The sequence below is a fragment of the Symphalangus syndactylus genome, chromosome 8, assembly GCF_028878055.3.
Source record: "Symphalangus syndactylus isolate Jambi chromosome 8, NHGRI_mSymSyn1-v2.1_pri, whole genome shotgun sequence".
NCBI classification, from domain to species: Eukaryota; Metazoa; Chordata; class Mammalia; order Primates; family Hylobatidae; genus Symphalangus; species Symphalangus syndactylus.
This window is the reverse complement of record NC_072430.2, coordinates 64374166-64518344: the sequence shown is the minus strand read 5'-3', so window position 1 is coordinate 64518344 and position 144179 is coordinate 64374166. Positions and strand designations below refer to the sequence as shown.

At 41.3% G+C, this 144179-nt stretch overlaps 1 protein-coding gene across 6 annotated transcripts; it reads right to left on the bottom strand.

Moving 5' to 3' along the window:
- Nucleotides 1-31247: 31247 nt before the first annotated feature.
- FERMT2 (FERM domain containing kindlin 2) lies at nucleotides 31248-127214 on the bottom strand. Of its 6 annotated transcripts, none has more exons than XM_055289338.2 (17): nucleotides 126812-127214; nucleotides 126308-126473; nucleotides 93174-93407; nucleotides 66916-67050; nucleotides 56713-56745; nucleotides 56161-56386; nucleotides 55953-56055; nucleotides 53518-53625; nucleotides 50202-50336; nucleotides 49150-49199; nucleotides 47766-47890; nucleotides 38760-38866; nucleotides 38406-38627; nucleotides 34999-35019; nucleotides 34328-34452; nucleotides 33560-33701; nucleotides 31248-32514 (listed from the first exon to the last, which is right to left on the bottom strand). In XM_055289338.2, the coding sequence occupies exons 2-17, from the start codon at nucleotides 126462-126464 to the stop codon at nucleotides 32341-32343; spliced, it is 2097 nt and encodes a 698-aa protein (XP_055145313.1). In that variant the 5' UTR covers nucleotides 126465-126473; nucleotides 126812-127214; the 3' UTR covers nucleotides 31248-32340. The 6 variants fall into 6 exon arrangements, with proteins under 6 accessions (XP_055145313.1, XP_055145312.1, XP_055145314.1 ...); XM_055289337.2 differs by having other exon boundaries at nucleotides 126818-127214; XM_055289339.2 differs by lacking the exon at nucleotides 34999-35019 and having other exon boundaries at nucleotides 126818-127211.
- Nucleotides 127215-144179: the final 16965 nt, after the last annotated feature.

Below are 144179 nucleotides of genomic sequence, written 5' to 3'. Positions count from 1 at the left end.
TTGGGAGGTGATTAGGTCATGAAAGTGCTGCCCTTATAATGGGATTAGTGCCCTAATAAAAGAGACACAGAGAACTCATTTTACTCCTTCCACCATGTGAGGCCACAACTAGAAAATGCCATCTATGAACCAGAAAGCAGGTCCTCAGCAGATACTGAATCTGCCAGCACCTTGATCTTCCAGCGTTCAGAACTGTGAGAAATCAATGTTTGTTGTTTATTAGCCACCAAGTTGATGGTGTTTTTTGGTAGCAGCTGAAAGACTAACACAGTTACTCAGAGAAAACACTGCTTAAGTGTTAGATCTAGGGGCATAGAAACTGCTACTGAACCCCTAAAATACTGTCTTGTCTCAGGCATAAACACCTCTGGAAGGGTGCAGCAGTCATGTATAGAGAATTGTTAGCAGAACTCTAGTGTCTAAATTCCTGCATTGTCTCCCTATTCCTCCCTATCCAGGGCCTACCTTAATATAGATAGAGTACACAGATGGCTACCTACGTAATGTGATTCGAGGGTACACAAGACAGGGTTCTTCATCTAGAAAGAAATACCTACCACATTGCCAGCTAGTCCAACATTACTATACTTAACTTTGGCTCTTGAAGGCTACTGTAGATTATAAAGACATTCTTCAAAAAGTGGAGAAAATCTAACCCAAGGAGAATAGGAATATTCATAGTGCAGAGAGGATGAAGTTCAAACAAAAACGTTGGTGAGGCTACCATGAGACTTTAAAAAAACAGATTTAAGGCCAGGTGCGTTGGATCACGCCTGTAATCCCAGCACTTTGGGAGGCTGAGGCGGGCAGATCACGAGGTCAGGGGATCGAGACCATGCTGGCTAACATGCTGAAACCCGTCTCTACTAAAAATACAAAAAATTAACCAGGCGTGGTGGTGCGCGCCTGTAGTCCCAGCTACTCAGGAGGCTGAGGCAGGAGAATTGCTTGAACCTGGGAGGCGGAGGTTGCAGTGAGCTGAGATTGCGCCACTGCACTCCAGGCTGGGCGACAGAGTGAGACACTGTCTCAAAAACAAAGAACAAAACAAACAAAAATCAGATTTAAGAAATAGTAGACTGTGGCTGGGCGCGGTGGCTCACGCTTGTAATCCCAGCACTTTGGGAGGCCGAGGCGGGCGGATCACGAGGTCAGGAGATCGAGACCACGGTGAAACCCCGTCTCTACTAAAAATACAAAAAATTAGCCGGGCGTGGTGGCGGGCGCCTGTAGTCCCAGCTACTCGGAGAGGCTGAGGCAGGAGAATGGCGTGAACCCGGGAGGCGGAGCTTGCAGTGAGCCGAGATTGCGCCACTGCACTCCAGCCTGGGCGACAGAGCGAGACTCCGTCTCAAAAAAAAAAAAAAAAAGAAATAGTAGACTGTGACAGTACCTCAGACAGCAGCCAAGGGCATTTACTTTGAACACCATGAGCATCTATGTTTACGTCTCTGTTCATTCCAGTATTATCAACATACCATGCTTTGATGGTAAATCACTAAGTCGTCATTTAGTTTGCCTGTTACGTTTGAGTAGCTGTTGAAGAATAGATTTCAGTTTAAGATTTCCTTTGTGGCTGTTTTTAAAATGATTTCTTTGGACTGAGTTGTATTCCATTTTTGGCCATCAGTGTGTTTACAGGCAAACTTCTTATGTTTATCTCTGGGTGCTTTGTTTTGTAACTATATTTAAAGGCATTAATAGTGAAATAATTCACCTTTAAACAAGATATTGTAAAAGTGTGTTAAATAAAGGGGAAATTTTCTATGCCTTAGCCTTGTAAATTGTAAACAATGAATAGGCTTTATTTTCTCTCAAAGTTCTTAGAGTTACTCATGGTTTATAAACATAGTGAAATTATAAACTTACCAGTTTGTCATTTTATTATTTTTTTTTTTTTTTTGAGACGGAGTCTTGCTCTGTCACCCAGGCTGGAGTGCAGTGGCGCGATCTCGGCTCACTGCAAGCTCCGCCTCCCGGGTTCACGCCATTCTCCTGCCTCAGCCTCTCCGAGTAGCTGGGACTACAGGCGCCCGCCACCACGCCCGGCTAATTTTTTGTATTTTTGGTAGAGACGGGGTTTCACCGTGGTCTCGATCTCCTGACCTCGTGATCCGCCCGCCTCGGCCTCCCAAAGTGCTGGGATTACAAGCGTGAGCCACCGCGCCCGGCGTGTCATTTTAAATTTAACTTAATTAGAGATGAAGACAAAAGCAGATTATAAGAAAACAGAATTCTAGGCATCTCAGATAAATATTATAGTGTAACTTCTTTGGCCAGAGCTTGCCTAGGGAAATCTACAACTTACTTGACGTTTTTGGTTGATTTTTCTGTGATTCCTCTTCTCTTGTATTTTAAAAGTATTCTTAGATGTTGTAGATATGTATCCATTTGTTCGACAAATTATCTTTTTGAACACAGACACCCACCGTGTTCTGAGAATTATGTTTGTGCTTGAAGCTACTAAGTGGAATAAGACAAAGTCCCTCTCAGTGTCAGTGGGAGACAGAGATAATTACGGAGTCTTGCTACACACACAGAAATATGCTTGAGGTTCCAAGAGATCACCTGGGAAAGAGCCCCTGGTTCTGTCTGGAAATGTCAGGGGAGACCTGCCCAAGGAGGGAGCACTTACCAGAGGGAGTGCCACCTGTCCTCGTCATCTAGACAGGGAGAAAAGCAGCTGTGCGGCAACTGCTTGGCTTGAGGGAGCCCTGGTGCTCTCCACAGCCTAAGAGGTTCTGGGGAGGTGCTCAAAGAAGGACCACTAAGAGTTAGAGGAAAAATGTCGAGTAAGAGGCATGCAGAGCCGAGGGTAAGGGCACAAACATGTTCACATAGCTTACTCAGAGAAAGACAAGCAGTTCAGAAAGCCTGGGAGGCGGAATTTGTCAGGGGAGCTGATGCGGGAAGGTGTGGTGGGATATAAATTTGAGATTTGAACTCAGGCATTCAAACTCTATAGTCTGTGCACCTAAATGCTATACTATCCTGCCTTCAAAAGGCCTCCGGGGCCTTCTCTGGAAATCCAGTGCTTATGTCACATGGACACACTTACAACACACATTATCTTTTATGTATATACATATAAAGACTTAATTTGCCAGTGATAGGGAACCACGGAAAGCAATTGTATTTTATTATTATTATTTTTTGAGACAAGGTCTCACTGTGTCACCCAGGCTGCAGTGCACTGGCATGATCATGGCTCCCTGCAAGTCTTGACCTCCTGGGCTCAAGTGAGCCTTTTGCTTCAGGCTTCCAAGTAACTGAGAGCACAGTTGAACACCACCATAACCTGCTAATTTTTTTCATTTTTTTTTTTTTTTTTTGAGAGAGAGTTTCACTCTTATCTCCCAGGCTGGAGTGCAATGACATGATCTCTACTCACTGCAACCTCTGCCTCCTGAATTCAAGCTATTCTCCTGCCTCAGCCTCTGGAGTAGCTGGGATTACAGGCACCTGTAACCATGCCCAGCTAATTTTTGTAATTTTAGTAGAGACAGGGTTTCGCCATGTTGGCCAGGCTGGTCTTGAACTCCTGACCTCAGGTGATCTGCCTGCCTCGGCCTCCCAAAGTGCTGGGATTACAGGTGCAAGCCACCGTGCCCAGCCAATTTTTTTTTTTTTTTTTTAAATTTTAGTAGAGATGGGGTGTGGGGCTGGCAGGGGGAAGTTACCAGTGCGTTGGCCAGCTGGTCTCGAACTCCTGGGCTCAAGTGATGCTCCTGCCTTGGCTTCCAAAAGTGCTGGGATTACAGGTGTGAGCCATTGCGCCCAGCCCTAGAGTCCTGATTTTAAGGGGCTGTAACAGAAATGAGGAAGAACAGCGTCCGGTGATGAAAGTAATCCAGACAGGCATATAATAAATGATTGTTGAATGAGTAAATACTTAATATGGGCAAGGCACGGGGTAGTGCAAGGTTTTTCTCTATTTGTAGATGCAAAAGTAATTTAAGAAGACTTCTCAGTACTCCCATTGACTTGTGTGAAGTTGCTCCAGATTTTAAAGGGTGTTTGTCTTCTGTAGAGGCACATATATATATATTTTTTTCTTGTAGAAGAGCTATTGTTGACCCCCCCCAAAAAAAAAGAAAAGAAAAGAAAAAGAAAAAAAACAGTCGAAGGCCTAGATTCCAAAATTTTCCTGGTACTTTAAAATTGAATTGACAAATGCAGTTGGAAAGTTAACATAGATTAAGCTGAGATTTTAAAGAGGGCTTCTGTAAGGCAGAAGCATCTTTCAACTCCAGCGGTTCTAACGGCAGCTTCCTGTCCATCTGTGAGTCATTATTTTAAAAAGTTGTATTTAAGTTAAATAATGTCACTACTTAGCTTTTTTTGTAATTAGATATAGTGATTAGACTCTTAAAATTATGCTTGAGTTTTCAATTAAGAAAACCACAACAAAGTAATAAAATAACAAGTTTCAAAGGTCTGAAAACGTTTATTGAGTAAAAAATACTGAATTAGAAAATTGAATTATATGGCATTCCTATTAAAGGCAAAAAAAGCATCTAAAATTTTACATATTTAAGTAATTAAGACAATCGGAAAATTATGAATCAGGCTCTCAATTCTGTAGTCCTTTATAGTATGAAAGCTCCATTGTAAATCTGCTGGATTTATGAACTGAGGATGCTGATTTAGTAGGGCATAAAACCCTATAACATAATGCTACTTAATGAGGGTTGTTTCTTTGCTTGTTTAATACTTTGAGAAAGTAAAAAGAATAACGGGGCTGATTGAGTTCATCTGGAAGAACCCGTGGCCCCATCCCCCAAAGGAAGCCTTCTCATCCTTAAATCTTGCCTACTCGTTTGTGTCTGAGCCCTCTCCCTTTCCCCACCCTTCTCACCTGTTGTGAATCCCTGTGCTCTGCACCTTGGCATTGAGGGTTTCGTTCTGTCATTTAAAATTGTCATATAGTTATTTCGTGTGTACTTGGTACAGGCTTGTCCCTAGAGTTTCCTTTTCTTGAAGGCAGGGAGCATGCTAGGTTTTATTGCCATTTGCCTACGAGGGCTTAAATCACTCTGATCCCTGAATACCCTGTTTCCAGTAGTCTGATAGTTAATTCTCTGTGTCAGCTTAGCTAAGTTATAGTGCCCAGTTGTTTGGTGAAACACCAGTCAAGATGTTGCTGTGACGGTATGTTTTAGATGATTAACATTTAAATCAATAGGCAGGGAGTACAGCAGATGACCCTCTGCGATATGGGTGGGCCTCATTCAATTAGTTGAAAACCTTGAGAGTAAAGACTGAGGCTCCCTAAAGTATAAGGAATTCTCAAGACTGCAACACGGAAACCCTGTCCAAGCTTCCAGCCTGCTGCCCGGTGGAATTAATTCTCCGGACTGCAACAGCCTCTCTTGTCCGCACAGATTTCAGACTTGCCAGCCCCCACAACCACGTGAGTCAATTCCTTAAAGTCAATCTGTGTACGTGTGTGTGTGTGTGTGTGTGTATGTGTGTGTACGTGTGTGTGTGTGTGTGTGTGCAACTCCCCTATTGGTTCTGTTTCTCTCCAGAGCCCTGGCTAAGAGGTATGAGAAATCTACAATAGCCGGGTGCGGTGGCTCACGCCTGTAATCCCCGCACTGTGGGAGGCCAAGGCGGGTGGATCACGAGGTCAGGAGATCGAGACCATCCTGGCTAACATGGTGAAACCCTGTCTCTACTAAAAAATACAAAAAAAATTAGCTGAGCATGGTGGCGGGTGCCTGTAGTCCCAGCTACTCAGGAGGCTGAGGCAGGAGAATGGCATGAACCCGGGAGGCAGAGCTTGCAGTGAGCCGAGATTGTGCCACTGCACTCCAGCCTGGGCAACAGAGCAAGACTCTGTCTCAAAAAAAAAAAAAGAGAAATCTACAATAAAGGATAACAAGACTGTAAGATATTTCACTGGGCTATATCATTTTTATAGTAACCTCTGAGGAAACTACTATCTAGTTATCAAGTTGAAAAAGTGACAGATCTTAAAGGAGAAATAACTTAGCCAGTCAACCACTGTACTTAAAGTCTCCTAATCAGACTATACTCAAGTGTCATTTTTTTTTTTTACTTTTTATTTGGAAATAATTTTACATAAAAGTTGCAAGAATAATACAAAGAAAACCTGTAGATTCTACCCAGCTTCACCTAGTTTACCCATTAACTTGATCATTGTGCACATACTCATGTATGCAACTTACAATATTTCTTTTTCTGAATTATTTGAAAGTCAGTTGCATATACTACAACTCTTCCTCTAAATGCTTCAGTGTGTATTTCTTAAGAATAGGGATAGTCTCTTGCTAATCCAATACAGTTAACAACTAAAGTAATTTTAACATTGACATAATCTGTATTCCAATAGTATCTATTAGTCTAATATTACCCTTTAAAGCATTTTTCCCCCTTTATTTGGTATAAGATCAAGTTACCATGTCTTTCTAATCTGGAACATTTCCACAACCTTCCCTTGTCTTGTATAACATAGGTGCCATCAATTTTTTTTTTTTTTTTTTTTTTTTTTGAGACAGAGTTTTGCTCTTGTTGCCCAGGCTGGAGTGCAATGGCACAATCTCGGCTCACCAAAACCTCCGCCTCCCAGGTTCAAGTGATTCTCCTGCCTCAGCCTCCCGAGTAGCTGGGATTACAGGCATGCGCCACCACGGCTGGCTAATTTTTGTATTTTTAGTAGAGACGGGGTTTCTCCATGTTGGCCAGGCTGGTCCCAAACTCCTGACCTCAGGTGATCCACCCACCTCAGCCTCCCAAAGTGCTGGGATTACAGGCGTGAGCCCCTGCGCCCGGCTCCAGGTGCCATCAATTTTGATGCAAAATTTCTAGGGAAATTGTTCAGTTAAAGGCAGTTTTCACAAAACTCAGAGTCAAAGATAAATCAATATCAGATGTAATTTCCCCACTAGAACTTCATTAGGATTGCACAGGATCCTTGATATGAAACATATACCCTACTGATGCCTGACTAAATGAATCTCATGGCCCCATGGTTCTCTACTATGCTTTCCTCGTCTAGGTTTTCCTCTTTGCCTTGGGCACAGTCGGTGGGTAGGACAGACTTTTCGTCTGAAGTTTAGTGACTAAAGAGCTCATTCTGAATTAGAGCTGGACTTGGGAATTAGAACCAGATCTGTTATTCAGCTAATTAGTCCATAACATAAGACAAAACTAAGGGCTTCAGTTTTTAAAAAAATTAATGAGAAGACATTGAAGTCACTGGCAACAGGCTTTTCCAAAATATGTTCTCTTAAGCCTTATCTAATGTATTTTATAAAAAACTAAATATAATTAAGCTACATTTAGCCCATAACAAGCTCTGGCTTTTTTTTTTTTTTTTTTTAACAGAGGGGAACATTTGATTAAATTACTATTCGTCTGAAAATATTTGATGGGGGAAAAATCCATTAGATGCATAAAGACAGATAACATTGAATAGTTAATTGGAAACAAAGAATCACATGACGTAATAGAGATAACTAAGGAAAAGGATTTTGCATCTGAAATACATTTTTATGTGCTGGTTGAAATATATTTTATAGTCCAGTTGAAATTGCTGTCATGGAACTCTTTGGTCCAAAAATGGAAGTCGTATAGTGTATCACATTACATTTTCATTTTGGCTGACTCATTGTGTTGGCATGTTTTTGCTACAGATGAATGTAGAGATGTTTCACGTCATACTTTAGAAAATATGTCTTTGGATAACAGAACAGAACGTGATTAAGGAGAATTCCGAATTATTAGGCATTAAAAAACTAAAGGCATTTTCTTTTGGCCAATGAAAATTAGCTTAGTGTTTTTTTTTTTAAAAGAAAAAACAACAGGAAAAATATTAGAATTTGATGAGGGGGGTACATATTTAGGTGATTACCAGTTACCTAATTACCAGGCAGAAATCCCCAGGTAGCAGATGTTACTTTTGTGAAAAAGAAAGCTTTTTTGTGTTACTTAGAAAACTTAATGAATAAAACAATTGCCATTGAAAAACCTAAATACGATTCTCACTTAGAAAAAAACTAATTGTGGGGCCTATAACCAGAGTCAGGAAGTTAGTAATAAAGTTAATGAAGACAAATGGCCCAGTTACCTAATCCCATCAATGCCTCTTCCCTGGACACCCAAATGGCCTTGGGCCAAAGGGAGATCTGCTAATACTACCTGAAGAGAAGAGGTTTCCAAGCACTTTTCTAAAGTACTTTCCATTATTTACCATACAGGAGATTAGGTGGGATGTGAATGCAAAGCAGTTGTTTTCATTAATGAGAGCCACCCGTGATTCCCTGGACACCTTGACAGAGGACAAAGGCATGCTTCTTTCTCATGGTTTTAAGGAAATAAATTGTTTCCATCTGAATGAATCTGTACTGGCCAAATGTAGAAAGCAGTTGCATGTCCAGGGATAAATTCTGGCCTTTGCCTTCCTACTTCAAGTGGTTTTCCACCCCTTAATTTACCTAAATGAAATTTAGAGAGGCTGCTCCACACTTCCTCCCAAGGAGACAGCTTCTCCAGTGAGTCATGCAGACAGACACCCTCCAGCCACCAGGGCGTGTTCTCTTTTAAGCACAGACAGGGCGGCGTCGCAATGGCCTCCCACGTCACCGACAATGACAGCAGCCCCCTCCAATTTCTGGGAGTGGGTTGCAGACTCTGCCAGGTGCCACGGCCCTGAGAAACCCAGGAACACGTCTAAGGAGCCTACAGAGTGGGAGGGAAATGCGGGTAACTGAGGACTGTTGTGCCTCACCTGTCTAACAAGAGCAGCATGTATGCCCATATGTGGGGGCAAGGGTTGAAAGGGTGCTGGGTCTGGGGTGGGGTAGGCAGGTGGTGATAGTAAGTGGGTGTAGGGTTTAGATTGTCTGCAACAGGATTTCAAGCCTTAGGCATTGTTTTTTAAATCCCCGATTTAATTAATCAATGTATTTATTTATTGAGACGGAATCTCTCTGTGTCGCCCAGGCTAGAGTGCAATGGTGCAATTTCGGATCACTGCAACCTCCACCTCTTCGGTTCAAGTGATTCTCTTGCCTCAGGCTCCCAAGTAGCTGGGATTACAGGTGCCTGACACCACACCCAGCGAATTTTTGTATTTTTAGTAGAAACGGGGTTTCACCATGTTGGGCAGGCTGCTCTCGAACTCCTGACCTCAGGTTATCCACCTGCCTCGGTCTCCAAAGTGCTAGGATTACAGGTGTGAGTCATCGTGCCCAGCCTGAATAATTTTTTTTCTATTCTCCCAAGAGGGCTTGGATATAATCACTAAATTTTCTAGCTATTAGAAGGTAATGAACCTATGGGCTCTATGGACAAATACTGTTGGATTTTATTTACCAGAATGCAATTAGATGATCAGATAAATTATTGGTTACTTTGCCAGTAACTATGATTCCCATGGGACTATTGCTTTTGAAATGCCAGCATTTTTAAGCCTTCCAAGGTTCCTGCTGTGTATTAAAGAAAAAACTAATCTGACACACTTGTTAAAATAGTAAGGCAGGCCAGGCGCAGTGGCTCATGCCTGTAATATCAGCACTTTGGGAGGCTGAGGCGGGCGGATCACGAGGTCAGGAGATGGAGACCATCCTGGCTAACACAGTGAAACCCCGTCTCTACTAAAAATACAAAAAATTAGCCGGGCGTGGTGGCGGGCGCCTGTAGTCCCAGCCACTCGGGAGGCTGAGGCAGGAGAATGGCGTGAACCCAGGAGGTGGAGCTTGCAGTGAGCGGAGATCATGCCACTGCACTCCAGCCTGGGCAACAGAGCAAGACTCCATCTCAAAAAAAAAAAAAAAAAAGTAAGGCAGACTTTGTTCAGGAGAATTGTAGTAAGAGCTTTGAAACAGAGAGATTGAGCTCAACTCTGAATATAATCAAGACAGCTGAGGTTTTATGGCCAGCAAGCAGAGTGAGGGGGTCAGTAGATGGAAATTACTAAGAGATATCAAGGATAAGGGGATTCTTGCTAAACTAATAACACAGGATTCTTGCTGAAGACAGGTCGAGGACTTACATGTCAAAGGTGGGGGATGAGGAACTTGATCAGATATTGAGGGGTGGGGATTCTCTCTGTGTAGACTTGGCAGGATTCTTGCTAAAACTGGGTTTATGGAGACCCAGCAAGGACAGTGCGGCAGGAGAATAGGGTCTGGAGCAGGGAACCTAAGGATTTCCTAGAGCTAAATCCAACAGAAAAACCCCAGCTTTCTAAGACCAAGTAAATATCTTTGTAACTCTACTTCAGCTACGACAGGAAACATCCTCTTCATTTGCATAGGAGGTACACCAGCTAAATAACTTTGTAACCTCACTTCATCTTCTTCATTTGCATAGGGGGTACGACAAGTAAATAACTTTGTAACTTCACTTCAGCCTCTTCGTTTACATAGGGCATACACCAAGTAACCAGTGGGAAACCTCTAGGGGGTATTTAAACCCCACAGAATTCTGTAACCCCGTCCTTGAGCCCCTTGCTCAGGTAGCCCCCATCCTGTGGAGTGCGCTTTTGTTTCATTAAATGTGTGGTTTTGTTGCTTCATTCTTTCCTTGCGTTGTTTGTGCGTTTTGTCCAATTCTTTTTTCAAAACGGCGAGAGCCTGGACACCCTCAACTGGTAACAACATGGGCCAAGGTCCAGGCCTGGTTGAGAAGAGGACTCAGAGGAGGCTGACCAAAGCTTGGCGAAGGAGGAGGCTGTTGTCATATGTACTAAATATGATTGTCCACTGCAGAAATGGGGAATGAAGGCCCTGGTGCAGTTAATCTGAGAGGGAGAAAAGCCTTTCTCAGACTTGTGCTTGGGAGGTAATAAACACAGGGCTTCTATGCGAGGGCCATGATGTCTCTTCTGAAGGGTAGATACCAGTGTTGCTGGGGCCAGCAGGGTCAGCCATTGAGCCAGTTATTTCAGGTGCCAGCCAGAGCTTCCAGGCCTTCTACCAGCCCAGCCAAACAATTTGCTGTTAAACTGGATCCAGAGAGACTTGGAAGTCTTGACTTATATTCTAGGGTCAAAATGGACTAATCAAATCACCTTGTATTAGTTTTAGCTATTAAAAAGTTGAAAATGAATTTTAGATTATAAACTTGACCTTGGGTGAGATAATTATCTTAAAAGCTCATGTAGGTTTTGTGTGTGTGTGTGTGTGTGTGTGTGTGTGTTAAAATATACAAAACATAAAATTTACAATTTTCACCCTTTCTGAGTGTACAATTAAATGCCATTAAGTACAGTCACATTCACCACTATCTCCAGAACTTTCCCATCACCCCAAACTGAAACTCTATACCCCTTAAACAGTAACCCCTCATTCTCTCCTCGCCAGTTCCTGGTATCCACCATTCTAGGTTCTGACTCTGAGAATTTGATTATTCTAGGCACCTCATATAAGTGGAATCATATAGTATTTGTCCTTTTGAGGAGTTCATGTCCTTTGTAGGGACATGGATGAAGCTGGAAACCATCATTCTCAGCAAACTATCACAAGGACAAAAAACCAAACACTGAATGTTCTCACTCATAGGTGGGAATTGAACAATGACAACACTTGGACACAGGGCGGGGAACATCACACACGGAGGCCTGTTGTGGGGTGGGGGGCAGGGGGAGGGATAGCATTAGGAGAAATACCTAATGTAAATGACGAGTTAATGGGTGCAGCACACCAACATGGCACATGTATGCATATGTAACAAACCTGCACGTTGAGCACATGTACCCTAGAACTGAAAGTATAATAATAATAAAAAAAAATTTGTCCTTTTGTGACTAGCTTATTTCATTTAGCATAATGTCTTCAAGATTCATCCACATTGTAGCATATGTTAGGATTTCCTTTATTTTATTTTACTTTGTTTTATTTTTGAGACAGCGTCTCACTCTGTCACCCAGGCTGGAGTGCAGTGATGCAATCTTGGCTCACTGCAACCTCCACCTCCTGGGCTCAAACAATCCTCCTACCTCAGCCTCCTGAGTAGCTGGGACTGCAGGCGAATGCCACCATGCCTGGCTAATTTTTGTATTTTATGTAGAGGCGGGGTTTCACCATATTGCCCAGGCTGGTCTCAAACTCCTGAGTTCAAGTGATCCGCCCACCTCAGCCTCCAAAGTGCTGACATTACAGGTGTAAGCCACCATATCCATCCTAGGGGTTCTTTATATATTCTGGATATTAATCCTTTATCATATATGATTTGCAAATATTTTCTTTTTTTACTTTTTTTTTTTTTTTCCACAGAGACGAGGTCTCACTATGTTACCCAGGATGGTCTTGAACACCTGGGCTCAGTGATCCTCCTACCTCAGCCTCCCAATGTGCGGGATTACAGGTGTCAGCCACCATGCCCAGCCAGTTTGTAAATATTTTCTCTCATTCTGTGGGTTGCCTTTTCACTCTGTTGATAGTTTCCTTTAAAAGATTTACATTTTGATGAAGTTCAATTTAGCTATTTTTCTCTTTTGTTGCCCATGCTATTGGTGCCATATCCAAGAAATTATTGTCAAATCCAATAATAGCATGAAGTTTTACTCCTGTGTTTACTTTCTTTCTTGTCTTTTTTTTTTTTTTTTTCTTCAAGACAGGGTCTTGCTCTGTCACTCAGGCTGGAGGTCAGTGGTGTGATCAGGGGTCATTGCAGCCTCAATCTCCTGGGTTCCAGCAATTCTCCTGCCTCAGCCTCTTGAGTAGCTGGGACTACAGGTGTGCATCACTGTGCCTGGCTAACTTTTTTTTTTTTTTTGTGAGACGGAGTCTTGCTCTGTCACCCACGCTGGAGTGCAGTGGTGCAATCTTGGCTCACTGCAAGCTCTGTCTCCCGGGTTCACGCCATTCTCCTGCCTCAGCCTCCCTAGTAGCTGGGACTACAGGCTCCTGCCGCCACGGTGCCTGGCTAACCTTTTGTCTTTTGTAGCGATGGTATCTTCCTACGTTTCCCAGACTGGTCTTGAATCCCTGGCCTCAAGAAATCCTCCTGCCTCAGCCTCTGAAAGTGCTGGGATTATAGGTGTGAGCCACTGTGCCCGGCCTACTCCTATGTTTTCTTCCAAGAGTTTTATAGTTTTCACTCTTACACTTGAGTCTTTGATCCATTTTGAGTGAATTTCTGTATGTGGTGTAAGGTATGGCTCCAGTTGCATTCTTTTGCATGTGAATATCCAGTTTTCCCACCACCATTTGTTGAAAAAGATTGTCCTTTTCTCCATTGAATTGTCTTGATAATCATTCTGTTTTGACATTGAGAAAAGAAAACTGTTAGAATTAAATCTAACCTTTTAGATTTATATTTCACTTTTTAATATGTTTTCAAAATCCATGCATTTGCCACAGTTTTTTCAGCAGCCCTTTGCCCAAGAGTCAGTGTGGGTCACAAACTTGCCTGCAGTAGAGGTGAGGAGACCTGGGTAGGGAATGACTCTATTGGCTCCATGGCCTTTGGATGGTTTGAGGAAACTCAGGCCTCCCCAGATTTTCTTTGCTGGGTATCCTACAGATTGAGTTTTCCTTCTAAAGGAAACATTCCTTTAGCTTAACAAACTTTTTGTTTGTTTGTTTTTGAGACAGTCTTCCTCTGTCTCCAGGCTGGAATGCAGTGGCGTGATCTTGGCTCACTGCAACCTCTGCCTCTCAGGTTCAAGCAATTCTCCTGCCTCAGCCTCCCGAGTAGCTGGGACTACAGGCACCCACCACCACACCCAGCTAATTTTTGTATTTTTATTAGAGACAGGGTTTCACTATGTTGGCCAGGATGGTCTTGATCTCTTGACCTCATGATCCACCGGCCTTGGCCCTTAAAGTGCTGGGATTACAAGTGTGACCCACCGTGCCTGGCCCTGTCTTAACAAACTATTAAAATGCCAGTACACATGGGAGGAATAAAGAATATTAGTGACTCACATGCCAGTATGAATTCATTTACATTACTTTCCTCCCAGGCAATTAGCTGAGAGGGGGGAAATTTTAACTTTTAGTGGAGGGTTGTGGAGAAGGAGAGGAAGAAACTTTGCTTTGGGGACAAGGTCACCTTCCAAGGAGGAATGTGGGTGCCCTGGGTGTGGTGCTACCCTGGACAGCACAAGGCATTGAGTATCTCGGATGGAACCAGGAGAAAGGATCAAGACCCAGAAGGGGAAGTAGGAGAGTCTAAAGATAAATTTTGCCTACTTCACAGCTGTGCCAGGGAGAGGCCTTGGGAGTGAGCATGAGTAATCCAGAGATGTGCATGCACGGGACCCGGCCCTCTTTTGTTTATTCTAATGCTGTCCTGGCAGCAGCAGACACTTCCCCAGGCCTGGCAACATTTCTTTCAGATATTGTCTGGCCAGTCCATCTTTGAAAGAAAAATGAAAAGATGGTAGTGCTGAAAAACCTCTAACTAGAGAATTTTCTTCCTGTGACCCTCACCTCCACCTCCAACACATTCACACACACAATTATCTCCTTGTGGGATTTGTCATGATTTTATAATGATTCTAATTTGAGTTGCTTGCACTTGTTTTAATACCAGATATTTAAAATGTAGACTATATTATTGATGCTGGGATACCTCTGGTGAGTACTGGATAGCTTGTTGTTTGTTTTGAGACAAGGTATCGCTCTGCCACCCAGAGTGCAGTGGGTGACACGAGCACAGTGGCAGTCACAGCTCACTGCAGCCTTGACCTCCCAGGCTCAATAGATCCTCCCACCTCAGCCTTCCAAATAGCTGGAACTATAGGCACATGCCACCATGCCCAGCTAATTTATTTTGATTGATTGATTGATTGAGACAGTCTCACTCTGTTGCCCAGGCTGGAGTGCAATGGTGTGACTTGGCTCACTGCAGCCTCTGCCTCCTGTAATCCCAGCACTTTGGGAGGCTCAAGCAATTCTCCTGCCTCAGCTTCCTGAGTAGCTGGGACTACAGGCACAAGCCACCACACCCAGCTAATTTTTGTATTTTTAGTAGAGACACGGTTTCACCATGTTGGCCAGGATGGTCTTGAACTCCTGACCTCAAGTGATCCACCCGCCTTGGCCTCCCAAACTTCTGGGATTACAGGTGTGAGCCATCACACCAGGCCAATTTTTTATATTTTATATATTTTAAATATTAAATATTTAAATATTAAGTATTAAAATATGTATTTAATATTTTTATATTTTTTGTTGAGATGAGGTCTTGCCATGTTGCCCAGGCTGGTCTGAAAATCCTGGGCTCAAGCCATTCTCCCTCTTCAGCCTCCCAAAGTGCTGGGATTACAGGTGTGAGCCACCATACCTGGCTAGAGTACTGGATATGTTAATAGTTCCATTCATACATTTCAAGAATTAGGGTGTTTTTTAAATTACTAAAGGCTGACTTTTTATCCTGTAAACTTCTAGCCCAAATCATCTCTACTACACAGTCGAGAAAAGTAGTTTTAGAATTTGGTTTAATTATCCCTAAAGCACCTTTTATTCACAAAGGGAAAGATGTATCTGGATCACATTCAAAATGTGTCTCATTAATGCCTCCTTATTCTAATTAATTTGGCCATGGGGAACTTAACCATTACTGAATGTTAATCTCATAAAAAGTACCAAAACCATTCTCTTTTTGTTCTCTGATAAGGATTTTCCCTTTTCTATTTCAGAACTAATTATCTCTATCTCCTTAGTCTTTGTACAGTTGCAAGAGTTGACGTGTGAAACTATACAAGATATCACAGGCTGGGTGCAGTGGCTCACGCCTGTAATCCCAGCACTTTGGGAGGCTGAGGCGGGTGGATTACCTGAGGTCAGGAGTTCAGGACGAACCTTACCAACATGGTGAAACCCCATCTCTACTAAAAAATACAAAAATTAGCCGGGCATGGTAGTGGGCACCTGTAATCCCAGCTACCCAGGAGGCTGAGGCGGGAGAATTGCTTGAACCCGGGAGGCGGCGTTTGCAGTGAGCTGAAATCGTGCCGTTGCACTCCAGCCTGGGTGACAGAGGGAGACTCTGTCTCAAAAAAAAAAAAAAAAAAAAAGATATCACAAATCACTCTAGCCAATGATTTTCTCTTTGATAAATCACACAACTCCCTTTAAGAAGTTAATGAGAGAGGCTGCCCTGTGTTATCACTAGGAAGCTGGAGTTTCTACTTTCCGTTACCTTTCTTTCAGCATCTACTTATCTACTTTTTTTTTTTTTTTTGAGACGGAGTCTTGCTCTGTTGCCCAGGCTGGAGTGCAGTGGCATGATCTCGGCTCACTGCAACCTCCGCCTCCCACATTCAAACAATTCTCCTGACTCAGCCTCCCAAGTAGCTGGAATTACAGACGTGCGCCACCACACCCAGCTAATTTTTGTATTATTAGTAGAGAGATGGGGTTTCACCATGTTGGCCAGGCTGATCTTGAACTCCTGACCTCAAATGATCTGCCTGCCTTGGCCTCCCAAAATGCTGGGATTACAGGTGTGAGCCACTGCAACTGGCCTAGGAGTAAGATATTTCTAATAACAGTTTTTCTTTTAAAGATTCCAATAAACGGAAAGAAATACCATACCCGTGGATTGAAACATTCAATATTAAAATGTCACTTCTCCCCAAAGTAAAATAGAGATTTGGTACAATCTCAAGCATAATCCCAGCAGTCTTTAATATATTAATAGGAGCTGAAAAGATGATTTAAAAATCTATGCAGGCCAGGCATGGTTCATTTACTTTGCATATATTTGAATGTTTTCATAATGAAAAGTTTTTAAAAGCATTCGTGAAATATAAAAACCAACTGATTGGATAGATCGTAGCTTGCTGCCATCCCTATACTTTTCCTGGGCAATGTTCAATTATCCATATAAAGGGGACAGAACACATTATACTATTACAAGCTTTGGAGCCATTTTGCAGCTATGTGGCTTTGAGAAAATTTCTTGACTTCTCCATAGTCTGGTTCCCTCTTCAGGCTTGTTGCGTTCATGTGAGATCACACGCCTCTGGTGTCAAGTGCGTTGCCAAGCCCCTGATGCATCACTACTTGTTCAATAAGTGTTCATTACTGCTCATGGAGGAAAGTGGGGCAGAGATTACCTTTAGAAAAATGTATTCTTGGCCAGGTGCGGTGGCTCATGCTTGTAATCCCAGCACTTTGGAAGGGCGAGGCTGCCAGATCACCTGAGGTCAGGAGTTCGAGACCAGCCTGGCCAACGTGGTGAAATCCTGTCTCTACTAAAAATACAAAAATTAGCCGGGCGTGGTGGCGGGCACCTGGATTCCCAGCTACTCGGGAGGCTGAGGCAGGAGAATTGATTGAACCCAGGAGGCGGAGGTTGCAGTGAGCTGAGATCACACCACTGCACTCCAGCCTGGGTGACAGAGCAACACTCTGTCTCAAAAAACAAAACAAAACAGAAACAAAAACAAAAAAACAAAAAACTATTCTTATTTGGTTTTGGAAAAATCCTTTTCTGTTTATTTTGAATGTGAGTGATATTTGGGAACTGGCATGATAGGGTCATACTGCAGGAGATTTGGGTAAGAATAAATGAGAAAGCGGCTCTGCCCTTGCAGTAGACTCTTCACCTTCACACTTAACTTGGGAATTAACTCCTGAACTTTGTCTCCATGACACTGCCTCCACATTCCTGACAAATAGCACATAAAGGGATAATGCAGATGGCCCTGACTTTTTTTTCTTGTTTGCCTTTTGAATTTGAGAGCACCTATCTCTGGAGTGTTTTGATTGGGTCAATATTTAAATTGGCTCTATTTCCTGTCTTTAAAACAGCTAGTAATAGAGAAGGCTAAGATTTTAGACCTAAAAATAGCAGAAAAAGGAAAAAAAAATATCTCCAGCTAATAAAAAAAACTAAGTATATAATCACATCAAGCCCGGGCCTGGAATACCGTTCTGAGTTTCTTTTATTAGCAACTTTCACTTCCGTGTTCTCACATTGTTATGGGCTGATCTTTTCCTTTGGCTGGAGTTCTTTTCTTCTTTCAGTCAAGGAACTGGTTTAAACACCTTCTCTATGCCAGGCCCTGTTAGGCACTGGGGATGTGCGGATGAGGGCGGCCTCCTAGTTCTCAGGCTGGGAGACAGACACTGAGGACGTAATAAAACCCTTGATGGGACACTTTAGAGAGGGTTGTCAGGGAAGGCCCCTCAAGATGTCTTGAGTGCAGACCTGTGGGATGAGAAGGGCTCTGCTGATCTCTCTTTCTTGCTTTGCATAGTGTTGGTTATCAGTGTCATTTTTTTCTCTAGAGGACCTAGATGGAATTTACCAGAAAGAGCTGTCTTTGACGATTTATTTAGGGTCACATCTTTCTACATCCCTTCACAGAAGTTGCTCTGAGCACCACAACATATTTTGTTTTAGAAAAGCAAATTTAAGCACATCTGCTCCGGGTCGAAGGTCTCTGTGCACTCCTAGCCATGTCGCAAAAAGATTCCCACGCTTCAGCTCTCTTGCTGGTTATCTGTGATCTCGTTCCTTCCCTTTTGTCCTCCCCTGAGGATGTGCTCACGTGCTGGTGTCTGTTTCTGGCCTATCTCTCTCTCCTCATCCTAAATGTAAGGAGTGTCTTTAATGGACATTGGGCTTCCCACGGGTCTTCTCCATGACATCCTGTTTGGTAAGCTTCAGTGTGTTATACCACTTTATCTTAGACTTCTGTAAAACTTTTTTTGTTGCTTTCTCATTTTTATTCCTCCACTGCTTTTTAAAAATACAAGCATTTAGCTGGACGCGGTGGCTCATGCCTGTAATTCCAGCACTTTGGGAGGTGGAGGCGGGAGGATCACCCGAGGTCAGGAGTTTGAGACCAGCCTGACCAACATGGTAAAACCCTCTCTCTACTAAAAATATGAAAATTAGCTGGGCTTGGTGGCACATGCCTGTAATCCCAGCTATTTGGGAGGCTGAGGCAGGAGAATCACTTGAACTCGGGAGGCAGAGTTGCAGTGAGCTGAGATCATACCATTGCACTCCAGCCTGGGCAACAGAGTGAGAGTCCATCTCAAAACAAATGAACAAACAATACAAGCATTTAAACTAATTTAGGTTACAATTGATGCTTCACATGCATGTATTTTTAAAGTGTTATTATTTATTTTAGAGATAGGGTCTCCCTCTGTCACCCAGGCTGGAGTGCAGTGGTGCAATCATGGCTCACTGTGGCCTTGAGGTCCTGGACTCAAGTGATACTCCTGCCCCAGCCTTCCAAGTAGCTAGGACTACAGGTGTGTGTGACCATACCTGGCTAATTCTTTTTTTTATTTTTTTGAGATGGAGTCTCATTCTGTCACCTAGGCTGGAGTGCAGTGGCACGATCTCAGCTCACTGCAACCTCTGCTGCCTCCCGGGTTCAAGCCATTCTTCTGCCTCAGCCTCCCAAGTAGCTGGGACTACAGGCAAGCATCATCACGCCCGGCTAATTTTTGTATTTTTAGTAGAGACAGGGTGACAAGGTTTCACCATATTGGCCAGGCTGGTCTCGAACTCCTGACCTCATGATCCGCCTGCCTTGGCCTCCCAAAGTGCTGGGATTACAGGCGTGAGCCACCGCACCCTGCATACCCAGCTAATTAATTCTTTCTTTCTTTCTTTCTTTCTTTCTTTCTTTCTTTCTTTCTTTCTTTTCTTTCTTTCTTTCTTCTTCTTTCTTTTCTTTCCTTTCTTTCTTTCTTTCTTTCTTTCTTTCTTTCTTTTTCTTTCTTTCCTTCCTTCCTTCCTTCCTTCCTTCCTTCCTTCCTTCCTTTCTTCCTTCCTTTCTTTCCTTTCTTTCTTTCTTTCCTTTCCTTTCTTTCCTTTCTTTCTTTCCTTCCTTTCCTTTCCTTTCTTTCCTTTCCTTTCTTTCCTTTCTTTCCTTCCTTTCCTTTCCTTTCCTTTCCTTTCCTTTCCTTTCCTTTTCCTTCCTTCCTTCCTTCCTTCCTTCCTTCCTTCCTTCCTTCCCTTCCCTTCCCTTCCTTCCTTCCTTCCTTCCTTCCTTCCTTCCTTCCTTCCTTCCTTCCTTCCTTTCCTTCTTGGATTACAGCTGTGAGCCACTGCACCCCGCATACCTGGCTAATTCTTTCTCTCTCTCTTTCTTTCTTTTCTTGGATTACAGGCGTGAGCCACCGCACCCCACATACCCAGCTAATTCTTTCTTTCTTTCCTTTCTGTCTGTCTTTCTTTCTTTCTTTTTCTTTTTCCTTCCTTCCTTCCTTCCTTCCTTCCTTCCTTCCTTCCTTCCTTCCTTCTTGGATTACGTTCGTGAGCCACTGCACCCCACATACCCGGCTAATTCTTTCTCTCTTTCCCTTCCTTCCTTCCTTCCTTCCTTCCTTCCTTCCTTCCTTCCTTCCTTTCCTTCTTCTCTTGGATTACAGGCGTGAGCCACCACACCCTGCATACCCGGCTAATTCTTTCTTTTCTCTTCTTTTCCTTTCTCTTTTCTTTTCTTTTCTTTTTTTTCTTTCTGTTGTTCTGGAACTCCTGGGCTCAAGCAATCCTCTCACCTCAGCCTGCCAAAGTTCTGCATTACAGGTGTGAGCCACCACACCTGGCCACAGGCACATATTATTTTTCCTGTGTTTCTTCAGGATGATTTTAAATGATAGGGTCTCCCTCATGTTCTGGTTTCCCCATCTGCACTTGGGAAATAGTTGGCTAAGTTTAGCTTCATTTGAATAACTCAAACATGTGCTACATTATTCCACATGACTTCTTCGTTTGTGGATTTTCTCCAATTTCTTTTTTTAAAAAATCCCTCTTGGAGGTTTTCACAAATATTTATTGAGCATCTACCATTTTTTCATGTCAGGGTGTGGAGCTCCTCACTGACCTGGAACCTTGCTTCCCTGCCTCGTGCCTGTGCCTTCCTGCCCTCTCCCCTGGGCCAGGTCGCTGTGGCCCATGGCCTCTCTTTGCCTGCTGAACACTTATCCCTGCCATCATGCGTTCAGCAACTTATCCTAGTCAGCCGGCCCTGTGACATGTATCAAACTTCTCGTGTGCTGTCTTCCAAGAGTCTTTTCATCCCTGGGCACCCCCTCACTGAATATAGTATTCTCTTCCTTCTGGACACTAAAAGTACCCAATTTCTTAAAAGGATAATGGCCCCTTGCTTTCTACCTCTCCCCACTCAACTTTAGAAACCTGCTGTGGTCTTCAGCTCTCCAAGGGAAGTTTCTTCCCTTTCTCAGAAGAATATGTTGACCAAACAGCTTTACTTGCTTCCTCAGAGTCAGTGCAGGCTGAGGAACGTCTCTGAATTTGTAGATCTCTTGGAACGAAATGAACTGACTGGCCTCTGTGATTTGTGACCTCTTATATAGAGACATCACTCAATTATGTAATAAACATTTAGTTATTAAAACCTCTGCCCCCCTTTTAAAAAATAGTTGCCTTAACACATTGCAAAAGACTATGCCCTAGGCTTTTATGGAATATGGACAGCTTCTTAGCTTAATTTCTCAGGATATAAATTAAGAGCAAGTTTTTTTTTTTTCTTTTCTTTCTTTCTTTCTTTTTTTTTTTTTTGAGACAGAGTCTTGCTCTGTTGCCCAGACTGGAGTGCAGTGGCATGACCTCAGCTCACTGCATCCTCCGCCTCCCCGGTTCAAGCGATTCTCTTGCCTCGGCCTCCTGAGTAGCTGGGATTACAGGCGCGCGCTACCACGCCTGGCGAATTTTTGTATTTTTAGAAGAGATGGGGTTTCACCATGTTGGTCAGGCTGGTCTCGATCTCCTGACCTCATGATCCACCCAGCTCAGCCTCCCAAAGTGCTGGAATTACAGGTGTGAGCCACCACACCCAGCGTTGTTGTTTTTTTGTTTTTGTTTTGTTTTTTTGAGACGAAGTTTCGCTCTTGTTGCCTGGGCTGGGGTGCAATGGCACGATCTTGGCTCACTGCAACCTCTGCCTCCCCGGTTCAAACGATTCTCCCGCCTCAGCCTCCTGAGTAGCTGGGATTACAGGCATGCACCCTCATGCTTGACTAATTTTGTATTTTTAGTGGAGATGGGGTTTCACCACATTGGTCAGGCTGGTCTTGAACTCCTGAACTCAGGTGATCCACCCGCCTTGGCCTCCCAAATTGCTGGGATTACAGGCGTGAGCCACTGTGCCTGGCCTTTTTTTTTTTTTTTTTTGGCAGACTTTTGCTCTTTCTCCCAGGCTGGAATGAAGTGGCGAGATCTTGGCTCACTGCAACCTCTGCCCCCTGGGTTCAAACAATCCTCCTGCATCAGCCTCTCAAGTAGCTGGGATTACAGGTGCTCGCTACCATGCCCGGCTAATTTTTGTGTTTTTAGTAGAGATGTGGTTTCACCATGTTGTCTAGGCTGGTCTCGAACTCCTGACCTCAAATGATCCATCCGCCTCAGCCTCCCAAAGTGCTAGGATTACAGGTGGTAGCCACCGCTCCCGGCCTCAAGAGCAAGTTTTACAGTCAAATCTTACAGGTTTAGAAATCATTTTTAAGGATCAACATAATTTGTTCTCAAGCAGCTCTTAGAAGTAGAGGAGACATTGTTCATTCATGTTGTTTGCCTAAAGAACAACAACAAAAAAACCCTCTAGAAGTTCTACGTCACATGGATTTGTCTTAACCAGTGAAGATTAAAGAAAACATCTGTCCAGTTCCCTCTTTAAAGATCTTCATAGGAATTCTGGGCATGTGAAAGAGGTCAAGGTCACAGTGTAGGCTCCATCTATAGCACCGCAAGGTCTGGAATGGGGCCTTCCAAGGAACTTAGTTCCGGCTTCCTGCTAAGAATAAGCAGAAGACATTTACTTTTCATTATATGGTTGCTTTCAACTGAATCTATGGGAAAGTAAAAGGAAATTTCTAAAGTACCGCCAGATGGTGAGTACTTGGAGCACGGAAGCTAGAGACTAAAGCCCAATCAGAAAGAAACGTGACACATAGGACAAGACAGGCTCTTTTGAGAATACGTGAAACTAAAGCATTAGAAACCTTCCACAAAGACATTTAGGCTGATTATACAAAGTTGTTCCTTGGGTATGAGGTTTAGAAATAAAAGTCAAATCTAAGTGACAAGGAGGATCTCAACAGTAGCCTCCTATTAGCTACCTATTTGCTCCTGGCAAGTAAGTTTCTTCCCTGTTGAGGCTGTTTTTGAAGAGTTAGGGCTTCCTTTCTCCATCTTTGGTATAGATCAACTGGTATTGCCACTGCTGGTAAAAATTATGGCTTTTCATTCAAAATAAACTATTGTAGACAAAGCTCAGGTGTGTCTCCTTTAGTCTATGATACTCTGCCTTTTCCATTTTCACTGAAGCTGCCATGAGCTAGTTTTACCGAATATATATGTATATCTTTAATGGTTTTACGTACCTGTAATTACTGCTTCTGCTGGTACTCTCTGTATGAACCAGGGACTTTTTTTTTTTTTAGACGAAGTCTTTTTTTGAGACAGAGACTTGCCTTTCACTCTCTATAGCAGCTTCATAGTTCTCATAGTTCCACTGGTGTGCAGTGGCGCAATCTCGGCTTACCGCAACCTCTGCCTCGCAGGTTCAAGTGATTCTCCTGCCTTAGTCTCCCAAATAGCTAGGATTACAGGCGCCTGCTACCACGCCCAGCTAATTTTTGTGTGTGTGTGTTTTTAGTAGAGAAGCGGTTTCACTATGTTGGCCAGGCGGGTCTTGAACTCCTGACCTCATGATCCACCTGCCTCACCCCCACAACATGCTGGGATTACAGGCATGAGCCACCTCACCAGGCCAAACCAGGGACATTTTAAAAGCAAAACAAAATAGATTCTAGGTGTTTTCAAGATTGCTTTTCTATACAGCAATAGTCTTTATCTAACTTTCCTATACTGTTGTCTTCATGTTCATACATCTATAAAGCACTTTCAAATCATGAAAGTGTAGGATAATTTCTTGAGAGTCAACATCATTTTTAGAATTCCTATTTGCTAAAGTTAGCATTTATGGAATGCCTGGGTCTAGAGTACAGGAATGCCTTTAAAATCCAGGCTGCAAGAGAAAGTGTCTGGTAAGCTCCTTGACTTCTCAGCCATGACTTGAGCCATTTAGTAACATTTGTGTTGACCTTTTCATACAATGAGTCACAATGCTGTGATTTGTATACTGACCAGATCTTTGAGCTTAGAGTTGATTTTCTAATAGAGCTGATAGGTCTGTCTCTTATGGGATTTACAGGATAGTGGTACAGCCTATGAGTATGAAACAGAACAAAGCCAAATGGACCACAAGGGGACTGAACCCCTGACCCGGGGCTCATTAGCTCCATTCTTAAACCACGGCAGCTAAACTGTCAGCCAATTAGAGGTTCACTTGGCAGCAGAGGCCAGAGCCATGTGCTGATCTCATCCAGGCTCAGGAAAGCACATCAAAAGGGCAGAGTGGGCCGAGTGCGGTGGCTCACGCCTGTAATCCCAGCACTTTGGGAGGCCGAGGCGGGCGGATCACGAGATCAGGAGATCAAGACCATCCTGGCTAACACAGTGAAACCCCGTCTCTACTAAAAATACAAAAAATTAGCTGGGCGAGGTGGCGGGTGCCTGTAGTCCCAGCCACTCAGGAGGCTGAGGCAGGAGAATGGCGTGAACTCCGGGGGCAGAGCCTGCAGTGAGCCGAGATCGCGCCACTGCACTCCAGCCTGGGTGACAGCGAGACTCTGTCTCAAAACAAAACAAAACAAAACAAAAAAAAAACAGTAGTTTTCTACACAATAGAAACAAATTTAAAAATCTTGGACTGTAAAAAAGTTTAATCATATTATGTATCTTCTGCATCTAGATGTTTTGGTTCAGCATCAGATTGAGATTCATCCATGTTGTTTTGTGTATTGGCATTTGATTCATTGCTGTTTTGATTCCATCTTAGGACTGGATTATAGTTTAGTCTACTGCTGAGACATTTGATTGTTCCTAGTTTCTTCGTGTTATAAATTGTGCGCTTTGCATATTCTTGTGCTTGTCTCCTGGTGTGTATGGGCAGGAGTTTCCCCAGGGTGTTTGTATACCTCGCAGTGGAATTTCATGGGGGTAGGATAAATGTGTAATTTTACCAGATGATGTTGAAGTGTTTCTGAAGTGCTTCATTCCAATTTATACTCCCACCAACAATACGTATTCCAATGATTCCATACTTGATAGTCAGATTTAAAATATTTTACTAATATGGGTACATCTGAAACTGTAATTGTATTTAACATTTATTTCTCCCAAATTTTCCAGAATACTAGTGAAGTTGAACAGTTTTTCATAGATTTATTGGCCATTTCAGGTTTCCTCTTTTGTGAAATACCGAATGTTTTGTCCATTTCTCCTTTGATTGATCTGTATGCAGGTTCATTTTTTGGATACCAATCCTTTGTCAATTATGTGTTGCAAATATCCTCTCAATCGGACTTGCCTTTTACTCTCTACGGCAGCTTCATAGTTCTCATTAATGTAATCAGTTTGTACTATTTGTGCCTCTACACTGAATATCTTTCCCCAGTGTCATATAAATGGTCTATCATCTTTTAAAAGTTGTGTGGTTTTGCCGTTCACATCCAAGACTTTGACCCATTTGGAACTGATTTGGACTTATACATACAGGTATGAGGTTGTGGTCCAAATTCTTGTTTCATAAAGATAAGCACCAGGGCCGGACGCGGTGGCTCATGCCTGTAATCCCAGCACTTTGGGAGGCCGAGGTGGGCGGATCACAAGGTCAGGAAATAAAGACCATCCTGGCTAACACAGTGAAACCCCATCTCTACTAAAAATACAAAAAATTAGCCGGGCGTGGTGGTGGGCGCCTGTTGTCCCAGCAACTCGGGAGGCTAAGGCAGGAGAATCGCTTGAACCCAGGAGGCGGAGGTTGCAGTGAGCTGAGATCACACCACTGGACTCCAGCCTGGGAGACAGAGCAAGACTCCGTCTCAAAAAAAAAAAAAAAAGATAAGCACCAGCACCATTCATTGGGAAGCCCTTTTGTTTTGTCCCAATCTGCACGGCCACCTCTCAGAAACCAAGTGTCTATACGTGCGCATATGTATTCTGGAGTTTCCATTTGGATTCTCTGGTTGTTTTATTGATCTCTGTGCCAATGCTACACTTTCAACATACTTGTTATCTGGTAAGGCGAGTCCCCTCACCTATTGTTCAGGAATGTTTTGGCTATCCTGGCCCCTTGCTCTTCTGTTTTCCAAATGTTCCTTCTAAGGCTAATTGGATTTATAATTAGGCCAGCACGACATAAACAAGGTTGTTTAAATAAGCTGATCAGTAAACCTGACAGTAAACGTGTTCACTTGAATCTTGTCATAAAGGTTACAAAATTTAGATCTGAGATGAGAATTTTATGCTCATACCTCCTCTTTTTCATGCAGTATCTGCAAACCGTATTAATACAGATACAATTTTAAACTTGTTTGGTTGGCTGTGCTGTTTTTAATCACAAATTTAATTAACATTGAACTTGGACCACTTCCCTGAGCGGTAAAACAGATAATGCCTGGCCAGTGAAGCCACATGAGACTATAATTAGATCTCAAGAAATAATGGTCTCAAATTATTTTAAGTGCTTGTAATTTTTAGTAATATGCAGGCCCATGAACAAATATCAAAAGGGAAACCCAACTGAGAGTGTGTGTGTATGCTGATAACTGTTTATTTAGGGAATTTTGATGTACACAATCAGCCTGGGAAACTTTGTACTGTTTATTAAATAAAGCAGAGAAAACAAGAGAGGATCAACACAGTGGGAAATAAGGTCACCAGATAAGGCTTTTTGGCTACTGCTTCCTGTTCTGCGTAGCTCTGCAATTCACTCTGAGAATTTTACTCCCTTTACCCAGATTGCAAATTTCCCATTTCCTGTCACTTATCTCTGCCACCTCCCTCGTTCTTGAGCTGCCAGACCAAAACAGTTCAAACAGATAAAGACACAGTTAATTTGTTGAAGAGAACAGAGCTCTCCAGTAAACAACTTCTTCCTAGATCTTACTTTGTAGAGATGACTGGAAATACATCAGCAGAGTAAGAGTTGGATCAACTTATTGTACCGTGTTCATTAGGTCTGCACCGATGTAGCAAGTTAACTCATCCTTGCCTTTCTTCTGCCATTTATAAGACAAAAAGAGGTGATGACGCAATAGCTACAAAAACATTTTGTGGGTGATGGATTTGTAACTCAGTGTCTATGTTTTTAGAATTAAGGAGAGAGAAGATGGCGGCTGTGCAGGGTTATCCATTCAGTATCAGTGATGTAGTATGTCACAAAGGGATGGATTTCAGAAAGCCCTGTGCTCAGACTTTCTGAATTATTGTCGTGATGAGTGAAGACGTTACCATGTTTTAAGTGATGAGTATAAAACAGCTGTATCCTTTATCAAACTTAGTTATAAGGGTGGCTGTGCACGGTGGCTCATGCCTGTAATCCCAGTGCTTTGGGAGGTCGAAGAGGGAGGATCACCTGAGGTCAGGAGTTTGAGATCAGCCTGGACAACAAGACAAAACCCTGTCTCTACTAAAAATACAAAAATTAGCCAGGCGTGGTGGCAGGTGCCTGTAATCTCAGGTACTCAGAAGGCTGAGGCAGGACAATTGCTTGAACCCAGGAGGCGGAGATTGCAGTGAGCTGAAATCGTACCACTGCACTCCAGCCTGGGTGAGAGGGACACTGTTCCAAAAACAAGCCCAAAACAAAAAACTTAGTTTTAAGGAATAGAAATTATGATCTCACTGCATCACTAACTGATCATTAAAAGCATCTTAATAAGATTCAACATTTTTTTTAAAAAAGTAAAAATACACAGAATAACAGTATAGTCTGTGACATACTTGCTTTTTGGCCTCTGTAAGAGTAGAGGGTCAAGAATGGCATGTGGCTTTTCCTTGATAAAGTTCATGTCTCTAGCTCCCTGACTTTGAAAGTTCAACGTATGTAAAACATAATTTGTACTGAGTTGAGCTTACTGAATAACTACATCAGCATCAGGGGCTTCCAGCAGGTTTCTTTTTTTCTTTTCTGAGACGGAGTCTCACTCTGTCACCCAGGCTGGAGTGCAGTGGCACAATTTCGGTTCCCTGCAACCTCTGCCTCCCGGGTTCAAGCGATTCTCCTGCCTCAGCCTCCTGAGTAGTTGGGGCTAATTTTTGTATTTTTAGTAGAGATGGAGTTTCACCATGTTGGCCAGGATGGTCTCGATCTCTTGACTTCGTGATCCGCCCGCCTCGGCCTCCCAAACTGCTGGGATTACAGGCTTGAGCCACTGCGCCCTGCCAGGGGCTTCCAGCAGGTTTCTAACCTGATGATTTAAGGGAAAGAATTGGATGGGAGCTAGGTTGGGGTCCTGCCAACAGTGCTTTCATGTCCACATAGGCTTGAGTCACATGGAGCGGAAAGCTGAACCTAGGTCTCTGGAAGTCCCAGCTGGTATTCTCACAGACCTATGTTCTCTCTAGAGAGGTCACTACTAATAGTGTTCTCAGAATTCATGAAAGGTTTGTTTTTACTACTACTAGATAGGGATATGATTGGCCTTGGCAGTAACCATAGATGTGTGACTTTAAACAGGTCAACTGGCCTCCCTGAGCCTCATCTATAAAATGAAGAGGCTGAATTGTATGAATCCTTGAGAGAATATGAGTACTTAGCATGTTTCCTATTGCATAGTTGGTGTCCAAAAGTTCGTTTGCTCTGTATTAAACTATACTGAGGCTACAAAAATTTGGAGTTCTAATAATAATTCCTTTGGTTATTTGGTTTGGTTATTAATTTGGTTATTTCCAAAATAACCATCATTATATTCAATAAACCCATGTGTAACTGATCCTAAGTAGAAACCATAGCACTGAGATCCAGTCCTCAAGGATGTAATAATTCTATGTTAGGAGCAACATGATATACTCAACCATAATAAGGATGATTACTCTTTAGTTCCACAGAAGGACCAAATTCAATGGCAGTTCAGGAGGAAGAGAGTTTTTGGCTGCAAGGAAACTTGAAAGTGTTTATGGAGGAAAGAGCACTTGAGTCTTTTTTTTTTTTGAGATGGAGTCTCACTTTGTCGCCCAGGCTGGAGTGCAGTGGCAAGATCTTGGCTCACTGTAACCTCCACCTCCTAAGCTCAAGTGATACTCCTGCCTCAGCCTCCTGAGTAGCTGGGACTACAGGTGTGCACTACCATGCACGGCTAATTTTTCTATTTTTAGTAGAGATGGGGTTTCATCATGTTGACCAGGATGGTCTTGATCTCTTGACCTCATGATCTGCCTGCCTCGGCCTCCCAAAGTGTGAGCCACCACGCCTGGCCTTTTTTTTTTTTTTTTTTTTGAGATGGAGTGTTGCTCTGTTGCCCAGGCTGGAGTGCAGTGGCACAATCTCAACTCACTGCAATCATCTCCGCCTCCCGGGTTCGAGCAATTCTCCTGCCTCAGACTCCCGAGTAGCTGGGATTACAAACATGTGCTACCACGCCCAGCTAATTTTTGTATTTCTAGTAGAGACAGTATTTCATCATCTTGGCCAGGCTGGTCTTGAACTCCTGACCTCGTGATCCACTGGCCTCGGCCTCCCAAAGTGCTGGGATTACACGTGTGAGCCACCGACCCAGGCCCACTTGACCTTTTTCTAAAATGCTAGACAGATGAGGTGTAGACAGATACAAACAGGACGAAGGTCCAGGACTAAAGACATTCCAGACTTGGGGAATGATAGATGGATGAGTGCAAAGTGGAGAGTGTAAGCTGCCCAGCTGGACCGGAATGCAGACTGTTGGGAGATAAGGATGAAAATGTGGGCTGGGAGACCATACAAAACCTCTGAGCACTTTACTTTGGCTTTTATCCTATAGGCAATAAGGCGTCGTTAGCGCTGAAATGCAGCCAGCGCTATGTTGGGGCTGGATTACTCTCAAAATCACTGGGAGGGCAGCAGGGCAAACCAGAGGTGTGGCAATCAGCACGGAGGCTATTCTCACTTGTGTGGAGGCCACGGGACTAGAAAGCACTTGAATAGGTGTGGTTTCAATCAAACATGTTTTGGGGCTTTTAGTAAGTGACATGTAAGTTGCTGACTATGCAAGTTGGTGACTTGCACAGTCACTAAAGATGAGGAAAGGGAGTATATTTTAAAACGTTTAGTGGAAAGGAACTCTTAGATTTTGGAGCAAGGCCTGTTATGGCTTTAGAGTACAAAGAAAAGTCATAGAGAATGTCATCACAGCCTTGTCTTAAGATGGTGCCACACTACCGCAGGCACAGGACAAAGAACTGAATTTGGATGATGGTGACAGCAATGACAAGAGAAAAAATGCAAGGCTGTGTGAGAGGAAAATCCACAGGAATTGGTCTAATTACATGCAAAGGGTGAAGGACTAGCAATCTGAGTCTCGGATGCTGACGGCAGTAATGACTGGGAGTAAATTCGTAAATGCATTTTTTTTTTTGTAAACCAAGAATAATTTTGTTATTTAAAACAAATTCTGCCACAGCCAACTTCTATTTATAAGTACATTTCTAACAACATTTAGATATTACACATTCATTTTTAAGTATTAAGAAAATTAGGGCTTTTCTTTTTTTTTTTTGAGACGGACCCCAGGTTGGAGTGCAGTGGCGCAATCTCGGCTCACTGCAAGCTCCGCCTCCCGGGTTCACGCCATTCTCCTGCCTCAGCCTCTCCGAGTAGCTGGGACTACAGGCGCCCGCCACCACGCCCGGCTAATTTTTTTGTATTTTTAGTAGAGATGGAGTTTCACCGTGGTCTCGATCTCCTGACCTCGTGATCCGCCTGCCTCGGCCTCCCAAAGTGCTGGGATTACAAGCATGAGCCACCGCGCCCGGCCAAATTTTTTTTTTTTTTTTTTTTTTCCGAGACAGAGTCTCCCTCTGTCGCCCAGGCTGGAGTGCAGTGGCGCAATCTCGGCTCACTGCAAGCTCCGCCTCCCGGGTTCACGCCATTCTCCTGCCTCAGCCTCTCCGAGTAGCTGGGACTACAGGTGCCCGCCACCACGCCCGGCTAATTTTTTTGTATTTTTAGTAGAGACGGGGTTTCACTGTGGTCTCGATCTCCTGACCTCGTGATCCACCCGCCTCGGCCTCCCAAAGTGCTGGGATTACAAGCGTGAGCCACCGCGCCCGGCCCTAGGGCTTTTCAATTGAGGTGAAAGACTGTCTTTGAGATAAAGTATCTCTATCTGGTGATGCTGTGGAATACTAACCAGTTGTTCTCACAAAATAACATGCAGGCAAAGCAATTCCAAAAGGCAGAAGTTCATTTCTACTAAATACTATGTAAACATTAAGAACAAGTACAAAAATAAATATTAAAAGTTTTGCTTTTATTTAAAATAAAATGCATTTATACAGTCTTTGAACCATGGATTATTGAACAATACTGGTAATCCACCTCTCCCTCGCACCCTTTTGGGCTATGTGAGCTAGGAATTTTCTGACTAGCACCAATACAGATTGTAACAGCGCAACAGACTAGAACATGGCCAGTCCAGGCATTAAAGTTAAGGACATTGTGGCAAATCATGATCAAAATGAAGTCATTCTTAATTTAGTAGATATTAAAACTGCACATTAATTATATCTCTTAAAGGCATTTAATTAATGCAGAGATTGCTACATTTAAGCCATTTGCTAGTTGTGAGTAGTTTTTAAAAAACTGTACAATTTTATAAAATTTGTGTTTGTACATTAGTTACACAAAATGCATACTTCATAGAACTTTACTTCATATTGTAATGCAAAGAGTTGCATATTTTAGGCAGACAGTGATTATGCTGGTGAATACTAAAAGTGTAATACAGTATGGTGTAAAAATAAAAACACGAGACAATATACACAACATGCTTATTCAAGGACAAAAACAAATCAAGCACGACGGACTAATAGCATTTTCCTTCAAGGTCAAACACAATGACATTACTAAATATCAGGCCTCCTGCATGCCTGATTTATTTGGGGGTAGGGGGAGGAATTAAATGGCTACCAGAAGTAGGATATTTTAAAACATGATATCAAATTAAACATACATTAAATCACATGCATTAGACATGATAAATAGAGTTCATATAGGTTAAGCCCTGGTTAGCTTTAAAATAGATGGCTTGTTTCTTACAGTTTGGCTAGCTTAAATCAGTCATGGTTTGTTCCTGATTTGCCTAGTATTTCAGTTTTCAATTCATGGCCCTAAGGAATGTGTGTCAAATTCAAGTTTATTATATCATGATAGATTAATAGTCGTGCTTGTTTAGTGCACATATTAACTGGTCTTGTAAGGCAAAGAAGTTTTCATGATAAAATGATAAATTTCAAGCTTACTTTATTAAGCAGCATATAACAAACAGCTTTTAAAGTTAAATATTGTTATGGCCGTGGAGTTTCATTAAACAGTATTTCTATTCACACCCAACCACTGGTAAGTTTGTAGAACATCTCTTCATCTAAACTCTCATTTTGGTCTTTTGCACGTGTTGAGAGAAATATGTAGCCACCAATGAATTCATGAACCACTTTGCAATCTACTTCAGTACAAATGAAGGACAACCGTACTTCATCTGCAAACTCTACGGTGACCTGGAACAAAGACAAGAACCATCAGTGCTGTCCCAAATGCTAGGTGGCTGGGTCCACACAAAACTACTGTGCTACTTAAAGTCTGTCCTATCACAAAACACTTGTTGATCCTCAAATAATCAGTCTGTCTAAAACCTGAACTAATAATGCCTTTAAGTCCCAAAGAAGAAGCTAAGTTTATTGCCCTTCCCCTACACTTTTAAGTTTTCATGTTCTGAAAAGGAAGACTAGGAATGCAAGGGTTTTAGGTCATTCAGTTCTCAAATGGTCTCTGGCGATTCCATTAATGAGAATGCCTCTCTTCAAGTCGTGGAGGAAAGCCTACTTCCTGTGTTTTAATATTCGCTTCAGATATTTAAACTTTAGGTAATCACGTTTGAGTATTTCAGAAATATAAGATTCTTTGAAGTAATAGGAATTGATACAATAAATCCAATATGATCCTAAACCAAATGACTTAGTAGTAAAAGATGGTTCATTTTAAATGATATTCGTGTACTCCAAGACCAGGGGCAACATGATGTACAGTGGTAAATGTGCCAGGTTTTTAAGCCTAAAGCATCTGAGTTTGAAATGATTCTGTAGTTACTTTGTGCATGGTCATAGACAATGATGGCCCTCAGGTCTCTATATTGCAGTGTCTTCATTTGTAACGTACGGTAATCCAACTACCTTAAAAGGCTGTGACGAGGTTTAGAGACAGGGTACTAATGTAAGCCTCTAGTATCATAAGCCTCTAGTATCATGTCTGGCACAGGGTAGGCATTCAACAAATAGTAGCTGCTATTTCTGAGTAGATCGGCTTTATCCATTATAGAAAGACAAAAAAGGCAACATTCTAAGAAAATTATGCACTTAGAATTTTAGTAACTGGGCTAATTATGAAATAGGCAAATTTAAGTGAGAAATGAATAGTCAACCATGGTCTGTCTGTACTTTAAGAGGTGGTGGTACAAATAATCAGAATTTATAGGCCTTTTTATTCTTAATGTACTAATTTGTATCAGAAGGACTATATTCAAGCAACATTGTTATACGAGTTTACCATTTTGATTTCCCAGTTGACATTCCACTGTTTCATGTTGCTGAAACGCCATGTTTTAATTGCATCTCCAGTGCTGGCATCCATCCGAATCAGTCTGTTGTATGCAATTCCAATAAGTTCTTCTTTTTTGCCCCCTTGGAACCTATAACATTTAAGAAAAGAACAGTTAAAAGCATGTTGTGGGGGAACATGTTGGACTGCTTTTCTTCAAGATAAGTGTTCTCTCTAACCCTAAAAGAATACTATTCTCTTTTTTTTTTTTTGAGACGGAGTCTCACTCTGTCGCCCAGGCTGGAGTGCAGTGGCGTGATCTCGGCTCACTGCAAGCTCCGCCTCCTGGGTTCACGCCATTCTCCTGCCTCAGCCTCCCGAGTAGCTGGGATTACAGGCGCCCGCTACCACGCCCGGCTAATTTTTTGTATTTTTAGTAGAGATGGGGTTTCACCGTGTTAGCCAGGATGGTCTCGATCTCCTGACCTCGTGATCCACCCACCTTGGCCTCCCAAAGTGCTGGGATTACAGGCGTGAGCCACCGCGCCTGGCCAAGAGTGCTATTCTCTTAGTAGTAAAACAAACACAATTATCTTGAATTTTTAATGTAGAAATTAAAAGCTTACAAAATACATTCTAACAGTCTTTGAATTCTACTGTAATATGAGTTAATGGGTCTACATAGGTATGCTTTAAATGTTTAATATCTAATTACATGATGTAGATTAAGCAAAAATGCAGATTAAGGTTTACATATAGATGCTTAGAACCACTGACCTTGCAATGAAGTGAGTGATGCCAAATTCAGGTAATGACTGCCAAGCTTGAATAAATCTCATCTTGGCTTCAATGAGACTCATCTGAGCTACATTCTGATGGGCCTCCAAGATTCTCGCTGTTATCTAAACATGATTAAACATCACCTTTACCATTGAACATTATTCTCTCATGGGAGAATTGAGACAAAAGATCAAAAGATTGAATTATGCACCCTGTACCCCAAAATCATATTGTATGAGTTGAAATCAAAATATCTGAAGGTACATTTGAACATTGTAATAATGTAATGTATAATGATTTTTCAAAATAAGTCTTAATTTCAGCTTTCATATATCAACAAAAAGTACTATTAGGAGTACATAGTTGCCACACTTGAGACATATTCCAAATGCATACACATAACGGTACTACTATTATAGAACAGCACATTCTAATCCACATATACATGAGTTTTAATTAAATTTAGCACTATGTCTATAATCAGAATGAATACCTGGAATACATGTTTCTAGCAGGAATATTTGTTAGCAGCTTTAAGGTACTTGAAATCACCATAATCATTTTTATTTTAAATTTAAATTTCACTGCTGGGGTAAATTCCATGAGGGATTTGTGGCTATGAGTTTTTATTTATTCTTTTTCTCTTTTGGTAAATATGGAGAACTTACCAAATCTCTTACATAGCCTGGCTGTAGATGGCAATGCGAGGAAAGAAAAAGGAAGCAGAAAGAAAAAAAAAGGCAATCAGAAAAAATGGCAATGAAGCAAAGAAAAAGTTGTGGTCACCTGCAAACCAAAATTCCAGCCAAAAGTCATGCAAAAAACTACTTTAGGTAGAAACCAAGCAAAGTAAATGCAAGAATGAAAAATGAAAATGAGGAAGCAGCAATTACTTTCCATTTAGAACACTGAGAAACACTCCACATTATTTTAGAATATTAAGTGTTGCTAAAGAACCTAAGGGTAGAAATTTGTAGGGAGAAGATAAAAAGAGCAAATATTTCTTTCTCCCTACATCGTGTACCCAGTTCTCACTGGTTAGGGTAAAGCCAATTATTTTAGTAGCAAAATAAAAGTATCCAAAAGCCTTTAAAGTCTTCTCAGATTTAGTCAGATAATATGATCCATGCACTGCTTTTCAGAAATAAGAATTTGAAGGCATAAAATAAGTGCAGTGCCCATCTGTTTCTTTTTTTACACAAGAAAAGCAAACCCCTCAGTTACCATGTGTTTTTTGCATCCTTTTTCCTGGAAGGGAAAATAAAGAGATGCCGTATACTACATGAGGAATTTCGGCTTTATGGCATTAGTCATTTCCATTTAGATTAACATAAATCAACATATAGAGTAATTCTTCAAAATTTAAAAATCCAGTTTGAGAGTCATATTTATTTAAAAATACCCATAGCATGTGTAGTTAATATATGTATAACTGAAGGGAATTAAAGTAGGTTAAATACAACAGGTTATTTTGATAGACCCAAAAGAAAACTATGAGTCTATGCCCTGGTAGGGAAGAATGTCCTTGTGGCCTGCACATCTTCCTACAGACTCCAGAATGCAACTGGATATAGCTTAATAATTACTGAGCATCATGTCCAGTGTGACTAGTGTGATATCTGACACACACTAGCAACTAAACTTCTGAATGTCACTACTTACTAGGCGCCAGGGTAATAACATCATGGTCGCTACTCTCTGGAAACAATTTTTTTTTTTCTTTTTTTCTGAGACAGAGTTTCACTCTTGTCACCCAGGCTGGAGTGCAATGGTGCCATCTTGGCTCACTGCAACCTCCACCTCCTGGGTGCAGGTGATTCTCCTGCCTCAGCCTCCCAAGTAGCTGGCATTATAGGCGTGCACCACCACGCCTGGCTGATTTTTGTATTTTTAGTAGAGATGGGGTTTCACCATGTTGGCCAGGCTGGTCTCGAACTCCTGACCTCAAGTGATCCACCCACCTCGGCCTCTCAAAGTGCTGGGATTACAGGCGTGAGCCACTGTGCCTGGCCAACAATTTGTAAGTCTATTCCAGCAGTGTGGTGGCTCACACCTGTAATCCCACTGCTTTGGGAGGCCAAGGCAGGAGGATCACTTGAGCTCAAGAGTTTGAGACCAGTCTAAGCAACACAGCAAGACCCCGTCTCTACAAAAAATACAAAAATTAGCCTGGAGTGGCAGTGTGCGTCTGTGGTTCTGGTTACTAGGGAGGCTGAGATAGGAGGATTGCTTGAGCCTGGGAGATGGAGGCTGCAGTGTGCTTGAGCTATGATGGTGCCACCGCACTCCAGCCTGGGAGACAGAGAGACTCTGCCTCAAAAAGAACAAAATACACACCAAAAAATCTAACCTATAACTCTAGTGAGAGAAAGGAGGGTTAAAAACGTGCATTTGATTAGATGGCAACATGAAAGGCAAGGCCAGAAGGATTTTTAACCATGGACCACACACAAACTGTCCTCCTGTCCGTTAAAGAGAAATCTTCATCTTTGTTCTCAGGAGAATTTTCAGTTGATAGTTTCTAGTCAAGAACTATCATTTAGAAGACTTCTGAGAAAACAAGTAGTTGACAGTGAAAACAATGTGTGGCAGTTCTCGTTTAAGCTCTTTTATCTCCCTGATACCTTACTGTGAAATGATAAAATTGGTCAGGTTTGAAATTACTTATTGCCTTTGAAGGCAAATAAGTTCACTTTTAGAAACAAGATTCTGTATAAATAATTTTAAAATATTTAAATAACTACGAATGAAAAATGAAATTAGCACTTGCTTTACTTTCCCTTTTTAACTTACAATCTACATTCCATACAGTTCCCCAGGGCAGCATTTCCTCCATTCCTTACTACTCCCACATCATATGACCATGGGATAAACAATTTCTAGGCTTACACAACCTCTGAGACTTAAAGACAAATATTCTGTGATTAAAACTTCTGAACATTTAGGTAGAAATAATTTCAGACCCACATAATAATTATATTTAAAGTTAAGGAATCAATAAGTGTTCTGGGCATTTCATTGAGCCTTTTTAGTATGTTTTAAAATTATTCCTTAACAAAGATTAAAGCAAAATTAGATAAAAACAAAATGTTTATTTTAAAGGTCTTCATCCCCCCACCCCCAAACTGAAGGCTTTTCCTTTTATGGCATGATGTTGGGGGCAGAGAATACCAGGGCCTATCCCAAGTGAAATTCCCCTGTAAAGGACTTTTTATGTTGTACCAAAGAACCATTTTCCTAAGTAGCAGCCCTTTTATGGTATTAGTTTCCAAAGAAAAGAATTCTAAACAGAGTGAACAAAAGCAAATTTCAATGAAAATTTACCAAACTGTAACTATGTGTAAAATTTTGGTTAGGTTCTGACCGATAACGTTAAGAAAAGACACGGCTAAAAATGTACTCTTGTAAAGTTTCTTTCTAAAGCTGGAAAAGCCAGTTTCAACAAGAGTAGGTATTATAGATTTTGTTGAGAAATGCTGGCTGCACTTTATGTCACATTTACTTAATTATATGCAGAATAAAATGAAATAAATTAAGGAACACAAAGCATTGAGACCATATTCAATTCCCTAAAATGTGTGAAAGAACACCATGTTAACAGAATGATTTCTGCAAGTTTAGAGTAAGTTCTCAACTATTCTGCGTCCTTATCTGTTCTATTAAAATGATAAAGATTTTTTTTAAATGACCAATTTAAACTGACTTTATAAAGGTTATTTTATTTTCTACAGATTGAGTATCCATTATCCAAAACTCTTGGGACCAGAAGAGTTCTGGGTTTCAGATTTTTTTGGATTTTGGAATATCTGCATTATACTCACCAGTTGAGCATCCCAAATCTGAAATCCAAAACGTGCCAATGAGCACTTGAGAGTCATGTTGGCACTCAAAAAGTTTCAAATTTTGGAGGATTTCAGAGGTTCAGATTAGGGATACTCTGTATTTTATATTCTAACCACCTGATACAAAATTAAGACTAAAAAGTTTTGTTTAAGAGGGGAAAAACAAAGTTATGTACAAAATTATAAAAACAAACCAGCAGAAAACAGTAGATGAAGTAAAATGAAGCAAGTACCTGCTTGTTCTTATACTTTTTTAGATAGCGGGGAGACACCAAACATTCAGGATTTATATCAGTCGTGATCTGCTCTGGTATTAACTGGGGATCTGGGTTTAAATGCTGCATCTTCAGAAAGGAAAGAATATTCTGAACTTCTAAGTTGTAAGAACTGTCCGCCATTGTCTTGCCTTTAGAGGCTAATCTGCAGGCTGCCATCCAGTGTGCATACTGTTTTTCCTGGAGAAAAGAAATACTGATGTGTGCAATGTATCACGAGGTGGGTCTTTCAAGTATAAAATATAAGGATGACTGGTCAACTCATTTAGAAATACAAGAAAACTGAAGTGTATTCTTAACTGGAAAACTTACATTGTCACAACGAAGCCAGATTTCATTCATGCCTTCTGCAACTGGAATCAGGAGTTTAATGTTAAATTTTTGGCCCGAAATGTTTACATCTGGGGTAACTTCACATCCTGTAACAAAAAATTTTTAATTATTAAAATGGCTAAATTTACTTTTAAGAAATCTCAAGTCAATACAAGCAGCCCTCATTTTGTGGCATCTTAACATGTTGGATTTTGCCATAGTATTTTATGAAGGCATCTGCTGCAGAAGGTAACATACACATCATACTTGGGAAGCTGGAATGAAAACAACTGTATTCAGGCCAGGTGTGGTGGCTCATGCCTGTAATCTCAGCACTTTGGGAGGCTGAGGCGGGCAGATCACCTGAGTCAGGAGTTTGAGACCAGCTGACCAACATGGTGAAACCATGTCTCTACCAAATACAAAAAATTAGCCAAGGGTGGTGGTGGACACCTGCAATCCCAGCTACTTGGGAGGCTGAGGCAGGAGAATCGCTTGAACCTGCGAGATGGAGGATGCAGTGAGCTGAGATCGTGCCGTTGCACTCCAGCCTGGGCAACAAAAGCGAAACTCTGTCTCTTCAGAATTTCACTTTGTAGGAGGCTTTACAGAAAGGAGTGCAGATTTACTGAACTAGGTGTTAGATAATGGCATAACAGTTGACATAAACAAGTAGTAACAGTATAATAAATATAGCAAAGTAGAGCTCTGCAGTCAGAGAGACTTGGGTTCCAGACCTTTCTTTGTCACTTATTAATAATAATTATGGGCCATTTAACTTCTCTAAGTCGACATTTCCTGACCTTGAACTCTACCTCACAGGGATGATTTAAGGATAAATAATACACATGTCAAAGCTTCCTAAAGCTTATTCCAATTGTCTGAGAATGACATGAACAAAGCACAATGTCATATGATCATGCAGTAGGCTCTACAAAGAAAATTCTAAACTGTTAGTAGGGCTTGCTTTTTCAATTCTTCTTGGCACAGAGTATAAGAAGATCATACACACTCCATATCCAGAAGAACAAATATTAAAATTGTCATTTTCCCCGTCTACATAAATATTTTAGTATTAAATAAAAAGGACACTTTAGATAAAGGAGAGGCCCTCTTTATTCTCCTCCCCAGAAGCAACTCCTACCATGAATTTGGTAGATTCCCCCTGCCCTTTGTTTTCTTTTTAAAATATTTACTACATATAAATTTCTTCTTTTATATCTCCTTTTATACAGGCTTTAGAATGATGAGAACATGTGTGGCGAACTGTTTAACGTGCAAAGTTGAAACAGTTGTTTGAAAGTACACAATCTTCTGCACAAATATCATTAATAATTCGAGAGGGTTTACAGTACAAAATTCCATCATAATTAGGCCTCTTTTAAAAAAACAAGAAAACTAAACAGGGAGAGACAAACTGGGTGCTAACTCAGGCACTAGTTGTAGGTTCAGAGGCCTACAGGGGCCACATCTCAAACACCCATTCCATGCCACCTCAGCTACCTACTTCCACGGCAACCACTGGACTTCCTCAGTTACCCAATTAGTGTACTTCTGAAAGATGAAATGCAAACAGCCAATTCTGATCACAATCTCTAATCCTAACTCTCATCAAACTCTTTGAGGAACCCTATGCTGCAACCCCTCCACTTTCTCCCCAACAGCAACAGAAGGAAGCAACAGCTCCCTCCTTCCCAACCAGCCTGGATCACATACACTGGACATCAACTCCAACTGCCGAGACTCACTGTCTTCACATTGTACATTCTTCTAGCAAAATCTGCACCCTAGGTAAATAAATCCCTCTAACTTTTCCTTGCCTATACTCAGGCTGCTTAGCACTGCAAGATGGGAAGGAGCAAGAAAAAAAGGTTTCACTAGAGATTCATGGATACCAACCTCAGCTGGACCCTTTATGCTTGCATCCTTCCGTGCTTATAGGCATTTTCAACAATGCCTATTTCAAATCTTCTCAGACATCCTACAATGTCACTTAGTCTCAAGGGACAACTCCACCTCTTATGTCTCCAAGAAAATGAAAACCACCAGAAGTTAAGTCCATCCATGTCCTGCCACCCTACAAGATAAACTTAGCTGTCCTTGCTTCCACACAGTGCAAGAGGCATCCCTCATCCTCCAGCTTTCCTATCCAAGTGGGCTGGGTTCATTACCATCCCAGCAACCCTGCTCCACCACTGAGATCCTCCCTCTCAGACACTAGATTTCCTTCTTTCTACTACCACATTTCCATCAGCATTAATTTCCTTGAGTCTCTCCCATCTTACACCACAACATACCCCCCTCTTCTGTTACCTCTTTCCCCCTTCCTTGTCATAGATGAGGTTCACTAAAAAGCTTTGCCTCTTTTTTTTTTTTTTTTTTTTTTTTTAAATAGAGACAGGGTTTCACCATGTTGCCCAGGCTGTTCTCAAACTCCTGGGCTCAAGCAATCCACCACCTGCCTTGGCCTCCCAAAATGTTGGGATTATAAGCATGAGCCACCGTGCCCAGCCATTTTTGTCTCTTATTTACTTCTCAATGACTGTACTTTGGCTCCATGCTCAATAAACCACTGAAGTCTACTTAACTTGTTCTTATCAAGGTCACGAACTACATGGCTAGATACTATGTTGGCCTAACTACCTTACTTTACTACAGTACTGGACACTGTTGACTACTCTGTCCTTTTGAAACAACTTTTTTTTTTTTTTTGAGACGGAGTCTTGCTCTGTCGCCCAGGCTGGAGTGCAGTGGTGCAATCTCGGCTCACTGCAAGCTCCGCCTCCCGGGTTCACACCATTCTCCTGCCTCAGCCTCTCCGAGTAGCTGGGACTACAGGCGCCCGCCACCACGCCCGGCTAATTTGTTGTATTTTTAGTAGAGACGGGGTTTCACCGTGGTCTCGATCTCCTGACCTCGTGATCCGCCCGCCTCGGCCTCCCAAAGTGCTGGGATTACAAGCGTGAGCCACCGCGCCCGGCCGAAACCACTGTTATCTTAGCTTTCATCATACTTCATTGCCATAGTCTTCCTATGCATTTTTTTTTGTTTCCTTTGCAAGGTCCCCTTCTTCTAACCTGCCCTATCTCTTAAACATGGGTGATCTGCAGGGTTCTATTCTTCGTCTTGTCTTCTCACATTACAGACAACCATTGCAATGGCTGCACTTACCATTACTGCTAACTGCTACCCTATTAGTATCTGTAGCATGTGCATCTCTCCCCTAATCCAATGTCTACAGGCTAGCTCCAAAGAGATATCCCACAGGCACCTCAAATTCAAAATATCCCCAAATTAAACTCATCTTTCCCCCCAAACCCAGCTTTTTCTACATTCTTATCTCAGTATCACACTATCCACCCAATTGCACAGGTCAGAAAAATGACCCCACTTCAACCTCCTCCCAAATAAATCACCCAGACTATTGACCAAACTTCCTCAGTATCTATTCAATCTGCCCCTTTTCTCATCCCATGTTGATTACCTTAATTTGGATTACTATCATCTCTCTAAAATGACTCCTCTGCACTATAACTGGTATAAATATGGATCTTGTCATTTTTGTGTTAATATTCTTTTTTTTTTTTTTTTTTTTTTTTTTTTTTTGAGACAGAGTCTCGCTCTGTCGCCCAGGCTGGAGTGCAGTGGCGCAATCTCGGCTCACTGCAAGCTCCGCCTCCCGGGTTCACGCCATTCTCCTGCCTCAGCCTCTCCGAGTAGCTGGGACTACAGGCGCCCGCCACCACGCCCAGCTAATTTTTTTGTATTTTTAGTAGAGACGGGGTTTCACCGTGGTCTCGATCTCCTGACCTCGTGATCCGCCCGCCTCGGCCTCCCAAAGTGCTGGGATTACAAGCGTGAGCCACCGCGCCCGGCTTGTGTTAATATTCTTGCAGTGACACGTCACTGCTGCCAGTTCAAAAAACAATCTCCTTACCATTTTTATCATCTAACGTCTGCCAGTTTCTTCTGTGACTATCTCTCATATTAGCAGGAATCAGATTCAATAGCTATTAAGGAAGTATTCATCCTTCCCCTTAAATTCTATTTTCCAGCAGCACAAAACCCTCCAGGCTTTTTTTTTTTTTTTTTGAGATGGGGTCTGGCTATGTTGCCCAGGTTGGTCTTGAACTCCTGGGCTCAAGTGATGCTCCCACCTCAGCCTCCTGAGTAGCTGGGATTACAGGCATGTGCCACTGTGCCCGGCTCTCCATCCCCGATGAAGTCTCTCCATCCTCACTGAAGATTAAGTTATAGAACACCCTTACCCCTTGCTCCTTTCCTTTCCTTTCCAAAGTACTATTTATTACCCCAATTGTAATTTTATCTCCCCAACATACTCTAATCCATCCTGAGGATTGAGACTGTAAGTGGTTCTTCCTTGTATCTCTAGTACCCAGCACAGTTTGTAGCACAGGAGTTCACTTAGTATTAGCTAAAATGAATTTTTAAGAACTTTGCATTTTAGATCTCTATGAAGCCTTGGCATCCAGTCTAACACTCTCATTTCTCAGAAGAAGATAGTATAGGCCCAGATGTGCTATCTTTCCAAAATCACAGATCTAAACCAGGTGTAGTGGTGTGCACCTGCAGTGTCAGCTACTCGGGAGGCTGAGGTGGAAGGATCACTTGAGCCCAAGAGTTGGAGATAAGCGTGTATAACATAGTCTCAAAAAATGAAACAACAAAAATCACAGGTCTTGTTTAGTAGAAAAGCAGCATCCAGGCCATTTGATTCTCGGTCAAGGTGTTATCAGTGTGGTGCCTGTGATGAGTGTGATGATCAGTGTGATGAGTCCTTTGAGAGTACTTGGGAGCAGTGGGATGAAAACTGAGAACAGCTTATAAACTTATTAATTCCATGCCAGGACTCGACCTCTTAGTTATACAGAAAGAAGGTTAAGATATAACAGGGACAGTGAGAACAGGGGCCAGAAGACAGATCTAGTCGCAAAGTCAACAGTGGATCATTTATGCTGGTCCTGGGCAGCTGAAGAGGGAAGCAGGAGAAGGCTGCAACAGATCCTGAGAGCAACAAAGAATGACAGAGACCCAAAAGTGAAATGTCTGTGACTGAGAGAGGAAGGTAGTGAGCCTAATTAAGAGTTTCAGGTAAATTACAGAATTCCAACATGTGGGAATAGCAATTGTCTACCCAGGACTGAGTTTTTCTATTTTTTAAAAATTTGTGTAACTTTAAAAGCAATAGTTTAAATGACTACTAGGCAGAGCTCATGTACTAGGGTACAGATTTCAACACTGTGTTGAAATACAGTAAATCTATCCTAATGTACGATATACAGTCACGCATTGCATAACAGCATTTCGGTAAACAACAAACTGCACATACGACAGCCACAGTGCCCTCATAAGACTATAATGGAACTGAAAAATACTGCCTAGTGACACTGTAGCTGTATCATAGCTCACATCTGTGTAAACTTATTCTGCTGCCAGTAATAGAAAGATGTAGCATGTACAATTACAAATAGTACATAATACCTGATAATGATAAATGACTACGTTACTGGTTTATGTATTTACTATACTGTTGTTTTCATCATTATTTTACAATGTACTTCTACTTAAATAAAAAAAGTTAACTGTAAAACAGCCTCAGACAGGTCTTCAGGGGGATTCCAGAAGAAGACACTGTTACCAGAGGAAATGACAGCCCCATGCTTGTTACTCCCCGTGAAGACCTTCCAGTGAGACACGACGCGGAGGTGAAGGACAGTGATGTTGATGATCCCAATCTCGTGGAGGCCTAGGCTAATGTGTGTGCCTGTGATTTAAGCTAACAAAAGGTTAAAAAAAAAAAAAATCTAAATACAAAAAAAGCATATAGAATAAGGATATAAAGAAAATATTTTTGTATAGCTGTACAATGTTTAAGCTAAGTGTCACTAGAAAAGGGTCAAGATGTTAAAAGTAGTTATAAGTTACAGTAAGCAAAGGTTTGAAGAAAGAAAATTATTGAATAAAGTTTATAGTAGTGTCCAGTAATGTCCTAGGCTTTCATATCCACTCACACCCAGAGCAGCTTCCAGTCCTGCAAGCTCCATTCATGGAAACTGCTCTATAGAAGTGTACCTCTTTTTTTCTTTTTTTTTTTTTGGAGACGGAGTTTCGCTCTTGTTGCCCAGGCTGGAGTGCAATGGCGTAATCTCGGCTCACCGCAACCTCCGCCTCCCGGGTTCAAGCAATTCTCCTGCCTCAGCCTCCTGAGTAGCTGGGATTACAGGCATGTGCCACCATGCCCAGCTAATTTTGTATTTTTAGTAGAGAAGGGGTTTCTCCATGTTGGTCAGGCTAGTCTTGAACTTACGACCTCAGGTGATCCACACGCCTCAGCCTCCCAAAGTGCTGGGATTATAGGCATGAGCCACTGCGCCCAGCCAACTTGTACCTTTTCTAGATTGATATGTTTAGATAACAAATACTATTGTGTTACAGTTGTCTACAGTATTCAGTACAGTAAAATGCTGTACAGGTTTGTAGCCTAGGAGCAATCAGCTATACCATATAGCCTAGGTGTGCAGTAAGCTTACATTGTCTTTTGATCTTCAGCATTAAGGACATTTAGAGTTTCCTTATTCTGCAGGGGCTGCCTCCTTGTCTGTTTTGGATTCTGCCTTATTTTAAGCCACGTTGTAGTCATCCCTGGGCTTTCTTCTTCGACATCCTGCTCTTCCTCACCCTCACTGATGACAGGCTGGTCATACTCAGGGTCCTCAGCCTCTCAATTTTCCTGGCTTGCCAGTGGGGTAGCTGACACTTTCAGGGTTTGGGCAAGTCCTTCCCCTTCCCCTTCCCCGACACCTCTTCCTCACACAGTTTTGTCTTTGCTCAGCCTGGCTTCTGAGGCCACTTCAGGATATTCCTCGGCGGCTTCTAGCGTCTGACACCTTACACATTATGGTTTGTGTAAGTACACACACTCCATAATGTTCACACAATGACAAAATCACCTGGTGACACATTTCTCAGAATGTATCCCTGTTAAATGACACATGACTGTACTAAGTACAATTTAGAAATACGAATCAGGAAAAGCACCTCTGTGTTTTAAGTGTTAAATGAGATTGTTTTGGAAGTCATTTTTGTGAAATCAGTCTGGAGCCCTTTTCCCTGGTGCTGTTGTCCACATCTGAACACTTCGAGTTAGAAAGGCAGATACTGCTTATCTACAAAAATATGTGTACATACAAAGGTACCCAAAGAAGAGATGGGCTGGGCCACTAGGAATAACTCAGAACTGGCTTGCCAAGGATGGTGCAACCTTTGCTATAATCAAGCAGGTGGGAAACCAGGAGGCTATGGCTGCAGGTGTTAGCTCCAGTGCCTAGAAATACCTCCCTCCTTTCATTTTCTGTGTCTCTAACCCCTTAGCTCTATTACGAATTTAAGTCTCCCATGAATGCACCTGACTGGAATCTAAGTCTCATTGGAAATGAGTCTAGAAAGTGTATTTTAGTTTTTTAGTCTTTGCTCTAAGGGAAGATACAGTAAGAGGACTGTGGAACAGACAGTGAGGGGCCAGCTGATTGACTGGATCATCCAAAAGGCATGCCAGGTGCCAAGGGTGTGTGCTCACAGGAGAGTGGTCCTCAGGGGATACAGCTTTCTGGAGAAGCGGTATCTACACTGAAAGTGAACCAGGTGATTTTATTGAAAAGTATTACCCCAAGTGAGAAGCTCATTAATGCTCTGCAAAGAAATCACAGTGAGCAGCAGAATGCCATCTACCTGCAGAAGAACCAGACTAATCTGGAGAGGAAATTCGCCTACCAGCTGAGCCAGGGCATCATCAGATGAAAAAGGTGAAGGAGCAGTATGAAGAACCAATAGAAGAAATCACTGAAATAGAAAATTAAGCTGTAGCTCATAGACCTCACTGAAGAAAAGGAAAAACAAAATCCAAAACAAAGCCAATAGCTGAGGCTTCATCCAGGCTTAGCCCAGGCTGTAGGAAGCAGGCCTGCCACAAATGCCCTGAGGGAAAGGAAATGAGCAACTCAAATACCAGCCCCTAGTTCTGAGATAGCTTTGGATTTGAAAAGACAGGACAAGAGAAAACCAATGAGACTCAAGGTGTCAGCTGGAAGCCTCCGAGGAATATCCTGAAGTGGCCTCAGAAGCCAGGCTGAGCAAAGACAAAACTGTGTGAGGAAGAGGTGTCGGGGAAGGGGAAGGGGAAGGACTTGCCCAAACCCTGAAAGTGTCAGCTACCCCACTGGCAAGCCAGGAAAATTGAGAGGCTGAGGACCCTGAGTGGGACCAGCCTGTCATCAGTGAGGGTGAGGAAGAGCAGGATGTCGAAGAAGAAAGCCCAGGGATGACTACAACGTGGCTTAAAATAAGGCAGAATCCAAAACAGACAAGGAGGCAGCCCCTGCAGAATAAGGAAACTCTATATGTCCTTAATGCTGAAGATCAAAAGACAACGTAAGCTTACTTGACAAGTTAGAAATGCAGAATCAGCTTGGTGCGGTGGCTCACGCCTGTAATCCCAGCACTTTGGGAGGCTAAGGTGGGCAGATCAATTGAGGCCAGGAGTTCAAGACCAGTCTGGCCAACATGACGAAACCTTGCAGCTGGGCGTGGTGGTACACACCTGTAATCCCAGCTAACGGGGAGGCTGAGGCACGAAAATCGCTTGAACCCGGGAGGCAGAAGTAGCAGTGAGCCAAGATTGCACCACTGCACTCCAGCCTGGGCGACAGAGCAAGACTCCTTCTCAAAAAATAAAAAAGAAAAGTTGAATCATACATTTCAGGTCAAGTCTGCACAAAAAGATTACAACAAAATATTTATGTGGAATTGAATACTTCAAAACTGTGTAAAGGACTATGTAAAAGAAGACAATCTAAACATTTTTCAAGTACCCAAAGGAGTAAAGAAATTGATTTTTAAAAAAACTTGTTTATCCCAGCAAGTGGCTCATTGACTATTAGGCCAATGGGGATGCCACCATCAACAACAGCTGTGCCAGGCTCTCCTTACCCCTGAGGTTCATCTGATGAGCTGGTGTGCCACTGGATTCTTCTTTGCTCTTATAACAAGAAATGGATGTGTCTTTGAAGGTGCACCAATATTGCTTGTAACCTTTCAGAGTCAGCTTTTTTGGCCTACATATCAAACAGAATTAACAACAACAAAATCACTTGGAAGTAACTTTATTAATGCTGTATTAGCAAAGTTTCACAATATTAAGTCTGGGGTCAAGTTTTACACGTGCTGAAATCGATCCCCCTTGGTCAGTGTCTTACAGTCAGTGCTACTGTTACTGGATGCGAGCCTCCCTTCTCAATCTACTCTAGAAGATCACACAAACAGCGTTCAGAAGAGAAAGGCAGTAGGACCTGTGTTCCAGTATTCTGCAGCTGTAGCCATCACATCTATCACTAACTAGCAGGTCACATGGGAAGGGTAGGAAAAGAAAGGTGAAGTAAATGTCAGTAATTGGAAGATTCCTAGATCCTGTAATTACCTGCAGGTTTATGGGTGTCTGCAGGATTGCCTTGGAGCCTCTATAAAGATGAAAATTTACCTGGCAGGACTGAAAGTGGGGGGAAGTGCTTCTTTCTCCGGGGTAAATTCCAATGGTGACATTAACTTGCCACTCCATTATCAAACACAGAAGGAAGACGACAGAGCAGTCATGAGGGTGTGTAAGGAAAGGTGCAGGTAGATGAGAAAGGTGGGTCAAGGGGGAAGGAGAAAGGGTAGGGTAGTGGATCTGAAATCATGCCCTTATCTCAGAAGTTCCATATTTTGAACTGCTGTATGTTCAGCTATGGTAAATGGTTTATTCTAGAGTAGTTTTATATCTTATATAGTAGAAAATAGTACTTTCCACATCACCTCCTTTCCTTTTTCTCCTCTCTGCCTTAATGCCGAGCTCTCTTGATTCTGTGGAATATAGCTGGATAGAGTTAAAAATCTTGATCAGATATACTATAACTTTATATAAAATGTTCCATGAACAAATGAACAGAGTTCAATAGAATCTTGCGCTCTGAAGGAGGAAATAATCGCTGGCAATGACACAGTTCATTATGTACTGCTTCCAACTGAGGCCCGGAGGGGCTGTGCCACTGTATTACTGTTTCAGCATCTGTATGATGCAATCTAGGTTTCACAATCTTTTTTTTTTTTTTTTTTTTTTAAAGAAAAATGTTTATCTGATAAAAGAATGAGCATTGTGATTTTAATTTCGTAAAAGTGGTTATTTTCTCTCGTGGTAATTTGGTGTTCACCTAACTGGTAAATCCTTTTACAGTAGATGCGTTTGTTAGTCAAACTTACAGTTAGTTTCAATAATGTGACCATGACTATAAAACTGACAGTCATTAATATTTGGAATCCCTCCTCTTTTTGTACTTACTTGAAAACTTTAATGTAGTCAGCAAGTTCAGGGATGGAAGTAATGTCACCCTAGGAGAGAGTTAAATCCTTTTTAAATTTTTTTAATATTTGAAATTCTTTCTAATGTTTAGTATCTGATATCAAGAACTAGCTTACTTAATAAACAGAATGACATAAAAATACAGATGATAAAGATTCAAACAACAAAATCACATTACATAGTCTTATGGACCATATTCTTCTTGGTACAAAGGCATTTTCAAATAGCATAAAAGGTTAACAAAATGTTCATCAAAATGGCAATTTATATAACCCGTAAGAATATGTTATCTTTAATACCACTGAAACTGTTTGTAGCTGCATATAAATCTGTACATTGTAAAAGGCCTGAAGTGTTTCTTCAGCAGTAACTAATCCCTATACTTAAAAACCAAACCCAGCGTTTCACAATTTTCCTGAGATCTGTTTTTTTCTTTTTGTAGTATTTCAAATGTGCACATCACTAAGTGGATTTTTACCATGACTTGAGATTATTTTCCTCTGCAGAAATGTCTTCCCACCGCTTGTAAAAGAATTTGCAGAGTATTAGAGTATTAGATCTATTCTTACTGTATTGAATGCACTAGAGACTAATACATTATTACTTTAAAAACAAACTTCCCAGCGGTGGCGGGAGCACTGCTTAAGGCCAGGAGTTTGAGATCAGACTAGGCAACACAGTGAGACCCCATCTCTTAAAAAAAATAAAAAATTAGCCAGGTGTGGTGGTGCATGCTTGTAGTCTCAGCTACTCAGGAGGCTGAGGCAGGAAATGGCTTGAGCCCTGGAGTTTGAGAATGCAGTGACCTATGACGTGTGCCACCACACTCCAGCCTGGGCAACAGAGCGAGACCCTGTCTCAAAATAAAACAACCACTTTGCTCAAAGTTCCTGAAAAATTAACATCTGATTTCTCTTTCTAAAGCATTAAATATCTCTTTCCACCACCCCCAAATACTTTGAACCTAAATCCACAAAATGGAATGCATCAATTCAAGCTAAATTAGGAGGTAAAAAGAAGATTCACCCTACCAAAATTGTTGATGTTTTACCCCCTTCCAGAGTAATCTCCAGGTCTGAAAGGGCAGCATCAACTTCATCAACTTCTTTGTCACTGTTGTTCAGATGATTCTCTGATGTCATGATTGACAGCTTATTGATATGATACTGAAACCAGAATTATTTTATTAAAATAATTGCTATAACTGTAAAACTCTAAAATGAAATCACTATCTGAATCTATAATTTAATGCTTTTCAGTACCTAATCTGAAAAGACAGAAGCATCTGGGAACTAGAACGATAGGAAATAAAGGGGATGGCACCTGAAATCAATATCCTAAACCTGCTAATAAATATTTATCCAAAAGAAGTAGGGTCTTTGGACACATACCAATGAATTCATCGTTTGGGGGCCCTAAGACTTAAGAGAGTTAACTGGTCCTCAACTGTACTTCACATTAACAGAGATTTTTGACTTTTTTTTTTTTCATTGTAATCTGCCCTGTGTCTATAACAGGGCCTGTTATCAAGAAATATTGAATGGACATACAGAATATGCATAAGGTCTTTTGTAGAAACTGATGAACACTGAATGCTGTACATTGCTCCTATTACCCAGGAGAAAGTCATCATTATTATGTCGAAAGATAAAGCTCCACTTTTTCCCCATCCTTGATTCATGCTCTGTATTCTCATATGTAAGAATGTTTGTGAGTATGCACATGGACACCCACATTTATGTGGGTGGGGAGGGGGCAGAGAGAGAGTAGTGAGTAGTGATGACTACTCATATGTAGACAGGAAAATTTTGGGATATAGAATAGTTATTGATTTTAAATATACTTAAGTGACTTAGAACAAATACTATGTTAAGCCTTAGGTTTTCTACAAAGGTCAGCAGAACCTTTAAATCTTAATCAGTTACCTTTCAAAGCAACAAGTGGCACTCCAAATGTCTAAAGTATTCATTTAATACATTCATTTCATGGGAACATTTAGTGAACTAATCTGAGGCCACTTATCAATGTTCTTCTGTGTTTTAAGGTTTAGTGATTGGTAATGAATAGTCTCTGACTACTTCAATTGTGCTGAAATGAGATCTTACAATGGTAGAAATGTCAATGTTCACAAATTATGGGAAATGAGGTAGAGGCTGAGGCCCTCAGGTACCAAATGTCAGAGTATATTAAGAGTCAGGTGAAGAATTGGTCAAAAATACAGATCCTTAGGTTTACTCCAGAGATCCTGATTCAGGAAGTCTGGGGTCCAGCCTGGAATCTGCATTTTTACTCACTGCTCTGGGTAATTCTGATGCAAAATGTCTTTATGAGTCATACTGGAGAAGTCTTGGCTGTGAATGGGACTTAAAAAATCCAGCTTTGCTTTCAAAAGTGCAAGGGATATCTTAAATTTCTTAATACATACTCTGACTTAAATGCTTTAAAAACAATGTTACTAATTCATCTACTTTACTTTTTATCCCCACCTTCTTGTTTTGTATTATTTTGCTTCTTTTTACTATTGTAAATTTACTTTACACAAGGATCCAGATGTCCCAAGGAGAGGGTACTTCAGAGTATGGGCTCTCTCTGAAAGAAAAAATTCTAGGCATCTCCTTCTCACCACACTTTCACAGTTTCCTTATTCTGGTACTAGATGACTTCCTACAACCTTAGGGTCAGTCTCTGAGAAAGCCTCCAACAACTCAAATCTGTATGCCAAAATACTCTCATTAAATCTAGATTCTAAGATGGTCTTGGAGGGCTATGGTTTGAGACCATTCCATTTCCATGAACTAAAACCTGCGGTCTCTGAGGTGTTCCTTCTGTACTGATATGGAATGCCCACGATACACTCGGGGAGGTGGGCTGCAGAATGATGCCATTCCTGTGAGAACACAACTGTGTGTACTCTCATTTTACAAACACGTTTTGAGCACCTACTATGTGCCAGGCATATAATAGGCATCTGCTGGTTTTAAAAACAATAACCATAAACATGTACTATTTTTTAATACAAAAATAAAGCAACAGTATAAAATCTGTGGTCTTTCACATATATTTTACAGGTATTATTATTCTATCATTGGGAAAACCTCCACTAGAAAATCATAAGCCTGTATCAAACTGAGAAGGATGCAGGAAGAAAGCCATAACCTCGTGAGGGGACTCCCAACAAACTGCTCCAGAATTTAATTCAAGAAATTCACCAGAGTCAGAATTATCTGGAAACACAATACAGGATCCTAACTGGCTCATGAAGCAAGTCCCTAGAAAATAACTGATTAATCCATCTGTCACCTGGGATTTTCCTTGTCTATGCTTCTTTGCCACTCCTTTCATTATGTAAACTAAGGTGAAAATTAGCTGTTCTTGCTTTAATTTTTTTTTTTTTTTTTTTGCTAACCTCACTCCCCATTCTTGCTTTCTAATGGCAACTTTTTGGGTCACAAATGAAAACTTTTCTGGATGCATAAAAGAGGGCATTTGGAAGACCGAGAACATTTTTGTTTGTGTTCTAAGGAAAAACAAAATCCTTTCTACAGTGAAAAGTTCTTCAACTGAATGTCAACTCTGCTTCCTGTACTTCTGTTATTTATAGAACACCAACTTCATCAGGACTTTAGGCTGAACCTAGAATCCCGTCATAACTGGGAATACTTGCCAAAGCATTACTCGGGTATCTGAAATTTAAGAAAGATGAATTAATTTGGTCATCAGACCTCAGTAAGAATGTGGATGTGTGGATGCCACCTTAAAGTTATTCATGAAGTGGATAATTAATTTTTAAATAAGCTCCCCTATAATTCTGAAGGAGGTGGTATGTAAGAACCACATATGAAAAAACTGGTTTAATCTAAGGACAATGTTAGCTATCTACTTAAGGATTATCATTGTAGAAAAAGGTTTGGTTCCACTAGTCTCTCTCAATCTTATCACCTAAAAGCACCGCTTTGCTACAGCCCATTTTATAGTGTGTTGTATCATCCCTGGCTATTTATGAAATGCAGGTAAACTTCAGATTAGATTTCAGAAATCTGATTTTTAATAAATATTTTCTTTCCAAGGAAAAACTGAGGAGCTTTGAGCAGATATATATTTGGGGGTAAGAGGGTAATTTTTTTCCTACAAAACAGAGAAAAGTACTTAAGTATACCACTGAACTCTTGGAAAAGATAAAAAATCAAACTAAAATGTATTTATTTTGCTTTCCTGTCTACTCACTTTCTTCATGGCAAAAATTCTGTCTTGTGAAATGTTACTGGAATTACTACTCCACTTTACTGTTTAAAAATACCTCCCTACCCTTTACCCAAATAAGTCCCATTTACTAGACCTTTCAACTACCTGCAGGGCTGCAAACATCATCATTTCTTCTTCTGTGCATTCAATTTCTTCCAGGAGAATGGCCCATTTGGCCTGCTCATAAAGCTGATTGATTCTGATTGCATCATACTGCAGCAAGAGAAATAGTTCTTTTGTAATATATAACCTTTACCATTGAAAAATTTCAAACTCTGAATATTCAATTGACAAGAGAAATTTAATACTTTTTTCCTGGGATTTTAATTTACAAGCAAGAATTTTTATTTACAATAAAATATTATTAGAAGGATACCTATGGGGTCACAGATGCCTATATATGCCCACATCTAATTTTCCATTAAAAATGACATTAAAATATGACAGAATAATTGATTGTACAGTATTAAAAGTAGATTCTGTATGTTATTTTTCAGGGAAATAACCACTAGACATTACAGCTTTAACATAAGAAATCTAATAAAGTAAGGCAGAACTACCGATTATTTTTCAGTGTTGTTACTGCAACTTGCCATACTAACATGTAATCAGAAAGCAAATTATTTTGGGGAACATTTTGTTCACTGTGGAGAAGCATACCCAGATAAGTGGCAAGTCCTTGGAAACGGCAGTTATTTTAAGTATGCAAAATACAGGGCAAATATACTTGTGGAAAATGTTTACTTATATGTTATTCAATTATCCATTTAACTATATAAATAAAAGTCAATAGTAATGCCTTAAGAAAACTGCAGATTGAGTATCCCTTATCCAGAATGCTTGAGACCTTCTGTTTTGAATTCAGAATTTTTATAGATGTGGGACTATTCCATTATACCAGTTGAATGTCTCTAACATAAAAATCCAAAATAAGCACATCCTTTCAGCATCATGTCAGCCCTCAAAAGTTTTAGCTTTTGGAGCATTCTACATTTTCAAATTAGGAATGCTCAACATGTATTTCAGAATGTTGACAAAATGTATCTCCATTCTCCTCACAAATGTAACTATTTCCAAAGTAGCTTTGGCTTTACTAAAAGTAGATATGATGTGGCCTGAAAATGAATTAAAATTATTTTCTATAATTTTATTATAGAGATTTTACTGTTGTATAAAGAATTACTTAAGCATATAATAAAAGAATGTAAACATAACATTAAAATCTAGACCATACTCTAAACATGAAAAGGATGAGAGGGTAGCCAAGAGAGGTTTTTTCCCCCAGGCTGAAAGAGAAGTAAAAGATTCAAACCTCTGTGCCAAGTGTTTTCTACGGGGGAAAAAAGCTCCAGATATTTATGGCAAAGTTAAATCTTACCAGAAAAGTGAAGTACTATGGTAGCAGAGATAATACCAATCATAGTAAAGACAAATAACAGTGTTTGTCTGTTACAGAGGAAAAAAATGTAGACCTAAGAAAAATTTGGCTGGGCATGGTGTCTCAGGCCGGTAATCCCAGCACTTTGGGAGGCTGAGGCAGGAGGATGGCTTCAGCCCAGGAGTTTTAAGACCAGCTTGGGTGAAAAAGTGAGACTGTCTCTACAGAAAATAAGAAAGCCAGGTGTGGCTGGGTGAGCCTGTAGTCTCAGCTACTTGGGAGGCTGACGTGGGAGAATGGCTTGAGTCCAGGACTTTGAGGTTGCAGTGAGCCATGATCACACCACTGCATTCCAGCCTGGGGGATAGAGTGAGACCTTGTCTCAAGAAAAAAACGTTTTTCTGAAGCAACATCTTTTGGCACGTAATTAGTAATCTAAAAGTAATTGAAAAGGTAACCTTTCTGAAACTTTTATTTAAATATAGTTGAAGAGAGGTCTTAAATTTTAAAAATGAACTTTGCCAATTCTTTTTTTTGTTTGTTTGAGATGGAGTCTTGCCCTGTTGCCCAGGCTGGAGTGCAGTGGTGCGATCTCGGCTCACTGCAAGCTCCGCCTTCCAGGTTCAAGTGATTCTCCTGCCTCAGCCTCCCAAGTAGCTGGCATTACCAGTGTGCGCCACCATGCCTGGCTAATTTTTGTATTTTTAGTAGAGATGGGGTTTCACCATGTTGGTCAGGCTGGTCTTGAATTCCTGACCATGTGATCCACCCACCTTAGGTTCTCAAAGTGCTGAGATTACAGGCGTGAGCCACTGCACCTGGCCTAAACTTTGACAATTCTATAGTACCAAACCAGTACCTTTAAAATACAAATCATGACACTATAAGAGCTTAGAGATAAAAAAGATAAAACCAAATCAACCAAAAGTTTCATTATCTTAATAACAACAATAAAAAGGTTTAGTTATGCTTCCAACCTACTAAAATAGACTTATTTAAAATACAAATACCTTTGCCTAAAAGTTTGGGTTTTTAATAATTATTCAAGATTTCCTATATACAAATAATTCCTTATTCCACCGACTTCCAAAAACAAACATCCATGTGAACAAAACAAATAAATAGGAAAAAAAAAAAAAAGATCCCTTTAAACCCTTGGTACCTTTGGATTCAAATCAAAAAAGCTGTAATACTTGAATCGGAGCAGCAAGGCCTCATTTTCCTTCACATCTTGTTCCATGAGAGATCTTGAGGAATCAAGCCATCTGGACAAATTAAGAACAGTGGAACAAAACAACACAGAATTAAGACAATATTTCTACCTCTAGTTGGATAAAGAAATTCAATTTTATCTATATCTTAAAACTTACCCTTGGTTGATTTTTGCTTTATCAAGAAGAGCTTGAGGCTTGAACATTTTTGCCAAGATTTCTGGTGATGTGATTGGTTGACTGACAGCAAGTATACCAGGATTGCCTTCTGACAAAGCACTGTCACCAAACCAAGCAGAAGTTGGTGACAAGGGGCTTCCATCATGAGCATCATAAGTGGGGGTCATTGTTTTACTATACAGTCCTGGGCTTGAATATATACTTCCTAATAAGTAACATGAAGAACAGGTAGTAAGTATGCAGTACAGAATCTTTTCAATAATAACATACACTATGATATAAAGCACATTGCGAAACAAAAGTTTTATTCTGAAAGGAAAGCTTAGTATATTATTTTACCTGTTATAAGAACATGTGTAATTAATTCTCCTTGTATAACATTAAAACATGTAATAACAAAGCCTTAAGAATACAATTAAGTTGGCAGAAATTCTGGGGAAAAAAAAATCAGTTCAAGAGAATTAGAAAATAAGGATATAGCTGAAGCAGACAGACCAACAGTTTTTGTCTTTAAATTGTGGCAAGGCTCACCTTTCAGAGGGCCAATGTAAAGAACATCAGTGCCTATAGGAAAGGAAAGAAAGGAATTCAGAAGGTAAAGGAAAGGCAACAACAGAGGACAGAAACAAAAGAATGAAAAGAAAATGAGAAAAAGAAAAAACAGATTTTCCCTAATTGTGAATCATAAACTGAAGTACACATTTCAAGTGGATATCAGAGTAAACAACCTTAGAAGCTGCAACCTAAGTAAAACAGGGTTTTCTTTGTTCAATTTAAAAGAATGAAGTCCTGCTCTAGTCAAGTATATAGTGACAAATATGTCTACTTTTACCACCATTTGAAATCCACATAATTTGAAGGTAACACAATAGAACTGAATTAATTCATATAGATTAAGAATAATTTTATAGTAATGTCTTCTCAGTGAATAAACAGGTTTCAACAAATTTACAAATATGTTTTTAATTTTTAAGTTCTGGGGTACAACAAATAAAGTATTAATGCAAAAGGGTAGATAAAAGTTTGCCCTAGAAAGAGTCTAAACAGAGATATATTTAATAGTCAAATCCCAAAAGGAAGGGCTATTGCCTTATTTATCTTCTGATTTCTTGGTATTAGGGCTAGACATCTAGTAGAGGCTACATAAATAACAATTTGTTACGTTAGTCAACAGATGGTATGTGCTCCTTTATTTAAACTTCAAAAATTAAGGAGATGAATTTAAGGCATTTAAAAATGTTCAGAATGACATTAAGTACAAGCAGCCCCCCCAAGTCCTAGCTCTGTTAAATTATATTTTGTCCTGAAGTCATAATTTTTCAAAAGAAAATGTGTAATGGGTATAACACTGTTAATGTAAAGAAAATGGCTTTTCCATTCCCTAAATTTAGGGTTAAGCTTAGGAATCCATCTACTTTCCTGCTATTTTTAACTCTTCTCCCCATACAATGATAGAAACACTGCCTGTGAAAAAGTGACGCTAACGCTAGAGATTTTACGTAGCTGTCATGACCTAGTCTAGGAAGCAAAGGCAACGTTAAAAAAAAAAGTTTTTACTGAAAATATGCAATCTCTTGCTGGACACAGGATATTTGATTTGATGTTCCTGACATGTGTTCTTCCAATGTTAGTACTAAAAAAACTTGTAAAATCTAGGCCAGGTGTGGTGGCTCACGCCTGTAATCTCAGCACTTTGGGAGGCTGAGGCAAGTGAATCACTTGAGGCCGGGAATTCGAGACCAGCTTGGCCAACATGGTGAAACCCTGTCTCTACTAAAAATACAAAAATTAGCCGGGAGTGGTGGCGCTCGCTATTAGGTAGGTGAAGGCTGCAGTGAGCCAAGATTGTGCCAATGCACTCCAGTCTAGCAACAAAGCAAGACTCTACCTCAAACAAACAAACAAACAAACAAAACCCTCTAAAATCCGAACACTGTTAATCCTAAAACACAAAGCAAAGTTGTGAACTCTTTATCAGCATTTAAAGAACACTGGGATCGTTAGTCCTGGGGCTTTAAAAGCTAGATCCTTAAACTAGACAGGTATTTTTCAAACTTAAAATTGTGTGACACCTCTTGAAAGGACTAATTGGGCACCCCACACTTATTAAATGGGCTGAACACATTACTACAACTCAGTTGGGCAAAGGGTATTTCTGCTACAGAGTGTGCATGTAGATAAAGTGTGAAAAAACATTAACTTCTAGGCAAAGTCTTGTTTCTTTCAAAGATCTATTAAATGAATCTGTTTATGAAGAATGTCAGAATACTGAAAATGTGCACCTAGTGTGATTATAATTCCTATCCAAAACTGAGTCAAGTTAGAATGGACAATTTGCTTTATAAAGTTTCTAATATAGAAAAGATACTCCCCCTAAGTCACTGCTATGGTTTGGATCAGTGTCCCTGCCCAAATCGCATGTCTAATTGTAATCCCCAATGTTGGAGGAGGGGCCTGGTGGGAGGTGACTGAATCACAGGGGTGGAGTTCTCATAATGGTTTTGCACCATCCTCCCTTGGTACTGTATAGTGAGTGACTTCTCACGAGATCTGGTTGTTTAAAAGTGTGTGGCACCTCCCCGCTCCCACCCCTACCTCCTGCTCCAGCCACGTGAAGTGCTGGCTCCTCCTCCGCCTTCTGCTGTAAGTTTCCTGAGACCTCCCCAGGAGCTGATGCCACCATGCTTCCTGGACAGCCTGCAGAACTACGAGCCAATTAAACCTCTTTTCTCCTAAGTTACCAAGTCTCAGGCATTTCCTTATAGCAATTCGAGAACGAACAAATACAATCACACATTTAATAGAATCAGCCACCCACCCAAGTCTCCCTTTCAACTTCCTATAGTTTGTATCTTCTTCAATTCATACTTAATCACTTCATTGTTCTTATTTGTTCTGTAGGCACTATGTGATAATAACTCACTGAGTGTTCACAACAACTCTATTATTCTCACTTCAGAGGAGGAAACTGAGGCAAAGCAAGGTTAAATAACTTGTCCAAGGTCAAGAGCAAGTAAGCTGCAGCCAAGCTATAAATCAGCCAGTCTCGGCAGGCACGGTGGCTCAAGCCTGTAATCCCAGTACTTTGGGAGGACGAGGTGGGCGGACTGCCTGAGGTCAGAAGTTCGAGACCAGCCTGGCCAACGTGGTGAAATCCCGCCTCTGCTAAAAATACAAAAAATTAGCTGGGCGTGGTGGCAGCATGCCTGTAATCCCAGCTACTTGGGAGGCTTAGGCAGGAGAATCGCTTCAACCTGGGAGGCGGAGGTTGCAGTGAGAGATTGCACCATTGCACTCCAGCCTGTGTGACAAGAGCAAAACTCCGTCTCTAAAAAACCAAACAAAAAAACCCCAGCCAGTCTGGCTGTAGGGCTACACACTGCCTCCATGTACTATAACTTATGTAAGCCATTGCCAATTGGTGTGTACCTATTTTTTAAAATTCTGTTACTGTAAGGTGGCTCATGCCTGTAATCCCAGCACTTTGGGAGGCCAAGGCGGGCAGCTCCCCTGAGGTCAGGAGTTCAAGACCAGCCTGGCCAACATGGTGAAACTCTGTCTCTACTAAAAATATAAAAAATAAGCTGGGTGTGGTGGTGCATGCCTATAGTCCCAGCTACTTGGGAGGCTGAGGCAGGAGAATCGCTTGAACCCAGGAGGTGGAGGCTGCAGTGAGCAGAGATTGTGCTACTGCACTTCAGCCTGGGTGACAGAATGAGACTGTTTCGAAAAATAAAAATAAAAAAAATAAAATTCTGGCCAGGTGCGGTGGCTCACGCCTGTAATACCTGCACTTTGGGAGGCCAACGTGGGTGGATCACCTGAGGTTAGGAGTTCGAGACCAGCCTAGCCAACATGGTGAAACCCCGTCTCTACTAAAAATACAAAAATTAGCCAGGCATGGTGGCATGCCCCTATAGTTCCAGCTACTCAGGAGGCTGAGGGAGGAGAATCGCTTGAACCCGGGAAGCGGAGGTTGCAGTGAGCCAAGATCACGCCACTACACTCCAGCCTGGGTAACAGGGCGAGACTTAGTCTCAAAAAAAAAAAAAAAAAAAAAAATCTGTTACTAATGTCATTATTGTAAACCAATGCTTCAATAAACATTTTTGTAGTTATTTCCCAATCTAGCAGCACTGCTGGGTCAGAGGGTATGGGTATTTTAAATTCCTTAGTAGTGGTTCAGAGACAATCCCAACTAAGTTGTTTTCTTGAATGTCTAGTTTAAAATACATCTGAGGCAGAAAACTAGTAAAGAGTAAGATAAAGTAGCAGATTTAGCAACAAAATATGAGCTTACTAAACAACATGGAAAGATAACTTAAAAACTCTGAGGAGGAGAAATAAAGAGTTCAAAAAGCACTACAGTCTGAGTCCACCTACTGTAGATATTTAAAACCCGATATAATCAAACAACTCCTAAATATTGCTATATTTTAACCCCGTAAAATTTACCTATTATAAATTATATATTTTTAAAAAAGAGTACTAAAGTAATACATTTTACAAAATTTTCACCAAAATACCTATCTTATAACCATATTTTATTAAAAGGATTCTTATGGTATTATTTTTATATTTTTGGAGAAAATTTTCCCAAGCAAGAGTAAACCTAGAACTATAAAGTAAATGGCTAACAGACATAAGACCACATAAAAATGTAAAACAATATGGGTTAAAAAAAAAAAAAAAGGCCACAAACAAAATACCCGTATATAAAGGGAAGTAACACATTAAAATTTTATTATCACTAGAAGCAAAAAACATAAATAAAAAATCTATCATTTGAAAATTAATAGAATAGAAATGGCTAATAAACATATAAATTATTCAACTACCCTAGTATTTATCAGGGAAACGCAAAATAACTGAGATACTACTTGTCAAACTGGCAAAAATACAGATTTACAACATTCAATATTGAGCAGAATATGGGAAATGGGGCATTTTCATGTACTAGATTTACAACATTCAATATTGAGCAGAATATGGGAAATGGGGCATTTTCATGTACTGCTGATGGAAGTATATAAATCACAGAAACATTCTGGGGAGAGACAGAGAGAGAGACAGAGTGTGTGTGATATAGTGTATAAATATATATGTATCTACACATACATGTATTTTTTTAGAGATAGGGTCTCGCTCTGTTGCCCAGGCTGGACTGCAGCAGTGTGAGCACCCAGGTTGAACTCCTGGGCTCAGGAGATCCTCCTGTCTCAGCTTCCCAAGTAGCTAGGACTACAGGTGCACACCACAACGTCCAGCTCTGGGATATATGTGACAGAAAAATTAGATACCACCTACGTAGAAAAACAGGTAAATATAGTTTTTCTATACGTAAAACTCTGAAGTCATTTATAAGAACTCGGGAGACTTCCGGCCGGGCGCGGTGGCTCACGCCTGTAATCCCAGCACTTTGGGAGGCCGAGGCGGGCGGATCACGAGGTCAGGAGATCGAGACCATCCTGGCTAACATGGTGAAACTCTGTCTCTACTAAAAATACAAAAAATTAGCCGGGTGTGGTGGCGGGCACCTGTAGTCCCAGCTACTAGGGAGGCTGAGGCAGGACAATGGCGTGAATCCAGGAGGCAAAAACAAACAAACAAAAAAACAAAACAAAACAAAACAAAAAACAAAACTAGGGAGACTTCTCTGCTTCGACACAAATCACCAAAACATTGATCACCAAAAATCAAATTGCAGAGCACAAAATATATATTAGGATCTCATTTATGTTATTAAAATAAGACTAGATAAGCAAATTTTATACCCACATGTGCATATAAACACACAGAAAGGGTACTGTCAAGTTGGACTCCAAACTTACAACCTCGTTACATGCAGTAATCAAGAAATGGCTCCCTCTTGAGAAGGAGTAGCCAGGGAATAAGTTTAAAAGGAACTCACGTTTAATACATTTTTTATATTACTTGAGTTTATGATAGACTGTATTAATGTATAAATTTTGTAATTAAAAATATGAGGTCCATCAGCATGTATCATCAAGTGAGAAAACACAATGTGTGTATAATACAGTCCCACTTTTGTTAGGAAAAAAATGAATATGTAATTCTGTAATATCTGAATATTTACTACAAGCATGTGATACTTTTGTACTTAAAGAATAGTTTTAAAAAATGTTTTGAGGCTAGGTGCAGTGGCTCACACCTGTAATCCCAGCACTTTTTTTTTTGAGATAGAGTCTCACTCTGTTGCCCAGGCTGGAGTGCAATGGTGCGATCTTGGCTCACTGCAACCTCCGCCTCCCAGGTTCAAGTGATTCTCCTGCCTCAGCCTCCCAAGTAGCTATCCCAGCACTTTTGAGAGACCAAGGCAGGAGGATTGCTTGAGACCAGCCTGGGCAACATGGCAAAACCTCATCTCTACAAAAAATACAAAAATTAGCTGGCCATGCTGGTATCTATGCCTGTAGTCCTAGCTACTTGGGAGGCGGAGGGAGGAGGATCACTTGAGCCCAGAAGTCTGAGACCAGCCTGGGTAACACAGCAAGACCCCGTCCCTTAAAAAAAAAAAAGAAAGAAAAAATTTAGCAAACATTCTTATTAGAATTCATAAAATAAACATTATGGCCAGGCATGGTAGCTCACGCCCATAATCTAGCACTTTGGGAGGCTGAGGTGAAAGGATTACTCGAGGCCAGAAGTTGATGACCAGCCTGGGCAACACAGGGAGACCCTGTCTCTTAAAAAAAAAAAAAACAGAATTGGTTACTTAATGGTTAGAAGCATGAGCATTGGAGCCTGGATGTGAATTCTAGTTCTACTCCTTATTAGCTTTGTGACCTTGGGAAAATTACTTAACCCTTGTGGAATTATTTCCTCAGAAGTAAAATGAAGACATCACCAAAACTGCTGGTATTCTGTGGCGATCAAGTGAAAGATTATGTATTCAATAATACTTATAACTTATTTACTATGTAATTGTTGACCATGGAGGAGGAAAAACCTGACATTATATACGTTTATTTCTATGTGGCTAAATTTTCTCCTAGAATATAAATTCATATGTTTATTCTGTTTATATCAGCAATATACACTACTCTCCAACCATTAAAAATCAGAGACAACCAAGAGGAAGAAAACAAACCATAAGGCTTATTTGTGATTTTGGTTTGCAACCCACTTTCCTACCAAACAAAAGTATTTTTAAAATATGGATTAGTATTCATATTAGATGTGACTTATAAAAGGAAAAGTATTAGTGGGTTGCTCAATCTAAATTACTATGTTTTAATCAAGGCAGCCCAGCTTAAGAATTTAGTGAAAAGACTGATGCTAACTCAATCATGATTATTCATTAGCTTAAGTTATATACTAACCAGCTTTCCTACATTTTGTTATTATCACCAAGCTGAAGGGAAGAGAAGCAAAAATTAGTAAGTTCTGGAACTATTACAAAATTATCCAATGCTTCCAATTCTACCAGTAGCTTCTTGTCTTTTTGTTTTGTAAGATCTAAGCTGATAATTTTATTTTTCATACTCACAGAGTTTGCTTCTAGCCATTTCTGTATGATGTAAAAATTTTAAGATTTCCTGCTTCCCGGACCAGCATACTCTCAAGAATTTCTATGCATACTGGTCTTCACCCATGGTTTCCGGGCAACAAAACCTCCTCAGCTTCCCAAATTCTAACTCTCTAAGAGTTATCACTTCTAATATTGATATGGGATGATTCTGATTGCCACTACTCATGTAGAGTACAGTATAAGGATTTGTTAGAGAATTTAAATTTTAACTTTTTTTTTCTTTAAGGTAAACAAGGCTATAAAAATTAAGTAAAAGCTAGGTTGTGCCATCTCTGGCCACTGACATATTTGCTAAAATTATGGGTCTGTGTGTATTTGTGAGGGATAGAAGGGGGAAGGAGACGGGTGTGTGCACAGTGCAATGGTGAAAGCTCTAGCTTGGAAGTGGGATGAGCCTGGGCTTACAGCTCAGCTCTACCAGTTACCAGGGATTAGCTCCCAGGCAAGTGATTTAGCTACTCTTGAGTTTCTCTTCTCATGCTACCAATTTTTCAGAATTGTTCAATTAATTAATATATTTAACTGTGTGGATTAAATATATTACAAGAAGTTGCTCAATAAATGTGGTTGTCAGTAATAGCAATGTTTTAATAAAAACATTGGTTTTCTTTCTGAAAAGGATCTCTTACAAATAAAGAGGCCACAAATGTCCCTTAGGATATTCAAAGCTGTCCGAAGGTCAAGCCTCTGAAAAGAAAGAACTGAGGAATGGTACACGGACCAGAAATAAAAGCAGCTGCAGTCTGGGTGAAAAGGGAACTGGGTGAAAAAGAACAAGGGAGCCCAAGATTGGGGAGGGTAAGAATTGGTAAGGATGCTCTTCTTGGGCACAAGCTAGCCAAAAATTGGGCAGCACAGGAACAGCCCAGTGATGCACTGACAAAGGTGCAAGTTAGTACAGTCATGCATCTACTAACAATGGGGATAAGTTCTGAGAAATGCGTCGTTAGGGGATTTCACTGTTGTATGAACATCATAGAGTGTACTCATACAGGCCTAGATGGTATAGCCTACTACACACCTAGGCTATATGGATGGTATAGTCTATTGCTCCCAGGCTACAAACCTGTACAGCATGTTACTGTACTGAATGCTGCAGGCAATTGTAACACAATGGTAAGTATCTGTATCTGTGTATCTAAACATCTCTAAACATAGAAAAGGTAGAGTGAAAATACAGGGCCAGGTGCGGTGGCTCACGCCTGCAATCCCAACACTTTGGGAGGCCAAGGCGGGTGGATCACTTGAGGCCAGGAGTTCAAGACCAGTCTGGCCAACATGGTGAAACTCCATTTCTACTAAAAATACAAAAATCAGCCGAGTGTGGTGGCGTGCGCCTATAGTCTCAGCTACTGAGGAGGCCGAGGCAGGAGAATTGCCTGTTATCTTGGCTGCAGACAGCTGAGATTGCGCCACTGCACTCCAGTCTGGGTGACAGAGTGAGACTGTGTCTCAAAAAAAAAAAAAAAAAAAAAAAAAAAAAAAAAAAAGGCTGGGCAGAGTGGCTCACGCCTGTAATCCCAGCACTTTGGGAGGCCAAGGTGGGTGGATCGATCATGAGGTCAGGAGTTTGAGACCAGCCTGACCAACATGGTGAAACCCCATCTCTACTAAAAATACAAAAAATTAGCTGGGTGTGGTGGTGCACGCCTGTAATCTCAGCTACTCAGGAGGCTGAGGCAGGAGAATCGCTTGAACCCAGGAGGTGGAGGTTGCAGTGAGCCGAGATCACCGCCACTGCACTCTGGCCTGGGCAACAGAGCGAGACTCCGTCTGAAAAAAAAAAAAGAAAAGACAGTATTTTAATCTTATGGGACTACCGTCATACATGTGAGATAGCCCCTTCATGCAGTGAGCTCACATTAGCAAGGAAGAAAACACAGTCTAAAATACCTAACAGAAAAGTCTGCTGACTTATGACAGAAGGATGCCTAATTCAGATTTGAAAAGTAATGAAAGGGTATCCAAGAAAGCTCCTCAAAGGAGCAAAACCTTTAAGGTAAAAAGGTAGGAAGGCCAGGAAACCAGAATATGCAGAGAGAAGTCTGTTGTGTTTTGTTTTTTTTTTTTTTGAGACAGAGTTGTCACCCAGGTTGGCTCACTGCAACCTCTGCCTTCTGGGTTCAAGCAATTCTCCTGCCTCAGCCTCCCAAGTAGCTGAGATTACAGGTGCCCGTCACCACGCCCAGCTAATTTTTGTATTTTTAGTCAAGATGGGGTTTCACCACGTTGGCCAGGCTGGTCTCAAATACCTGACCTCAGGTGATCTGCCTGCCTTGGCCTCCCAAAGTGCTGGGATTACAGGCGTGAGCCATAGTGCCTGGCCTGGTGCTGTTTTTTTTTGTTTGTTTTTGTTTTTTTTTGAGATGGAGTTTTGCTCTTCTTGTCCAAGTTGGAGTGCAGTGTCACGATCTCAGCTCACTGCAACCCCCACCTCTTGGGTTCAGGTGATTCTCCTGCCTCACCCTCCCGAGTAGATGGGACTACAGGCGCGTGCCACCACGCCCAGCTAATTTTTTTTTTTGGTATTTTTAGTACAGACAGGGTTTCACTGTTAGCCAGGATGGTCTCGCTCTCTGACCTCGTGATCCGCCTGCCTTGGCTTCCCAAAGTGCCGGGATTACAGGCATGAGCCACCGCGCCCGGCCTTAAGTAAGGTTTTAAGGAATAATGCATTAACTAAATAGTGGTGGTTTTCATGACCTAAATACTAAAAAATTTCCAATTTCTGCCTGAGTCCAATTATGATACTATTCCTTTTTGACTCTCTGAACAAGAGAACTGGGCTTCCTCTTTATTGATTCAACTATTAACACCTGACATGATGATTTGCACATGAGAGAAACTGACACTGGATAGTGATTTCAGGACAGAGAAAAATGCTGAGGGAGAGTTTTTGTTTTTTTGAGATGGAGTCTCGCTCTGTTGCCCAGGCTGGAGTGCAGTGGCACGATCTTGGCTCACTGCAACTCCGCCTCCCGGGTTCAAGCGATTCTTCTGCCTCAGCCTCCCGAGTAGCTGGGACTACAGGCGTGTGCCACCACGCCTGGCTGATTGAAGATTTTGTTTTTTAACCTGACCACTCTTCCTGACCTACATGATCCATTTACCCACCACCAGAAAGACAAAGGTACACAGTCCACAGTTCTTACTTTGAGTCCATTGCTTGGTAAAAGTCTTACCTGATCCAGGAGTGATAAGAGGCCCCTCTAATTCAAGTGCCTCATCTTCAGACTGGTCGTCTAGCTTCTTCTTTTTTTTCTTTGTTGGATCTCTGGGTTTCTTTAAGAGAGAAAGTTCTTCGGGGTGTCTGATATCTGTTAATAAAATAGATTGTTTTACTAGAACAAAGGAAAATTTAAACATTTTACACTTAGTAAATCTATTGTTTCAAGATAAGAATTTGTAACTTCCTTCTGTATGTCTGTTTGAGTTGTGTCAGGCATTGATGTCATGCAAAACACTGATTATGACACTTAAAAAAAACTACCCAAAGCATTCTTAATTCATAACTATATAATAAATGTAATGACCTCAAAGATAACAATCTACTAGGGTATGGAAAGAAAGTATTAGAAGCCCTTATTTATATATTTATTTTTTATCTAAAACTGGAAGAAAAGTTGAGATTTATATTATATGTCCTTCACTCATTCTGTATGTCATAAGGTACACATAATAAATGAAGTAAATGTAATGATACTTTTAAATCATTACCAAATCCTTTTTTTTTTTTTTTTTTTTGAGACGGAGTTTCACTCTTGTTGCCCAGGCTGGAGTGCAAGGGAGCGATCTCGGTTCACTGCAACCTCCACCTCCCAGGTTCAAGCGATTCTCCTGCCTCAGCCTCCTGAGCAGCTGGGGTTACAGGCATGTGCTATCACGCCTGGCTAATTTTGTACTTTTAGTAGAGAGAGGGTTTCTCCATGTTGATCAGGCTGGTCTCGAACTCCTGAGCTCAGGTGATCTGCCCACCTCAGCCTCTCAAGTGCTGGGATTACAGGCGTGATCCACCATGCCCAGCCCCAAATCTCCAATTTTAATTGATTCAAATATTCTGCCCTGTATCAAATGGCTACAAGTTTCTGATCTATTTTCATTTGAGAAGTCTGATAACAAGGAAAATGGTTAAATGAAAATAACAAAATTAAAAACGACCCAAGTAAACACACACACACACATATAATATATACTGCACACCATGTTCACAAATTCCAAGACTCAATTTTGTTAAGAAGTCAATTCTCCTCAAATTAAGCTAAAGATTTAATGAGATGCCAGTCAAAATTCCAATTTGCTTTTCTGTAGAAGTTGACAGATTGTAAAATTTATATGAAAATGAGAACAATCCTAGAATAGTCAAAGACATTCTTAAAAAGAACAAAATTGGACGACTTACACTAACTGATTTTAAGACATCATAAAGCTGTATCAATCAAGACACTGCACTTACTGGCTAAATGATAAGACGTACAGATGAATGAAACAGAAGAGGGCCCCAAAAACAGACCTACATACGGGTGATCAGAATTTTTTGACAAAGGTATCAAGGCAATTCAAAGAGAAAGAAAAATCTTTTCAACAAAGTGCTGAACAATGATTCATATATGTGTGTGTGTATATATATATATATATATATATATGACCATTAACCCTTATAACAATAGCAAAAATTAATTCTAAATGACCACTGCTCTGAATGTAACAGGCAAAATAATGAAACTAGAAGAAAGCATAAGATGACAAAGATTTCTTAGGACACACAAAAAAAGGAACCACAAAAAATTGCCCTTTATTTAAAACAAAACAAAACAAAACAAAAAAACCCGACGTACCTACTCTTTAAGACACTGTTGAGAAAACAAAAAGGCAAGCATATAGTGGGACAACATATTTGCAGCACACATATCTGACAAAAGACTTGTATTCTGAATATATAAAGAGCCCAAACTCAAGAAGACAAATGAACTAAAGATCTGGACAATCACTTCATCAAAGAAATATGACCAAGCAGCACATGAAAAGATACTTGACATTATCAGTCATCAGGGAAATACAAATTAAAACCAAAATGAGATAGCAGTATCCATACATCAGAGAGGCCAGCATTAAAAAGACGTACTACTCAGTGTCAGTGAGGATGTGAAGAGGAACTTGAACTCTCATAAGTAGCTGGTGGGACTATTAAATGAGACAATTTTTTGAAAACAGCTCGGCAATTCTGTATAAACATACATGTACCACACAACTCAAGACATTCTACCCCTAGTTATTTACCCAAGAAGATGAAAAGCACATTTGTAATAACTTGATTCATAAAAGCCAAAACTGAAAATAACCCAGATGGATAAACAAAAATGTGATATTTGCAAACCAATGGTATACTCCTTAGACAATGGAACACAACTCACCAATCAGTAAAAAGAAACAAACTATTGACACATGCAATAAAATGAATGACTCTCAAATTTATTATATTAAGTGGAAGATGAATTAGAAAAGAGTATATGTCATTCCATTCATAAAATTCCAGAAAATGCCAACAAATCCATAGTAACAGAAAGCAGATCAATTTGCTGGTAGCTGAAGTTTGACAGGTGACAGAAATATTCTGAATCTTGATTGTGGTGGTTTCAGAGGTATAAATATCTGTCACAACTCAAATTTCACACTTTAAACGGATACAGTTTATTGTGTATCTATTATACTATACTACAATAAAGTTAATTAAAAAACAGTGTAAAACGATGAAGAACCCAAAAATTAACAATAAAAAAGAAAAGCTGCAGAAAGGAGAAGCAATAGGTCTATAGTCATGTGTCACTTAAGGATGGGGATGTGTTCTGAGAAATGTGTCCTTAGGCAATTTCATTTTATTTTTTTGTAGAGATGGGGTCTTGTCACAATGCCCAGGCTAGTCTCCAAACTCCTCGGCCTCCCTGATGGGATTATAGGCGTGAGCCACTGTACTTATTTTTATAATTTATTTAAAAAATAAAGTAATTGCACTATGATGTTACAAAAGCTCCATCATCACAAGGAGACAGAAAATTTTCAACTCCATTATAATCTTATCACTGGATATGTGGTTCATCGTTGACCAAAATATTGTTATGCTGCATGTGACTGTGTATCACAATGTCTGGCAGCACTACACTATATGCCAGAGTATGAAGAGAATAGACAACACAATTCATATCACTGCAAAACTTGTAAAGCTATAGATTGCTAATTACTAAATCAAAATTTTACATGTGGCAGTTTACAGCTTTAGGAGCCAATGACATCCACTAGATTCAACCCAATATTATAAATTCAGAAAGCTTTTTGTTTGTAGGGGACCTGAAACTAGGATCCTACCATGCTGCTACAGAGTTGATGAGGCACAATTTAAGGTGGAAGCACACAGCCAAACTATCTAGATTCAAATCCTAGTTCCACTATTTATTAGCTGTGTGACTCTGGGCAAGCTACTCGGCCTGTCGGTGTCTGAGTTTCCTCATCTAAAATGAGAATAGTGCCTCAGGAGGTAGTTGCATTAATTAAATGATACATAACAAATGCTTTGTAAGTATTTGTGTCTTAATGTTTTTCCTCTAATTATAAAACGGCTAACAACAGAGACCTGGCACGGTGGCTCACGCCTGTAATCCCAGCACTTTGGGAGGCCAAAGTGGGAGAACTGCTTGAGCTCAGGAGTTCAAGACCAGCCTGGGCAACCTAGGAAGACCTTTCCTCTACCAACAAATTTTTTTTTTTTTTTTTAATTAGCCAGGCATAGTGGTGCACACCTAGAGTCCCAGCTACTCAGGAGGCTGAGGTGGGAAGACTGCCTGAGCCTGGAGGCTGCAGTGAGCCGTGACTGGGCTACTGCTCTCCAGCCTGGGTGACAAAGCAAAACTATCTCCAAAACAAAACACACACACACACACCATGGTAGAAATTTGGAAGTTACCCCCCCTAAAAAAAAATATAAATAACTGAATCATTTAAAATGTGTTCTTTCAGTACCATAAGACAGGGCAAAAAATAAAATGTGTTCATAAAAGATGAAATATGACTAGTAAATCATTTTAACCACTGCATAATATTCTATGTAAATAAATCATAATTTAATAATTCTTCTAATACTGAGCCCATTATAAATAATATTCAATAATTCTACAAACATCTATCTCCACCTTTTTCCATATTTTATTTCAGAATTCACTAGAGTAGAATTACTGGATTAAAGGTTATAATAATTTTAAGGCAAAGATGGAACAAGATGGATATATGTTCTTGTTTTATGTCTTTGATTAGTAGTAACGTACATCTTCTCATGTGTTTTTAGTAATTTATATATATTTTCTTCCTTTTCTCATTTTTCGGTAAAATTTCTTCAAATCAAAGTTAATTTGCATGTAAAAATTAACATGGTAGCAATTGCTGCACACCACACTGGACTTCCTTCTTTTTTTAAAAAAAATTTTTATATAAACATTGTCCATGTTTAAATAAAAAGTCCAAATAAATTACTGTAATAAGTATATGGGTTTTGGTCAGGTTTTCTGTTGGTTATTTGAATGCTACTCTTAGAAATACCCGGCCAGGCACGACGGCTCACACCTGTAATCCCAGCACTTTGGGAGGCCGAGACGGGTGGATCACCTGTGGTCAGCAGTTTGAAACCAGCCTGGCCAACACGGTGAAACCCTGTCTCTACTAAAAATACAAAATTAGCTGGGCATGGTGGCACATGCCTGTAATCCCAGCTACTCGGGAGGTTGAGGCAGGGGAATCACTTGAACCCAAGAGGTGGAGGTTGCAGTGAGCTGAGATCATGCCATTGCACTCCAGCCTGGACAACGAGAGTGCAACTCTGTCTCAAAAAAAAGAAAGAAACACTCTGGGACATAACTAGGTTTTTATTTTGTCCTATATTTTACAGGCTATTTTCTGATCGATTTCTGAAACCTGAAAATGGAATTAACAGAAGAACTATCCTGAACGAATATGTGACCACAGAGTAGGTGAATATAACTGCTCTTTAATTATTAATAAATTTGGGGTAAGTACATCTAGTAAAGAGCAGAAATCATGTTAACAAGTAAATACTTGCTCCTTAAATTCTGCCACTTTCTTGAAAGCATCTAGGCATATCTGATTTTTTTAAAAAACATACTACAGCATTTTTCAGCTAAAGTTACACAATTACAAATCAAATATTTTCTTCATTCTTGTATATTTAAGATATAAAGTTAACCCACTTGTCCTTAAATGTAATTTTTGGGGTTTCATGGATTAGCAATAATTACTATAATTAGGTAGGTTCAGAAACTCAGAAGTGATTTCAAGTATATCCTTTGAACCTAAGATTTATCTAATACAACTGCATCATTACTTCCTAGAGTTATTTTTAAAGGAGTAAGATTTAACATGTGAAGAGATCTAATGGTTTATGAATTCTACTTTTAATTCACAACATACCCTCAGCTTTAAATGCCACTGGGGCCATACTGGGATAAAATAAAGGCATTAGAAAATTCCAAGCCTCTGAATAAGCAGTTGTCTACACTGCTTCAACATTAAGTGGAGGCAGGATGGTGGTGGTAATCTCTCTCTTCACCCATTCATTTCTCCAAAGTAAATCAAGTACTAGTATGTGGTGAAAAATCTAAAAAGTATTGAAGGATAAGTAACAAATCCTTATATAACAAATCTCATGCCTGAGATATGATATGCTTCTAACAAAGTCGCCACAGGCACTATTTAGTGGGAGACAGTAAGGCAAGCATTATATTTCAATAAGTTCTCCCAAATGTTTCTGGCATATCCCCCAGGTTTGAGAGTCACGGTACTACATGATTCAAATGTATTTTTGTTCCCAGGTCATTTTCTGTCTGGCTCACAAACCAGGTAGTATTAAATGTATATTAATATGCATATTTACATTAGTAAAAGAATATTATTAAGTAGCTTTTCTGTCTGTCTTAAGTAGATAAAGCAGTTCTTAACTAGATGGGCCCATGAGAATTGCTTGTAAAATCAATAATAATAATATTAAAAATACATGCCGGGACCATATCCCCAGATTTTTGCAGTAGCTCAGGGCTCCAGCACCTTGTTTTATAGAAGTTCTGTAGGCAATTCTGATTCCAGATTTTTTTTTTTTTTTTTTTTGAGATGGAGTCTTGCTCTGTCGCCCAGGCTGGAGTGCAGTGACGCAATCTCAGCTCACTGCAACCTCTGCCTCCCGGGTTCAAGCGATTCCCCTGCCTCAGCCTCCGGAGTAGCTGGGATTGCGGGTGCCTGCCACCACACCCAGCTAAGTTTTTGTATTTTTAGTAGAGACAGGGTTTCACTGTATTAGCCAGGATGGTCTTGATCTCCTGACCTAGTGATCTGCCCGCCTCAGCCTCCCAAAGTGCTGGGATTACAGGTGTGAGCCAATGCACCTAGCTTCCAGCTTCTTGATAATCACTAGCTTAGGGAAGGGAGAGAATGAAGGGTAGCAAGAATGACTTCTTATTTTTCTAATGGTAAGTAGTTCCATATTGGAACTTGGTAGCCAATGGCTGCATATGAAGTGTGAAAAAGTGGTTTTCATTTCATTACAACAATAACAAAGTAAACCTAACTCTCCACATTAAGATACTGATTATTTCATTGACATGAGGATTTAGGACTTATTGATTTACTGTATGCCTTGTATCAAGAAGTAATTAATAGATTTAGAAATCTGTTTAAGATTTCTAAATGTGTAAGAGTGGGGCTGGAGAAGGGCATAAGTAATTAAACAAGATTTATACCAAAATAAAACATACCCAGAGGACTGTGAGACATGAAAACTTTAAAATGGCCATACCAAAATCCTATACTAATTTATGCTCAATTTTACATTTCAATAAGGATAAGCTAGCATTTATGAGGCACTACACAAAGCAATGCTCCAGAACCTCTATAACAGAATATATAGCAATGATCTTTTAAGACAGGGGCTCACTGTCACCCAGGCTGGAATGAAGTAGTGTTAGTGTGATCACAGCTCACTGCAGCCTTGACTTCCTGGGCTCAGGTAATCCTCCTGCCTCAGCCTCCCAAAATACTGGGAATGCAGGCCTGAGCCACTACACCCAGCGATAGCAATGAAATTTAATGTTCATTATAATTATCATGTTATTAAACAGAAGACGAATCTAGTCTAATCTACACAGGCTATATAAATACTATACATATAAAAAAGCATGAGGGTGAGGAATTGAGAAACTGAGGTAAAGAAGGGTTCTCAGGGAAGATAAAGCGTTTCTGATTAAAAAAGTATATTGAATATGTGCATTTATTTTCACTCCTTTTCAAAATCACGTAAAACATAAAGAAAACACAAACCTATAAGGGCCCCCAAAATGGAAGAAAATATCGGATAAGAAATCTCAGAAAAGTTTTGGGAGGCAGAAGTCAGATGGAACAGTAACTTTGTAAACTGGAGAAATATAAAAACCAAGGTGTTTGTAGAACGAGGTACCAATGGGAAACACCCTGATTCACTGTTCTAATCATCAAACTGAGGCACAGAAAACAGATAGACGACCTGAAAAAATTTAGTCTGCCCCAACATCCCTTTCCTGTTCCATTACTGAATTAAACTCAGGTAACCTACTCCACAAACACATACCCTTTAGGATCCTTTACAAACGAACCTGAATAGCCCTAGGGAAAAAGATCTTTGAGATACTGATGTTTGAAAAGGCTTGCTCAATATGTCTAAATACCTTACAGAGGGATGATGAGCTAAGCTCCATCCAATACAGAGCTTCCTATTAGGTACTGATACTGTCCCAGGCCGGGCACAGTGGCTCACGCCTGTAATCCTAGCACTTTGGGAGCCAAGGCGGGTGGATCATGAGGTCAGGAGATGGAGACCATCCTGACTAACATGGTGAAACCCCGTCTCTACTAAAAATACAAAAAAAAAAAAAAAAAAATTAGCTGGGCGTGGTGGTGGGCGCCTGTAGTCCCAGCTACTTGGGAGGCTGAGGCAGGAGAATGGCTTGAACCCGGGAGGCGGAGCTTGCAGTGAGCAGAGATCGCGCCACTGCACTCCAGCCTAGGCGACAGAGCAAGACTCTGTCTCAAAAAAAAAAAAAAAAAAAGTATCCCAGTATTAAACATAAGAACAGCCAGCCAATGATTACTAGACACTTGAGAAAGGCTTCTGTGGTGAGCAGAATACTGAAGGTTTAAGATCCCTACCCACGGTTACACAAATACCCATCTAGGTACTGCTGTGAGGAGTTTTTGCAAATGAATTAAGATTACTTATCAACTGATTTTAGGGAGATTAACCTGGGTTATCTGGGTGAGCCCAATGTAATCATATGAGGCTTTGGGAACAGAAGAGGCAGGCAGAAGAGAGATGAGACAGAAGGAGTGGTCAGATAAATACAGAGAGAAGACCTTGACTTGCTGTTACTGGCTTTGAAGATAGAGGAAGGGGGCCACAAGCAATGTGGAGAGCCTCTAGGAGCTGAGAATGACCTTTGGCAGACAAGGCAGAGGAAACCTTAGTCTTACAATCACAAAGAACCAAATTCTACCAAGCAAAATTCATTCTCAGTGCCTCCAGGAAGGAACGCAGCCCTGCTGACCCTTTAACTTCCGCCACTTAAGAGTCTATAGAGGACACAGGTGAGCCATGTGTACACACCTTTAACCTACAGTGACTATGAGATAAATTCGTGTTGTTTCAGGCTGCTAAATTTATGGTAATTTGTTATGGCAGCAATGCAACACTAACAAACCTTCTAACAGGCAAGACAGAGACCAAACAAAAAGAAAAATAACTTACGAGAAACAGACACAATGCAGACTACAGAGAACAAAACACAACGTGCTTAATGAAGAGGCTGAGAAAAAGACAATGACATCGAGAAGAGATAAAATAGGATAAAAAACAATGAGGCCAGGTGCAGTGGCTCACACCTGTAATCCCAGCACTTTGGGAGGCCAAGGTGGGTGGATCACTTGAGGTCACGAGTTCAAGATCAGCCTGGCCAACATGGTGAAACCCTGTCTCTACTAAAAATACAAAAAATTAGCTGGGCATGATGGCGTGTGCCTGTAGTCCCAGTTACTCGGGAGGCTGAGGCAGGAGAATTGCTTGAACCTAGGAAGCGGAGGTTGCAGTGAGCCGAGATCGCACCATTGCACTCTAGCCTGGGCAACAACAGAAAAACTCTGTCTCAAAAAAAAAAAAAAAAAGAGAGATTAAGAGACTTTAGATATTAACAACGGAGGGGGAAGGGTCCTTTCCATTTATTTTCACTATTCTGTTGAAGTATAACTTATATAAAGTCCACAAATCTTAAATATATTTAAGAATACCTGTATAACAAACATCCAGATAGAAATATAAAACACTGAAAACTGGCCAGGCGCAGTGGCTCATGCCTGTAATCCCAGCACTTTGGGAGGCCGAGGCGGGTGGATTACCCAAAGTCAGGAATTCGAGACCAGCCTGGGCAACATGGTGAAACCCCGTCTCTACTAAAAATATAAAAACGAGCCAGGCATGGCTGTGAGTGCCTGTAATCCCAGCTACTTGGGAGGCTGAGGCAGAAGAATCACTTGAACCCAGGAGGTAGAGGCTGCAGTGAGCTGAGGTCACACCACTGTACTCCAGCCTGGGTGCCAGAGCAAGACTCTGTCTCAAAAAACAAACAAACAAAAAACAAACCCAAAACACTGAAAATTAAAATGTGATAGCCACCAAAAAAAAAAAAAATTCCAATATAAAGTCAAGCAAGTGGATCAATCCAAGAACAATGTCTGACTAACAGTAACAGAGAGAACAGAGAAAACAAAGAGGAGGAAATTATCAAGGAAATAATATTATGAAACAACTCCGCATAAATACAAGAAATATCCCCTGGTCAGAAGTCTCCAGCACAATGAATGAAAATAAAACCCTAACCAGGCAGGGCATGTTGTTACAAAATTTCAAAATGGCAGGGAAAAGAAAACATCCTAAAAGTTTCCAGTGAGAAAAGGCAGTCTACAAAAAGATTAAAAATAAAAATCAAGAACACTATTAGGAGGCCAGGCATGGTGACTCATGCCTGTAATCTCAGCACTTTGGGAGATGAAGGTGGGAGGGCTGCTTGAGGTCAGGAGCTCAAGACCAGTAGTGATACCCCATCTCTACAAAAAATTAAAAATTCAGGCATGCATGGTGGTGCACACCTATAGTCCCAGCTACTCAAGAAGCTGAAGCAGAAAGATTGCTTGAGCCCAGGAGTTAGAGATTAGAGTGAGCTGTGATTGTGCCACTGCAGTCCAGCCTGGGCAACAGAGCAAGACCCTGTCTCCTAAGAAACGAAAAGAAAAGAAAACACTACCAGGACTATTAATAGCAACATTGAAAGCCAAAAGATAATTTAACAATGACTTCCAAATTCTGAGAGAAAAATAATTTTTGATCCAACAATTCTATCAAAGGGCAGAATAAAGACAAATATAGTATCTCAAAAATTTACATCCTATTCACCTTTTTCTTACTACCCTGATGGAGAATATATTCCACCAAAATAAGAGAGCAAATCAACACTGAGGAAATCAGTGTTCAAATCAGTGAACAGATTGAAATCAAAGATCAAATACAAGAGAGAAGATAATGCTGAAGCTAAATCCTAGGGCTGTGACTGTACAACTTGGCCAAGAAAATATTCACCCCAGAGTGCAAGAGGATGTCTAGGAAGAAAAAAAGAAAAGTGGGGAGACTATAATCCGAAAATGTATTTGATCATGTTGAAAATTAAGGAGAATAACAGAAAGTAAACGAATCAGCAACAGATACATGTTGCAAAAGCAGCAAATGATAAAAAAGATATACGACACTTTGGGAAGCAAAGATGGGAAAATTGCTTGAGCCCCCAGGAGTTAGAAACCAGCCTGGCGCCTGTAATCCCAGTGCTTTGGGAGGCCGAGGTGGGTGGATCACCTGTGGTCAAGAGTTTGAGACCAGCCTGGCCAACATAGTGAAACCTCATCTCTACCAAAAATACAAAAAGTAAGCTGGGCATGGTGGCCCATGCCTGTAATTTCAGCAGTTTGGGAGGCCAATGTGGACGGATCACCTAAGGTCAGGAGTTCAAGATCAGCCTGGCCAACGTGGTGAAACCCTGACTCCACTAAAAATAAAAAAATTAGCTGGGCATGGTGGCACACACCTATAATCCCAGCTACTCCGGAGGCTGAGACAGGAGACTTGCTTGAACCTGGGAGGCGGAGGTTGCAGTGAGCCGAGATTGCACCACTGCACTCCAGCCTGGGTGAAAGAGCAAGACCTCTTTCGAAAAAAAAAAAAAAAAGAAAGAAGGAAAGAATGAAAGAAAGAAAGAAACAAACCAGCCTGGGAAATATGGTGAGACCCAATCTCTAAAAGGAGGAAAAAAAAAAAAAAAGGCATATGAGATAGGAAAGGTAAAAATACACATTTTGGCTCAGGAAGTAAAAATGTCTGCTTTGTTAATGTAAACAATGACAGTGATTCAGCCAAAAATTGTAATAGTTATAATAATGAAGAAACGGTTGAGGCCAGGTGAGGTGGCTCATGCCTGCAATCCCCAGGACTTTGGGAGGCCGGGGCAGGTGGATCACTTGAGGTCAGGTGTTCAAGACCAGCCTGACCAACATGGTGAAACCTCGTCTCTACTAAAAATACAAAATTAGCTGGGTGTGGTGGCGTGCGCTTGTAATCCCAGCTACTCGGGAGGCTGAGGCAGGAGAATCACTTGAACCGGGGAGGTGGAGGTTTCAGTAAGCCAAGATTGCGCCACTGCACTCCAGCCTGGGGGAAAGAGTGAGACTCCATCTCAAAAAAAAATGAAAAAAAAAAAAAGAAAAGAAAGGGTTAAGTGGAAAAACATCAACAGATACCTAAAATTGATAAATCAGGAAGTAACAGTATAAGCACGTATTTAGAATTATGAAAATAAAAGCCAGAAACAGTAAAAGAGTAGAAAGTGGTAGGGAATGCAAGCAAGCACTGGGGAGAAATCGGGCAAGAAAGTAGTTTCATGGTATAAGCCTTATTTACTTTAATTCAGCATTTATTGCTTTGATTAAAAAATAATTTCAAAAATCTTTCTGCTTACTGAATAAAGAATGCATTGGAAAGCACAAGAATGGATGAAGGAGACTGCTTAGGAGGCTCCTGGAGCAGGAAGAGGTGCTGGCTAATGGACTACCGGAGCAGTGGAGGGTGGAGATGGAGAGACGTGGAAAGACTGAAGACACATCCCTCAAGGCAAAACGAACATTTTGAGGTGATGAGATGTGTAGGTGAGGAAGAGGGCAATGCTAAGGATTTCTCCCGTGTATCTGGTATGAGTACCTGGGATGGAAGAGCCTTTTACTACTATGATGATTGCTTGGGGGAAGGGCGGAAAGGAGGGAAGAGGGAGCACAGAGATTTGGAAAGGAATACCATGAGTTCAGCCTTGAGCGTGTTCAGTTTAAAATTTTGGTTAAAGAAATGGTTTTGTTACTATACATAATGCTTCAATGAGCATATGATGGCTTTCTAAGAAAGATGCAAAGCTAGAAGAAAATCTAGGAAAAATTAAGAATGAAGGATTTCAAGTAAGTTGGGGTAACAGGAACTTGATTTACTCTCCTGTTTTATTTAAACAATAAGAAATAAAGGAAAAGAAAAAGAAACACTTTCAGACATTAGGCAACAAGATGCACAAAAGAAAGACCAAAAGGATGAGCTGAGTGCACCAGCTTACTGCCTATGGGCAGGGGAGGGGCGCATGGGGCCTGGTCTTGCAGAGTTGAGAGATCTGGGATGGCATTCAGGGATGACAAGGTGGCTAGAATGTGTGGGGCAGGGGACAGCAGAGAAGGGAGCTCCACAGAGAGTGCTCTGGAGGTCTACAGAGGTGTTTCCTGGAGTCTAGCTACCAGAGACTGTGGAAAGAACCGACGGCTAAAAGAGTTAATGTTCCTGTCAAGGAGAGCAGAAAGACCTCTACACAGAGTACAGAGAAGAATCCCCAGAAGACTATGACCTCAATAATGAGGCTAAATTAGTCCTAAGGCTAATGTTGCCTCTGGTCTACCCTAATAAAGCTTCAAAGCAAAAGAATCCAACTAAGTCCAAGTAATTTGGTGATCAGAAAAAAATTCAAGACTACTCAATACAAAACAATCCAGCCACTATGACGCATAATGACACATAGCCAGGAGTAAAGGGTGGGGGCGGGGAAGCACAAATAACTCAGATGATAGATAAAAAATACTGAAATAGCTATATAAAGATATTCCATATGTTTAAGAAACTAGAGGAAAACACACATAATAAAGAGAAAAATGAAAAATCTATATAAAAATGAAGCCAAAATCAAACTTCTAGTGATGAAAAATACATCTCAAATGAAAAAGGCATTGGATGGGATTAACAGCAGATTAGCAGCAGAAAGATCAATGGACTCGAAGATATGAATAAATCTTAAAAAAACTATTTCAGGACACATTATAATCAAATTGCTGATAACCAAGGTAAAGATAAAATCTTCCAAGGCAGACAGAAAACATACAGAGGAACAATAACAGACTTCTCTGAAATTATGCAGACCAGAAGACAACTGAGGGACATCAATTATTGGTGGTGGTGGTGGGGGGCGGGGGTTTAGACATCTTCTCTCAGCTGCAGTCTCTTTCAAAAATGAAGGCAAAATAAAAAAAATTTTTTTTGAGACAGGGTCTCCCTTAGTTGCCCAAGTTGGGGTACAGTCACACAATCTCGACTCACTACAACCTTTGCCTCCCAGGCTCAAGTGATCCTCCCCGCTTAACCTCCTGAGCAGCGGGAACTACAGGTGCATGCCACCATGCCCAGCTAATTTTTTGGTATTTTTTTGGAGATGGGGTTTCGCCATGTTGCCCAGGCTGGTCTTGAACCCCTGGGCTCACGTGATCTTTGGTCTCCCAAAGTGCTGGGACTACATGTAGGCATGAGCCACTGTGCCTGGACCAAATAAAAACTTTTATAAACAAAAGGTCAAAACTTCATAACCAGTAGACTTGCACTATAAAGAGAGGCATATGAAGTTCTTCAGGTAGAAGAAAAAGGAGACTGCATGGAAAGGATACTTATAAAGAGCACTGAAAAACAGTAAATATGTGATATGAAAGACCATTTTGCTATTTTTTTTTTTTTTTAATTTTTTTTTTGAGACGGAGTCTGGCTCTGTCGCCCAGGCTGGAGTGCAGTGGTGCAATCTCAGCTCACTGCAAGCTCTGCCTCCCGGGTTCACGCCATTCTCCTGCCTCAGCCTCCCGAGTAGCTGGGACTACAGGCGCCCACCACTACGCCTGGCTAATTTTTTGTATTTTTAGTAGAGACGGGGTTTCACCGTGTTAGCCAGGATGGTCTCGATCTCCTGACCTCGTGATCCGCCCATCTCGGCCTCCCAAAGTGTTGGGATTACAGGCGTGAGCCACTGCGCCTGGCCATTTTGCTCATTTTTAAATACTTTATTGCTTTAGGGGGAAAATAATGTACTGTGGGGTTTAGCATATACAGGAGTAAAATACATGACACAAAAAGGACAGGAAGGGAGAAATGAAACTAAACTGCTGTAAGGTTATTATACTATGTGTGAAGTAGTATGTTATTTGAAGGTAGGCTGAATAAGTTAAAGTCATATACTGTAAACCCTAGAGCAACTATTAAAATAGCAAAACGAAGGTCGTAATAGCTAGTAATTCACAAGTGGAGATGAATGTAATCAAAACTACCTCCCCCAAAAAAAAACCCCACCAAAAACCCCTTAATCTACTAGAAAGGAGGGAAACAGAAAAGAAATGGGACAACAGAGATCTTAAATTGGTCTTCACCAAAATGAAAACGTTTGCTCTTAGAAAACACTGTTAATGAAATGGTAAGCCACAGATTGTGAGAAAATATTTGCAAAACATATCCAATAAAATTTCTGTATCTGGGATATGCAAAGAATGCTTACAACACAATCAGATGACAGCCTAATTTAAAAGACGGCAGGTGAAGGATTCAAACAGACACCTCACCATTATATGGGTGGCAATTAAGCACATGAATAGATGCTCAACATCATTAGTCACTAGGGTAATGCGAATTAAAGCCACAAGGAGATAGGCTCTCATACCTGCTAGAATACCCCAAACTGAAAAATGTTTCAAGGACACAGAGCAACTGGAACTCTCAAGTACTGCCTGGCAGAATGCAAAATAGTACAGCCACTTTAGAAAATAATTTGACTGTTTATTACAAGGTGAAACATCCACTTACCATATGACCCAACCTACTGTAGTTTTTATTGCTCTTGAGTAAATACCTATGTTCCCACAAAGACCTGTAAGTGAATGGTCATAGAAGCTTTTTTTAAAAATAATGGGCCCAGCCCTTCGACTGGTGAGTGGATAAACAAATTATGGTATATCCATACAACAGAGTACTACTCAGTAATAAGATGGAGTTGGTAACACACAACATGGATGAAGGTCAGAAGCATTATGCTAAGTGGAAGAAGCCATACAGAAAAGACCAAATACTGTAGGATTCCATTTATATAACATTTTAGAAAAGGCAAGACTATAGTGGCAGAAGGCAGCTAAGTGGTTGGCAGAGGTCAGAAGGGTAAAGAGGACTGCCAGCAGAGGGGCATGAGGGAACTGTCCTACATCTTGCTGGTGGTCCACTGGTCAAAATGCACTGAATTTTGCCATTATGATTATTTTACCTTAAATTATACCTTAACAAAGCTGATCAAAAGGATAAATAAAATTAAAGGACACAGCTTATAAGACGCCCCTTGGGTCCTCTCCTTAATAAAAATTTCATTTTTTATTTCTTTAAACTCCTGGCTCTATTGCTCAGTTTGACTGACTAGATACTTAAAAGGGCATGTGGCAGGTCTGCTGATGGGCTAACTGACCTGCCATTTCTCAGCCCTCCTGCTTGCGGCTAGTATAAGGAAACTGGAAAAGTCAAGTCATATTCATGTTTTCCCAGTCTCCCTTGCAGCTAAGGGAAGCCATATGGCCCAAGGTGGGCCAGGAGAATGTGAGGGGGGCTTCTGGGATGTTTTGCTTTGCTGTTAGGACACAGGTGTGGAAGAGAGAGAGGTGGAAGAGAGAGGTGCCTCCTGAATGCAGCTACAGGTTGAGCACCCCTAACCTGACTAAAATGCTCCAATGAGCATCTCCTTTGAATGTCACATTGGCAGTCAAAAAGTTTAGAATTTTGGAGCATTTCAAATTTCAGATGAGGGCAACTCAACTCACGTATGCCTGGAGCTCTAGGAAGCATCTTACAATCATGAGGCCAACCTGACATGCTGAGGGGTGAGGAACTGAGGGATGGAAAGAGCTTGTCCTTAAAGACACAACTGAACAACGAATCCAGTTCCAGCAACCACTTCATTTTCTCAACTAACTCCTTATGTGAAAAAGAAGGCTCTTATTCGTTTAAGGCACTGTTAAATCTAGATTTCTGGCTGGGCATGGTGGCTAATGCCTATAATCCCAGCACTTTGGGAGGCTGAGGCAGGTAGATCACTTGAGGTCAGGAGTCCAGGACCAGCCTGGCCAACATGGCGAAATTCCACCTCTGCTAAAAATACAAAAATTAGCCGGGTGCGGGACGGGCGCAGTGGCTCACGCCTGTAATCCCAGCACTTTTGGAGGCCGAGGTGGGCGGATCACGAGGTCAGGAGATCCAGACCAGGGTGAAACCCCGTCTCTACTAAAGATACAAAAAATTCCCCGGGCGTAGTGGCGGGCGCCTGTAGTCCCAGCTACTCGGGAGGCTGAGGCAGGAGAATGGTGTGAACCTGGGAGGCGGAGCTTGCAGTGAGCCGAGATTGCACCACTGCGCTCCAGCCTGGGCCACAGAGCGAGACTCCGTCTCAAAACAAAAAAAATTAGCCGGGTGTGGTGGCGTGCACCTGTAATCCCAGCTACTCAGGAGGCTGTGGCAGGAGAACTGCTTGAACCCGGGAGGTGGAGGTTGCAGTACAAAAAAGTAGTTTAAGTGATTCTTCGTTTCCTTTTCATCTTTATTTAAAAATCCCTCATGCCTGTTATCCCAGAACTTTGGGAGGCCAAGGTGGGTGGATCACAAGGTCAAGGGATCAAGACCATCCTGGCCAACATGGTGAAACCATGTCTCTACTAAAAATACAAAAATTAAGTGGGCGTGGTGGAGTGCGCCTGTAGTCCCAGCTACTCGGGAGGCTGAGGCAGGAGAATGGTGTGAACCCGGGAGGCAGAGCTTGCAGTGAGCCAAGATTGCACCACTGCACTCCAGCCTGGTGACAGAGACTCCATCTCAAAAATAAATAAAATAAAATAAAATAAATAAAAATCCAATCTTTATTGTTACCACTAAAAGCTTTTGTACAGAGTCCTTATGTACAGCTTAATTTACCTAAATCACTTTTATAATTACAAAAATTTTTTAAACACAACTGAGCTTTAGTCGATCTGAGTTCTGTTCCACCAGCATTTTGTGCTTCTCTATCCCTAACAAATAGATTCTTTTTCACAAGGCTAGAACAGAAAGAGAAAAAATAGGAATGAATTAGCATGTATCTAATGCGGAAAGACCCAAATGACATGTCCTATTGATAACACAGAATGGTAACAAGCTCTAAACACAAAATGTTATTTTATAGTAGCTCTCTGTTCATTGTCAGATTTTGGGAGAAAAAGTTTCATTTCCTCTTAAGAAGGCTCTTCATTTGTGAAGCCTGCGTGCCAGAATACGTTACATTAAAAAAAAAAAATGATGTTCTTTGACAACAGTCTTTCTGTCCAAAAGAAAAGGAAAATGCAACAAAAACTTCATTTAATTATTACACAGAAGCACTGATCTGAAAGTGCGTTTTTGGAAGAAAAAAATTATTACACAGAAGCATTTTCTCAAGACTTAAATGATAAAAGATAGATAATTTTTACCAAATAAAAAGCTTGGAAATGATGTCAGTGTTCAGCCAAAGTAGGTATTTCCCTTTAAATAGTGTTCTGCTGGTCTTACCTCACTGTCCTTTTTCAGTGTTTGGCACACCCTTCACATTTACTTGGCAACCTTAGGTAACAATATATTTTGGTAGCAATGGAAATGTCCTCATCTTTCTTAGTTTTGATTCTACTGCTCATACAGTAAGTAAGCACAAGCCACAAGAGTAGATACAAGAGAGTTAAATTAATTAAAGGGAAATATTTAATAACTTGGGTTGAAAATCAAGTAATCTAAAATAATTAACAGAAAAAACCCTAATTATTCCTGGGAAGAGTTATATACTGTCACTTCAGTGTTCAGTTTCAGTGGTGAAAAAAAAAAAAAAAATAAACCGCTAATGTTTCCCATAATGTAATTCCGGGGCTGGCAAACTTTTTCTGTAAAGATAGTAAATATTTTAGGGTATGCACCTCCACTCAACACTGCTGCTATAACGCAAAAACCACCACAGACAATACCTAAGCCAATGAACGTAGCTGTATTCCAATACAACTTTATTTATGAACATGGGAATTTGAATTTTTATAATTTTCACAGCATAAAATATTATTTTAATTTTACTTAACCATTAAAAAATGTAAGAGCCTAATTATGATTAGTTCTTGAGCTACACAAAAGCAGGCTGCAGGCTGGGTGCAGTGGCTCACTCCTGTAATCCCAGCACTTTGGGAGGCCGAGGCGGGCGGATCACGAGGTCAGGAGATTGGTCACGGTGAAACCCCGTCTCTACTAAATAAACAAAAAATTAGCCAGGCGTGATGGTGGGCGCCTATAGTCCCAGCTACTAGGGAGGCTGAGGCAGGAGAATGGCCTGAACCCGGGAGGCAGAGCTTGCAGCGAGCCCAGATCACGCCACTGTACTCCAGCCTGGGTGACAGAGTGAGACTCTGTCTCAAAAAAAAAAAAAAAAAGCAGGCTGCGGGCCAGAGCTTGCCAACACAGTTTAATCACTTGGCCAATCAAATACCCTTCCCTCTTTTCTAACACACATATGAAAATTTTATAGACTTCCAAGGAACATTTTACAGCAATAACAGTGTTAAATTATGTATTAAATATGCATTTATTAAATATATATTACATTATTATTTAAGACCAATTAGCTGTTTTCTTATTTATTTCTGTAGCCAAACCTCAACTGTATAACTATTTGACTGGATCTTTATGCCCTAGCTTTTCTCCTGGTTTCCTCCAAATGGAGACCCCATCTTAGGAACCCTGCTCTGTGATACTGACCCCCACCCTACCCCCAATTCTTCAAGATGTTAAGTAGACTGCAGCACAAAGCCTGCTATCAGATACCCCCCTTCCCTGTCGTGCTGCCAGCATGTGAAGACATCTGTCTATTCACACATGTCAAGTACCTGGACTCTCACCAAATACTGTGATCATCTAAATTTTATGTACCTCCTAGATTTCTGAAATCTGTGCCCTTGGTATCTGCTCCTTCATGTAAGCACGACTAGTCTATAAAGCACAATCCCTTTTGTTTTGGACAATTTCATAATCAAGTGCCTTAGTTCTTGGAGTATTCTCTAATATATCTACAAATAAAATCACCACTCATTAAGACCCTCTCTTTTCTGCAGGAAAGACTTTAGTCTTATAATTTATCAAAATATTATGTAAATTTCTACCCATTAATACTGACAGTTCACAGACCCTTAACAGCTGTTAAGACTGTTTAGAGGAAATATAATGTCACTACCCAATGAAGCAGAAATTCCCTGAACATCCCGTTAACAGATCACTACTTTTTTAATTTTTTTAAATTTTTATTTATTTATTTATTTATTTTGAGACAGCGTCTTACTCTGTCGCCCAGGCTGGAAAGCAGTGGTGTGATCTTGGCTCACTACAACCTCCACCTCCCAGTTCAAGCGATTCTCCTGCCTCAGCCTCTCAAGTAGTTGGGACCACAGGTATGTGCCACCATACCCGGCTACTTTTTGTATTTTTAGTAGAGATGGGGTTTCACCATGTTAGCCAAGCTGGTCTTGAACTCCTGGCCTCAAGTGATCTGCCTGCCTCGGCCTCCCAATGTTCTAGGATTACAGGTGTGAGCCACCATGCCTGGCCATAGATCATTACTTCCCATTAGATCCCAGTGATAGGATTAACTGATCCTTATTTCTTTATTCCATCATTTTTTCCTCTTATTCATTCAATTAATGTTCTCTCAGGTCATGCCCTATGCTGCGAATACAAAGATGGAAAGGCATGTTTCTGACTTTAGAAGTTTACATTCTAGAGATAAACAAAAACATAAAAAGCTAAAAGTGGTTTTGATCCTTGAATGAAAAATAGCTTTCTTTTCTTGTTTATACAAATATTACATATTAAATTGTTAAAAACAGCAACAACATAACAATCGCAAAAGTATAAAAAACAATTGGGGATAAAAAGCACATACTTGAAATATCACCCTGAGATAACCTCTGCCAACATTCTAGTGAAATACCTCTGAGTGTATCTCTAGGTGGATATTTAAACATAAATGGGATAAAGTAGATATGCTTACTATATAGTATCTTTTTGTAATCTAAATTTCAAACATTGCAAACACAAAATTCTAGCACTATGAGATCCCTGGGGAGTAAGTGGGCCAATATACTCAATGCATGGATGAGCACTCTCACTGGATATGGCTTCTCTGTCCTCAGAAGCTGGATGTTGCTGCCACTTATGCCACTAGAATGAGGTATTTGTTATCCTGGCTTGAGTCACGAGTTCCTGATTCAAAGCTCTAGGAGACATTTTCTGATGTGCATGTAACCTAGACTTGGCCATACTGCCTGCACTCTATCTATGAGGAGGGTTGGGAAACAACTATCTGGACTTTATGGTTTCTGTAGGAGGGAGGTGGGCTTTGTCTCACATTTTGGAAAGGTCATAAGGTATGACCTTTCCAAAACACAGAGCCAGAAGTTCAGATGCCATGCAGCCAAAAACAGTAGTAGTAGTAGTAGTAGTAGTAATAATAATAATGAAAGACCAGTCACCCACTACAGATATATTTAGGAAGGTGGAGCAGTATTAGTGTAACAACCTGAAAATCTTCTCAACATCTAACTTCATTCTATACAGCAGAGTGTGGAATGAAGAAGTAATGCATAAAACATTTTATAGGAAAAAAGCTATGAGATTTGATGACAGCATGCCAGTGAAGATAGGTATAAGGAAGTAAGGTATAAGGAGCTCCAGATTCTTGTCCCAGAGAGTGACAAGAACCACATAGGTAGGTTCTTGTCTGTCTCTGTGTGATCTTGGGCAAGTCACTCCCTAAGCTCCATTTGGTTAAAATTCCCATGCATTCTTGAGTTAAAGGCACTAGTAATTAAAACAAAAAACAGGCTAGGTGTGGTGGCTGCTGCCTGTAATCCTACTGCTTTGGGAGGCCGAGGCAGGTGGATTGCTTGAGCACAGAAGTTAAAGACCAGCCTGGGTAACATAGCAAGACCCTGTCTCTACAAAAAAAAAAAAAAAAAAAAATACAAAAATTAGCCAGGCATGGTGGTGCATGCCTGTGGTCCCAGCTACTTGGGAGGCTGAGGCAGGAGGACTGTTTGAGCCCAGGAGGTCAAGGATGCAACGAGCTGTGTTCACACCACTGCACTCCAGCCTGGGTGACACAGCAAGACACTACCTCAAAAAGCAAAAAAACAAAACAAAACAGGAAAAGATCTCCCCCTAAACAACAAATATTAAACTGAAGGTCAAATGTTAAAAGCATTTCAAGTCAGGAACAACACAACAATAGTCATCACTACTGCTATTATGCAATACTGTACTAGAGGTTTAATCCAATACCATAAGATAAAGAAATAAGATGTATAAAAATGGGCAAGGAAGAGAGAAAAGTTATTATTTAGAAGAGACATGATTGCTTACATAGAAAATCCAAGAGAAGGCCGGGCATGGTGGCTCATGCCTGCAATCCCAGCACTTTGGGAGGCCGAGGCAGGCGGATCCCCTGAGGTCAAGAGTTCCAGACCAGCCTGGCCAACATGGCAAAACCCCGTCTCTACTAAAAATACAAAAATTAGCCAAGTATGGTGGTGTGCAACTGTAGTCCCAGCTGCTTGGGAGGCTGAGGCGGAAGAAGTACTTGAATCCAGGAGGTGGAGGTTGCAGTGAGCTATCACCACTGCACTCCAGACTGGGTGACAGAGGGAGACTCCGTCTCAAAATAAATACATAACAAAAAATAAATAAAAATTAAAAAATAAGAAAATCCAAGAGAATCAATAAATTATCAGAATTTATCAAAGAGTTCAGTAAGGTATCAGATATTAGATTATAAGAAAAAAATAAACAGCATTCCTAATAGCAGTATCCAATTAGAAAAAGTATAAAGCCCCCGGAAGAAACTTTTTTTAAAAAAGTACAATATCTTTCTAGGCAAAATGTGATTTAAGGGCAAAAAAGATGACTTCAACAAAAGGAGACAGATTTTATTCATGAATGGTAAGATCTACATAACATTAATGCATGCATTTCCAATCAATTACTATGGAATTTTCCCTGGAAATTAACAAACTTTCAAATTTCATATAGAAACATACAATTCTAAAATCAACCCACACAATTCTGAAAAACAGCAAAGAAGAGGTACTTGCTCTATCAGATATAGACATTTATTATGAAGCTACAGAAATTCAAACAGTGTACTATCCATGTAAGGACATATAAATGGATCAATGGAAAAGAACAGAGCATACAAAAACAGATCCACACAACATGGAATTTTGGTTTATGATAGAGCTGACATTATGCTAATGTGGAGAAATAACAGACAATTCAATAAACAGTGTTGGCTAGCATTTTCTCCTAAAATATGCTATACTACATCTGTATTTCACAAAACACACAAAAGTAAATTCTAAGTAGATAAAAGCAGTAAACATGAAAAACAAAACTCTAAGAGTACTAGCAGAAAATATAGATGATACCTGTAATTCAAAATAGGAATAGCTTTTTTAAACAATACCCTAAAAACACAAACCAATGTTAACTTCTACATGACCAAAAAAGACAAAAATAAAAAGTAAATAAAATCAATCATGAACAAAGGTTTAAGACATTAAACAGACCAGGAGAAATTATTTGCAGCACATATTAGAATTTATAAAGAACTACAAATCAATGGTGAACGATAAAACAAAAGAAGAATGGACGAACAGACACATGTCCACTTGAAAGCCTGCATACAGATGTTTACAGCAGCTTTATTCAAAATGAAGCAACCAAGATATCGTTAGGTGAGTGGATAAACAAGCTGTGACACATCCAGACGATGGAATATTATTTAGCACTAAAAAGAAATGAGCTGGCCGGGCTTGGTGGTTCACGCCTGTAATCCCAGCACTTTGGGAGGCGGAGGTGGGTGGATCACCTGAGGTCAGGAGTTCGAGACCAGCCTGGCCAACATGATGAAACCCCATCTATACTAAAAATACAAAAATTAGCCAGGTTTGGTGGCAGGTGCCTGTAATCCCAGCTACTTGGGAGGCTGAGGCAGAAGAATTGCTTGAACCCGGGAGGTGGAGGTTGCAGTGAGCCAAGATCACGCCACTGCATTCCAGCCTGGGCAACAGAGCGAGACTCGTCTCAAAAAAAAAAGAAGAAGAAGAAGAAAAGAAAAAAAGAGAAATAAGCTATCAAGCCACAAAAAAACATGGAGGAAACTTAAATGACTATTATGAAGTGAAAGAAACCAATATGAAAAGGCTACAAACTGTATGAGTCCAAACATACGATATTCTGGAAAGGGCAAAACTAGGTAAAAGGATGAGTGGTGGTGATGAGGAGAGAGGGATGAATAGGCAGAGCACAGATGATTTTTAGGACAGTCAAACTATTCTGTGCAATACCGCAACAGTAGATACACATGAGTATGTATTTTTCCAAGCCCACAGCACGTACAACACCAGAAGCGAACCCTAACGTAAACTACTGTCACTGAGTGATAATGATATGTCAAGGTAGGTTCACCAGTTATAATAAATGTACCACTCTGGTACAGACTTTGAGAGTGGGGAAGGTTGTGCATGTGTGAGGATAGAGGGGATGTGGGAATTCTTTGTACTTGATTGCTCAACTTTGCTGTGAACCTACAACTCCTGTAAAAACTAAAGTTTGTTAATTTCTCAAAAATGGACAAATGATATAAACAATAAAAGAAGGAACTTAGATGTCTAATAATTATTTAAAAACACATTTGGCTTTGTAAACTAAAATGAAATATTGTCTTTTTCTCTTGGAAACAAAAACAACAAAACAGACCATAATCAAGTGTTAGTGAGGATTTGCGGCAATGGGTTTTCATACACGGCTAGTTGGAATATAAACTGGTATAACCAACTGGGAGACAATTTGACAGTACTCTGAAATGAATTATGTATATATTTAAAACACAGCAATTTTACTTCTACTTCTAGGTGGATACTCGAGAGAAATTCTTGCACACACGTACAAAACTTAGTAAGAAAATACCTACGTGGTAATGGCAATAACATATACAGTTTATGGATATATACACACAGAGATGTGTGTGTGTGTGTGTGTGTGTCTGTGTATTTTACAGTACTGGATACACACTGAACTTATGATAGTAGTTGCTTTGTAAAGGGAAGTTAGGATAATGAGACTCAAGAATTTTACCAGTATTACTTTGACTTCAAGTCATATTTGTCATTTGACAAAATGACAAAATATCAACAATTATTAATTCTAGATAATGGGAATTTGGTATTCTTTGTACTTTTCTCTATTTTAATAATAATAATAAAAAACCTGTTTCACATAAAAAAAAATTTCAAGGGCATCAGATCAAAAAGGCAATGTGAATCTACCTGTATCTCCCCTCCTACATCCCAAATCCCCAGAAATGACAGCAAAAGATATTTAAAAATTGTAGGTGGGGAGGGAAGATGAACATCCATAACATTGCTAGGAGACAGGAAACTACAGTAAGAGGGTAAATAATGAGTGATTCTTGAAAGACAGAAAAAAGTTGGTATTGGTTTAAGGGAAGCCACAGCCCAAACTAAACACAAGAAATGGGTGAGGATTCAGACTCCTCCAAGCTCCAAGCCTACAAGCATAAGCAGCAGGCAGGGCTCTGGGTTAAGAGGTAGGTGGTCCCAGCACCTCCATACTGTCCCCAGGCCAGTGCTTGGGACATAGTACAGGAGCAGCATTTGCCCACAGGCTCTAGCAGTGAGTGTGGATGCTGACACCAGCAAGGAAGATTGGGTACTCTGGCGCTAGCTCAACTAAAATATTTTCACGTTTTCAGCAGTATTTAAAACATTTGAAAATGTTGCAGCATTTGCTCTAAGAGTGAAGCAACCTAACTGATCACTAACAGGGAAATGTGGTTATAAATTATACTTGATCTTAGCCAAAAAGGCCAAGAAGTAATTGGATGTAAAGTAATAGTATGTCTATACTCTGAATTATAGCTTAAAAGAATTTGTAACACATAGAAAGATCTCTAAGACATTACTAAGTTTAAAAAATACATATAAAATGCTCCTATTTATTTAAAGAAATCCGATATGTATGGATAAATAAATGCATAGAAAATCACCAAACTGTCAAGAATGATTACTTAGGGGAAGGGGGAGCTTACTATGTATGTCTATATTCACTGATTCTTTTACAACAGAATGTATTTATAAATTACTAGTATAATTCAAAAATTTAACATGAATAAAAAACTGCAGTTCTTTATTTGGAATTAAAATATGAGAAGTCACTAAATGTATCTTTAACCAAGAATTTCTCAAATAGGAAAAAATACAGCAGAGTTCTACACTAGTGTAGTGACAGCAGCTCACATTTTCTCAGATGGTTGAATACTTCCTGTCATATGACATAACTGGGTCAGCCAAAGTAACCCACATCTCATTTCAGAATGCATAAATAGAAATACTACAGGGATGTTCAAATTGTAGACTGGTGAAGGAAGACAACACTCATAGTCATTTCCTTAGGAGCTGTGTCAGGCCTTCAATGGAGGAAGTGACACAATCTGCCTGAATCACTAAAATCAAATAGTGACTTATGTGAAGGAAACATTGCAAAGCCGTGTATGTTCCCCTGAAAATAGTGCCTGTTCCTTTACCCTCTCCGTAAAAATAAAGTATTAAATAACAAATATCAGATACAATTCTAGTAAGGAAAGAATCTCTATTAGGTTCTTCCTGTTCCACCTTAACCCAGCATTTATCTTAATAAAAAACTTTAATGAAGTAGAAATTTCACACACATACATATATACATAGATAGTTCAGCCCATGCCCCATCCCTTGGGATAAGCTATGTCAGTCATCAGTCATATGTACATCGCATAACTCGTATTTTAAGAAGAATTTATATAATACTTACTAAAAGTCTTACAGATGTCAGAAACAGCTTTGAAGACTCTATCAGAGAAATTCACTTTCACCTTCACATACTTCATGTTGGGAAGCTGCAGGCGGAGCAGTTTGTGCTGAGGGGTGAACTGAAGCTTAGCATCTGCCTGAATACCATACTTATCTAAGGTCCAATGTGTCTTCAGAAGCCAAGTTCTCTTCTTTTCCCACCAGAGAGCATGGTCAGACCAATCTTTTTTTACATCTACAAAAAACAAACAATAAACAAATCGCTTAAAAATCACCAAGGTGACTTTGAGAAATTAAAAGCAGAAAACTAGATAATTGGGTATTTAACAGAAATAATTAATTAACTATTAAGTTACTGTTATGTGATAGGTACAAAAGAAACATTAACAGCTGAGAAAACACGCTCTGTCCTGAAAAGCCAGTACACAAGGCAGCTGAGGCAGAATATGTAGGGCAACTAAGAATGTTTGAGTCAACTACAAAATGGGACACATGGATGACAGAGAAAGTACTCTCTTGTTCTCAGAAAACAGAATCCTGAGGGCTAGAATAGGAAGGATTAATAAAGAGAAGCAGTTGGTGGGCTTGGAACTCGTCCTATAGGAATGGACAATAATATTCTGATGAGAAACTGAACAGACTGTGGTTGCAGAAATGTGTCAAGGTGAATAAGGGGTGGTGAAAAGATGGAGAACCAAAGTGAACAGAAACCAATATCCTAGGTGAAGAGGAGGAACAGAGAAAACACCCATGAGAAACACTATAACTTAAGAGAAAGCTCTAAAAAAAAAAAAAAAAAAAAAAACTACATTCTGGCCACATATGCTCTCCCAAATAGATCCCCGAAAATGGATCTAAAGTCACGCTGCCCAACATTTTTCACTGAGCACATTTTGGTACAAGTATAACAGGAAACATTAATATCTGTTCAACTATTTAACAGCCTTATGCAACTAAATGAAACCAAATAAAGAAAAGAATGTAATTTACACAAGATTTAGCTACCCCCAGATAAGGCAGGTCGTAACAATAAACTTGTAGCAGTAAAATCCAACTTCAACTAGTTATTTATTTACTTATGACTAGGATAGGAAGTTGGTTTTTAAAGCCGCAATCAAAGTAAAGACTTTTGGGATCAACTGTATGTTAAACTTACTAAGTGCCAATAAAAGGGAAAGTGATGTTTCAAAAAACAAAACACACACAAAAAGAACAGGCCCAGCGTGGTGGCTCATGCCTGTAATCCCAGAACTTTGGGAGGCTGAGGCTGGAGGATCGCTTGAGCCCATGAGTTCGAGACCAGCCAGGGCAACATGGTAAAGTCCCATCTCCACAAAATTTTTTTTTTTTTTAATTAGCCAGGCATGATGGCATGTGCCTGTAGTCCCAGCTACTCAGGATGCTGAGGTAGGAGGATCACTTGAGCCCAGAAGGTCAAGGTTGCAGTGAGTTGTGATGTGAAACTACATTTCAGCCTGGGCAAGGGAGCAAGACTCTGTCTCAAGGAAAACAACAACTTCCAGGGGAAGGAAAAACATGTGAATGCTGGGCACAGTGGCTCATGCCTATAATCTCAGAACTTTGGGAGGCTGAGGCGGGCAGATCGCTTGAGCCCAGGAATTCAAGACCAGCCTGGACAATGTGGTGAAATCCCATCTCTACAAAAAATTAGCTGGGCATGGTACATGTGCCTGTAGTCCCCGCTACTCAGGTGGCTGAGGTGGGAAGATTGCCTGAACCTGGGAGGTAGATCAAGGCTGCAGTGAGCTGTGATTGCACCACCGTACTCCAGCCTGGGTGACAGAGTGAGACCCTACCTCAAGAAAAAAAAAAAAAAACAGTGAATAACTTTTTGCAAATAAAAATTAAAACTATCATGCTTCTGAGATAAAGCTCATTTTAATATAGTCATACCTTTAAAAAGAGTTTATCAACTTTAAGACATTTAAAAGTATGTATTAATCTAGAACTTGAAACACACACACACACACACACACACACACATAACTAGTCTATCCCTAAATAAAAAATCAAATTTCCACATTGATTATATGGCTGAAACACCTTCTACAATGGTGAAATTTACTTGATACAACTGAAGTTCTCATTATGGAAGAAATATGCCACAGGTAGAAAAAGACTTTCAATTCTCCAGACATTAAAAACCTATTTTAATCAGTAAGTATTTTAATGGGAGAATTACGGCTACAGCTACTTGTGATCGTATTATCATTTTGAAATTTCAACATCTGTGGTTTTGGCAAAGTCCTGCCAATCATGTTATTTGAAGTTTGGCAAAAGAATGCATGTAACTGCTATTTTATAACTACTTGCTTAATAGCGATACTTAATTGTATATAGTACCCTACACCCTACTTTCTAGCACAGAATTTGCCAACTAACTTTTGGAAACAGAAAATTCTGATCTACCTTATAGAAGACAACCAAGGTTAGATAACTGATCACATATTACTTTTCTTTCCAGGAAGAGAAAACTAAGGGCAGAAAAAGATAACCTGCAAAGAATGCTGGTAACCAAGTAGAGTTACTGTTGAGCTGAACTGAATGATCAGTAGGTAGTGTATACAGGTTGAGCCTCCCTAATGTGAAACTCTGAAATCCGAAATGCTCAGAAACTGGGAGGAGAAAAAGTTTTAGACTTTGGAACATTTCAGATTTCAGATTTTTGGATTAGGAATGCTCAACTGGTAAGTACAAATACAAATATTTCAAAATTCAAGATCAGAAACACTCTGGTCTCAAGCTTTCAGATAAGGAATATTCAACCCGTAATACTTTCTTTCCCACGTCTAGTGTCAATGTCACCCACTAAGGAAGCTCTGTCATAAACTCCCAGTGGGGGAGGAAAGGAGGAAAAGAGCTGTAAGAGCACTATGAGTTCACCAGCACATGTCACGTGGGTTCCTCCAGAAGCCATCCCTGACCTAAGAACTTGGGTGCAAGCAGCTTATTTGTGGGAAGGAAATCAGCACACTTGAGGGGATCAGTGAAAGTGAGATGGGGAGAAAAGCCAACTGGAGGTTCCTCACTGCTGTGAGCACCTGCAGTTCAGTCCTTCAGGGCATGCCTCAGAACTCTCCCAGAGGAGAAAGATGAGGTATCTCTCCACTTTCTTGTTAAGGGTTACTCCTGGGGCCATTACGTTAAAAACTCTTAACACTTCTTGGCTGCCAGCATGGGGCTGGCTGCCCTGCACTCAGGCAGAGAAAGCTCAGAGATCCCTGCACCTAAGGAAAAGAGCTTGTCAGCATGTTGGGGATCTGCCCACCAGGAGTGCAGGTGAACTGTAGTGAAAGAGGGGGGCCTCCATAGCACCTGTTACAGCCTGAAAGGAATGTTTATTAAATTAAAAAAAAAAAACAGCTGTTTTACTGTAGAAGCAGGGCAGAAGCAATGCTGCTAAGACATAATAAAAGACAGGCTCAAACAATGTGGCCCAGGAGTAGGTGCTAAAACATAGAGGGCAAAGACACCAACGTGATAAGGAGCTTTTGGGGACAAAATCTACATATGGCACTAATAAAGAGGTAATGTGCCACCAACCACAAAATCTAAAGAGTTTTTATAATGTGAGGTATGAAAAGGACTACTGGTCAAGAACTCGACTTTCCAAGTCAAAACTACATAAATGTGAAGCTGGAGGTTAGCAAACTATGAATGCCCAAGGAACAAATCCTGCCTTCTGCCTTCTTATGGCTCACTAGCTAAGAATAGTTTTTGTACAGTCATGAGTCACTTAACAAGGGGGATAAGATCTGAGAAATGTGATGTTAGGCAAGTTCACTGTTGTGTGAACATCAACGAACGTATTCACAAACCTAGACAGTATAGCCTACTACACACCTAGGCTATATGGTATGACCTCTTGATCCTAGGATACAAACCTGTACATATGTTACTGTACTGAATGCTGCAGGCAACTGTAACACAGTGATAAATATTTGTGTAGCTAAGCATAGAAAAGGTATAGTAAAAATAAGGTATTATTAATCTTATGGGACCACAGTTGTATAAATGGTCTGCTGTAGTTGACTGAAACACTGTTACATGGCTCCTGACTGTATTTTTAACTGGTGTGGCGGGGGGCGGGGATGGGAGGGGGGGAAATCCAAAGAACAGTATTTTACATAACTTTATATAAAGTTCAAATTTCAATGCCCATAAACAGTTTTATGAAACACAGCCACACTACTCTGTTCACAGTAGTCTATGACTACTTCCGCACCACAACATTAGACTACAGTTATTGGGACACAGACTGCATGGCCCACAAATCCCAAAAGCCCAAAATATCTACTATCTATACTGAAGAAAAAAGAAAGAAAAGAAAAGAAAACTTTGCAGGCCCCTGCTGTAAGCAGTGTTATCTTGCACTTAGATAATGGTACAATAAAATCTCAATTTTCCATCAGTTAGGCTTCCAACTGTGACCTCAGAAACATGTATCTTTCCTGATACTCATTCTTCCCTTTAAAACCTGACCCTCCCCCATGAATTCCACCTCAGTTTCTAATCAAAGGAGCTATCAACCTGCAACCAGCAAGAGAAGGGGATAGGATCCAAAGATTACATACTGTACATCCTATGAGTGGTCTGTTTAACCACAGAAAAAAAATAAGCTCTCTTACTGACTGGCAACGCTGCTAAAACGAGTCTTTTTTACCCAGAAAAACTAGTGGATGAGTAACAATATAGAAAAATAAATACACAAAATAAAAGCAGAAATAGGAGACTAGAAAAAAATCAGAAATATCAATACCACTCATGGCAAAAGATAAAAACAGAAAAGTAGGTGTTCTGACAGCGAAGTAGAAGACAGTGTTATAAGATGGATAAGCTGGACTGTGGGGGCTTGTGACTTACGTTCAAATACTGGGCTTTTCAGTAGCATTCCTGAAGACTCAACACACTACCAACCTAGTCAGCATTACTTGCAGAGTAATCATTACTACAGAATAAGAACATCAGACGTGTTGAATTCGTGAATTCAACAAATACCTGTTGAAAATGTACTGTGTGCAAGAAGGCACTGTTCTAGTGCTAGAGATATGATGATGAACAAAACAAAGTTCCAGCATCATTGAGGGAGACCAAGGTGGCTAGAGGAGAGGAAATGGAGATCAGTAGGAGGTGGCATCACAGAGCCAGGCAGGAGCCTTGTAGGTCACAGTGCATGGTTTAGGTGTTACTATGTATGAGATAGGGCCCTAGAGCAGTAGTTTTCTGCCTGATTGGCATTAGAATCATCTGAGCAGCTTTTAAAAAATACTGATGCCTGGCCCCACCCTAAACTAGGGCTATTTTGGTTTGCGAACAGCTGTCTGTATTTTTTTATGGGCAGATACTCCACCATCTTGGTGACGTCTCTCAAACCAAATATATCAGAATCTCTGTGGGCCTAGGAAATGGTTTTAAGTAGGAGTCATTTGTTTAAAAATCGACTGATAATTTTGAAGAAGTGTGGTGATGGGGGTATGCAAGAGTTCACTCTTGCAAGAGAGTGTGCAAGAAGTCAATGTGAAAGTGGAAATGACAACTATTTCAGTTATAATGGTTGGGAGGTGAGGAAGTACAAATAAGAAATACAGAAAACTTTTCCTGGATATTTTACCGCAGTGAGGAGAATAACAGCGATCAATAGATAGAATAATAGCTGTTAGATAGATAGAAAGGAAATAGCAGACCCAAGGAGTATTTTTAGCTTCATTTTTTAAAAGGGAAAGCTATTACAGCATTATTTTAAAAGTGGCTGAAATGATTTCATATTTCAGATCATTTATAATTATTTAATTATCATTCACTAATTTGCCCTTCAGCAGAGTATCACTTCAAAACTTTCTAAAGACCTGACTGAGCCCTCTCAAACAGGCAAAGCAATGTTTTCCCAACTTCTAGAAAATTAGCTTTCTTTGGTGCTGGCTTTATATTACACTACCTATCTTATTTTGAAATTAACAGTATCTCCACATCAAGTCACACAATTGGCTCTGCTCAGAATATCACAAGAACATACCTATTCTATTCATTAGTAGCAAAAACAAATTTTATACACTGATGAAAATCCTGAGAAAAATGATGAAGCATTTGCCCAGGCAAGCATAAAAACTAACTTATGATTTACTTATAAATTTGGCTTGTTTAGTAATTCTTTTAAGTCAAGAACTACTTAGAACCAACTGAGAAGCATTTGCCCAGGCAAGCATAAAAACTAACTGCACTTCAAAACGCACTTAAACGCCAGGAGCAGTGGCTCACGCCTGTAATCCCAGTATGTTGGGAGGCCAAGGTGGGCAAATCACTTGAGGTCAGAAGTTGGAGTTTGAGACCAGCCTGGCCAATATTGTGAAACCCCATCTCTACTAAAAATACAAAAATTAGCTGGGCCTGTTGGTGCACACCTGCAATCCCAGCTACTTGGGAAGGCTGAGGCAGGAGAATGGCTCGCACCCAGGAGGCAGAGGTTGCAGTGAGCCAAGATTGTGCCATTGCACTCCAGCCTGGGCAACACAGCAAGACTCTGTCACCAAAAAAAAAAAAAAAAGCACTTAACTGCACAAATTGTGTATATAGGTGTGTGTATGAAGTAGTTTATCTTGATGCAGTAACTCTTTTTTCATTTGAGATAGAGTCTTGCTCTGTCGCCCAGGCTGGAGAGCAGTGGTATGATCTCAGCTCACTGCAACCTCCACTTCCTGGGTTCAAGTGATTCTCCTGCGTCAGCCTCTGGAGTAGCTGGGACTACAGCAGACAGGCACCACCACACCCAGTCCGGCTAATTTTTGTATTTTTAGTAGAGGCGGGGTTTCACTATGTTGGCCAGGCTGGTCTTGAATTCCTGACCTCAAGTGATCCACCCGCCTTGGCCTCCCAAAGTGCTGGGATTACAGGCGTGAGCCACCGCGCCCGGCACAGATGCAGTAACTCTTGAAAGCACTTAGTTATCTAGTGTATTATAGCACAGCTTGTCTCTAAAGTGGCAAGTTAAATCATAACAGACTATGCAACTGTAATTTGAAAAACCCACTATGTGCAGAACAGATTTCAGACATCAACACATACTTAAGTTTTCCTCTAGCTAAAGAATGAGTAGAAGCATGAACACATTATGATGACTTTAAAAGGAAAATGGTTATCTACAAATACTTGTAAGTAACGGCAAGCAAATGAAAATACTACTGGATCACTAAAGTAGTGGTTTAGTTTTCTGTGTGGCATCAAAATCCATAAGGAAATAACTGTTGAAATTCCCTGAATTTGCATAAACTAAAGCTTTGGAAAACTTTCCACACAGGAACTCCCTTACACGTTCTCATCTAGACTCTGGGCTATGTTCTAAGTAAACATTTCTGCTTTCCAGAATGGCAGGCTTGGTATTTCAAACATTAGATGACTGAATGCAACCCGCGCGTGTGCACACACACACACACATACACACACACACTAGCCTGGCACTTGGACAGAAGTTAGCAAACATCACCGGAGTAGATTCATTCATCTGCATTATAAAACCATTCAAGGCATAGACTACGCTTAAAAACTTGCTCTGAGAGGCCGGGCGTGGTGGCTCACGCTTGTAATCCCAGCACTTTGGGAGGCCGAGGCGGGCGGATCACGAGGTCAGGAGATCGAGACCACGGTGAAACCCCGTCTCTACTAAAAATGCAAAAAATTAGCCGGGCGTGGTGGCGGGCGCCTGTAGTCCCAGCTACTCGGAGAGGCTGAGGCAGGAGAATGGTGGGAACCCGGGAGGCGGAGCTTGCAGTGAGCCGAGATCGCGCCACTGCACTCCAGCCTGGGTGACAGAGCGAGACTCTGTCTCAAAAAAAAAAAAAAAAAAAAAACTTGCTCTGAGAGTCCATTTCTCCAAGGTCATGATTTTCAGTTATCCTCCAGGTACAGGCCAACTTTTATTCGGTGTATCTTACATTTTAAATTTCGATTTTAAACTTTCAGAAGTAACCCATCACAAATACAAGCTTTCTCAGAAAGGCTCGGGGGTGGGGGGTGGGGGGTAAAAAGTTGTACTACTATGAAGCCAACACTTGTTTTCCTTCTCTGGGGAATAAAAGGGATTTTATGATTTACTTATAAATTTGGCTTGTTTAGTAATTCTTTTAAGTCAAGAACTACTTAGATTATAGTTTACTATACCTAGCAAAATTCTAACTTCTATAACAAATTTTAGTAAAATATGTTAATTCTTCAAAACATTTTGCCAGCATTCTGGAAAGAATTATTTCTGTGTCCCTCCCTTATTTAACAGATCCCATCACACCATATCACATGCACATAACAGTATCTGACAGACACTCAGACTCCTATCATCAACATTGCAAATTGCTACAACATTGACTGAATCAACAAAAGCACACTCCCTCAACTGTAACAGAATGCTCCTCAAATTCAGGAAGTGGTCGCACACCTGCTTTACAAATAGAACATCTGTATATTCTAAGGAACAGAAGGCTTGGGTTTCTCATCATTAGAAGCTGAGTAAATATTGCTTAGTCTACCAAACAGCTTTTGGTATCACAGTGCTCTCCCACTCCATGAGTCACCAAAAAAAAAAGAAAGAAAAAAATATATATTTCAAAGTTTTTTGCTAGAGAAAATATTATGCCCCACTTTATGCAATTCCAGCTCGCTTACACTCTAGAAAACATGAGCGCAGAGAAAGGAGACATTATTGAAAACATCCTATTTAATGTTTTCCTAATAAGATTACCAATTCCTACTTGACTGTTTTGACACAGGCTACTAAGATGCAATTATTGGCCAGGCTCACGCCTGTAATCCCAACACTCTGGGAGGCTGAGGTGGGTGCGTGGCTTGAGCCCAAGCGTTCGAGGCCAGCCTGGGCAACATGGCAAAACCTCATCTCTATAAAAAAAAAAAAAAAAAAAATCCAGACATGGTGGCCTGTGCCTATGGTCCTAGCTACCTGGAGGCTGGGTGGGAGGACCCCTTGACTCTGGGTGGTCAGGGTTGCACAGAAAGTTGATCAAATCCCAATCCTGTTGTTTCTGCACGAGAGCTGGAGCCCATGCCTTACCACACATCCATGGACATGCCCTGGATCTGACTTGGGCCTTCAAACTTTGCACAGTGGCTGCTACTAACTTTTTGAGATAATATTCAGATTCCTGGAGACTCAGTTCTGTCTCATCTAAATCACCAGAGACCAAACAAGGATCAAGCCCAATACCTCTTGGACTTTATTTAATGCCATAATGTTGTCAGACTAAAGAGAAAAATGAAGTAATTCTTTAAAAAAAAAAGTTGATCAAATAACTTATTTTTTCTTACCTTAAGTAACCACATCTTAAAAATAAGTAAGCAACTTAGAGTTTGGAATGAAGAGGAGGTTAAAATATTACTTTTAGGGAGCATAAATTTCTAGTTGCATATTTTTAAAGTACTAATTCAGGAAAGAAATGCAAAATTTGTTTAGTATTCTCACATGTCCATAAACTAGAAGCAAAGTTTACATTAGATAATCTTTGCTAAGGCAACATGTCATTGTGACTTCTAAGTACAGATAACTTTTCTGGGCACATGACTTATTTCTGATAAATATGTATTTTTGTACTCTGCTAATACTGTAATTCTCTGTACTGTTTCCTTTTGTTTTAGGACCCTCTTGAGCCCCAAATGAGATATAACTATTATCATAATCAAGAGTTGACTGGAGGTAAAGAACACTACAATCCCAGTGTGCTAGTGGCAAAGCCACTCAAGAAGCTGGTTCTGACCTACCGTAGCAAGCCATGCAGACTCAGCAGACCAGAAAACGTCCTTCTCCTGCTTTTCAGGCTACTTGCTCATACCATTTACTTATACCACTTAGATGCTCATCTATTAAACTTAGAGGACTTTTCTCTCTTTCATTTCACAGCCAGGCAGACTGCCCAAGACACCCTTGGGGAATCCTACTATGTTTTTTCTGTCTACCACTGTATTTTGAACTTCTCACACTTCTGAGAATCCTCCTCCTTCTCAATAGACAACCATGGATTCTACTGCAGGAAACAAAGAAGCCGTCAGATTCAAACTCTTTCACCTTCACGCCAACCCATCTATAAGCCTTCTTAAATTTGTACCCAGATGGGCCTCCTGCCTTTGTGTTAATAGAAAAACTGTCTCTTCCCTTCTATCTAAAGCCAATCCCACCTCCTATGCTCTGCTGCCCTTCCCATCTTCTAGGAACCGTGTGCTTTTTTCCGTACATTGGCTCTCCAGGTGTCTCATCCATTCTCATGGCTTTAAAAGACACTTACTTTCGTCACTGGTGTCAGCAGCCCAATCTTCTGCTCAGACCGCCAGCCTATACACCCTACTGCCCATCTCACATCTCTTCTTGATGTCCCACAGATAACTCAATTTATCTAAAACGTAACCCAACTTTTTTTCTTATCCCTACTCTTATTATACTAATTAGCACCAACCGTCAACCCAGTTGCTCAAGCTAGGAATCTGAAAGTCATTGATTTTCGCTTTCCGTCATTCCTTACATTTATCAGCAAACTGTCAAATCCACTTCCAAAAATCTCCACTCCAGTCTCCACTGGCACCACCCTATTTCAGGCTGCCATCATCTCTTGCACTGACTACTGCCACAGCCTCCTAACTGGTCTCCTTCATTCCATTCAGCACTTTGCATACAACAGCCAGAGTCATCCATTCAGCACTTTCATGCCATTCCCCTGCTGAAAATCCTTTGCAACTGCTTCTAACTGCACTTAAATAAAATCCAAATGCCTTATCAGGTCTACAAAGCCCCACGCAATACGGCCTATCTACTCCTCCAAATTTATCATGTGCTACTCTTCCTTTGCTCCAGCCACACTGGCCTTTTTTAGCTCTAAGAATCATATAACTAAGTTCTTTCCTGCCTCAGTGCCTTTGTACATGCTACTCCACTCCTGGAATGTCTAACTCTCTCTCATCTTCCAGATTTTACCATTAATTCCATATTCTCAGAGAAGCCTTTTTTAGCTACCCTAGCCCTCCAATGTCCTATGTCCCTCCATACTGTTCTATTTCAGTATCCTGTGATATCACTGACCAAAATTTATATTCATTTTGTTTGTTGTTGGTGGGTGCGGGAGGAGGGTGCTATCTTTTTTTCCTAATAGATTATAAACTGTCTAAGAAGACAAAGGCAATGCCTATTTTGATCACCATTATATTTTCAGCACCTAGCACAGTGCTGGGCAGGCAAGAAATATTTAACAAATGAATTAATCCTCATTTTGAAAATTTTAAAGATCTCTCATTACTCAAAACAATCTCAACAAGAAACTTATTTTTAAACCATCAATAAAAGTAAATACAAGTTTTACTAATTTATAATTAGTAAAATTATAATTTACTAATACAAATTGTATGTCTGAAGAATCCATTTTATCTTCAACTTCAGAATTAAAATATACTTCAATACTAACTAGAAGAGTGGCAGAGATTCCCCTAGAAAAAGGAAATAAAACTGAACAGACATCCTGTTCTCTTTCACATCTTCTAAAAAGAATAAATTTCTTTGCTCAAGACAATCTCTATTGTGCAAAGTGTTTATGTTCCAAAAGTCCACTTGTAAGTCTGAGAATTCAGACTCATCACAGAAAAACACTACATAAATAGTTAGGTTTCAAATCATACAATAAGTTACCCAACCACAAATAACCTGACCTATATGACTAGCAACACTCTACCTTACCAATTGTATCATAAAGCCTTTTGCAGAATGTATGGTCAATGTTTCAACTTGAGAAGTAAGAAAAACTGCAAGCAATGGAACCTGCAGAGAGTGAATTGGATGGGGTAAGAAAGGGAATGCTGCTGCCAAGTTGTGAGGGAGACAATGGCTTCCTAAGGAATATCAAATTGTAGGGCACCTGGCTACTCCCTAGTCATCTTTCCCAGCATACCAAGAAATAACCTATTTCCAGTTTCCCAGATGCAATTTGTTGGGTTTCTTTTCTCTGCTAAACGATGACAATAGAAGAGTTTTTAACTTGCTTTCCTTTCCAATGCCTGAAACTCTTCTGATGTTTCTACTGAGACTGTATTGCCAATAATGTGTAAAGACAGGGCCTACAAGTAAAATTAATGCTTAAGTTTGTAAAAACGATGTTTATAATATTATCCCTAATATTGATTGAAATGTAAAGGACACTAGACATTAATCTCAGTATTCAATCACACACTGTCCTTACTCTCGACCCCTTAGGTCTTTCTCCTCCCAAACTTCTCTTTCAATTTTAGAGTTGGGGATCATGGGGCATCCTGCTTTTAGGATGTGCCCTCCTGTTCTGATCTCTTTAGTCACTCAGACCTTTAAAAAGGGAAAGAGGAGGCAAATGGATGAAGAGTGTGGCTCTTCAGGTGTATAATCAATGCACGAATTAATAAATATTTTCCAAGTAACTATCATATGCCAGGCACTAAGTTGGGCAACGGAATATAAAAATTAGTAAGAATTACCATCCCAGTGGCACTTACAGTCCAAGTGAGAGACACAGACAAGTAAAAGGAGCTAAAAAGATAAAAGAACGAAATGTCACAGAGGCAACCAACATTAAAGATTAATTAGGTTAACATGGCATTTTTACCTGGGTCTTAAAAGATGTGGGAGTTCAAATGTGCTAAGAGAAACCATCCTGTAGACAATGGAGGCTCTCAGATTGTTTTATTAACATAATTTTGATTTGATTATGAAGCACAAATTAGAGTCTGGCAGAAAATTTACCGCAATATTCTAGAGAGCAGGGCCTGACATAAGGCAGAAGGTGAAGAGAAGGAGGCAAATATGAGGGAGTTGTCTAAGCTAGAATCATGGGTCTCAAGGACACTGATCTCAGATGAGAGAGGACAGCTGGAAGGTGAAGAGGGGAAGCTAGAAAGTTCCTAGCTTGATAATTAAATGGATGATAATAATAGCACTAAGATTTGTTTACTGAGCATTTAGTATGTACCAAGCACTTAACACATTCTCAGGCCGGGCGCGATGGCTCACGCTTGTAATCCCAGCACGTTGGGAGGCCGAGGCAGGCGGATCACGAGGTCAGGAGATCGAGACCACGGTGAAACCCCGTCTCTACTAAAAATACAAAAAAATTAGCCGGGCGTGGTGGCGGGCGCCTGTAGTCCCAGCTACTTGGAGAGGCTGAGGCAGGAGAATGGCGTGAACCCGGGAGGCGGAGCTTACAGTGAGCCGAGATTGCGCCACTGCACTCCAGCCTGGGAGACAGAGCGAGACTCCGTCTCAAAAAAAAAAAAAAAAAAAAAAAAAAAAAAAAAAAAAACACACATTCTCATTTAATCCCCACAAAAAATGTTAAAAGGAGCGGGCGCGGTCGCTCACGCCTGTAATCCCAGCAACTCTGGGAGGCTAAAATGGGCGGATCACCAGGTCAGGAGATAGAGACCATCCTGGCTAACATGGTGAAACCCTGTCTCTACTAAAAATACAAAAAATTAGCTGGGTGTGGTAGCACACACCTGTAGTCCCAGCTACTCAGGAGGCTGAGGCAGGAGAATCACCTGAACCTGGGAGGCAGAGGTTGCAGTGAGCCCAGATCGTGCCACTGCACTTCAGCTTAGGCGACAGAGCGAGACTCCATCTCAAAAAAAAAAAAAAAAAAAAAGTTAAAAGGTAAATACTATTATAATCTCTTTGTTTTATAGGTGAGAAAATGAAGACAGAGAAGTTACATAACTTGGCCAAAGTTCATAAAGTTAGGATATGTAGGAATTAGGATTTGACTCCAGATGAGTGTGATTTCAGAGGTGGCACTCTTAAGTAACACACCATTAGCCAAGATAAAGTTACGCAGAAGAGAAGCAAGTCTGGGTATTTAAATATGAGGACAAAAGACTAATGTTAGGACTCATTTACATTTCACAGTAAAATCCTGATGATTATCCTGCACTTCTCTTATAGGAAATAGGTATTTAGGAGAAAGAAGACAGACAGAACATCCACAAGGAGGCAAAGAGATTATTAAATAAAGGAATATTTTTATTATGCATGTCTTTCACTGATTTAATAATGGCAACCACAGAAAATAAAATTCAAAAAGGTTATGGTTAGCAGCCATATAACTACTTGAAGAATGCATATACTAATATGCAAAATTAAACCGATTTTGAAACAACCAAAGAACACAAATGGCTATGAATGCAAAGAAGCAATTAAGAAAAATAATAATAATAATGTACTCACTTTTGGTTTTATACTAGAAATTAAGACTTCTACTGTCCAAAAATAATTGGAATAACTTCTGAGTCATTCCTCTCTTCCTTAAGACTGTTCATTGGTAATTAGATTATTCTAGAAAGACCAGAAGTGAATTCCTAAATTACTCTTAATCTATTTCTAGAGGGACAACGCTCCCTTCTAGAACTACTCCGTATTCCAGAGGAACAGAATTCTCAACAGCGCAATCTACAACACTATCATCCAGGACCTAGCTGAAGTTTTTATGAGTTTCCACAACCATGAAAAACAGGAAAAGAATACCTAACATATACTTTTGAACTCTGCTGAATCTTATTCTCTCATATGGAGTTATTATTCATCAACAAAATGTAAAACAACAAACGAACAAAAAAAAAAACACTGGTGATGAAGCATGCAAATATTTCCTCCCTACACTTCTGCCCCACCCCATCTAGCAAAAGGAAAGGCCTACACCAAGATCACAGAACAGTCATTATAGTAATCTAATCCTTATATCTTTGAAATTAGATAATATATATCTCTACAAGTTGTATTTTACTTTTTCCTCTCCCTCAGCTTTTCTTTCCATCCAAGTATTACAGAGTCTATCCCTTAAGCAGCTGTTAATTTGTTCCTTCCTTTCCTTTTACATTGCCTTAGTTCACGTCCCCAACATCTCTACCCTGAACTACTATAACACTATTTTCTACAACACTATCCAGAGTTATCTCTTAAAATGCAAACTTGATCAGTTTATTTGTCTACTTAAAAACTTTCCAAGTCTGGGCCAGGCACGGTGGCTCACGCTTGTAATCCCAGCACTTTGGGACTCCCCCCCAGAATCACCTGAGGTCAGGAGTTCGAGACCAGCCTGACCAACATGGAGAAACCCCATCTCTACTAAAAATACAAAATTAGCCGGGCATGGTGGCACATGCCTGTAATCCCAGCTACTTGGGAGGCTGAAGCAGGAGAACTGCTTGAACACGGGAGGCGGAGGTTGCGGTGAGCCGAGATCACGCCATTGCACTCCAGCCTGGGCAACAAGAGCAAAACTCCGTCTCAAAAAAAAAAAAAAAAAAAAAAAGAAAAGAAAAAAACCCCAAAACTTTCCAAGTCTGTTACTGAAGTATCTTATAATCCGTTAACAGGTTCCACAAATCTGTGTCCCACATTGCCTTCTTCTAGTAGCTCTTACCACACCCAAATGCAGCTTTTGTTCTGGCCTAGTTTGTGGAACAAGCTGGTGTTTCAGATCTCCTTGATAGGCACCTTTTCCTTTCCCCCTTTATCAAACTGGCAAAATCATGCACCAGTACCAGCTCAAATATTACCACCTCTGAATCTTCACTGACCCACCTGTCAAAGCAGCAAAGTATACCTTAGCACTTTGAATGATATAATTCATTTATGTAACTAATTTCCCCACTAGATTAAGAGTATTTGATTTTATTTATCCTGTGTCTCAAAAGCAGAGACCAGAACCAATAAATATTTATAAACTACTACTTGTAATATACAAATATTTATAATATACAGGCAGCATGTAAAGCAATCTTAATAATCAATTGAAAAATTATAATTATTCCAAGACAAAAGTTCATGTCAAACATTAAAAACTCTTACTGTTGATTATAAATGTACATATGGAAATGGAAAAAACTGCAAAACTAGTGTTTATTTAGTGTACTGTAATTAAAACATTAAAAACATTGAGAAGTGTTACATTTCTTTGTGAAAACTTAACAAGAATAGCTTAAATAGTGCTTGTCTTCTCCTCATATAACTTATGACGTGGAGCAAGAATCTTTTATGCCTTGGCAAGCTGTCACACTCCTTTCTAAGTCTGGATCAACTTAAAACATTTTGTCCTTTGCTCTTTCAGTATCATGAAATATCTCTGACCAGCTCCTTCAGTATGCAAAATTTTTGCTAGTGTCACTTCCTCTGGGACATCTTCATCCTTTTTGTCATACCACTTGTATTATGTATGCAAGTTTACCTTCACTAAATTCCTTTGGCTGTATATCTACAGTCTTTCAAATGGTGAAAGCATCCACATTTCCATGGTGAGCTATTTCTTCTTTAACTCCATTTATATTTGATTCAACTATCACTTCTAGTATTTCATGATCACTTTTTGTTAATTCATTGCAGTTTTATCTTTGTTGGTCAACTCTTTCAATTATCCATTTTTGTGAAACATCATGAGTTTCTCATGGGGGACAGAGAGGCAACACTAACACTTCTGTTCTGTGTGTGAACTGTACGCACAGTGGCCAATCATAGATAGACTGAAATAAGTGACATGACTTGTCACTGTTCATGATGGGCTTCTGTTATTTACATAGTGCTTTGTGGACTGAAGAATTAGCTAGCAAGTTTTGTACTTTATGCAGTTACATTTTAGTTAATGTATAAAGTTAAGATAAAGATGGTGGCAACTAAAATGTGAGCCATGTTGTTAGACAATTAGTGTTATCTAATAAATAAATGTGCAAATTGCAACTGTCCAAAGCGCTGTTTTCAAAAATGTCTGATATGTCATATTAAAAAAAAGTTTTATTTTATTTTTTTTTTATTTTTATTTATTTATTTATTTATTTATTTTTTTGAGACGGAGTCTTGCTCTGTCGCCCAGGCTGGAGTGCAGTGGCATGATCTCGGCTCACTGCAAGCTCCGCCTCCCGGGTTCACACCATTCTTCTGCCTCAGCCTCCCGCGTAGCTGGGACTACAGGCTAATTTTTTGTATTTTTAGTAGGGACAGGGTTTCACCATGTTAGCCAGGATGGTCTCGATCTCCTGACCTTGTGATCCGCCCGCCTTGGCCTCAAAGTGCTGGGATTACAGGCTTGAGCCACCGCGCCCGGCCAAAAAAAAAGTTTTTAATCTGCTAGCAGAAGCTGTAAACTTCAAAGTTTACATATCATTCAAACTGCAAACATATTTCAATTAAAGTACCCAATTCCATTTTAGGTTAAGGAAATTACATTAAGGCTCCAATGGCTAACTGAGGCAGTGTCAAATTATGGGAAACATTTAGAAACTGCTATGGACTAAATGTTTGTGTCCCCCCAAATTCATATGTTGAAATCCTAATCCCCAATATGATGGTATCTGAAGATGGGGCCTGGGGGAGGTAAATCAAGTCATGGAGGTGGAGTGCTTCTGGTGGAACTCGTATCCTTAGAAGAAGAGACAGGAGACAGCTGGTTTCCTATCTCTCCTTCTTTCCCTCCCCCATGTGAGGAAACCAGGAATAGGGTCCTCACCAGAAACCAACCATGCTGACAGCCCGATCTTAGATTTGGCAGCCTCCAGAACTGTGAGAAATAAGCGCTTACTGTTTAAGCCACCCAGGATATGTTATTTGTTATGGCACCCCAAGCAGACTAAGACAGAAACTAAACCTCTAATGAAAAGTGACAAATTGCAATTTCTTCCACATAGCTAGTTGAAAACTGGGGAATTCACTCTTCAAAATAAAAAGATCAACTAAGTTTACAAATGCCTTTTGAAGTTACCAATCTGAAATAATGTCTATCAATTTCAATCTATTATCTGATACTATAAGACACACTAACTCAAAACAGTTAAGAAGTTTTTTCAGATCACATAAGCCATGCAAGCAGTTACAGAATGCACAAACAGAAAGTATGCCAATTATTCATTTCCAGAGGGTGGGTAACTTTCTACCTAATCCTGAAGGCTAGCTTATTGCTAATTTGGTTCAACCTGGCTTCATTCCTAGAAGACAGGGCTCGGAGTCCATGAAATGAAAAGGTCTGACAAGTTCTAAGAGAGTAACATCAGGGCAAAATTCACCAGTTAGTATTGGACTTAGAGAAGTATTAGTTGCGTTTGTGTTTTAAATGTGATGACATGAGCTATTCTAAAGTTCAAAACAAAAGCAATTTAGTAAGAATATTTAATTGGCTTTTACATTGTAAGCTTATCTCAGAAAATACTAACAAATTGTAATATAAAACTTCAATGTATACTGGAAAAATTATTTCTTGAAATCCAAGAGGATTATCATTGCTTATATCTTATCTGCAAGTTATTTTATATGAAACTGATGAATTTCCAATTTGTAAAAATCTGATGTCTCCCCCTATTTAAAGTATTTTATGGGCATCTCACAGCTCTGGGGATAATGCTAAATCTTTTAAACCTGGTTCAGAAAGCCCTTTAGCATTATTTCTTCTTGAGCCTCATGTCAAGCCACTGGTTCCCTAGGATTGCTCCCCCATCATCACCAGACTTCTTTCAGTTCTTCAACTGGCCACCTTCCCTTGCTCCACTTCCCATGCTGGGAATTCTCATCCTCTTTCCAGCCTGTTGTTCTGTCATCCTATCCCTTACCCACATCTCCTCCCATTTTTTGCTGGCTAATTCCTACTCTCAGATCTCAGCTTAAAAGTCATTTCCCTCCACAAATCCTATCCTATATGCTAGGTTCCGGTTGCCCAGTACAGAATCCTATAACTATTTCAATTACCATAATACTCACTACATTATAGTAATTACTATTTAAGGATTGTCTTTAGGTCGGGAGCAGTGGTTCATGCCTGTAATCCCAACACTTTGGGAGGCTGAGGCGGGAGGATCACCTGAGGTCAGGAGTTGGAGACCAGCCTGGCCAACATGGTGAAACCCCGTCTCTACTAAAAACAAAAAAACAAACAAAAATTAGCCAGGCATGGTGGTGCATGCCTGTAATCCCAGCTACTCAGGAGGCTGAGGCACGAGAATTGCTTGAACCCTGGAGGTGGAGGGGGCAGTGAGCTTAGATTGTGCCACTGCACTCTAACCTGGGCAACAAAGCACGACTCTGTCTTAAAAAAATAATAATAATAATGGAAATAATAATAAAGACTGTCTTTACGAGTGCAAATAGAGTGAGGGTAAGGAATGAGTTAATTTTGTTCACCCCAGTTTGTAGTATAGTCTCTGGCATTCAATAGGCTCTCATTTATAAATATTAAGTGGGTAAGTTAAGGAATAACAGAATATCATTTCACAGTTACCTATGTCTTTCTTCTCTATAAGCTTTTCTTCTATTTCGCTAAGCTAGTCTATAATACACCATGAACACTGCAATCCCCAACCTGGAATGCCTTTCTTCCTAACTTTCCACCCTGTCTCTCTTTAAATAAGGCCAGTTATTACTCATGACTCTAAATCTCTGTCTTCCTTTATTCAAGGGCTACTTATTTGGCACTTCTCAATCAGATCATTGACTCAAAGTAATTTTCTTTTTTCACTTGGTTACTAGCAAGCTGCTCATATTGAGAGCCGGGACTATGCCTCACTATATAATAGTTGGCTCTCCATAAACGTTTGTTGCTGCTACGAGAGTCCAGTTCATGCACCTTATATTCCCACACATATCTCATGTTATATACCTCTGTAACCTACCAAAAATAGAGCATGAGTGTATAGAATTATCTCTATGCAGGAATGTTTACACATCAATGTCCCATCTCACCTAAGGGCCTTCTTTGTTATTTTAAGTTCTTTAAGGAATTTACTGCCCAAACTCACTGAGGATCCTCAATAAAACAATTATTAGTCTACTACTTACTATGTGCCAAGAACTGAGCTAAGTGCTTTACACATGTGTATGCGTTTAATCCTTACGACAACCCTAAGTGGTAAGATTACTACCCTTATTTTGCTTATAAGGAAACTAAGTCACAAAGATGTCAAATAACATGGCACAGAGTCACAAAGCTTATAAGTAGTGAAGCTGGTATTCAAACCCAGTCAGTGACTTCAAGGAATGTATTCAGACACTTCACAACCATTAAACAGAATTTACAAAGGCAGGGCTGGGCGCGGTGGCTCAAGCCTGTAATCCCAGCACTTTGGGAGGCCGAGGCGGGCGGATCACGAGGTCAGGAGATCGAGACCATCCTGGCTAACACGGTGAAACCCCGTCTCTACTAAAAATACAAAAAATTAGCCGGGCGTGTTGGCGGGTGCCTGTAGTCCCAGCTACTCGGGAGGCTGAGGCAAGAGAATGGCGTGAACCCGGGAGGCGGAGCTTGCAGTGAGCCGAGATCGCGCCACTGCACTCCAGCCTGGGGGACAGAGCCAGACTCCGTCTCAAAAAAAAAAAAAAAAAAAAAAAAAAAAAGAATTTACAAAGGCAAAAGAATCTTTTAAAATGGTTTCAGCAACAGATTAAATAAGAAGGGGTTTATGGTTAAACACTACATAAATAAAATGCAAACAATCAGAATACTGAAAACCACAGTTGAAATTTATATTTTAAGTTTACATGGTATTTGAAGGATAATTGTAGATTATATTTTATTGAGCTCTTAGTATAGTCATTCTACTAATTATCAGGAATTGTTAATCCTTTAAATACCATATTTAGTCAATACATTAGCCCCCCAAAACAAGTAAACTAAAGCTGTGAGATTAAATAATCAGAAGTTAAAATAACTTGCCCAAGGTCATATGTAACCAATAAGTTGGCCACATCTTAGAGTAAGTTCTTAGTCACTAACAAAGTTCACTTATTTAATTTTTTTTTTGAGACAGAGTCTCACTCTGTCGCCCAGGCTGGAGTACAGTGGTGCGATCTCGGCTCACTGAAACCTCCACCTGCCAGGTTCAAGTGATTCTCCTGCCTCAGCCTCCCGAGTAACTGAGACTATAGGCATGAATCACCACACCCAGCTAATTTTTGTATTTTTAGTAGAGTCAGGGTTTCGCCACGTTGGCTGGGCTGGTCTCGAACTCTGGCCTTGAGTGATCTGCTCAACTTGGCCTCCCTAAGTGCTGTAAGATTCACCTTTTAAAGAAGGTATTTGTCTAACCAGAATATTAAATTTATGGAAACACTCCCTATCTTAGCATAGTGAGTCTGTAATTTTGTATATGTGGAAGCACAAAATCTGCTTCTAGATGATCTTCATACTTTAATTCTTTATAGTATTACTAATAATGATGCAAAGTAGCACAATAAACTTAAAATCAATTCCTAATATGGTAGAGAGTAAGTCAGACCTATTTGGCTTCTGGCTGGGTGTGGTGGCTCATGCCTATAATCCCAGCATTTTGGGAGGCAAAGGTGGGTGGATCACTTCAGGTTAGGAATTCGAGACCAGCCTGGCCAACATGGTGAAACCTCATCTCTACTAAAAAAAAAAAAAAAAAAAAAAAAAAAAAAAAAATACAACAATTAGTAGGGCACGGTGGTGAGTGCCTGTAATCCCAGCTACTCAGGAGGCTGAGGCACTAGAATTGCTCGAACCTGGGAGGTGAAGGTTGCAGTGAGCTGAGAGTGCATCACTGCACTCCAGCCTGGGTGACAGAGTGAGACTATGGTCTCAAAAAAAAAAAAAAAAAAAAAAAGAACCATTTGGCATCCCTTTTAAAAGGCACATTCTCAATCTTTTACAAAATGCTGTTATTTATCTGGCTCAGCATAGGGAGAAAATCTACAAACACTAAAACAGCTGGGACTGTAATTGTCGTCATCATAGCTACATTTACAAAAGCTATTCTAAACACTTCATGTGTATTAACTAACATAATCCTTACAATAATCCAAAGATACTGTTATAATCCCCATTTTCCAGATGAGGAACCAGAGGCACAGACAGGTCACACAGCCCAAGGTCATACAGCTAGTATATGGTCAAGTCAGGATTCTGACGTGGGTGGGCTGCCTTTCAGTCTATGCTCCGTAACAAGGGCATTCCATCTTGGCAACAGAAGTCATTGCCACCTTGCATAAGACTTTTAACATTGATACAGGAAATCATTTGCTTTTTTCAAGTTATTTTTAATTTCAAAGGTTATAAAATTCTTAGATCTGAACCCAGGAACTACATTAAGGAACATTAAGCTGGGAAGCACTTACCCAGTAGACAACTTCATCTACAATCAATAATGCTAGTACTTTATTGGTGTTTTATTCATAACCCTGAGTGTTCCATTAAGAAAAAGATATCAAAAACATCATTACACTGATGCTTTGAAATTACAATTGATTTTTTTAATACCTAATGTATTTTTTAGTTACAACATGATGTAAAAATAAGACAGTTAAATATCTGAGAAAAGACTCCCTTCCGATTCTAAAGTAGATGTCACCTTCTCTGGGCTGGAGGTTATCAGCCCAATAACCTTGGTGTGTGTAGAAAGGTCACTCCAAGGATGCACTGACACTGGCTGGTCCTTATGTATCTAAATGACAGATAATTGAGTCTGAAACCTGAATCATGGAAGGAAATCAAAACCGAAACCTCAAATTTTAATCATTTACTGCTTATCTCTTTTTCTCATATACACGAATTCACTTCCAAGCAGCATTAATGAAGTTGAGAGAAAATACCATATCATTTTCAATTAACTTTCAAAATGTTTTACTATGTAACTCTAGGTGAGTTACTATGAACAATTATTCATAATATTTTCAAAGAAGGGAAATAGACCAGGATTTGTATACTGACCCTTTAATCCACAAGAGTATGGCTGTAGATATCTTATATTTAAAGACATTTAGATACCTTTAGATACTGTTTATGTATCTTCTAGTTTAGAATTACCACATTTGAAGAACTATTTTCAAAGAATCCTAATCCATTACACATTCCAAAGAGACAGGAACAAACTTAAATCATAGTTTATTCTGTCATCTATACTGAGATTCCAGAAATTGAAAAACCGACTTAGCCAGTAGGTTAGTCATTATGGAAATGCAAATTAAAATCACAATGAGGTAGCACTACTTACTTATTAGAATGGCTAAAATTAAAACAAATGACACTAAATTCTGACAGTAACAAGGGCAGGGGAGACCTGAGAGCGACTGGAACTCTCATACAATATTGACAGGAAGGTAAAGTGACGTGGCCACTATGGAAAAGTTTGGCAGTTTCTTCTAACTTCAAGCATATACTTACTATACTACCCAGCAATCCCACGCCTAGGTAGTTACCCCAGAAAAATGAAAATATGCATTCACACAGATGTTTACGGCAGGCTTATTCATCATCTCCCAAAACTGGGAGTAACCCAAATGCCTTTCAATTGCTAAATGGACAAACTGTGAAATAATCCATTCAGTGGACTACTACTCGGCAATAAAAAACTATTGATACAAACACATGAACAAAGCTAACATTTATTATGCTAAGTGAAAGAAACCAGATTCAAAGAGCTAGAACTGAATGGTTCCATTTGCAGGCCATTCTAGAAAAGGTAAATTATCAGTGGTTTTTTAGGATCTGGGTTTGAGGAGATGAGATGGTTACAAAGGAAACTTTTGGGAGTACTGTAAAAGTTTTCTATCTTGACTGTGGTAGTTTTACATGTCAAAACTCAGAATATTATACTAAGAAGGATAAATTTTACTATATGTCAATCAGACCTCAATAAGCCTGACACTAAGAAAAAAAATTAACAGGAAAAAGTTATATAATAATTATGCAACTAATTTGTTAAAGAATGAATTATAATGAATATGAATTTGTAACCACAAACCCAAGTGCAGAAGTCACACTTCTTAATTACAAAATAAAAGAATTATTTAAAAATACACTTTCAGATGTATTTGTTTACTTCTCACTGGGCATATATACTATTTTTAAATGTTCCATGGCATAACCATTAATTTGTCAGTAAAATAATTATTTAAATAGGAATACTGCAAACATTAGCTTTTTTCTGAAACTACTTTCATTATTAGTTTCTAAATAGGCCCAATGTTTTCATGTGCCTTTGCTATAAATGAACTAAAAACACTGCTCTTATAGAATATACTAAGTAGAGAATTACTTTACTACTGATGCTTTCATGGTTCTAAATTTTTCAAATCCCTGGAATACCATCATCCACTTATTGGTCCCCTGGATTTCAGAAATCTTATTAAAATGGTACTTAAATAGCTCTCTGTTACACTGCAGAGGCAGGTGTGTGTTTGGAAGTTGGCGGGAAAGTAAAACAATAGCTATTTTTTCTTGTTGTTTAGAGGGTGGGAACAGAAAGCAATCCTAAACTAAGCTTTTTTTTTTTGAGACAGAGTCTTGCTGTTTTGCCCAGGCTGGAGTGCAGTGGCGCAATCTCAGCTCACTGCAAGCTCCGCCTCCTGGGTTCACGCCATTCTCCTGCCTCAGCCTCCCGAGTAGCTGGGACTATAGGCTCCCGCCACCGCACCCAGCTAATTTTTTTGTATTTTTAGTACAGACGGGGTTTCACCATGTTAGCCAGGATGAGTCTCAATCTCCTGACCTCGTGATCCACCACGCCTGGCCACTAAGCTTTTTTTGAGGAGTGCAATTCCCCACTAGTAAAGCTGGAACTTATTAAATATACTAGATTATATTTTAACCTACTTTTCCTTTTTTTTCCTTCCTACTTTCATATACTCAGAGACTCAATGCCACAGAGAAGTAGCCACTCTCATTTGTATAATACAGATAGTTCATATAAAGTATATATATAAATATATATGTAGTATCAATATATATGTATTATCTCATTTAATTCTCACCAAAACCTATGAGAAATTTTTTTTTTCTTTTTTTTTTTTTTTTTTTGAGACAGAGTCTCGCTCTGTCGCCCAGGCTGGAGTGCAGTGGTGTGATCCTGGCTCACTGCAAACTCCACCTTCTGGGTTCACACCATTCTCCAGCCTCAGCATCAGCCTCCCAAGTAGGTGTGACCACAGGCGCCCGCCACCACGCCCAGCTAATTTTTTATATTTTCAGCAGTGACGGGGTTTCATCATGTTAGCCAGGATCGTCTTGATCTCCTGACCTCGTGATCCACCTGCCTCGGCCTCCCAAAGTGCTGGGATTACAGGTGTGAGCCACCCCGCCCACCCCAAGAAAATTTTTTTCAATTTCTATTTTATAGAAGTCAAAACCCACTCAGGTTGGATTCATTGTCCAAAGGTCATACAAACCAGTAAAGTAGCAGACAGAGCCAGAAGTTGAATCCAGATCTTCCGACACACTAGGCAACCTGTTATTTCTTAATAACCTGTGCCTTCATCAGCACCTACTACAGTCTGAGAACAGCTGACATTATGGGAAATCTACATCCAATGATGTCTAAAACTATTATTAACAGCTTATTTAACAGTAGGCTAAGAAGTAAACTAAATTTTAAAAATAAAGTATGTGAAAAAGAACCTATAAAAATATCACTCTTGGCCAGGCATGGTGGCTGATGCCTGTAATCCCAGCACCTTGGGAGGCCGAGGTGGGTGGATCACCTGAGGTCAGGAGTTCGAGACCAGCCTCGCCAACATGGTGAAATCTCATCTCTACTAAAAATACAAAAATTAGCGTGGCAGCAGGTGCCTGTAATCTCAGCTACTTGGGAGACTGAGGCAGGAGAATCACTTGAACTTGGGAGGCGGAGGTTGCAGTCAGCTGAAATCGTGCCACTGCACTCCAGCCTGGGTGACAAGAGCAAAACTCTGTCTCAAAAGAAAAAAAAATCACTCTGAAGTGAAATTTGCACTAAGAACCTTATTTTAAAAAGGTTAAACAACGTCTTGAAAGACGAAGGCTGAGGAACTGTTCTACAGGGTGGCCATAAAGTTTACAAACAGATACTATCATTTTACATGTATCTTAATGTAATATCAATAAGCCATTTATTATATACTCTCCTGTAGCTCCACACTTGGTGGCTGTTCTGTATATGAAAGGAGATTAAGAGGCCCTTTCAACTAAATGTGAAATGAGATTCTGGTTGAGAAAAAAAAACAAAGGCCATTACTGGGACAACTGGCAAAATTTGAAAATGAATGCACATTAAATGACAGAAATGAATCAATGTTGAATTTCCTGAATGTGATCTCTATACTGTAATTATGCAAGAGAAGTTTCTTGTTCTTAGGTGATACATTTTTAAATATTTAGGAATCAAGGGTTATGAGTAAGTCTGAAACTTCGTCCAACTGCTTCCCAACATGTGTATGTTTGTGTGTATAGAGAATTCAAACGGCAAAATACTAACTGGTGTCTAGATGAAATTTTTAAAAATTAAGAGCCAAACATAACAGGTAAAATTTTAAATATTTTCTTTCCATTCTCTTCAATAGCGATTAGACATTTCCAACAAGGCCTTTTATAAGTAACTGAATAAACATATTCTTAGCATCTCTATAAATAAGTTAACTCTAGTTAGAAACAGTTTTTTACTTTAAAAAACTGGGTATAAAACATAGCAGCAAAACAAAAACAAAAGGCAGCAAATAGCACATACTCTAAGGAACAGCTCATACTTTATTAGCTGCCACAGGATTATAATAAAACTTGAGTACTGCCCTCCACTTTTAAAGAGCTTAAAATTTGCTAAGAAACAGATACAATTTAATTCACTTCCTATGGATCATGAACCGTGTTTTAAACACTGAGTAAACTTACTATCAGATTTAACCAAAACTTAATTCACTTTAATAAGATTTTAACATTGTTTCCTACTCCACCCCCAAGATTTAAAAAAAAATTCTTATAATGTTAATATATTTCACTATGAATGCAATGAGGTTCCATCATGTAGACATTAATTTCCATGAATTCAATTGTGAGCCCTCAAGGGGAAAAACTGAGGATTTCAACTGCATAGGCACCATTCCACCAAATAAGCACACACCTTCCCCAGGGAGCACTAAGCCAGGGTATAAGGGAGCTGTCCAGTTATGTATGCCTCCTTCCCAGTGTGCATCTTGCCAAGCTCTAATCCTAGTGTTTAAAGTAATTTTTTGTGTAATGAAGCCCCTAACGTAAGCCAGCTTCTTCATTTGGTGCTCAACTAATGAAACTTATTTTTGGAGTTCCTAGAGGAAAAACTAGCTATTTTCCACTTCTGTGAGATGCAATGAATGTATACCATACTTAATTATCACGTTAAGGGATTTTTAGTGGTAACTTTATTAAAATCTATTTCTTTTTTTGGTCACGTGCTAAGTTCACAATCTAACTTGATCCTAACATGCAATTCCAACATAAATGAACTTTTTTCATTATTATATGGCAAGAACATGACACACTTTTAAAGCAAGGACTTCTTTCTAAAGGCCACGTTCAGAAATATAATCCTCAGATTTTCTTTTTCTTTTTTTTTTGGAGACAGAGTCTTGCTCTGTTGCCCAGGAATGGAGTGCCGGGGTGCACTCACAGCTCACTGCAGCTGCAAACTCCCAGGTTCAGGCAATCCTCCTGTCTCAGCCTCCCGAGTAGCTGGGACTACAGGTGCGTGCCATCACGCCTGGCTAATTTTTGTATTTTCTGTTTTTCTGTAGAAACGGGATTTCACCACGTTGCCCAGCTGGTCTCAAACTCCTAGCTCAAGCAAACAACTCCTGAGCCTCAGCCTCCCAAAGTGCTAGGATTACAGGCGTAAGTTACCGCACCCAGCCAATCTTCAATTTTTCTTTTTTTTTTTTTTTTTTTGGGGGGGTTGGGGGCTGGGGGATGGACTCTCGCTCTTGTCACCCAGGCTGGAGTGCAGTGGTGTGATCTCAGCTCATTGCGACCTCTGCCTCCCGGGTTCAAGCGATTCTCCTGGCTCAGGCTGAGTAGCTGGGATTACAGGCGCCCGCTACCATGCCTGGCTACTTTTTTTATAATTTTGGTACAGACAGGGTTTCACCATGTTGGCCAGGCTGGTCTCGAACTCCTGACCTCAGGTGATCTACCTGCCTCAGCCTCCCAAAGTGCTAGTATTACAGGTGTGAGCCACCACTCCCAGCCTAATCCTCAATTTTTCTAAAGCAACTTCATATGTTTCCTTTTAGTTACTCCTGAGTCCTCCAATTTGCATTTTTTTCCTTGTAGATTGTGTGACTTGATCTAACCCAACTTCTACATTCTCTCTACTCATAGAATCAGAGCTAGAGGAAACTTAGAGATCACCTACTTTTTCCTCTCTGCTCAGAGCTGGCTGGAGATTTCCATTTAGTGAGCTCCAAATTATAATAAATTCCTTATTCTCCGTTTAAAATGAATTTTTATAGAAAGGTGGAAATTTAATTGTACACAGAAGTTTTAAAAAGACATTTTAAAAAGTGATACTAAAACTCAGTGAACAGATCCACTTGATATTTAGAGTCTGCCAGGCTGGAGTGCAGTGGCACTATCTCGGCGCATTGCAACCTCCGCCTCCCGGGTTTGAGCGATTCTCCTGTCTCAGCCTCCCGAGTAGCTGGGACTACAGATGCCCATCACCACGCCCGGCTAATTTTTGCATTTTTAGTAGAGACGGGGTTTCACCATATTGGCCAGGCTGGTCTCGAGCTCCTAACCTTCTGATCCGCCCGCCTTGGCCTCCCAAAGTGCCGGGATTAGAGGCGTAAGCCACCGTGCCCAGCCAAGGATTTAATACTTCTCAATGACCTCCAGAGGAATCCCATAAAATTGGCCCTCTTCTTTACAAAATTTATTTTTGAAGACAATTTTATTTTGATTTCCTGTTTTTATAATCCTTATTCCTGATGTTTCATATTTAAAATTTTTCTTTTAAAAAACACTATACACGTTTGAAATTTGTCTTTGATTTAAAAAAAAAAAACAAAACAGGCATGGCAGCTCACATCTGTAATCCCAACACTTTGGGAGGCCAAGGTGGAAGGACTGCTTGAGACCAGGAGTTCGAGACCAGCCTGGGCAACAAAGCAAGACCCATCTCTACAAACAAATTTTAAAAGTCAGCAAGATGTGGTGGTGCATGCCTGTAGTTCCAGCTACTCAGGAAGCTAAGGCAAGAGGATTACTTGAGCCCAGAAGTTTGAGGATGCAATGAGCCATGATCACACACTCACTCCAGCCTGGGTGACACTGCGAGACCTTGCCTCAAACCAAACCAAACAGTATTAAATTTTCACAGGGCCGGGCGCGGTGGCTCACGCTTGTAATCCCAGCACTTTGGGAGGCCGAGGCGGGCGGATCACGAGGTCAGGAGATCGAGACCACGGTGAAACCCCGTCTCTACTAAAAATACAAAAAATTAGCCGGGCGTGGTGGCGGGCGCCTGTAGTCCCAGCTACTCGGAGAGGCTGAGGCAGGAGAATGGCGTGAACCCGGGAGGTGGAGCTTGCAGTGAGCCGAGATTGTGCCACTGCACTCCAGCCTGGGCGACAGAGCGAGACTCCGTCTCAAAAAAAAAAAAAAAAAAAAAAAAAAAAAAAATTTTCACAATTATTATTTTTTTTTTGAGGCGGAGTCTTGCTCTGCCACTTAGGCTGGGTGATGTGATTTTGGCTCACTGCAACCAGGTTCAAGTGATTCTCCTGCCTCAGCCTCCCAAGCAGCTGAGATTCCAGGCACATGCCACCACATCCAGCTAATTTTTGTATTTTTAGTAGAGATGGGGTTTCTCCATGTTGGTCAGGCTGGTCTCGAAGTCCTGACCTCAAGTGATCCACCTGCCTCAGCCTCCCTACCTGCTGGGATTACAGATGTGAGCCACCATACCTGGCCTAAACTGGATTTTTAAAAAATAAAAGGGTGTTTTCCACTTTCTGGATGAAGTATAAACATTGAGTGGATCAATTATTTATGAAGTATCAGCCTAGACTAAGTCACAAATGCAAAAACTTTGTCACATTACGATATAATTCCCTAAAGCCCACTTCATGACATATGCTTTTGCTTTCTTTTAAAAGACTAATAGCGAATGACAAATGTGTTTCATACTGAGATTTAAAAGAGACCCAGGACGGGCGTGGTGGCTCACATCTGTAATCCCAACACTTTGGGAGGCCAAGGCAGGCGGATCATGAGGTTAGGAGACCAAGACCATCCTGGTTAACACAGTGAAACCCCGTCTCTACTAAAAACACAAAAAATTAGCCAGGCATGGTGGCGGGTGCCTGTAGTCCCAGCTACTCGGGAGGCTGAGGCAGGAGAATGGCATGAACCCAGGAGGTGGAGCTTGCAGTGAGCCGGGATCACGCTACTGCACTCCAGTCTGGGCGACAGAGCGAGACTCCGTCTCAAAAAGTAAAAAATAAAAAAATAAATAAATGAGACTTTTCAGATCTTTGAATTAAAGTCAAAATTCTAAAAATTGTGTTTTAATGGCCTTAAGCGAAGTGTACACGTTATTTATAATAAAAGTCTAACTAAATGCAAAGATACTACTGACACATACTAAGGAAGCATTATTTACATTTATGTCGTGCTTAATTAAAATGCCTCACTCTGGGATGAACACTAGCTTCAAGATGAACCTGACACACAAGGGCCAAACCACAAAATTGTGTCATGACTTTTTTTGTTACAGACCTCTTTGAGAAATTAAAGTGAAGAAGTCTCTTCCTAGAAACTTCCACATGTGCACACACACAATTTTAATACAATGTTGAGGGAATAGGTCATCCTGAGATCTATCGACTTCAGGGAAATAATTGCTGCTACTGAACATTATCTGGGAAAATCACCTTAAAATATAATGCTTTTGGTATTCATATACCGTCCAAGAGATTAAGAAGGATATCGGACAGTCTGGAGTTTGAAAATATAAGTGAATGCTCTGGTGTCTTCTGTTCATAATTGCTTCAAGGCCACAGTAGCCTGAGTCTGCTAATTTTCCATCACTGCTCTGCAAACCTGAGACAACAGACTCTGTACCATCTCACCCCTACCACCATCTCCACCTTTTATCTAGACTCTGCAAGCTGCTTTGATCCTCTCTAGCCACTGTTGGCAAGTAGTCATCCAGTCTGCCCTTTAATACCTTCAGTGACATAAGTCAGGGCTTCAGAAGGCAGGTCATTCCAGTTTTACGCAACTGTGAAAAATTACAAAGTTCTTTTCTAATTTGACTAGCCTGATTTGTGGATGTTTTAAATGCTGCCCTACCGAATCTCTCCTCTATTTACTTGCCGACAAGGCAACAAAATAGCTTACCATTCAAAGCATCTAATCCTAAAAACCAAAAACATCACTTAACTCTACTTTTACCAAACAGGAAAGTCAGAGGCACTTTCTATTTGGAATTCAAAATATAAGAAGAATCAGTATGAGTTCAGTTCAAAAAAGATGTAAGATTTCCATATGCACAGCATTTCCTACCTTGTTAGGCTTCTTTTCTCTGCATAAAAAATTAAAAATGTATCAGCATTAAAAGATTAAGATTATAGTCATTTAAATTAACATCATTTCTGTCTGCAGTTTATTCTCTATATTTCTATTATTGTGATTCTATAATAAACAGTCCTAAGCAATGCAAAATAAATATAGAAACCATTATTTATTCATTAGCTACAGCCTGGCTTTCGAGAACTACAAGTTGTCTCAGTCACCTTCAACAGCTCCTTTTTTTGCAATATAAGAAATATCTCCTATTGAGACCAATGTATTAATAAGGTCCATTTACCATAAATTAGAAAAGCTCTAACAAAAATGCTTGTTTTCTTTGAAAACAAAATATCCAAATATTTGCTATTTTCCTTCTTAAATAATCTCATACCAGAGCTGGACAAAAAAGGTTCATAAATATTTTGCAAACAGTGACTGGCTTATTCAAATCAGATAAAAACAATGTTAACTGCCAGTTAAATGGTTAATCAATACAGCAAAATCTAATTTTCACTGGGCTACCTAGGAGGATTTTCTTTCCTGAGCTGTATCTCAGGGAGCCAAACAATGCACAGTCTTAAAGAAGAGGCTACCTTGTAAGGAGCTTCTCTTTGGTCCTTCAATAATAAAACTTCCTGCAGGGGTACAAAGCAGGTCCACCCAAATGAATCCTGCCTTATTTTGCAAAATGCATCCGAGTGCTATTTCAGTACCTTTACATACAATAATCTTTTGGTAAGAAATAGATTTCCTGACAAATAAGCACTCCTCTACTTTCCCAGTGTAGCTTGAAAACGAATGCTATGTTTAAAAAAAAAAAAAAAAGACGAAAAAAACCCCCAGAAAGTCCCCAATCCCCTTCACCAAAACAAAAAACAATTCCAGCCTAAAAAGACAATGCCACACAGATAATCATCTTATCACAACTGCATTATGTAAAAAAGGCACTTTAAAGCTCAGGAAGATAGTTCTCTGAGCATTTCTCTTATGATCAAATCATCTATTTAGCTGATTCTTCCAGATGAAAATGGTTTCATTCATCACAAAAATGTGTACTGCACACTCTTCACACACTTCATACTGTAAGATACCTTATTATTTTAAATCGGGTATCAATCCAGTATATATTTGTACTCAAGCAAATACCGTCAACCTCAAATTAGCTTAACAAAGTCCGCTTTTTAACACAAAGTTCTTTCACTGACTTGTTATTAATATAAAACCGAACGCTCGAAACGGCTTACATCGAGCATGGACTATGGATACCAAGTTTGTCAAGCACTGCCCCACCCCTTGTAAGAGTGGATGACTGGAACATTTTAATGCACTCCACCACGTAGAACAGCCACAGAAACTTCACACTGGCGCCAGTAGTTGCACATTTTCCAGCACAGATTTTTCTTAAATGGATTTTGCATCATTCTCTATACCAAACGTCACTAACATTCAGGTATGCTGGAGAAATAGATAACCACGGACACTGTAATATCACCCTCCCAACACACTTTCCTCATTCTTTTATCATTCTGTCAGTAAATGTTAAGAATTAACGAGTTTCCCGGCACACATCCCCAGTCCCCCGTAACTACGCAATTAAGGTTATAATTGGGAGGCTCGAATCATTCCATATGAAAATTCAGAGAGTAACAAAACAAAATAGGACGCAAAGGGGAACAGGTCTATCTGCTTAAATACTGAAAGATTTTACATTTCTAAAAAGCATTTGCGAGATGCCAAGATTTCTCAAACGGGCCCCTCCCCCGTCGTGAGCCTCTTTCCTCCCCCTACCAATTCTGGGAAGTCGTTTGTTGGACGCGGCTGGGATGCTACTCACCGAGTTTCTCCACCAGCTTAAGCATCACCCCTCCAATGTGCACCTCGCCGGTCACTCTCAGGGTGACATCGCGGTTCAGGTCCGTCACATGGACACTCAGTTCCCACGTCCCGTCCGCGTAGCAGCCATCTGGCATCCTTATCCCGTCCAGAGCCATGGCTCCTTCCTGCGAGCGCGGAGGAAATGGCTCTCGTAAGCGTCACTCCCCCAAAGAAAGGCGAATCCCACCGAATTCGCAGCGCCGGCCACGGGCTGGGAGGTGGTGGAGGACCCGGGGCTTTCGGCAGAAACTCGGGAGGGCGGCGGCGGCCGGGGCTGCAGGAGGACTCTGAGCCCCGCTCACCCCGCAGCGCTCCTCGGCCCCGGCGCCGCCCGCCCCACACCGTCCCCGCCTAGCGGACCGCGGCGGGCTTCACCTGCCGGCCGGCCCGGAGACACGGGCGCGGGCTGACTCCCCGTTCCCCTCCCCGCCGCGCCCCCTCGGGTCCCGGCGGGGTCCCGCACCCTCACCGCGCGCTCCTCGCGCTCCGGGCCCGGGGCTCGCGCGGCAGCAGGCGAGGGACTGGAGGCTCGCGGGGCGGCGGTGTCCGCGTCCGGCTCCTCGGCGGGCGAAGCGCTGCCTGTGGCCGGAGCGGCTAATGGAGTCCCGTCGTCGCGGCCCCTCGCCTGGCTCCCCGCGCTCCACCCTCTCCCCGCCCCCTCTGTCCGAGCCCGGCTGGGCTGGGCGCGCTGGCTCCCTCCTTCGCCGCCCGCAGAGCCGCCCTGAGCGGGTCCGGCCGGCCTCGCCCCTGCCCCCGCCCTCCCGGCGCGGCGCTCGGGGGAGGGGGCTGCGGGTCCCGGGCGGGGCGGGGCGGGGCGGGGCGGCGCGGGGGTGGCGGGGGGCGCGGCGGGGCGGCAATCTCGGCCCCGCGGAGCGCTGCCCTTTTATGGAAATGAAGGACCCGGCTCAGGGATTGAATCCAACATCCGGGCTCTAGGCGGCGGGCCCTGAGGAGGGGGAGCGGGGGAGCGCGGGCGGCCTTTCCCGGGGCGCTGGTGGCCGGCGGGGCGTCCAGAGCTCAGGCAGGACTGGGGCCCCCGCGGCGTGTGTCCGCGCTGGCAGCAGGGGGAGGGGGCTTGTCCGTGAGAAACGGCCCCAGGAAATTCCCAGGGCAAGGTCGTTTTCGGAGAACAAAGTCCTCCCGCCCCGTGCCCACGCCTGGAGCGAGACAAAAAGCCTCAGGGAGGTGAGAGGTGCAGCACCCCTGGAGCTGGAAAGAGGAGTCTGGGATGGAGAAACTTTAAAAAGTAAATGCCCAAACCAACTCCTTGAATGTCCCACAAAAGAATGAGAAAACCCAGAGGGAGGTGAACCACAAAAATTGCTTTGCAAGCAATGTCCGGCACTATCAGCAGCTCCTACTGGACTCCCAGGAGTTTGTAAGCGTTCTTAACCCCTTCGGACGCTCCAGCCAGATGCGAGTCAAACAGATGATGCTCTTGCTTGAGGGGAAAGGAAAGACACAACTTAGTGCCACAAGTTTTACTCAGAAACTGTTTTCCCAGCTTCTCCAGCTCTTTGTACTTATTTGTGTGTTTTTATATGCAATTTAGAACTAACAGTCTATTAAAGCTGTTAGATGGAGATACATGCCCCACCCCACCCTTAGCCACACCTTGGATTTTAATACTTCTGGAACGGTGCCTGCAGGTACCAGGAAGAGCTAAACAACTTCACCTGTTGAAGACTGACTAGTGATGGGGAACGGTCCTCCTGCTTCCCGCTTTTGTTTCCACTTCCCCCATTAACTGTTGTACTCTGTTGAGGGAACTCCTTTCAGAAACAGCAAACCAGAGAAACTGCCTCGCTAGCAAATTCATGGGCTCAAAAAATAAACGTCAAGAAGGCTCAGATTAAAATACCTTTTAATGATAAAAGACTCCAGTTCGCAGTCTCATAATCTTGTCGAATTGTCTCAAACGCTTGGAAAAGGAACTCGCTAGGCAGATAACCTTTTGTTCATTAACATTACTGGGAAACAAGATGAGAGGCCTCAAGAAAGGGGTGGAACTCAGAAAGGAGTGAAAGCAGCAAAATTTAGTCAGATGCCAAAGGCTTGGCAGAAAAAAACATAGGGAAAACCACTACAGTGTTTTTAGCTAGTTATCATGGAGAAATTGATGCCTTGAGTCTCTTGTCTGTCTACTCTCCAGTATCTCTACTCATGGACGTTCCAAATAGTTCACTTGAAAGCAATATGAATGTCCGGAGATGAGGGAGTTTATGTAAATTATGGTGTTGAAAATATACAGGAAAATGTTTTTAATAAAATAAGGAATTGCTTATTAGGGCACAAAACTGCAGAACTGGATATGCAGCTATAAAATTACGAGCTTATTTATGTTAAATGTTCAGAGAAAAAGACTGTAAGGAAATACAGCAAAATGTTAAGAAGCTCTCTGGGTCTTGAGATCACGGAATTTTTTTCTTTCTTCTATTCTTTATTTTCTACCAACTCGAAAACTTTACACCACCACCTATAATTGCATCTAGCATTTCAGTTTCTCTCTACATGCCATTACATTCACGATGATAGACACTGGGTAGAGCAGCTACTGACTGAACGATGGGCAGGATTTTCAGAGGTTTCCTTTGCTGTTTTTTAAATAGTTCTAAAGAAAACTTGAGTTCTTTAAGAGCGGAGACTTCAAATTATTTTCATTGTCCACAAATTCACAATAGCTTGGCACAGAGAAAATGGAAAACATGCTGGTGTCAAACCAACACAAATGTCAAAGAAACAGTGGGTCCGTTCCATGGAGAAATCTCAGGGGCCAGGTACAGTGGCTCATGCCTATAATCCCAGCACTTTGGGAGGCTGAGGCAGGAGGATTGCTTGAGCCCAGGGGGTGGAGGCTGCAGTGAGCTGTGTTCACACCACTGCCCTCCAGCCTGGATTGATCTCAGAAAAACAAAAAACAAATCTCAATGGAAAAATCCCCACTTTAAAAATATGCTTATTTGGCGGGGCGCGGTGGCTCACGCTTGTCATCCCAGCACTTTGGGAGGCCGAGGCGGGCGGATCACAAGGTCAGGAGATCGAGACCACGGTGAAACCCCGTCTCTACTAAAAATACAAAAAAAAATTAGCCGGGCGTGGTGGCGGGCGCCTGTAGTCCCAGCTACTCGGAGAGGCTGAGGCAGGAGAATGTCGTGAACCCAGGAGGCGGAGCTTGCAGTGAGCCGAGATCGCACCACTGCACTCCAGCCTGGGCGACAGAGCGAGACTCCGTCTCAAAAAAAAAAAAAAAAATGCTTATTTATTTCCCCGACCTTATCGCCCAAAAGATTTATGGCAATGTATAAGGATGCTTAAACTGTGAGATAGTATACATTATAAGTGGCACAAAACAAGAAAAAAAAGGTGGGTGGGATTGGGAGGCTTAGAGGGGTGGAGTAGAGATTTATTTATTTATTTTGGAGTAGAGATTTAAAATGGAGCTGGGAAGGAAGCTAAGAATTGTATCTTATGACCTTTGCACATACTCCAGTAAGCTACAAAAAAATTATGGCTTTCTAAACATGCCTTTCTAGAACCTAAAATATCTATGCCCTTTCTGAATATTCCCTTTCCTTCAGACAAAATTGTCAAAGCCGACTGTCATGGTTTAGAAACTCTTTTAATACAGATGGTCCCTCACTTATGATTTTTTGAGTTTATGATGCTGTGAAAGCGATACGCATTCAGTAGAAACCGTACTTTGAATACCCCAGGACCATTCTGTTTTTCACATTCAGTACAGTATTCAATAAATTACATGAGATAGTCAGCATTTTACTATAACATGGGCTTCATATTGGATCATTTTGCCCAACTGGAGGCTAATGTAAATGTTCTGGGTACATTTAAGATAGGCTAGGTTAAGCTGTGATGTTCGGTAGGTTAGGTATATGAAATGCATGTTTGACTTACAGTATTTTCAATTTACAGAATGTAACCTCATCATAAGTTGCAGAGCATCTGTACTCAGTTTCCGCATTCTAGTTATTTTCCCACTTTCCAGTAAGAGTTACTTTCTGAACACCCCCACCACAGCACTGACTGCTCTAACTACCGTGCTTTCCTGAATCCACTTCTACGAATATTCTCTGCATTTAGTGACAGAGAGTGGGGGTGGGGAATTTTAATATTGTGAATAACTGCCCTATTTCTTAACATATGAAATCGCTTAAGTATAGCTTCATAAGACACTTTACTAGCTTCAGAAAGTCAGCAGTATATATTTGAGCAATTAATGCACAGGAAGGCAAGGACCTTCAGTTAAGTACCAATGGAAGAATAATTAGATTAGGTTGGGTGCAGCTGGTCCCTTCAGGCCTTCTTTTTGACTATTTCAAGCTGTCACTTGCTTTGAAGATTAAAGAGGAGTCAGCCTCACCTCTCTGAAACTGGGATTTTTTTTTTTTTCCAGTTTATCAAGTGAGGCTTTCAAGTACATTTCTTAAATATTCACTTCTACCTAAGATTTAGAATGTATTCAAATGTAGAATCTTATCTGAAATCCCCTGCTAGAACCACTAGGACAATGCAATGCTTGTGGTACTTACATCATACTAAAAAGTAGCTGAGTACGCCAGTGTTTGGAAGAACAGCTCAAGCATTGAAAGCAGCAATATCCAAATAAGGTACCAAGCACTGGACTTAGATTTAGACCAAGCGATGCCTCACAGATCTGCCGTCAAATGCAGCCCTTGGGCTTGGTAATGCTCAGGTTGACTTTAGCTTTTTCTCTGTGCCTACTTACACTGTGCTTTATATTTCTGGAAGGTCAATTCAAAATATAACCCCTGGGTTTGAAAGAAGGAGAGAGGATGAGGGTAGGAGAAAATAAGAGAGGTTTTGTATGAATGTGAATGTGTAAGGGGGGGACTTGAAAATGTGACATGAGGCCAGCAAGATGAAATGTAGTGAATTATTCTTGTCAAATACCAGGTGGGTAGAATTCTTTCTTTGTCTTGGGGATTGCCAAAAATGGCACACACCAATAACGCTACTAAAGAGGTAGAAATCCAGGGTTGTGGAATGTGATCTAAATGGGAAGGGAGGTTGCAAAAGCCACTTTTTTGATAGAAATGGGCAGTCACTGTAATTAGCAAGAAAAGGACTGGCAAACTGAGAAACAAGGAAGATTTGCCAGGAATTTGGCTGCTTTCACAGACCAAAGAAGGACTCTGAGATAACAGTGAAATCTTTAAGGGGAAAGAAATGCACTGCTTACATTTACTGCTCTAGTTACAGGAAGTTTTATGTAGAAAACCATGCTCGGGGATACCTTTCCCCACCCCCCACCCCCAACTTAAGTTTGAACACCAGGACGTTTTGTGAAATATTCTTCACCTCAACAAAAATATCAAATGTTCACACATACAAACACAGTAACTGTGTGTCTAGCACAGCGTAGGACATTGAGACAGGCATGTAAATGTATAACACATGCCACAAATTCTTAAGGAACATCTATCTAATACAGGAGGCTTATATTTAAAACATCAGAAAGGACAGCCACGTACAACATATACAAAAATTAACTAAAAATAGAGCATAGGCTTAAATGTAAGGCCTAAACCTATAAAATTCCTACAAGAAAACATAGGACTAAGGCTGGGCACGGTGGCTCACGCTTGTAATCTCAGCACTTTGGGAGGCCGAGGTGGGTGGATCAGGAGGTCAGGAGATCGAGACCACAGTGAAACCCCGTCTCTACTAAAAATACAAAAAAAATTAGCCGGGCGTGGTGGCGGGCGCCTGTAGTCCCAGCTACTCGGAGAGGCTGAGCCAGGAGAATGGCGTGAACCCGGGAGGCGGAGCTTGCAGTGAGCCGAGATTGAGCCACTGCACTCCAGCCTGGGCGACAGAGCGAGACTCCGTCTCAAGAAAAAAAAAAAAAAGAAAACATAGGACTAAACCTTTATGACCTTGGATTTGGTGATGGCTTCTTAGATAAGACATCAAGGCATAAGCAACAAAGGAAAATATAGTTAAGTTGGATTTTATCAAAGTTTAAAATAGTTACATTTTAAAGGACAGCAACCAAAATGTGAAAAAGCAACTTATAGAATGGGAAGAATATTTGCAAATCATATATATTTTCAGTGACTTGTATAAAAATAAAGAGCTATTACAATTCAATAATAACCCCAGACAAATAACCTAACTAAAAATGGGCAAAGAATATGAATAGACAGTTGTCCAAGGAGACATACAAATGGCCACACAGAATATTCTCAACATCATTTATCAGCAGGGAAATACAAATTAAAGTACAATGAGATAACACTTCACATCCTACTAGAAGGACTATAATAAAAAAGATGATAACAAGTGTTGGTTAGGATGTGGAAAAATCGCAACCCTTATACGCTGCTGATGGGAAAGCAAATGGTAAGTTGCTTTGAAAAATAGTTCAGCAGTTCCTCAAAAAGTTAAACATAGAGTTACTATATATATGGTTACCACATATATATAGTTATAGTATATATAGTTAGCACGTACATAGCTACCATGTTCTGAATGTTTGTGTCCTCCTGAAATTCATATGTTGAAATCTAAACCCCCAGTGTGATGATATTAAGAGATGGGGAAGGCCTGGCATAGTGGCTCATGCCTATAACCTCAGCACTTTGGGAGGCCTAGGTGGGAGGATCACTTGAGCCCAGGCGTTTGAGACCAGCCTGGGCAACATGGTGAGATCATGTCTCTGCCAAAATAAAAGTAAAAAAATTATCTGGGCATCAAGGTGGGCACCTATAGTCCCAGCTACTCAGGAGGCTGAGGTGAGAGGATTGCTGGAGCCCAGGATTTTTTTTTTCTTTTTTTTTTCAAGACAAGGTCTCACTCTGTCACCTGGACTGGTGTACAGTGGCACGATTTTGGCTCACTGCAGCCTCCACCTCCTAGGCTCAAATGATTCTCCCACCTCAGCCTCCCAAGTAGCTGGGACTACTTGGCATGCCACTATGCCTGGCTAATTTTTGTATTTTTAGTAGAGACAGGGTTTCACCATGTTGCCTAGGCTGGTCTTGAACTCCTGACCTTGGACTGCCTTCCTCAGCCTCCCAAAGTGCTGGGATTGCGGGTATGAGCCATTGCGCCTGGCCAAGCCTAGGAGTTTGAGGCTGCATTGAGCAGTGATCATGCCACTGCACTCCAGCCTGGGCGACAGAGCGAGACTCCGTCTCAAAAAAAAAAAAAAAAAAAAAAAAAAAAAAATTTTGTTAGGCCGGGCGCGGTGGCTCACGCTTGTAATCCCAGCACTTTGGGAGGCCGAGGCGGGCGGATCACGAGGTCAGGAGATCGAGACCACGGTGAAACCCCGTCTCTACTAAAAAATACAAAAAAAATTAGCCGGGCGTGGTGGCGGGCGCCTGTAGTCCCAGCTACTCGGAGAGGCTGAGGCAGTAGAATGGCGTGAACCCGGGAGGCGGAGCTTGCAGTGAGCCGAGATTGTGCCACTGCACTCCAGCCTGGGCGACAGAGCGAGACTCCGTCTCAAAAAAAAAAAAAAAAAAAAAAAAATTTGTTGTTGTTGTTATTTGTGTCTAAAAAACAAACTTAAAAAAATTTTTAATTAAAAATAAAGAGGTGGGGCCTTTGATTAGATCATTAATCCCTTTAATAAGGGAGTAGCACACTTATAAAAGAGGCCTAATGGAACTCATTTGCCCGTTCCACCATGTGAGGACACAGCGAGAAGGTGCCAACTGTGTACTAGAAAGCAGCCTTCACCAGCCACAAATCTGCTGGGCTCTTGATCTTGGACTTTCCAGCCTCCGTAAGTGTGAGAAGCAGATTTCTATTGTTTATAAGCTACCCAGTTTGTGGTATTTTGTTGCAGCAGCACAAATAGATTCAGACATCACATAACCCACCATTTCTACTCTTAGGTATATACCCAAGAGAAGTGAAAACATATGCCCACATAAAAACTTTAACATACATGACTATTCATAATGTCTAAAAGATGAAAACAACCCAAACGTCTTTCAAGTAATGAATGGATAAACAAAATGTGGTATATTTATACAATGAAATATTGTTCGGCCGGGCGTGATGGCTCACACTTGTAATCCCAGCACTTTGGGAGGCCCAGGTGGGCAGATCACCTGAGGTCAGGAGTTGGAGACCAGCCTGACCAACATGGTGAAACCCCCTCTCTACTAAAAATACAAAAATTAGCTGGGTATGGCAGCACACATCTGTAATCCCAGCTACTCAGGAGGCTGAGACAGGAGATTCCCTTGAACCCAAGAGGTGGAGGTTGCAGTGAGCCGAGATCACGACATTGCACTGCAGCCTGGGCAACAAGAGTTAAACTTCGTCTGAAAAAAAGAAAAGAAAAGAAAAGAAAGAAAGATTGTTCAGCCTAAGAAAAGAATTAAGTACCAATACATGCCACAAGATAGATAAACTTGAAATCATGCCAAGTGAATGATACCAGACACAAAAAGTTAGGTATTGTATGATTCCACTTATGTGAAATATCCAGAATAGGCAAAACAATAGAGATAGAAAGCAGATTAGTGGTTGTTGGGAACTGGGGGCAGCGGGGAGGGTGGTGAAGAAAGAATGGGAAGTACTACTAATAGGTGCAATGTTTATTTTGAGGGTGATAAAAATGATCTGAAATTAGATAGTGGTGATGTTTGCACAACTCTATGAATATACTATAAACCAGGGGTCCCCAACTCCTGGGCCACAGACCGGTAGCAGTATGTGGCCTGTTAGGAACTGGGCCGCACAGCAGGAGGTGAGTGGCGGGTGAATGAACATTACTGCCTGAGCTCCAACCTCCTGTCAGATCAGCAGCAGCATTAGATTCTTATAGGCATGCAAACCCTATTGTGAATTGCACATGTAAGGGATCTAGGTTGCATGCTTGTCATGAGAATCTAATGCCTGATGATCTGAGATGGAACAGTTTCATCCCCTAACCATCTGCCAACCCCACCCTGCTGCACCTCAGTCTGTGGAAAAATTGTCATCTATGAAATGGTCCCTGGTGCCAAAATGGTTGGGGACTGCTGCTATAAACTACTGACATGTATCCTTGAAAACGTTGAATTTTATGGTATGTGAATTATATAATAATAAAGTAATAAATCAGAAGGGAGAAAAGGGAGCAAAAATAAAAGGCTAAATTGTGAAGTACAGATCCATTTTGAGGACTGTGATAGTCTAGACTCTGTAAGAAGCTGATTAACGAAGTCATGATATGTTTTCTGAAGATGATAAAGCTAAGCAGACAAAGGAGTAGATGGAGTTAGGCCTATCAAGACAATTAGCATGGGAAAATCACGAGGCAGAAGTGAGTATGGAATGCTCACCAGCCAGGAGAAGAAAGGAATAAATGCCAAGGAGATGCTCGGGGTTGGTGAGCACAGAGTGAAGCCAAACCAGGAAGAACGGAAGTTTAGACTCTGAGGTTTTGAAAAAAAAAAAGAAAGAGGAGCCATTTAAAAATTGGTTTGTGGGCCAGGCGCGGTGGCTCATGCAATCCCAGCACTTTGGGAGGCTGAGGTGGGTGGATCACGAGGTCAGGAGTTCGAGACCAACCTGGCCAACATGGTGAAACCCCTTCTCTACTAAAAATACAAAAATTAGCCTGGTGTGGTGGTGTGTGTCTGTAATCCCAGCTACTGGGGAGGCTGAGGCAGGAGAATCCCTTGAACCTGGGAGGCGGAGGTTGCAGTGAGCCAAGATCGTGCCACTACACTCCAGCCTGGGTGACAGAGCAAGACTATCTCTAAAAAAAAAAAAAAAAGTTGATGTGTGGTAGTAATATTATGAAAGCAATGTTCAAGTAAGATTAATCTGGTAAAAACATGCATGATGGTTTGAAAGAGCTAGGGACTAGAATCTGAAAGGTTGGTTTGGAATCTGTTGATAACTTAGATGCAAGAAAAAAACCTTTGGTTGGTAAGATAAATAATAGGGGGTGGAGGATGCAGGGGATTTCAAAAATAGTATTAACAAAAAGTTTCTGAGCATTTTTGATGTTCCAGGTGCTGTCAAGTCACTTTAAATGTTCCTTACAATAACACTTAGTTTTTATTACTATCCTTATTTAATGTGAGTTCACTGATGGACAGATCGGTTATCTGGTTATACAACTTGTCCTAAGCCACACAGCTGGTATGTGGAAGATATGGGACTAAAACCTAGGTCTAAAAAAAAAATGGTCATAAATGCTTCAAAGTTTTTATGCTGAGGTGACTGGAATAACAGGGGTACTCCTGGACAGGGAAATGGAAGTTTAAAGGAGATGATTTCAGGGAGCCAGGTAAAGATGAAGAGTTTTTAAAAAGAAATATTGAACTTGGGGTGAAAGCATCACATTCAGTGGAAATGTTTAAAGGACAATTAGATAAAGAAGGCTGGCAGTCTTGTGAGAGGATCAGATCACACAGAGAAGTCATTAACCCAGAGGTGAGCCCTGATGGATGGCTCAGAGTCCCGAAATGAGGCTGCCCCTTGGGTCACTGTTCCCCACAGGCTGAAGTAGGAAGAAGAGTTATCTAAGGTAACAGAGAAGAAAGGATCAGAGCTGAGAAAAGAATCAGATTAGTTAGGCAAGCCAAAAAAAAAAAAAAAAAGAAGAAGAAAGAAATAAACTATTTCAAGAAAGAAAGGTTGGTCAGCAGTATCAAATGACATAGAAAAGTTCAGGAAAATAGTGACTGGCAAAAGTTACTCTTAACCTTGCAGAGGACAATTCTAGAGCTGATGGAAAACAGATTTCCAAGAGTTAAAGAAGAAAAAGGGAGGTTTGCCAGGGAAAGGAAAGCAAGAAATAAGATGGTAATTTGGAGGTGCACCAGAAACAATGACACTTTTCAAAGCAAAGGAGACCTAAGCATGAGTAAAGACTATGAAACATGTAAGGGGGATTTAGATTGATTCGTGGTTATCAGGAAGAACAAAGAAAAAAAAGAAAAGAAAATGTAAGAGGAAATATTTGTTTAAAAGATTCTTCATTGGGATAATTCCAAACATCCAGGAGGAAATAGGAAAAGCCCTTGCCAAGCTAGAAGAAATACACATCAATTTTCAAGATTGGATCGTTGGAAGGCTTTAACCATCTTATAAAAGTAGAAAGGCCCAGGAGGCTAGAGTAAGTTGATCACAAATGTGTTTAAACAAATACTGTCAATATTAGTCAACGAGAGGGTGGGGCTGCTTGAGTTATTGTGCTGATCGGATGGAAGCCCTTCCCAGGTCAGATCTGGGCCAGGATGTAAGAAAGGAAGGATGTGATTGAGATTGGTTTCAGTATAACTAGGGCGGAGAGTCAGAGGCCGTAGAGAAACCAGCGGTGACAGCACAGAGGTGCATTTGCCAGCCTAGAAGTGCTGCTGCCACTTGTGAGAGTCACTGGAAATCCACAGGCCAAAAAGCCAGTCCTCACAGCTGCCTTCATCCTACAATGATTGATCAGTGTTTCCTTGTTAATAAACATGTAGGCTTCTCCCTGATTTTTAGTGTTATTTATTGTCTAGCTGGTTCCTCCTAGTTTTGGGTGGCAGGTAATCTGCTGACTCTCAAACCCATTCTGAGAAATGTTCCCTACCCTTTGTCCTTTGTAACACAATGTCCTCTTTAAATGCGTAAACCCTCTGTTCTTTCCCAGGAGTTGCAATTCCACTAAAAGAGCCAAACCAGAAAGTCATCTAAAATTTCAACTGCCCTAGGGCCAACTCAGTCCACCTTGGAAGGACAGAAGTGCATTTTATCTACTAGCTCTTGAGAGGGTGCTCTCAGGTGACAGAGAACAGAACAGCAGCTGAACATTGCCATCTGGTGCCTGGGAGGTGTCACTGTATAAACCTTTCCTCTCTCTTGAACTAAATTCAACAAATAATTCATTAAGAATTTAGGCTCGGTGCAGTGGCTCTTAAGCCTGTAATCCCAGCACTTTGGGAGGCCGGGTGGGTGGGGCAGGGTGGGGGTGCGGACCAGTGGCATCCAGGAGTTTGAGATCGGCCTGGCCAACATGGTAAGACCCAGTCTCCACCAAAAATGCAAAAAATTAGCTGGGCGTGGTGGTGTTCCCCTGTAGTCCCAGCTACCTGGGAGGCTGAGGTGGGAGGATTGCTTGAGCCCAGGAGGTGAAAGCTGCAGTGAGCTGTGATCGTGAGTAACAGAGTGAGACTCTGTCTCAAAAAAAAAAAAAAAAAAAAGGGAGAAAAGGGAGAATTTAGGCTGGGTGTGGTGGCTCATGCCTCTATCCCAGTGCTGTGGTTTGAGAGGCCAAGGTGCAAGGATCACTTGAGGCCAGGATCAGACCAGCCTGGGCAACAGAGCGAGATGCTCTCTCTAAAATAAAGCAAAACAAATTCAAGAACTTAGTAAGCAAATGAAAATGTGTCCCTACACCTATTAAAAGATACACTCTTGACCAGGGGTGGTGGCTCAGGCCTGTAATCCCAGCACTTTGAGAAGCCAAGTCAGGTGGATTGCTTGAGCCCAGGAGTTCAAAACCGGCCTAGGCAACATGAGGAGACCCCCCCACCCCCCTATAAAAATTTTTTAAAACTTATCCAGGCACGGTAGCATGCACATGTTGTCCTAGCTACTTGGGATGCTGCAGTGGGAGGATCGCTTGAGTCTGAGTCTGGGAGGTCGAGGCTGCAGTGAGCCATAATTGCACCACTGTACTCCAGCCTGGGTGACAGGGTGAGACCCTGTCTCAAAAAAAAAAAAAGATAACTCTTCATTTTTAGGTTTCATATGATTTCCATCACCATATAAACAGACTGTACTATCTCCCATTTAAATACATAAAGAAACAAGTCTCTCTTGATCACATATTTCCCTATATTTTTACTTCCGTGGTTCCCTTAAACACAAAACCACTCAAATGAAAGGACTATATGTAATAGCTTTGCTTTCTCAATTTTCGATTACTTTAAAACTCACCCCCAAATTTGCATCTGAAGAAAACATGTCACCTCAAAATATGCTTCTTCTTTTTCACATCTGCATGAACCAAAACTGGCTCTTTGACATAAAAATTATTTTTGAGCTGAAGGCAATTAAGACACAGCAGAAGAAAAGCTTTCTCTATCCAACTTCCTTTTCTGCCTAAAGACAGGCTATAAATTCTCCTTTGCTGGAGATCACTCTAGACTCTTACCAACCCAAACATGGCACCAGAGGGATCTGCAAACAAATTTTATTCTGTTAGTTCCCTCCAATATATTTACCTTTCCTTAGAAGTCTAAAATTGCTTTTCTTTGTCTGTTCTCTACAAATGTTTTGTTCTTTGTTGAACATGCTGTATATGCTGTATAAGCCATTGATTTGAATTAATTTTCATTGAAATTTCTCCCAGATGATGTGTGCTGTATGCATTAATTAAATTGTTTTTTTTTTGTTGTTGTTGTTAATCTGTGTTTTGTTATAGGCATCCCAGCTAAGAACTGCGAGGGTTTGAGAGAAAATTATTTTTCCTCCCCAATACCTCTGTTTCTATCACTCCACTGAGTCAGTTTTTTAATAACACCAATAATCTTCATGTTGCAAAAGAAATGGTGCCCTTTCCATCCTTTTCTTTGAATTCTCTCAGCCGCTTGCCCACTCTCTCTTTCTAAACACACACCCCTCTTGGAGTCTGGACATTGCCATCTCTGAGCTTTTCCTCTACCTCTCTGTCCTCATTTTTCAGACTTTCTTGCTGGCTCCTCCTCTAGCTAATTGCTGAAGTCAGCATGCTATAGTACTCTGTCCAGGACCTCTTTTCTTCTGTACCTACATTCTCTCTCCAGCTGATCTCCTCATACCTTGAAGCTTAAAATACTATCTCTCTGTTGATGATTTCCAAACCTCTAGCCCAGACCTGTCCTTGAAGCTCCAGACCTGTAGATCCATGTGTAGTAGGCACTTCAAACTAAAATGTGCAGTGTGAGACTCTGGACTTTTCCTCCAATATCTACTTCTGCCTCAGTATTTTTTTTTTTTTTTTTTTTTTTTTTTTTTTTGAGACAGAGTCTCGCTCTGTCACCCAGGCTGGAGTGCAGTGGCACGATCTCGGCTCACTGCAAGCTCCGCCTCCCGGGTTCACACCATTCTCCTGGCTCAGCCTCTCCGAGTAGCTGGGACTACAGGCGCGCGCCACCACGCCTGGCTAATTTTTGTATTTTTGTAGTAGAGACGGGGTTTCACCGTGGTCTTGATCTCCTGACCTCGTGATCCGCCCGCCTCGGCCTCCCAAAGTGCTGGGATTACAAGTGTGAGCCACCACGCCCCGCCTGCCTCAGTATTTTTTATCTCATCAGATAATATCACCATTCAACCCATTTGCAAAACTTACAAACTAGGAGTCAACCTTGATTTTCCACTTTCCTTTACTGCCCGTCTGCAATGACTAGTTTAACACTACATCCTGTTGGTCTGTCTCTAAACAGATCCCATCCTTCTTCCCTTCCTTCCTTTCTTTCCTCCCTCCCTCCCTCCCTCCCTCCCTCCCTCCCTCCCTCCCTCCCTCCCTCCCTCCCTCCCTCCTTTCTTTCTTTCTTTCTTTCTTTCTTTCTTTCTTTCTTTCTTTCTTTCTTTCTTTCTTTCTTTCTTTCTTTCTTTCTTTCTTTCTTTCTTTCTTTTTCTCTTCTTTTCCCTCTCTGGCCCAGGCTGCAATCTACTCGGCTTGCTGCTGCCCGCGCTGCTGACTGCCTGGGACTGCCGGCGCGCGCCACCGCTGCCTCCCTTTTCTCCTTTCGCTGCAGGCACGCGTTCGCCATCTTGGCCACGCTGGTCGCCAGCTCCTCACACCGAGTGCTCTGCCCGCCTCAGCCTCCCGAGGTACTGGGACTACAGACGGAGTCTCGCTCACCCAGTGCTCGGTGTTGCCCAGGCTGGAGTGCGGTGGCGTGGTTTGGCCTCGCGGCAGCCTCCGCCCCCCAGCCGCCTGCCTTGGCCTACCAGGGTGCTGGGATTGCAGCCCCTGCCCGGCCGCCGCCCCGTCTGGGAGGTGAGGAGCGCCTCTGCCCGGCCACCCATCGTCTGGGAAGTGATGAGCGCCTCTGCCCGGCCTCCCATCGTCTGGGAGGTGAGGAGCGCCTCTGCCCGGCCGCCCCGTCCGGGAGGAAGTGAGGAGCGCCTCTGCCCGGCCGCCCCGTCCGGGAGGAAGTGAGGAGCGCCTCTGCCCGGCCGCCCCGTCCGGGAAGAAGTGAGGAGTGCCTCTGCCCGGCCGCCCCGTCTGGGAAGTGAGGAGCGCCTCTGCCCGGCCACCCACCGTCTGGGAAGTGAGGAGCGCCTCTGCCCGGCCACCCACCGTCTGGGAAGTGAGGAGCGCCTCTGCCCGGCCACCCACCGTCTGGGAAGTGAGGAGCGCCTCTGCCCGGCCACCCACCGTCTGGGAAGTGAGGAGCGCCTCTGCCCGGCCACCCACCGTCTCGGAAGTGAGGAGCGCCTCTGCCCGGCCACCCACCGTCTGGGAAGTGAGGAGGGCCTCTGCCCGGCCACCCACCGTCTCGGAAGTGAGGAGCGCCTCTGCCCGGCCACCCACCGTCTGGGAAGTGAGGAGCGCCTCTGCCCGGCCGCCCCGTCTGGGAAGTGAGGAGCGCCTCTGCCCGGCCACCCATCGTCTGGGAAGTGAGGAACGCCTCTGCCCGGCCACCCATCGTCTGGGAAGTGAGGAGCGCCTCTGCCCGGCCGCCCCGTCTGGGAGGTGAGGAGCGCCTCTGCCCGGCCTCCCATCGTCTGGGAGGTGAGGAGCGCCTCTGCCCGGCCGCCCCGTCCGGGAAGAAGTGAGGAGCGCCTCTGCCCGGGCGCCCCGTCCGGGAAGAAGTGAGGAGCGCCTCTGCCTGGCCGCCCCATCCGGGAAGAAGTGAGGAGCGCCTCTGCCCGGCCGCCCCATCTGGGAGGTGAGGAGCGCCTCTGCCCGGCCACCCATCGTCTGGGAAGTGAGGAGCACCTCTGCCCGGCCACCCACCGTCTGGGAAGTGAGGAGCGCCTCTGCCCGGCCGCCCCGTCTGGGAAGTGAGGAGTGCCTCTGCCCGGCCACCCATCGTCTGGGAAGTGAGCAGCGCCTCTGCCCGGCCACCCATCGTCTGGGAGGTGAGGAGCGCCTCTGCCCGGCCGCCCCGTCCGGGAAGAAGTGAGGAGCGCCTCTGCCCGGGCGCCCCGTCCGGGAAGAAGTGAGGAGCGCCTCTGCCCGGCCGCCCCGTCCGGGAAGAAGTGAGGAGCGCCTCTGCCCGGCCGCCCCGTCCGGGAAGAAGTGAGGAGCGCCTCTGCCCGGCCGCCCCGTCCGGGAAGAAGTGAGGAGCGCCTCTGCCCGGCCGCCCCGTCCGGGAAGAAGTGAGGAGCGCCTCTGCCCGGCCGCCCCGTCCGGGAAGAAGTGAGGAGCGCCTCTGCCCGGCCGCCCCGTCTGGGAAGTGAGGAGCGTCTCTGCCCGGCCGCCCCGTCCGGGAAGAAGTGAGGAGCGTCTCTGCCCGGCCGCCCCGTCCGGGAAGAAGTGAGGAGCGCCTCTGCCCGGCCGCCCCGTCCGGGAAGAAGTGAGGAGTGCCTCTGCCCGGCCACCCATCGTCTGGGAGGTGAGGAGCGCCTCTGCCCGGCCACCCATCGTCTGGGAGGTGAGGAGCGCCTCTGCCCGGCCACCCATCGTCTGGGAAGTGAGGAGCGCCTCTGCCCGGCCACCCATCGTCTGGGAAGTGAGGAGCGCCTTTGCCCGGCCACCTATCGTCTGGGAAGAAGTGAGGAGCGTCTCTGCCTGGCCGCCCCGTCTGGGAAGTGAGGAGCTCCTCTGCCCGGCCGCCCTGTGTCTGGGTAGAAGTGAGGAGCTCCTCTGCCTGGCCGCTCCGTCTGGGAGGTCTACCACGGAGGCCAGAAGCAATGTGGGGGCTGGACGTGGTGGCTCACGCCTGTGGTCCCGGCACTCTGGGGGGCGAGGCGGGTTGATCACTTCGGGCTAGGAGTTCGAGACCAGTCTGGCCAACTTGGCGAAACATGAAGAATACAACAGACAAACCAACCAACCAACTCAGTGACAACAAAACAGGTCTACCCTGGAGTCATACTCTAATTTTTTCTATTTTCTTCCCTTTCTGATCCTTTATCCCACTTTCTTTTTCTTCCTCTTCCTTCTCCCTCTTCTTTGTCAAATAGAGGATTGAGTTATTATCACTGATCCATATAAAGTCCCTCTCTCATTTATTTTAACTCCCACCCCCCATTTCTATTCCCCAACTTCCCATGTGCAACCTTCCTAATATGTTTGATACGCATCTTTTTGTTTGTATGTATTTTTAGAAAATGTTTATTGTTTTTGTATGCAAAAATTAATAAAAAAAATTAAAAAAAAAAGAACATCCTGTAAAATAAAAAAAAAATAGATTACTTAAAAAAAAAAAAAAAAACAGATCCCAAATTGATCCACTTTTCTCCACCTCCACCACCCCACCCTAATCTTAGCTACTGTCTTCTCACTTATATTATTTATTCAGTAGCCTCCTAAGTGGCCTCTCTGATCTTTCCCTCTCCAATCCATTTCTCTACACAGCAGCCAGAGTGATCCTTTAAATCTGTAAATCACAACATTTACTCTTCTCTTAATAATATCAGTAGCTTTCCCTCACACTTAGAATAGAATCCCAACTCCTTATCATGGCTTGAAAGGCCTCACAGGATCTGGCCCGTCTACCTTGCTGACCTCTTGCTCACTGTATCCAGTCATTCAGGACTCCTTACTTTTCTATCTTAGCACATACCATTCCCTTTGCCCCCAGGCTTTTCCCTGCCTCTTCTGTGGCTCTATGTTTCTCAGCCCCAGTATCATCCCTCAGCAAGTCTTTTCCTGGCCAGGCAGTCTGTACTAGCCTTTACCACACTGCATCCCCACT

Coding starts and splice junctions, on each gene's coding strand:
- FERMT2 (XM_055289338.2), bottom strand. CDS start 126,464: ATGGCTCTGGACGGGATAAGGATGCCAGATGGCTGCTACGCGGACGGG. Junction 56,387..56,712: donor TTACATTGGCCCTCTGAAAG/GTGAGCCTTGCC, acceptor GTTACTTATTAG/GAAGTATATATTCAAGCCCA. Junction 35,020..38,405: donor AAAAGTATAAGAACAAGCAG/GTACTTGCTTCA, acceptor TGCCATCTACAG/CCAGGCTATGTAAGAGATTT.